Raw genomic sequence first — 139,634 nt, forward strand, 5'->3', positions numbered from 1 at the left:
GTTGGAAGCGATTTTTTTCTGCTCTGGGGTGATTTCGTTGGAAGTGAATATTTTTGTTCTCAGGAGATTTCGTTGGAAAAGAATTTTTTGTCCTCTGTGGTAATATCATTGGAAGAGTATTTTTTATGTTGTTCGGTTTTTTCGATGGAAGCATATTTTTGATGTAGGGGGTCATTTCTTTGTAAGCATGTTTTCTGTGCTCTGGAGTCATTTCGTTGGAAGCAAATTTTTCGTGCTCTGGGGTGCTATGGTTGGAAGCGAATTTTTTGTGATCTCGGGTGATTTCGATGGAAGCAAATTTTTGAAGTAAGGGATCATTTCATTGGAAGCGTGTTTTCTGTGCTCTGGAGTAATTTCGTTGGAAGCAAATTTTTTGTGTTCTGGGGAGATTTCGTTGGAAGCGAATATTTGTGTTCTCAGAAAATTTCGTTGCAAGCGAATTTTTTGTGTTCTGGGTTAATTTCGTTGGAAGCGAATTTTTTATGTTCTCCGGTTTTTCGATGGAGGCAAATTTTTGAAGTAGGGGGTCATTTCGTTGGAATCGTGTTTTCTGTGCTCTGGAGTCATTTCTTTGGAAGGGAATTTTTTGTGCTCTGGGGTGATTTCGTTGGAAGCGAATTTTTTTGTGTTCTGGGGTGATTTCGTTGGAAGCGAATTTTTTGTGTTCTGGGGTGATTTCGATGGTAGCGAATTTTTGAAGTACGAGGTCATTTCGTTGGAAGCGTGTTTTCTATGATCTGGGGTCCTTTCTTTGGAAGTGAATTTTTTTGTGCTCTGGGGTGATTTCCTTGGAATCGAATATTTGTGTTCTCGGGAGATTTCATTACAAGCGAATTTTTTGTGTTCTTGGGTAATTTCGTTTGAAGCGAATTTTTTGTGTTCTCGTGTGATTTTGTTGAAAAGGAATTTTTTATGTTCTAGGGTGATTTCGTTGGAAGCGAATTTTTTTGTGTTCTAGGGTCATTTCGTTGGAAGTGTGTTGTCTGTGCTGTGGAGTCATTTCATTGGAAGTGAATTTTTTTTGCTCTGGGGTGATTTCGTTGGAAGCCAATTTTTTGTCTTCTCGGGTGATTTCTTTGAAAGCTAATTTTTTGTGTTCTAGCGTTGTTTCGTTGGAAGCGAAGTTTTTGTGTTCTGGGTTGATTTCGTTGGAAGCAATTTTTTTCTGTTCTATGGGAATTTCATTGGACGTGTATTTTTTGTGTTCTTTGGTGATTTCTTTGAAAGGGAATTTTTTGTGTTCTAGGGTGATTTCCTTGGAAGTGAATTTTTTTCTGCTCTGGGGTGATTTGGTTGGAAGCGAATTTTTTGTCTTCTGTGGTGATTTCGATGGAAGCGATTTTTTATGTTCTAGGGTGATTTCTTTGGAAGCGAATTTTTTGTGCTCTGGGGTGATTTAGTTGGAAGTGAATTTTTTCTGTTCTCCTGTGATTTCGTTGAAAGGGAATTTTTGTGTTCTGGGGTAATTTCGTTGGAAGCATATTTTTGTGTTCTCCGGTTTTTTCGATGGAAGCGAATTTTTTAAGTAGGGGGTCATTTCGTTGGAAGTGTGTTTTCTGTGCTCTGGAGTCATTTCATTGGAAGCGAATTTTTTGTGTTCTCGGGTGATTTCGATGGAAGCAAATTTTTGAAGTAAGGGTTCATTTCGTTGAAAGCATGTTTTCTGTGCTCTGGGGTAATTTCTTTGGAAGCTAATTTTTTGTGTTCTGGGGTGATTTCGTTGGAAGCGAATATTTGTGTTCTCAGAAAATTTCGTTGCAAGCAAATTTTTTTGTGTTCTGAGATTATTTCGTTGGAAGCGAATTTTTTATCTTCTCCGGTTTTTCGATGGAAGCAAGTTTTTGAAGTAGGGGGTCACTTCGTTGGAATTGTATTTTCTGTGCTCTGGAGTCATTTCGTTGGAAGGGAATTTTTTGTGCTTTGGGGTGATTTCGTTGGAAGCCTATTTTTTGTGTTCTCGGGTTATTTCATTGAAAGCTAATTTTTGTGTTCTAGCGTGATTTCATTAGAAGCTAATTTTTTGTGTTCTGGGGTGATTTCGATGGAAGCAAATTATTTCTCTTCTGTGGTAATTTCGTTGGACGTGAATTTTTTGTTTTCTCGGGTGATTTCGTTGAAAGGGAATTTTTTGTGTTCTAGGGTGATTTAGTGGGAAGCGAATTTTTTTGTGCTCTGAGATGATTTCTTTGGAAGCAGATATTGTGTTCCCAGGAAATTTCATCGGAAGCGATTTTTTTGTGTTCTGGGGTAATTTCGTTGGAAGCGAAATTTTTGTGTTCTCGGGTGATTTCGATGGAAGCAAATTTTTGAAATATGGGATCATATCATTGGAAGCATGTTTTCGGTCCTCTGGAGTCATTTCTTTGGAAGTGAATTTTTCGTACTCTAGGGTGATTTGGTTCGAAGCGAATTTTTTGTGCTCTGGAATGATATCTTTGGAAGCGAATATTTGTGCTCTCAGGAGATTTTTTTGGAAAAGTATTTTTTTGTCTTCTGGGGTAATATCTTTGAAAGAGAATTTTTTGTGTTCTCCAGTCTTTTCGGTGGAAGCAAAATTTTGAAGTAGGGGGTCATTTTTCTGCTCTGGGGTGATTTGGTTGGAAGCGAATTTTTTGGCTTCTGTGGTGATTTCAATGGAAGCGAATTTTTTATGTTCTAGGGTGTTTTCGTTGGAAGCGATTTTTTGTGCTCTGGGGTGATTTCGTTGGAAGCGAATTTTTTATGTTCTCGGGTGATTTCGTTTAAAGGGAATTTTTGTGTTCTGGGGTAATTTCGTTGGAAGCGTATTTTTGTGTTCTCCGGTTTTTTCGATGGAAGCGAATTTTTTAAGTAGGTGGTCATTTCTTTGGAAGTGTGTTTTCTGTGCTCTGGAGTCATTTCGATGGAATCGAATTTTTTGTGTTCTCGGGTGATATCGATGGTAGCAAATTTTTGAAGGAAGGGATTGTTTCGTTGGAAGCGTGTTTTCTGTGCTCAGGAGTAATTTCGTTGGAAGCGAAGTTTTTGTGTTCTGGGGTGATTTCGTTGGAAGCGAATATTTGTGTTCTCAGAAAATTTCGTTGCAAGCAAATTTTTAGTGTTCTGGGGTTATTTCTTTGGAAGCAACTTTTTTATGTTCTCTGGTTTTTCGATGGAAGCAAATTTTTGAAGTAGGGGGTCATTTCGTTGGAATCGTGTTTTCTGTGCTCTGGAGTCATTTCGTTGGAAGGGAATTTTTTGTGCTCTGGGGGGATTTTGTTGGAAGCCAATTTTTTATGTTCTCGGGTGATTTCATTGAAATCTAATTTTTGTTTTCTAGTGTGATTTCGTGGGAAGCGAATTTTTTTGTGCTCTAGGATCATTTCTTTGGAAGCGAATATTTGTGTTCCCAGGAGATATCGTTGGAAGCGAATTTATTCTGTTCTGGGGTAATTTTGTTGGAAGCGAATTTTTGTGTTCTCTGGTTTTTTCAATGGAAGCAAATTTTTGAAGTAGGGGGTCATTTCGTTGGAAGCATGTTTTCTGTGCTCTGGAGTCATTTTGTTGGAAGCGAATTTTTTGTGCTCTCAGCAAATTTCGTTGCAAGCGAATTTTTTGTGTTCTGGGCTAATTTCGTTTGAAGCGATTTTTTTATGTTCTCCGGTTTTTTGATGGCAGCAATTTTTTTAAGTAGAGTGTCATTTCGTTGGAATCATGTTTTATGTGCTCTGGAGTCATTTCCTTGGAAGGGAATTTTTTGTGCTCTGGGGTGATTTCATTTTAAGCTAATTTTTTTGTGTTCTAGCGTGATTTTGTTGGAAGCCAATTTTTTGTGTTCTGGGGTTATTTCGATGGAAGCAAATATTTTCTGTTCTGTGGTAATTTCGTTGGACGTGAATTTTTTGTGTTCTCGCGTGATTTCGTTGTACGGTAATTTTTTGTGTTCTCGGGTGATTTCGTTGTAAGCGAATTTTTTGGGCTCTGGGATGATTTCTTTGGAAGCGAATATTTGTGTTCCCAAGAGATTTCGTTGGAAGCGATTTTTTTGTGTTTTGGGGTAATTTCGCTGGAAGCGAATTTTTTGTATTCTACGGGTTTTTCCATGGAAGCAAATTTTTTAAGTAGGGGGTCATTTCGTTGGAACTGTGTTTTCTGTGCTCTGGAGTCATTTCGTTGGCAGCGAATTTTTTGTGCTCTGGGGTGATTTATTTGGAAGCGAATTTTTTATGTACTAGGTTGATTTCGTTGGAAGTGAATTTTTTCTGCTCTGGGGTGATTTGGTTGGAAGCGAATTTTTTGTCTTCTGTGGTGATTTCGATGGAAGCGAATATTGTATGCTCTGGGATGATATTTTTGGAAGCGAATATTTGTGCTCTCAGGAGATTTCGTTGGAAAAGAATTTTTTGTGTTCTGGGATAAATTCGTTGGAAGCGAATTTTTTTGTGTTCTGGGGTGATTTCGATGGAAACAAATTTTTGAAGTGGGGGTCATTTCGTTGAAAGCGGGTTTTCTGTACTCTGGATACATTTCGTTGGAAGCAAATTTTTTGTGCTCTGGGGTGATTTCGTTGGAAGCGAATTTTTTCTGTTCTCGGGTGATTTTGATGGAAGCAAATTTTTGAAGTATGGGTTCATATCGTTGGAAACGAATTTTTTGTGTTCTCGGGTGATTTCGTTGGAAGTGAATTTTTTCTGCTCTGGGGTGATTTGGTTGGAAGCGAATTTTTTGTCTTCTGTGGTGATTTCGATGGAAGCGAATTTTTGTGTTAAAGGTTTATTTCGTTGGAAGCAAATTTTTTGTGCTCTGGGATGATATCTTTGGAAGCAAATATTTGTGTTCTCAGGAGATTTCGTTGGAAAAGAATTTTTTGTCTTCTGGGGTAATATCGTTGGAAGAGAATTTTTTGTTTTCTCTGGTTTTTTGATGGAAGCAAATTTTTGACATAGGGCGTCATTTCGTTGGAAGCGTGTTTTCTGTGCCCTTTAGTCATTTCTTTGGAAGCGAATTTTTTGTACTCTGGGGTGATATCGTTGGAAGCTAATTTTTGTGTTCTCAGGAGATTTCGTTGCATGCAAATTTTTTGTGTTCTGGAGTAATTTCGTTGGAAGCAAATTTTTTGTGTTCACGGGTGATTTCGTTGAAAGCAAATTTTTGTGTTCAAGGTTGATTTTGTTGGAAGCGAAATTTTTGTGCTCTGAGATTATATCTATTGAAGCGAATTTTTTGTGTTCCCTGGTGATTTCGATGGAAGCAAATTTTTGAAGTATGGGATCATTTAGTTGGAAGCGTGTTTTCTGTGCTCAGGAGTCATTTCGTTGGAAGCGAATTTTTTGTGTTCTGGGGTGATTTCTTTGGAAGCGAATTTTTTGTGCTCTGGGGTGAGTTCGTTGGAAGCGAATATTTGTGTTCTCAGGAGGTTTCATTGGAAAAGAAATTTTTGTCTTCTGGGGTAATTTCGTTGGAAGCGAATTTTTTGTGTTCTCTGGTGATTTCGGTGGAAGCAAATTTTTGAAGTATGGGATCATTTAGTTGGAAGCATGTTTTCTGTGCCCTGGAGTCATTTCGTTGGAAGCGAATTTTTTGTGTTCTGGGGTGATTTCGTTTGATGCGAATATTTGTATTCTCAGAAAATTTCGTTGCAAGCGAAGTTTTTGTGTTCTTGAGTAATTTCGTTGGAAGCGAATTTTTTATGTTCTCCGTTTTTCGATGGCAGCAAATTTTTTAAGTAGGTGGTCATTTCGATGGAATCGTGTTTTATGTGCTCTGGAGTCATTTTTTGGAAGGGAATTTTTTGTGCTCTGTGGTGATTTCATTGAAAGCTTTTTATTGTGTTCTAACGTGATTTCTTTGGAAGCGAATTTTTGGTGTTCTGGGGTTATTTCGATGGAAGCAAATATTTTCTGTTCTGTGGTAATTTCGTTGGACGTGAATTTTTTTGTGATCTCGGGTGATTTCGTTGAAAGGGAATTTTTGTGTTCTCGGGTGATTTCGTTGAAAGGGAATTTTTTGTATTCTACGGTGATTTCATTGGAAGAGAATTTTTTGTGCTCTGAGATGATATGGTTAGAAGCGAATATTTGTGTTCTCAGGAGATTTCATTGGAAAATAATTTTTGTCTTCTTGGGTAATATCGTTGGAAGAGAAATTTTTGTGTTCTCCGGTTGTTTCGATGGAAGCAAATTTTTGAAGTATTGGGTCATTTCGTTGGAAGCGTGTTTTCTGTGCTCTGGAGTCATTTCGTTGGAAGTGAATTTTTTGTGCTCTGGGATGATTTCTTTGGAAGCCAATATTTGTGTTCCCAGGAGATTTCGTTGGAAGCAATTTTTTTGTGTTCTGGGGTAATTTCTTTGTAGGCAAATTTTTTGTGTTCTCGGTTGATTTCGATGGCAGCAAATTATTGAAATAGGGGGTCATTTCATTGGAAGCGTGTTTTCTGTGCTCTGGAGTCATTTCTTTGGAAGCGAATTTTTTGTGTTCTGGGGTGATTTCTTTGGAAGCGAATTTTTTGTGCTCTGGGGTGAGTTCGTTGGAAGCGAATATTTGTGTTCTCAGGAGGTTTCATTGGAAAAGAAATTTTTGTCTTCTGGGGTAATTTCGTTGGAAGCGAATTTTTTGTGTTCTCCGGTGATTTCGATGGAAGCAAATATATGAAATAGGGGGACATTTCGTTGGAATTGTGTTTTCTGTGCTCTGGAGTCCTTTCGTTGGAAGGGAATTTTTGTGCTCTGGGGTGATTTCGTAGGAAGCGATTTTTTTGTGTTCTCGGGTGATTTCTTTGAAAGGGAATTTTTGCGTTCTAGGGTGATTTCGTTGGAAGCGAATTTTTTGTGCTCTGGGACGATTTCGTTGGAAGCGAATATTTGTGTTCTCAGGAGATTTCATTGCAAGCGAATTTTCTGTGTTCTGGGGTGATTTCATTGGAAGCGAATTTTTTGTGTTCTCGGGTGATTTCTTTGAAAGGAAATTTTGTGTTTTCGGGTGATTTCGTTGAAAAAGTTAACTTTTTGTGTTGTAGTGTGATTTCGTTGGAAGCAAATTTTTTTTATTCTGGGGTGATTTCGATGGAAGCAAATTTTTATCTGTTCTGTGATAATTTCGTTGGACGTGAATTTTTTGTGTTATCGGGTGCTTTCATTGGAAGCGAATTTTTTTGTGCTCTGGGATGATTTCTTTGGAAGCGAATATTTGTGTTCTCAGGAGATTTCATTGGAAAATAATTTTTTGTCTTCTGAGGTAATCTCTTTGGAAGAGAATTTTTTGTGTTCTCCGGTTTATTCGATGGAAGCAAATTTTTGAAGTAGGGGGTCATTTCGTTGGAAGTGTGTTTTTCTGTGCCCTGGAGTCATTTCGTTGGAAACGAGTGTTTTGTGCTCTGGGGTGATTTCATTGGAAACAAATATTTGTGTCCTCAGGAGATTTCGTTGGAAAAGAAATTTTTGTCTTCTGAGGTAATTTCGTTGGAAGCGAATTTTTTGTGTTCTCACATTATTTCAATGGAAGCAAATTTTTGAAGTATGGGATCATTTCGTTGGAAGATTGTTTTCTGTGCTCTGGAGTCATTTCGTTGGAAGCCTATTTTTTGTGTTCTGGGGTAATTTCGTTGGAAGCTAATGTTTTGTGTTCTCTGGTTTTTTCAATGGAAGCAACTTATTGAAATAGGGAGTCATTTCATTGGAAGCATGTTTTCTGTGATCTTGAGTCATTTCATTGGAAGCGAATTTTTTGTGTTCTGGGGTGATTTCGTTGGAAGCGAATATATGTGTTCTCAGAAGATTTCGTTGAAAGCGAATTTTTTGTGCTCTGGGGTGATTTCTTTGGAAGCGAATATTTGTGTTCTCAGGAGATTTCATTGCAAGCGAATTTTTTGTGTTCTGGGGTAATTTCGTTGGAAGTGTATTTTTGTGTTCTCTGTTTTTTTCGATGGAAGCGAATTTTTTAAGTAGGGGGTCATTTCGTTTGAAGCGTGTTTTCTGTGCTCTGGAGTCATTTCGTTGGAAGCGAATTTTTTGTGTTTTCTGGTGATTTCGATGGAAGCAAATTTTTGAAGTATGAGATCATTTTGTTGAAAGCATGTTTTCTGTGCTCTGGAGTCATTTCTTTGGAAGCGAATTTTTCGTGCTCTTGGGTTATTTCGTTCGAAGGGAATTTTTTGTGCTCTGGGATGATATCTTTGGAAGCGAATATTTGTTTTCTCACGAGATTTCGTTTGAAAAGAAGTTTTTGTCTTCTGGGGTAATATCATTGGAAGAGAATTTTTTGTCTTCTGTGGTGATTTCGATGGAAGCGATTTTTTTTGTTCTATGGTGTTTTCGTTGGAAGCGAATTTTTTGTGTTCTTGGGTGATTTCATTGAAAGGGAATTTTTGTGTTCTAGGGTAATTTCGTTGGAAGCGAATTTTTTGTGCTCGGGGACGATTTCGTTGGAAGCGAATATTTGTGTTCTCAGGAGATTTCATTGCAAGCGAATTTTTTGTGTTCTGGGGTGATTTCATTGGAAGCGAATTTTTTGTGTTCTAGCGTGATTTTGTTGAAAGCTAATTTTTTGTGTTCTAGCGTGATTTCGTTGAAAGCAAATTTTTTTCTGTTCTGTGATAATTTCGCTGGACGTGAATTTTTTGTGTTATCGGGTGCTTTCGTTGGAAGCGAATTTTTTTGTGCTCTGGGATGTTTTCTTTGGAAGCGAATATTTGTGTTCTCGGGAGATTTCATTGGAAAATAATTTTTTGTCTTCTGGAGTAATCTCGTTGGAAGAGAATTTTTTGTGTTCTCCGGTTTATTCGAAGTAAGCAAATTTTTGAAGTAGGGGGTCATTTCGTTGCAAGCGTGTTTTCTGTGCTCTGGAGTCATTTCGTTGGATGCGAATTTTTTGTGCTTTGGTGTGATTTCGTTGGAAGCGAATATTTGTGTTCTCAGGAGATTTCGTTGCAAGCGAATTTTTTGTGTTCTGGGGTAATTTCGTTGGAAGCGAATTTTTTGTTTTCTCGGGTGATTTCCTTGAAAGGGAATTTTTGAATTCTAGGGTGATTTCGTTGGAAGCGAATATTTTGTGCTCTAGGATGATATCTTTGGAAGCGAATATTTGTGTTCTCAGGAGATTTCGTTGCAAGCGAATTTTTTGTGTTTTGGGGTAATATCGTTCGAAGCGAATTTTTTGTGTTCTCCGGTGTTTCCGATGAAAGCAAATTTTTTAAGTAGGGGGTCATTTGTTTGGAAGCGTGTTTTCTGTGCTCTGGAGTCATTTCGTTGGAAGCGAATTTTTTGTGCTCTGAGATGATATCGTTGGAAGCGAATATTTGTGTTCTCAGGATATTTCATTGGAAAAGAATTTTTTGTCTTCTGGGGTAATATCGTTGGAAGAGAATTTTTTGTTTTCTCCAGTTGTTTCGATGGAAATAAATTTTTGAAGTATTGGGTCATTTCGTTGGAAGCATGTTTTCTGTGCTCTGGAGTCATTTCGTTGGAAGTGAATTTTTTTGTGCTCTGAGATGATATCGTTGGAAGGGAATATTTGTGTTCTCAGGAGATTTCGTTGTAAATGAATTTTTTTTCTTCTGGGGTAATATCGTTGGAAGAGAATTTTTTGTTTTCTCCAGTTGTTTCGAAGGAAACAAATTTTTGAAGTAGGGCGTCATTTCGTTGGAAGCATGTTTTCTGTGCTCTGGAGTCATTTCGTTGGAAGCGAATTTTTTGTACTCTGGGGTGATTTCACTGCAAGCGAATTTTTTGTGTTCTGGGGTAATTTCGGGGGAACCGAATTTTTGTGTTCTCGCGTGATTTCGTTGAAAGGGAAATTTTGTGTTCTGGGGTGATTTCGTTGGAAGCAAATTTTTTCTTTTCTCCGGTGATTTCGTTGAAAGGGAATTTTTGTGTTCTAGGGTGATTTCGTTCAAAGAGAATTTTTTGTGCTCTGAGAGGATATCTTTGGAAGCGAATATTTGTGTTCTCAGGAGATTTCGTTGCAAGCGAATTTTTTGTGTTCTGGGGTAATTTCGTTGGAAGCGAATTTTTTGTGTTTTCGGGTGATTCCTTGAAAGGGAATTTTTGTGTTCTGGGGTGATTTCGTTGAAATGATTTTTTTGTGTTCTGGGATGATATCTTTGGAAGAGAATATTTGTGTTCCCAGGAGATTTCGTTGGAAAAGAATTTTTTGTCTTCTGGGGTAATGTCGTTTGAAGCGAATTTTTTGTGTTCTCCGGTTTTTTGGATGGAAGCAAATTTTGAAGTAGGGTGTCATTTCGTTGGACGCATGAATTCTATGCTCTGGAGTCATTTCGTTGAAGCGAATTTTTTGTGTTCTAAGGTGATTTCCTTGAAAGGGAATTTTTGTGTTCTGGGGTGATTTCGTTGAAATGATTTTTTTTTTACTCTGGGATATTTTCTTTGGAAGCGAATATTTGTGTTCTCAGGAGATTTCGTTGGAAGAGAATTTTTTGTTTTCTGGGGTAATATCGTTGGAAGAGAATTTTTTGTGTTCTCCGGTTTTTTCGAAGGAAGCTAATTTTTGAAGTAGGGGGTCATTTCGTTGGAAGCATGTTTTCTGTACTCTGGAGTCATTTCTTTGGAAGCGAATTGTTTGTACTCTGTGGTGATTTCGTTGGAAGCGAATTTTTTGTGCTCTGGGGTAATTTTGGTGGAACCGAATTTTTGTGTTCTCGCGTGATTTCGTTGGAAGCGAAATTTTTGTGCTCTGGGATGATATCTTTGGAAACGAATTTTGTGTTCTCCGGAGATTTCGTTGGAAAGGAATTTTTTTGTCTTCTGGGGTAATATCGTTGTAAGAGAATTTTTTGTGTTCTCCGGTTTTTACGATGGAAGCAAATTTTTGAAGTAGGGGGTCATTTCATTGAAAGCATGTTTTCTGTGCTCTGGAGATTTTCGTTGGAAGCGAATGTTTTGTTCTCTGGGGTGATTTCGTTGAAAGCGAATATTTGTGTTCTCAGGAGATTTCTTTGGAAAAGAATTTTTTGTCTTCTGGGGTAATGTGGTTGGAAGAGAATTTTTTGTGTTCTCCGGTTTTTTCGATCGAAGCAAATTTTTGAAATAGGGGCTCATTTCGTTGGAAGCGTGTTTTCTGTGCTCTGGAGTCATTTCAGTGGAAACGAATTTTTTGTGCTCTGGGGTGATTTCCATGGAAGCGAATATTTGTGTTCTAAGGAGATTTCGTTGCAAGCGAATTTTTTGTGTTCTGGAGTAATTTCGTTGGAAGCGAATTTTTTCTTTTCTCGGGTGATTTCGTTGAAAGGGAATTTTTGTGTTCTAGGGTGATTTCGTTGAAAGAGAATTTTTTGTGCTCTGGGATGATATCTTTGGAAGCGGATATTTGTGTTCTCAGGAGATTTCGTTCCAAGCGAATTTTTTGTGTTCTGCTGTAATTTCGTTGGAAGCGAATTTTTTTGTGTTCTCGGGTGATTTCCTTGAAAGGGAATATTTGCGTTCTAGGGTGATTTCGTTGTAAGCTAATTTTTTTGTGCTCTGGGATGATATCTTTGGAAGCGAATATTTGTGTTCGCAGGAGATTTCGTTGGAAAAGAATTTTTTGTCTTCTGGGGTAATATCATTGGAAGAGAATTTTTTGTGTTCTCCGCTTTTTTCGATGGAAGCAAATTTTTGAAGTAGGGGGTCAGTTCGTTGGAAGCGTGTTTTCTGTGCTCTGGAGTCTTTTCGTTGGAAGCAAATATTTTGTGCTCTGGGGTGATTTCGTTGGAAGCGAATATTTGTGTTCTCCGGAGATTTCGTTGGAAAGGAATTTTTTTGTCTTCTGGGGTAATATCGTGGGAAGCGAAATTTTTGTGTTCTCCGGTTTTTTCAATGGAAGCAAATTTTGAAGTAGGGTGTCATTTCGTTGGAAGCAAGTTTTCTGTCCTCTGGAGTCATTTCGTTGGAAGCGAATTTTTTGTGCTCTGGGGTGATTTTGTTGGAAGCGAATTTTTTGTGTTCTCGGGTGATATCGATGAAAGGGAATTTTTGTGTTCTAGGTGATTTCTTTAGAAGCGAATTATTTGTGCTCTGGTTTGATACCTTTGGAAGGAAATATTTGTGTTCTCAGGAGATTTCGTTACATGGAAATTTTTTGTGTTCTGGGGTAAATTCGTTCGAAGCGAATTTTTTGTATTCTCTTGTGATTTCCTTGAAAGTGAATTTTTGCGTTCTAGGGTGATTTCGTTGGAAGCGAATTTTTTGTGCTCTGACAGGATATCTTTGGAAGCGAATATTTGTGTTCTCAGGAGATTTCGTTGCAAGTGAATTTTTTGTGTACTGGGGTAATGTCGTTGGAAGAGAATTTTTGTGTTCTCCGGTTTTTTCGATGGAAGCAAATTTTTGAAGTAGGGTGTCATTTCGTTGGAAGTATGTTTTCTGTGCTCTGGAATCATTTCTTTGGAAGCAAATTTTTTGTGTTCTCTGGTGATTTGGTTGAAAGGGAATTTTTGTGTTCTAGGGTGATTTCGTTGGAAGCGAATTTTTTGTGCTCTGGGGTGATTTCGTTGGAAGCGAATTTTTTGGGTTATCGGGTGTTTTCGTTGAAAGGGAATTTTTGCGTTCTAGGGAGATTTCATTGAAATGATTTTTTGTGCTCTGGAATGATATCTTTGGAAGCGAATATTTGTGTTCTCAGGAGATTTTGTTGCAAGCGAATTTTTTGTGTTCTGGGGTAATATCGTTGGAAGCGAATTTTTTGTGTTCTCCAGTGTTTCCGATGAAAGCAAATTTTTTAAGTAGGGGGTCATTTCGTTGGAAGCGTGTTTTCTGTGCTCTGGAGTCATTTTGTTTAAACCGAATTTTTTGTGCTCTGGCGTGATTTCTTTGGAAGCGAATATTTGTGTTCTCTGGAGATTTCGTTGCAAGCGAATTTTTTTTGTTCTGGAGTAATTTCTTTGGAAGCGAATTTTTTGGGTTCTCGGGGGGGTTCTTTGAAAGGGAATTTTTGTGTTCTAGGGTAATTTCGCTGTAAGCAAATTTTTTGTGCTCTGGGATGATATCTTTGGAAGCGAATATTTATGTTTTCAGGAGATTTCGTTGGAAAAGAATTTTTTGTCTTCTGGGGTAATATCTTTGGAAGAGAATTTTTTGTCTTCTCCAGTTTTTTCGATGGAAGCAAATTTATGACGTAGGGTGTCATTTCGTTGGAAGCATGTTTTCTGTGGTCTGGAGTCATTTCATTGGAAGCAAATTTTTTGCACTCTGGTGTGATTTTGTTGGAAGCGAATTTTTTGAGTTCTCGGGTGATTTCGTTGAAAGGGAATTTTTGCGTTCTTGGGTGATTTCCTTGGAAGCGAATTTTTTGTGCTCTAGAATGATATCTTTGGAAGCGAATATTTGTGTTCTCAGGAGATTTTGTTGGAAAATAATTTTTTGTCTTCTGGGGTAATATCGTTGGAAGAGAATTTTTGGTCTTCTCCGGTTTTTTCGATGGAAGCAAATTTTTGAAGTAGGGTGTCATTTCGTTGGAAGCGTGTTTTCTGTGTTCTGGAGTCATTTCATTGGAAGCAAATTTTTTGTACTCTGGTATGATTTTGTTGGAATCAAATTTTTTGTGTTCTCGGGTGATTTGGTTGAAAGCGAATTTTTGCGTTCTAGGGTGATTTCCTTGGAAGCGAATTTTTTGTGCTCTGGGATGATATCTTTGGAAGCGAATATTTGTGTTCTCAGGAGATTTCGTTGGAAAAGAATTTTTTGTCTTCTCGGGTAATGTCGTTGGTAGAGAATTTTTTGTGTTCTCTGGTTTTATCAATGGAAGCAATTTTTTGAAGTAGTGGGTCATTTCGTTGGAAGCTTTTTTTCTGTGCTCTGGAGTAATTTTGTTCGAAGCAAATTTTTTTCTGTTCTGGGGTGATTTCGTTGGAAGCGAATATTTGTGTTCTCAGGAGATTTCGTTGCAAGAGAATTTTTTGTGTTCTCAGGAGATTTCATTGGAAAAGTATTTTTGTTCTTCTGGGATAATGTCGTTGGAAGAGAATTTTTTGTGTTCTCCACTTTTTTCGATGGAAGCAATATTTTGAAGTAGTGGGTCATTTCGTTGGAACCGTGTTTTCTGTGATCTGGAGTCATTTAGTTGGAAGCAAATTTTTTGTACTCTGTGGTGATTTCGTTGGAAGCGAATATTTGTGTTCTCAGGAGATTTCGTTGGAAAAATATTTTTTGTCTTCTGGGGTAGTATCGTTGGAAGAGAATTTTTTGTTTTCTCCGGTTTTTTTGATGTAGCAAATTTTTAAGTAGGGGGTCATTTCATTAGAAGCATGTTTTCTGTGCTCTGGAGTCATTTCGTTGGAAGCGAATTTTCTGTGCTCTGGGGTGATTTCGTTGGAAGCGAATTTTTTGTGCTCTGGGATGATATCTTTGGAAGCGAATATTTGTGTTCTCAGGAGATTTCGTTGGAAAAGAATTTTTTGTCTTCGGGGGTAATGTCGTTGGAAGAGAATTTTTTGTGTTCTCCGGTTTTTTCGATGGAAGCAATTTTTGAAGTAGGGGTTCATTTCGTTGGAAGCTTGTTTCCTGTGCTCTGGAGTCATTTCGTTGGAAGCGAATTTTTTGTGTTCTGGGGTGATTTCGTTGGAAGCGAATTTTTTCTGTTCTCGGGTGATTTTGTTGGAAGCGTGTTTTCTGTGCTCTGGAGTCATTTCGTTGGAAGCCAATTTTTTGTACTCTGGGGTGATTTCGTTGGAAGCGAATATTTGTGTTCTCAGGAGATTTCGTTGGAAGTGAATTTTTGTGTTCTGGGGTGATTTCGTTGGAAGGGAATTTTTGTGTTCTAACGTGATTTTGTTGGAAGCGAATTTTTTGTGCTCTGGGATGATATCTTTGGAAGCGAATATTTGTGTTCTCAGTAGATTTCGTTGGAAAAGAAATTTTTGTCTTCGGGGGTAATTTCTTTGGAAGTGAATTTTTTGTGTTCTCGGGTGATTTCTATGGAAGCAAATTTTTGAAGTATGGGATCATTTCGTTGGAGGCATGTTTTCTGTGCTCTGGAGTCATTTCGTTGGAAGCGAATTTTTTGTATTCTCAGGTGATTTTTTTGAAAGGGAATTTTTTTGTTCTAGGGTGATTTCGTGGGAATTAAATTATTTGTGCTCTGGGATGATATCTTTGGAAGCGAATATATTTGTTTTCAGGAGATTTCGTTGGAAAAAATTTTTTGTCTTATGGGGTAATATCGTTGGAAGAGAATTTTTTGTGTTCTTTTTTTTCGATGGAAGGAAATTTTTGAAGAAGGGGTTCATTTCGTTGGAAGCAAATTTTTTTGTGCTCTGGGGTGATTTCGTTGGAAGCGAATATTTGTGTTCTCAGGAGATTTCGTTGCAAGCGATTTTTTTGTGTTCTGGGTTCATTTCGTTGGAAGCGAATTATTTGTGTTCTCGGGTGATTTCGATGGAAGCAAATTTTTGCAGTAGGGTTTCATTTTGTTGGAAGCATGTTTTCTGTGCTCTGGAGTCATTTCGTTGGAGGTGAATTTTTTGTGTTCTGAGGTGATTTCGTTGGAAGCGAATTTTTTGTCTTCTGGGGTAATTTCGTTGGAAGCGAATTTTTTGTTTTCTTGGGTGATTTCGTTGAAAACTGATTTTTTGTGTTCTAGCATGATTTCCTTGGAAGCGAATTTTTTGTGTTCTGGGGTGATTTCGATGGAAGGAAATTTTTTCTGTTGTGTGGTAATTTCGTTGGAAGCGAATTTTTTGTGTTCTCGGGTGATTTCATTGAAAGGGAATTTTTGCGTACTAGGGTGATTTCTTTGGAAGCGAATATTTGTGTTCTCAGGAGATTTCGTTGCAAGCGATTTTTTGTGTTCTGGGGTAATTTCGTTGAAAGGGAATTTTCTGTGTTCTTGGGTGATTTCGATGGAAGCATATTTTTGAAGTATGGGATCATTTCGTTGGAAGCATGTTTTCTGTGCTCTGGAGTTATTTCGTTGGAGGTGAATTTTTTGTTTTCTGAGGTGATTTCGTTGGAAGCAAATTTTTTGTCTTCTGGGGTAATTTCGTTGGAAGCGAATTTTTTGTGTTCTTGGGTGATTTCGTTGAAAACTGATTTTTTGTGTTCTAGCATGATTTCCTTGGAAGCGAATTTTTTGTGTTCTGGGGTGATTTCGATGGAAGGAAATTTTTTCTGTTGTATGGTAATTTCGTTGGACGTGAATTTTTTTTTGTTCTCGGGAGATTTCGTTGAAAGGGAATTTTTTGTGTTCTAGGGTGATTTCATTGGAAGCAAATTTTTTTGTGCTCTGGGATGATTTTTTGGAAGCAAACATTTGTGTTCTCAGGAGATTTTGTTGGAAGCGAATTTTTTGTGTTCTGGGGTAATTTCGATGGAAGCGTATTTTTGTGTTCTCCGGTTTTTTCGATGGAAGCGAATTTTTGAAGTGTGTGTCATTTTGTTGGAAGCGTGTTTTCTGTGCTCTGGAGTCATTTCGTTGGAAGCGAATTTTTTTGTTCTGGGGTGATTTCGTTGGAAGCGAATATTTGTGTTCTCAGAAAATTTCGTTGCAAGAGAATTTTTTGTGTTCTGGGGTGCTTTCGTTGGAAGCGAGTTTTTCGTGCTCTGGGATGACATCTTTGGAAACGAATATTTGTGTTTTCTGGAGATTTCTTTGGAGAAGATTTTTTTGTCTTCTGGGGTAATCTCGTTGTTAGAGAATTTTTTGTGTTTTCTCCGGTTTTTTCGATGGAAGGAAATTTTTGAAGTAGGGGGTCATTTCTTTGTAAGCGTGTTTTCTGTGCTCTGGAGTCATTTCGTTGGAAGCGAAATTTTTGTATTCTGGGGTGATTTCAATGGAAGCCAATATTTGTGTTCTCGGGTGATTTTGTTGGAAGGGAATTTTTGTACTCTGGGGTGATTTCTTTGGAAGCAAATTTTTTGTGCTCTGGGATGATTTCTTTGGGAGCCAATATTTGTATTCTCAAGAGATTTCTTTAGAAGTGAATTTTTTGTGTTCAGGGGTAATTTTGTTGGAAGCGAATTTTATGTGTTCTCTGGTCTTTTCGATGGAAGAAAATTTTTGAAGTCTGAGGTCATTTCTTTGGAAGCGAATTTTTTTGTGCTTTGGGGTGATTTTGTTGGAAGCGAATTTTTTATGTTTTCGGGTGATTTCGATGGAAACAAATTTTTGAAGTATGGGGTCATTTCTTTGCAAGCGTGTTTTCCGTGCTCTGGAGTCACTTCGTTGTAAGCGAAATTTTGTGCTCTAGTGTGATTTCTTTGGAAGCGAATATTTGTGTTCTCCGAAGATTTGGTTGCAAGCGAATTTTTTGTTTTCTTGGGTAATTTCTTTGGAAGTGAATTTTTAGTGTTCTACTGTTTTTCGCTGGAAGAAAATTTTTTACGTAGGGGGTCATTTCGTTGGAAGAGAATTTTTTGTGCTCTGGGGTGATTTCGTTGGAAGCGAATTTTTTGTATCCCCTGTTCATTTTGTTGAAAGCGAATTTTTTATGTTCCAGGGTGATTTCGTTGTAAGCAATTTTTTTGCGCTCTGAGGTATTTGGTTGGAAGCGCATATTTTGTCTTCTCTGGTGATTTCGATTGAAGCGAATTTTTTATGTCATAGGGTCATTTTACGGGAAGCGAATTTTTTGTGCCTTGTGGTGATTACGTTGGAAGTGAATTTTTTTTTCTCGGGTGATTTCGTTGAAAGCGAATTTTTTGTGTTCGAGGTGATTTTGTTGGCAGTGAATTTTTTGTGTTCTGGGGTCATTTCTTTGGAAGCGTGTTTTCTGTGCTCTGGAGTCATTTCGTTGGAAGCTAATTTTTTGTGCTCTGTGGTGATTTCGTGGGAAGCGAATTTTTTTTGTTCTCGGGTGTTTTCGTTGAAAGAGAATTTTTTGTGTTCTAGGGTGATTTCGTTGGAAGCGAATTTTTTGTGCTAAGGGTGATTTCTTTGGAAGCGAATATTTGTGTTCTCAGGAGATTTCGTTGGAAGCGAATTTTTTTTCTTCTGGAGTAATATCGTTGGAAGCGAATTTTTTTGTGTTCTTGGGTATTTAGTTGGAAGCAAATTTTTTGTGCTCTCTGGTGATTTTGTTTGAAGCGAATTTTTTCTCTTCAGGGGTAATTTCGTTGGAAGCAAATTTTTTGTGTTCTGGTGTGATTACAATGGGAATGAATATTTCATGCTCTGTGGTGACTACGATAGAAACAAATTTTTTCTCTCCTGGGGTAATTTCGTTGAAAGGGAATTTTTTGTGTTCTAGGATGATTTCGTTGATATCGAATTTTTTGTGCTTTAGGGTGATTTCGTTGGAAGCAAATTTTTTGTGCTTTGGGGTGATTTCGTTGGAAGCAAATGTTTTCTGCTGTGGGATAATTTCGTTGGACGAGAATATTTTTAAGTATGGGGTGATTTCGTTAGAAGCGTGTTTTCTGTGCTCAGGAGTCATTTCGTTGGAAGCGAATGTTTTATGTTCTGGGGTGATTTCGTTGGAAGCGAATATTTGTGTTCTCAGGAGATTTCGTTGCAAGCTAATTTATGGTCTTTTGGGGTAATTTCATTGGAAACTAATTTTTTGTGTTCGCTGGTTTTTCCGATGGAAGAAAATTTTTCAAGTAGGGGTTCATTTCGTTGGAAGTGTGTTTTCTGTGCTCTGGAGTCTTTTTGTTGGATGTGAATTTTTGTGTTTTGCGGTGATTTCGATGGAAGCGAATTTTTTATGTTCTAGGGTGATTTCATTGGAAGTGAAATTTTTGTTTTCTGGGGTCATTTCATTGGAAGCGTGTTTTCTGTGCTCTGGAGTCATTTCTTTGGAAGCGAATTTTTTGTGTTCTCGGGTGATTTCATTGAAAGCGAATTTTTTATGTTCTAGGGTGATTTTGTTGGAAGCAAATTTTTTGTGCTCAGGAGGGCTTTAGTTGGAAGCGTGTTTTCTGTGTTCTGGAGTCATTTCTTTGGAAGCAAATTTTTTGTGCTCTGGGGTGATTTTGTTGGAAGCGAATTTTTGGTGTTCTCTGGTTTTTTCAATTGAAGCAAATTTTTGAAGAAGGGGGTCATTTCGTTGGAAGCGTGTTTTCATTGCTCTGGAGTCATTTGTTGGAAGCCAATTTTTTGTGCTCTGGGGTGATTTCTATGGAAGCAAATTTTTTGTGTTCTCGGGTGATTTCGTTGAAAGGGAATATTTGCGTTCTAGGGTGATTTCGTTGGAAGCGAATTTTTTGTGTCTCCGGTGATTTTGTTGAATGGGAATATTTGCGTTCTAGGGTGATTTCATTGGAAGCGATTTTTTTGTGCTCTGGAGTCATTTCGTTGGAAGCGAATTTTTTGTGCTTTTTTGTGATTTCTTTGGAAGCGAATATTTGTGTTCTCAGGAGATTTCGTTGCAAGCGAATTTTTTGTGTTCTGGGGTAATTTCGTTGGAAGCGAATTTTTTGTTTTCTCGGGTGATTTCCTTGAAAGGGAATTTTTGAATTCTAGGGTGATTTCGTTGGAAGCGAATTTTTTGTGCTCTAGGATGATATCTTTGGAAGCGAATATTTGTGTTCTCAGGAGATTTCGTTGCAAGCGAATTTTTTGTGTTCTGGGGTAATATCGTTCGAAGCGAATTTTTTGTGTTCTCCGGTGTTTCCGATGAAAGCAAATTTTTTAAGTAGGGGGTCATTTGTTTGGAAGCGTGTTTTCTGTGCTCTGGAGTCATTTCTTTGGAAGCGAATTTTTTGTGCTCTGAGATGATATCGTTGGAAGCGAATATTTGTGTTCTCAGGATATTTCATTGAAAAAGAATTTTTTGTCTTCTGGGGTAATATCGTTGGAAGAGAATTTTTTGTTTTCTCCAGTTGTTTCGATGGAAATAAATTTTTGAAGTATTGGGTCATTTCGTTGGAAGCATGTTTTCTGTGCTCTGGAGTCATTTCGTTGTAAGCGAATTTTTTGTGCTGTGGGATGATATCTTTGGAAGCGAATATTTGTGTTCGCAGGAGATTTCGTTGGAAAAGAATTTTTTGTCTTCTGGAGTAATATCGTTGGAAGAGAATTTTTTGTGTTCTCCTGTTTTTTCAATGGAAGCAAATTTTTGAAGTAGGGGGTCAGTTCGTTGGAAGCGTGTTTTCTGTGCTCTGGAGACATCGTTGGAAGCAAATTTTTTGTGCTCTGAGGTGATTTCGTTGGAAGTGAATTTTTTGGGTTCTTGGGTGATTTTGTTGAAAGGGAATTTTTGTGTTCTGGGGTGATTTCGTTGAAATGATTTTTGTGTTCTGGGGTGATTTCGTTGAAATGATTGGAAGAGAATATTTGTGTTCCCAGGAGATTTCGTTGGTAAAGAATTTTTTGTCTTCTGGGGTAATGTCGTTTGAAGCGAATTTTTTGTGTTCTCCGGTTTTTTGGATGGAAGCAAATTTTGAAGTAGGGTGTCATTTCGTTGGACGCATGAATTCTATGCTCTGGAGTCATTTCGTTGAAGCGAAATTTTTGTGTTCTCAGGTGATTTCCTTGAAAGGGAATTTTTGCGTTCTAGGGTGATTTCGTTGAAATGATTTTTTTTTTTACTCTGGGATGATTTCTTTGGAAGCGAATATTTGTGTTCTCAGGAGATTTCGTTGGAAGAGAATTTTTTTGTTTTCTGGGGTAATATCGTTGGAAGAGAATTTTTTGTGTTCTCCGGTTTTTTCGAAGGAAGCTAATTTTTGAAGTAGGGGGTCATTTCGTTGGAAGCATGTTTTCTGTACTCTGGAGTCATTTCTTTGGAAGAGAATTTTTTGTACTCTGTGGTGATTTCGTTGGAAGCGAATTTTTTGTGCTCTGGGGTGATTTCGAAAGAAGTGAATATTTGTGTTCTCAGGAGATTTCATTGCAAGCGAATTTTTTGTGTTCTGGGGTAATTTTGGTGGAACCGAATTTTTTGTGTTCTCGCGTGATTTCATTGGAAGCGAAATTTTTGTGCTCTGGGATGATATCTTTGGAAACGAATTTTGTGTTCTCCGGAGATTTCGTTGGAAAGGAATTTTTTGTCTTCTGGGGTAATATCGTTGTAAGAGAATTTTTTGTGTTCTCCGGTTTTTTCGATGGAAGCAAATTTTTGAAGTAGGGGGTCATTTCATTGAAAGCATGTTTTCTGTGCTCTGGAGATTTTCGTTGGAAGCGAATGTTTTGTTCTCTGGGGTGATTTCGTAGAAAGCGAATATTTGTGTTCTCAGGAGATTTCTTTGGAAAAGAATTTTTTGTATTCTGGGGTAATGTGGTTGGAAGAGAATTTTTTGTGTTCTCCGGTTTTTTCGATCGAAGCAAATTTTTGAAATAGGGGCTCATTTCGTTGGAAGTGTGTTTTCTGTGCTCTGGAGTCATTTCAGTGGAAACGAATTTTTTGTGCTCTGGGGTGATTTCGATCGAAGCAAATATTTGTGTTCTAAGGAGATTTCGTTGCAAGCGAATTTTTTGTGTTCTGGAGTAATTTCGTTGGAAGCGAATTTTTTCTTTTCTCGGGTGATTTCGTTGAAAGGGAATTTTTGTGTTCTAGGGTGATTTCGTTGAAAGAGAATTTTTTGTGCTCTGGGATGATATCTTTGGAAGCGGATATTTGTGTTCTCAGGAGATTTCGTTCCAAGCGAATTTTTTGTGTTCTGCTGTAATTTCGTTGGAAGCGAATTTTTTTGTGTTCTCGGGTGATTTCCTTGAAAGGGAATTTTTGCGTTCTAGGGTGATTTCGTTGTAAGCTAATTTTTTGTGCTCTGGGATGATATCCTTGGAAGCGAATATTTGTGTTCGCAGGAGATTTCGTTGGAAAAGAATTTTTTGTCTTCTGGGGTAATATCATTGGAAGAGAATTTTTTGTGTTCTCCGCTTTTTTCGATGGAAGCAAATTTTTGAAGTAGGGGGTCATTTCGTTGGAAGCGTGTTTTCTGTGCTCTGGAGTCTTTTTGTTGGAAGCAAATATTTTGTGCTCTGGGGTGATTTCGTTGGAAGCGAATATTTGTGTTCTCCGGAGATTTCGTTGGAAAGGAATTTTTTTGTCTTCTGGGGTAATATCGTGGGAAGCGAAATTTTTGTGTTCTCCGGTTTTTTCAATGGAAGCAAATTTTGAAGTAGGGTGTCATTTCGTTGGAAGCAAGTTTTTTGTCCTCTGGAGTCATTTCGTTGGAAGCGAATTTTTTGTGCTCTGGGGTGATTTTGTTGGAAGCGAATTTTTTGTGTTCTCGGGTGATATCGATGAAAGGGAATTTTTGTGTTCTAGGTGATTTCTTTAGAAGCGAATTATTTGTGCTCTGGTTTCATACCTTTGGAAGGAAATATTTGTGTTCTCAGGAGATTTCGTTGCATGCAAATTTTTTGTGTTCTGGGGTAAATTCGTTCGAAGCGAATTTTTTGTATTCTCTTGTGATTTCCTTGAAAGGGAATTTTTGCGTTCTAGGGTGATTTCGTTGGAAGCCAAATTTTTGTGCTCTGACAGGATATCTTTGGAAGCGAATATTTGTGTTCTCAGGAGATTTCGTTGCAAGTGAATTTTTTGTGTACTGGGGTAATGTCGTTGGAAGAGAATTTTTTGTGTTCTCCGGTTTTTTCGATGGAAGCAAATTTTTGAAGTAGGGTGTCATTTCGTTGGAAGTATGTTTTCTGTGCTCTGGAATCATTTCTTTGGAAGCAAATTTTTTGTGTTCTCTGGTGATTTGGTTGAAAGGGAATTTTTGTGTTCTAGGGTGATTTCGTTGGAAGCGAATTTTTTGTGCTCTGGGGTGATTTCGTTGGAAGCGAATTTTTTGGGTTTTCGGGTGTTTTCGTTGAAAGGGAATTTTTGCGTTCTAGGGAGAATTCATTGAAATGATTTTTTGTGCTCTGGAATGATATCTTTGGAAGCAAATATTTGTGTTCTCAGGAGATTTTGTTGCAAGCGAATTTTTTGTGTTCTGGGGTAATATCGTTGGAAGCGAATTTTTTGTGTTCTCCAGTGTTTCCGATGAAAGCAAATTTTTTAAGTAGGGGGTCATTTCGTTGGAAGTGTGTTTTCTGTGCTCTGGAGTCATTTTGTTTAAACCGAATTTTTTGTGCTCTGGCGTGATTTCTTTGGAAGCGAATATTTGTGTTCTCTGGAGATTTCGTTGCAAGCGAATTTTTTTTGTTCTGGAGTAATTTCTTTGGAAGCGAATTTTTTGGGTTCTCGGGGGGGTTCTTTGAAAGGGAATTTTTGTGTTCTAGGGTAATTTCGCTGTAAGCAAATTTTTTGTGCTCTGGGATGATATCTTTGGAAGCGAATATTTATGTTTTCAGGAGATTTCGTTGGAAAAGAATTATTTGTCTTCTGGGGTAATATCTTTGGAAGAGAATTTTTTGTCTTCTCCGATTTTTTCGATGGAAGCAAATTTATGACGTAGGGTGTCATTTCGTTGGAAGCATGTTTTCTGTGGTCTGGAGTCATTTCATTGTAAGCAAATTTTTTGCACTCTGGTGTGATTTTGTTGGAAGCGAATTTTTTGAGTTCTCGGGTGATTTCGATGAAAGGGAATTTTTGCGTTCTAGGGTGATTTCCTTGGAAGCGAATTTTTTGTGCTCTAGAATGATATCTTTGAAGCGAATATTTGTGTTCTCAGGAGATTTTGTTGGAAAATAATTTTTTGTCTTCTGGGGTAATATCGTTGGAAGAGAATTTTTGGTCTTCTCCGGTTTTTTCAATGGAAGCAAATTTTTGAAGTAGGGTGTCATTTCGTTGGAAGCGTGTTTTCTGTGTTCTGGAGTCATTTCATTGGAAGCAAATTTTTTGTACTCTGGTATGATTTTGTTGGAATCAAATTTTTTGTGTTCTCGGGTGATTTGGTTGAAAGCGAATTTTTGCGTTCTAGGGTGATTTTCTTGGAAGCGAATTTTTTGTGCTCTGGGATGATATCTTTGGAAGCGAATATTTGTGTTCTCAGGAGATTTCGTTGGAAAAGAATTTTTTGTCTTCCCGGGTAATGTCGTTGGTAGAGAATTTTTTTGTTCTCTGGTTTTATCAATGGAAGCAATTTTTTGAAGTAGTGGGTCATTTCGTTGGAAGCTTTTTTTCTGTGCTCTGGAGTAATTTTGTTCGAAGCGATTTTTTTTCTGTTCTGGGGTGATTTCGTTGGAAGCGAATATTTGTGTTCTCAGGAGATTTCGTTGCAAGTGAATTTTTTGTGTTCTCAGGAGATTTCGTTAGAAAAGTATTTTTGGTCTTCTGGGATAATGTCGTTGGAAGAGAATTTTTTGTGTTCTCCACTTTTTTCGATGGAAGCAATATTTTGAAGTAGTGGGTCATTTCGTTGGAACCGTGTTTTCTGTGATCTGGAGTCATTTAGTTGGAAGCAAATTTTTTGTACTCTGTGGTGATTTCGTTGGAAGCGAATATTTGTGTTCTCAGGAGATTTCGTTGGAAAAATATTTTTTGTCTTCTGGGGTAGTATCGTTGGAAGAGAATTTTTTGTTTTCTCCGGTTTTTTTGATGTAGCAAATTTTTAAGTAGGGGGTCATTTCATTAGAAGCATGTTTTCTGTGCTCTGGAGTCATTCGTTGGAAGCGAATTTTATGTGCTCTGGGGTGATTTCGTTGGAAGCGAATTTTTTGTGCTCTGGGATAATATCTTTGGAAGCGAATATTTGTGTTCTCAGGAGATTTCGTTATAAAAGAATTTTTTGTCTTCTGGGGTAATGTCGTTGGAATAGAATTTTTTGTGTTCTCCGGTTTTTTCCATGGAAGCAAATTTTTGAAGTAGTGGGTCATTTCTTTGGAAGCGTGTTTTCTGTGCTCTGGAGTCATTTCGTTGGAATCAAATTTTTGGTGCTCTGGGGTGATTTCGTTGGAAGCGAATATTTGAGATCTCAGAAGATTTCTTTTCAAGCGAATTTTTTGTGTTCTGGAGTAATTTCCTTCGAAGCGAATTTTTTGTGTTCTCGCGTGATTTCTTTGAAAGGGAATTTTTGCGTTCTTGGGCGATTTCGTTGGAAACGAATTTTTTGTGCTCTGGGATGATATCTTTGGAAGCGAATATTTGTGTTCTCAGGAGTTTTCGTTGGAAAAGAATTTTTTGTCTTCGGGGGTAATGTCGTTGGAAGAGAATTTTTTGTGTTCTCCGGTTTTTTCGATGGAAGCAATTTTTTGAAGTAGGGGTTCATTTCGTTGGAAGCTTGTTTCCTGTGCTCTGGAGTCATTTCGTTGGAAGCGAATTTTTTGTGTTCTGGGGTGATTTCGTTGGAAGCGAATTTTTTCTGTTCTTGGGTGATTTCGTTGGAAGCGTGTTTTCTGTGCTCTGGAGTCATTTCGTTGGAAGCCAATTTTTTGTACTCTGGGGTGTTTTCGTTGGAAGCGAATATTTGTGTTCTCAGGAGATTTCGTTGGAAGCGAATTTTTGTGTTCTGGGGTGATTTCGTTGGAAGCGAATTTTTTGTGTTCTCGGGTTATTTCGTTGAAAGGGAATTTTTGTGTTCTAACGTGATTTTGTTGGAAGCGAATTTTTTGTGCTTTGGGATGATATCTTTGGAAGCGAATATTTGTGTTCTCAGTAGATTTCGTTGGAAAAGAAATTTTTGTCTTTGGGGGTAATTTCTTTGGAAGTGAATTTTTTGTGTTCTCGGGTGATTTCTATGGAAGCAAATTTTTGAAGTATGGGATCATTTCGTTGGAGGCATGTTTTCTGTGCTCTGGAGTCATTTCGTTGGAAGCGAATTTTTTGTATTCTCAGGTGATTTTTTTGAAAGGGAATTTTTTTTGTTCTAGGGTGATTTCGTGGGAATTAAATTATTTGTGCTCTGGGATGATATCTTTGGAAGCGAATATATTTGTTTTCAGGAGATTTCGTTGGAAAAAATTTTTTGTCTTATGGGGTAATATCGTTGGAAGAGAATTTTTTGTGTTCTCCTTTTTTTTCGATGGAAGGAAATTTTTGAAGAAGGGGTTCATTTCGTTGGAAGCAAATTTTTTTGTGCTCTGGGGTGATTTCGTTGGAAGCGAATATTTGTGTTCTCAGGAGATTTCGTTGCAAGCGATTTTTTTGTGTTCTGGGTTCATTTCGTTGGAAGCGAATTATTTGTGTTCTCGGGTGATTTCGATGGAAGCAAATTTTTGCAGTAGGGTTTCATTTTGTTGGAAGCATGTTTTCTGTGCTCTGGAGTCATTTCGTTGGAGGTGAATTTTTTGTGTTCTGAGGTGATTTCGTTGGAAGCGAATTTTTTGTCTTCTGGGGTAATTTCGTTGGAAGCGAATTTTTTGTTTTCTTGGGTGATTTCGTTGAAAACTGATTTTTTGTGTTCTAGCATGATTTCCTTGGAAGCGAATTTTTTGTGTTCTGGGGTGATTCGATGGAAGGAAATTTTTTCTGTTGTGTGGTAATTTCGTTGGAAGCGAATTTTTTGTGTTCTCGGGTGATTTCATTGAAAGGGAATTTTTGCGAACTAGGGTGATTTCGTTGGAAGCGAATTTTATGTGTTCTGCGATGATATCTTTGGAAGCGAATATTTGTGTTCTCAGGAGATTTCGTTGCAAGCGATTTTTTGTGTTCTGGGGTAATTTCGTTGAAAGGGAATTTTCTGTGTTCTTGGGTGATTTCGATGGAAGCATATTTTTGAAGTATGGGATCATTTCTTTGGAAGCATGTTTTCTGTGCTCTGGAGTTATTTCGTTGGAGGTGAATTTTTTGTGTTCTGAGGTGATTTCGTTGGAAGCAAATTTTTTGTCTTCTGGGGTAATTTCGTTGGAAGCGAATTTTTTGTGTTCTTGGGTGATTTCGTTGAAAACTGATTTTTTGTGTTCTAGCATGATTTCCTTGGAAGCGAATTTTTTGTGTTCTGGGGTGATTTCGATGGAAGAAAATTTTTTCTGTTGTATGGTAATTTCGTTGGACGTGAATTTTTTTTGTTCTCGGGAGATTTCGTTGAAAGGGAATTTTTTGTGTTCTAGGGTGATTTCATTGGAAGCAAATTTTTTTGTGCTCTGGGATGATTTTTTGGAAGCAAACATTTGTGTTCTCAGGAGATTTTGTTGGAAAGCGAATTTTTTGTGTTCTGGGGTAATATTGTTGGAAGAGAATTTTTTGTGTTCTCCGAACTTTTCGATGGAAGCAAATTTTTGAAGTAGGGGGTCATTTCGTTGGAAGCGTGTTTTCTGTGCTCTGGAGTCATTTCTTTGGAGGCAATTTTTTTGTGTTCTGTGGTGATTTCGTTGGAAGCGAATATTTGTGTTCTCAGGAGATTTCGTTGCAAGTGAATTTTTTGTGTTCTGGGATGATTTCGTTGGAAGCGAATTTTTTGTGTTCTCGGGTGATTTCCTTGAAAGGGAATTTTTGTGTTCTAGGGTGATTTCTTTGGAAGCGAAGTTTTTGTGCGCTGGGATGATATCTTTGGAAGCAAGTATTTGTGTTCTCAGGAGATTTTGTTGGAAAAGAATTTTTTGTCTTCTGGGGTAATATCGTTGGAAGAGAATTTTTTGTGTTCTCCAGTCTTCTCGATGGTAGCAAATTTTTGAAGTAGGGGGTCATTTCGTTGGAAGCGTGTTTTCTGTGTTCTGGAGTCATTTCGTTGGAAGCAAATTTTTTGTGCTCTGTGGTGATTTCGTTGGAAGTGAATATTTGTGTTCTCAGGAGATTTCGTTGCCAGCGAATTTTTGTGTTCTGGGGTGAATTCGTTGAAAACTAATTTTTTGTGTTCTAGCATGATTTCGTTGGAAGCGAATTTTTTGTGTTCTGGGGTTATTTCGAAGGAAGGAAATTTTTCTATTTTATGTTAATTTCGTTGGACGTGAATTTTTTGTGTTCTCGGGAGATTTCGTTGGAAGCGAATTTTTTGTGCTCTCGGATGATATCTTTGGAAGCGAATATTTGTGTTCTCAGGAGATTTCGTTGCAAAAGAATTTTTTGTCTTCTGGGGTAATATCATTGGAAGAGAATTTTTTGTGTTCTCCAGTTTTTTCGATGGAAACAAATTTTTGAAGTAGGGGGTCACTTCGTTGGAAGCGTGTTTTCTGTGCTCCGGAGTCATTTCGTTGGAAGCGAATTTTGTGTGCTCTGGGGTGATTTCGTTTGAAACGAATTTTTAGTGTTCTCAGGTGATTTTTTTGAAAGGGAATTTTTTTGTTCTTGGGCGATTTCTTTGGAAACGAATTTTTTGTGCTCTGGGATGATATCTTTGGAAGCGAATATATGTGTTCTCAGGAGATTTAGGTTGGAAATAATTTTTTGTCTTCTAGGGTAATATTGTTGGAAGAGAATTTTTTGTGTTCTCCGTTTTTTTTCGATGGAAGCAAACTTTTGAAGTAGGGGGTCATTTCGTTGGAAGCGAATTTTTTTGTGCTCTGGGGTGATTTCGTTGGAAGCGAATATTTGTGTTCTCAGGAGATTTCGTTGGAAGCGAATTATTTGTGTTCTCGGGTGATTTCCTTGAAAGGGAATTTTTGCGTACTAGGGTGATTTCGTTGGAAGCGAATTTTTTTGTGTTCTGGGATGATATCTTTGGAAGCGAATATTTGTGTTCTCAGGAGATTTCGGTGGAAAAGAATTTTTTGTGTTCTCAGGTTTTACGATAGAAGCAAATTTTTGAAGTATGGGGTCATTTCGATGGAAGCGTGTTTTCTGTGTTCTGGAGTCATTTCGTTGGAAGCGAATTTTTTTTGTTCTCGGGTGATTTCTTTAAAGGGAATTTTTGTTTTCTGAGGTGATTTTGTTGGAAGCGAATTTTTTCTGCTCTGGGATGATATCTTTGGAAGCGAATATTTGTGTTCTCAGGAGATTTCGTTGCAAGAAAATTTTTTGTTCTGGGGTGATTTCGTTGGAAGCGAATTTTTTGTGTTCTCTTGTGATTTCATTTAAAGGGAATTTTTGTGTTCTAGGGTGATTTCTTTGGAAGCGAAGTTTTTGTGCTGTGGGATGCTATCTTTGGAAGCGAATATTTGTGTTCTCAGGAGATTTCGTTGCAAAAGAATTTTTTGTCTTCTGGGGTTATTTCGTTGGAAGAGAATTTTTTGTGTTCTCCGGTTTTTTCGATGGAAACAAATTGTTGAAGTAGGGGGTCACTTCGTTGGAAGCGTGTTTTCTGTGCTCTGGAGTCATTTCGTTGGAAGCGAATTTTGTGTGCTCTGGGGTGATTTTGTTGGAAGCGAATTTTTTGTGTTCTCAGCTGATTTTTTTGAAAGGGAATTTTTTTGTTCTAGGGTGATTTCGTTGTAATCGAATTTTTTGTGCTCTGGGATGATATCTTTGGAAGCGAATATATGTGTTCTCAGGAGATTTTGTTGGAAAAAATTTTTTGTCTTCTAGGGTAATATTTTTGGAAGAGAATTTTTTGTGTTCTCCGTTTTTTTCGATGGAAGCTAATTTTTGAAGTAGGGGGTCATTTCGTTGGAAGCGAATTTTTTTGTGCTCTGGGGTAATTTCGTTGGAAGCGAATATATGTGTTTGAAGTGAATTTTCGTTTGAAGTGAATTTTTTGTGTTTTCGTGTGATTTGGATAGAAGTAAATTTTTGAAGTATGGGATCATTTCGTTGGAGGCGTGTATTCTGTGCTCTGGAGTCATTTCGTTGGAAGAGAATTTTTTGTGTTCTGATGTAATTTCGTTGGAAGCGAATTTTTTGTGTTCTCCAGTTTTTTCGATGGAAGCAAATTTTTGAAGTAGGGTGTCATTTCGTTCGAATCGTGTTTTCTGTACCTTGGAGTCATTTCGTTGGAACGGAATTTTTTGTGCTTTGGAGTGATTTCGTTGGAAGCGAATTTTTTGTATTCTTAGGTGATTTCGTTGAAAGCTAATTTTTTGTGTTCTAGCGTGATTTTGTTGGAAGCGAATTTTTTGTGTTCTCGGGTGATTTCGATGGAAGCAAATTTTTTCTGTTCTGTGGTAATTTCGTTAGAAGCGAATTTTTTGTACTCTGGGATGATATCTTTAGAAGCGAATATTTGTGTTCTCAGGAGATTTCGTTGGAAAAGAATTTTTTGTCTTCTGGGGTAATTTCGTTGGAAGCGAATTTTTTGTGTTCTCAGGTGATTTGGATGGAAGCAAATTTTTGAAGTATCGGATCATTTCGTTGGAAGCGTGTTTTCTGTGCTCTGGAGTCATTTCATTGGAATCGAATTTTTTGTGTTCTGGTGTAATTTCGTTGAAAGGGAATTTTTGTGTTCTAGGTTGATTTCGTTGGAAGTGAATTTTTTGTTCTCTCCGGTGATTTGGTTGGAAGCGATTTTTTTGTCTTCTGAGGTGATTTCGATGGAAGCGATTTTTTTATGTTCTAGGGTGATTTCGTTGGAAGGGAATTTTTTGTGTTCTGGGGTCATTTCATTGGAAGCCTGTTTTCTGTGCTCTGGAGTCATTTCGTTGGAAGCAAATTTTTTGTGTTCTCGGGTGATTTCGTTGAAAGGGAATTTTTGTGTTCTAGGGTGATTTTTTTGGAAGCGAATTTTTTGTGCTCTGGGATGATATCTTTGGAAGCGAATATTTGTGTTCTCAGGAGATTTCATTGGAAAAGAATTTTTTGTCTTCTGGGGTAATATGGTTGGAAGAGAATTTTTTGTGTTCTCCGGTTTCTTCGATGCAAGCAAATTTATGAAGTATGGGGTCATTTCGTTTGAAGAGTTTTTTCTGTGCTCTGGAGTCATTTCGTTGGAAGCGAATTTTTTGTGCTCTGGGGTGATTCCGTTGGAAGCGAATTTTTTTGTGTTCTGGGGTGATTTCGATGGTAGCAAATTTTTGAAGTATGGGTTCATTTCGTTGGAAGCGTGATTTCTGTGCTTTGGAGTCATTTCTTTGGAAGCGAATTTTTTGTGCTCCAGTGTGATTTCGTTGGAAGCCAATATTGGCATTCTCAGGAGATTTCTTTGCAAGCAAATTTTTTGTCTTCAGGGGTAATTTGTTTGGAAGGGAATTTTTAATGTTCTCAGGTGATTTCGATGAAAACAAATTTTTGAAGTAAGGGGTCATTTCATTGGAAGCCTGTTTTCTGTGCCCTGGAGTCATTTTGTTGGATAAGAGTTTTTTGTGCTCTGGGGAGATTTCGTTGGAAGCGAATATTTGTGTTCTCAGGAGATTTCGTTGGAAAAGAAATTTTTGTCTTCTGGGGTAATTTTGTTTGAAGTGAATTTTTTTTGTGTTCTAGCGTGATTTCGTTGGAAGCAAATTTTTTGTGCTTTGGGATGATATCTTTGGAAGCGAATATTTGTGTTCTCAGGAGGTTTCGCTGGAAAAGAATTTTTTGTCTTCTGGGGTAATATCGTTGGAAGCGAATTTTTTGTGCTCTGGGGTGATTTCGTTGAAAGTGAATTTTTGTGTTCTCAGGAGATGTCGTTGCAAGCGAATTTTTTGTGTTCTGGGTTGATTTCGTTGGAAGCGAATTTTTTGTGTTCTCGGGTGATTTCGATGGAAGCAAATTTTTTCTGTTCTGTGCTAATTTCGTTGGAAGCGAATTTTTTGTGATTTCGTGTGATTTCTTTGAAAGGGAATTTTTGTGTTCTAGGGTTATTTCGTTGGAAGCGAATTTTTTCTACTCTGTGATGATATCTTTGGAAGCGAATATTTGTGTTCTCAGGAGATTTTCCTGGAAAAGAATTTTTTGTCTTCTGGGGTAACATCGTTGGAATCGAATTTTTTGTGTTCTCCGGTTTTTTGAATGGAAGCACATTTTTGAAGTAGGCAGTCATTTCTTTGGAAGCGTGTTTTCTGTGCTCTGGAGTCATTTCGTTGGAAGTGAATTTTTTGTGCTCTGTGGTGATTTCGTTGGAAGCTAAATTTTTGTGTTCTCGGGTAATTTCGTTGGAAGCGATTTTCTTGTGTTCTTGGGTAATTTCGTTGGACGTGAATTTTTTGTGTTCTAGGGTGATTTTTTTGGAAGCGAATTTTTTTGTGCTCTGGGATGATTTCTTTGGAAGCGAATATTTGTTTTCTCAGAAGATTTCCTTGCAAGCGAATTTTTTGTGCTCTGGGTTGATTTCGTTGTAAGCGAATTTTTTGTGTTCTCTGGTGATTTCTTTGAAAGGGAATTATTTGTGTTCTAGGGTGATTTCTTTGGAAGCGAATTTTTTTGTGCTCTGGGATGATTTCTTTCGAAGTGAATATTTGTGTTCTCAGGAGATTTCGTTGGAAGCGAACATTTTGTGTTCTGGGGTAATTTCGTTCAAAGCGAATTTTTTGTGTTCTCGGGTGATTTCAATGGAAGCAAATTTTTGAAATATGGGGTCATTTCGTTGGAAGCCTGTTTTCTGTGCTCTGGAGTCATTTAGTTGGAAGCAATTTTTTTGTGTTCTGGGGTGATTTCGTTGGAAGCGAATTTTTTGTGTTCTAAGGTAATTTCATTGGAAGCGAATTTTTTGTGTTCTCCGGTTTTTTCGATGGTAGCAAATTTTTGAAGTAGGGGGACACTTCGTTGGAAGCGTGTTTTCTGTGCTCTGGAGTCATTTCGTTGGAATCGAATTTTTTGTTCTCTGTGGTGATTTTGTTGGAAGTGAATTTTTTGTGTTCTCGGGTGATTACCATGAAAGGGATTTTTTTTGTGTTCCAGGGTGCATTCGGTGGAAGCGAATTTTTTGTTCTCTGTGGTGATTTTGTTGGAAGTGAATTTTTTGTGTTCTCGGGTGATTTCGTTGAAAGGGAATGTTTTGTGTTCTCGCGTGATTTTTTTGTAAGCTAATTTTTTGTGATCTCGGGTGATTTCGATGGAAGCAAATTTTTTGTGATCTTTGTTGATTTTTTTGGAAATGATGTTTTTGTAATCGGGGTAATTTTGTTGGAAGCGAACTTTTTATGTTCTGGGTTGATTTCGATCGAAGCGAATTTTTTTGTGTTGTGGGGTGATTTTGTTGGAAGCGAATTCTTTGTGTTCTGGGCTAATATCTTTGGAAGCAGGTGTTATGTCCTTTGGAGTCATTTCGTTAGAAGCGAATTTTTCTCTGTTCTGGTGTGATTTCTTTGGAAACGAATTTTTTGTCCTCTGTGGTGATTTGTTGGAAGCAAATTTTTGTGTTCTGGGGTAATTTGTTTGGAAGCAAATTTTTTGCATTCTCGGGTGATTTCGTTGGAAGCAAATTTTTCGTGTCCTAGGGTGTTTTCGTTGAAAACGAATTTTTTGTGCTCTGGGGTAATTTTGTTGGTAGCGAATATTTTGTGTTCCTCGGGTGATTTCGATGGAAGTGAATTTTTTGTGTTCTGGGGTAATTTCTTTGGAAGCGAATTTTTCGTGGTCTGGGTTTATTTCGTTGTTAGCGAATTTTTTGAAGTATGGGGTGATTTCGTTGGAAGCGTGTTTTCTGTGCTCTGGGGTGATTTCGTTGGAAATGAATTTTTTGTGTTCTCTGGTGATTTCGATGGAAGCGAATTTTTTGTGGTCTGGGATGATATCGTTGTTAGCGAATTTTTTGAAGTATGGGGTGATTTATTTGGAAGCGTGTTTCCTGTGCTCTGGAGTCATTTTGATGGAAGCGAATTTTTTGTGTTTTGGGTTGATTTCTATCGAAGCGATTTTTTTGTGTTCTGGGGAGATTTCCGTGGGAGCGAATTTTTGGTGTTCTGGGGTAATTTTGTTGGAAGAGGGTTTTATGTCCTTTGTAGTCATTTCATTGGAAGCGAATTTTTCTCTGTTCTGGTGTGATTTTGTTGGAAACGCATTTTATTTGCTCTGGAATGTTTTTGTTGTAAGAGAATGTTTTGCGTTCTGGGGTAATTTCATTGGAAGCTATTTTTTTTTGTGTGTGTTCTGGGGTGATTTCATTGGAAGGGAATTTTTTTGTGATCTGGGGTAATTTCGTTGGAAGCAGGTTTTATGTCCTTTGGAGTCATTTCGTTAAAAGCGAATTTTTCTCTGTTCTGGTGTGATTTCGTTGGAAATGAAGATTTTGTGATCTGGGGTGATTTCGTTGGTAGCGAATTTTTTGTGGTCTGGTGTGATTTCTTTGGAAACAAACTATTTCCGTTCTAGGGTGATTTTGATGGAAGCGATTTTTTTTTGTGTTCTGGGGTCATTTCGTTGGTAGGGTGTTTTCTACGCTCAGGAGTCATTTCATTGGAAGCGAATTTTTTGTGTTCTCGGTTGATTTCGATGGAAGCAAATTTTTGAAGTATGGTATCATTTTGTTCGAAGCTTGTTTTCTGTACTCTGGAGTCATTTCGTTGGAAGCGAAATTTTTGTGTTCAAGGGTGATTTCGAGGAAGTGAATTTTTTTGTGCTCTGGGATGATTTCTTTGGAAGCGAATATTTGTGTTCTCAGGATATTTCGTTGGAAGCTAATTTTTTGTGTTCTTGGGTAATTTCGTTGGAAGCAAATTTTTTTGTGTTCTAGGGTGATTTTGATGGAAGCAAATTTTTGAAGTAGGGGGCCATTTTGTTGGAAACGTGTTTTCTGTGCTCTGGAGTCATTTCGTTGGAAGTTAATTTTTTGTGCTCTGGGGCAATTTCGATGGAAGCGAATCTTTTGTGTTCTCGGGTGATTTCGTTGGAAGCCAATTTTTTGTATTTTGGGTGATTTCCATGAAAGCAAATTTTTTGTGTTCTGGGGTAATTTCGTTGGAAGCGAATTTTTTGTGTTCTCGGGTGTTTTCAATGGAAGCAAATTTTTAAAGTATGGGATCATTTTCGTTGGAAGCGTGTCTTCTGTGCTCTAGAGTCATTTCGTTGGAAGCGAATTTTTTGTGTTCTTGGGTGATTTCGTTGGAAGCGAATATTCATGTTCTCAGAAGATTTCATTGCAAGGGATTTTTTTTGTGTTCTGGGGTAATTTCGTTGGAAGCAAATTTTTTGTGTTCTAGGGTGATTTCGTTGAAAGGGAATTTTTTGTGTTCTGGGGTAATTTCGTTGGAAGCAAATTTTTTGTGTTCTCGGGTGATTTCGTTGAAAGGGAATTTTTAGTGTTCTGGCGTCATTTCGTTGGAAGCGTGTTTTCTGTGCTCTGGATTCTTTTCGTTGGAAGCGAATTTTTTGTGCTCTGGGGTGATTTCGTTGGAAACAAATTTTTTGTGTTCTGTGGTGATTTCGTTGAAAGGGAATGTTTTGTGTTCTGGGGTCATTTCATTGGAAGCGTGTTTTCTGTGCTCTGGAGTCATTTTGTTGGAAGCAGATTTTTTGTGTCCTGGGGTGATTTCGTTAGAAGCGAATTTTTGTGTTCGGGGGTAATTTCGTTGGAAGCGAATTTTTTGTGTTCTCAGGTGATTTCGATGGAAGCAAATTTTTGAAATATGGTATCATTTCGTTCGAAGCGGGTTTCCTGTGCTCTGGAGTCATTTCGTTGGAAGCGAATTTTTTGTGTTCTCCGGTGATTTCGTTGGAAGCGTGTTTTCTGTGCTCTGGAGTCATTTCGTTGGAAGCAAATTTTTTGTGTTCTGCGGTGATTTCGATGGAAGGAAATTTTTTCCGTTCTGGGGTAATTTTGTGGGAAGCCAATATTTTTGTTCTCAGGTGATTTATTGGAAGGGAATTTTTTGTGCTCTGGGGTGATTTCGTTGGAAGCAAATTTTTTCTATTCTGGGGTAATTTCGTTGGACGTGAATTTTTTTGTTCTCAGGTGATTTATTGGAAGGGAATTTTTTGTCTTCTGTGGTTATTTCAATGGAAGCCAATTTTTTATGTTCTAGGGTGATTTCTTTGGAAGCGAATTTTTTGTGTTCTCGGGTCATTCCATTGGTAAATTGTTTTTTGTGCTCTGGAGTCATTTCGTTGGAAGCGAATTTTTTGTGCTCTCGGGTGATTTCATTGGAAGCGATATTTTTGTGTACTCGGGTGATTTCGTTGAAACGGAATTTTTTGTGTTCTCGGGTGATTTCGTTGAAAGGAAATTTTTTGTGTTCTGGGGTCATTTCTTTGGACGCCTGTTTTCTGTGCTCTGGAGTCATTTCGTTGGAAGCGAATTTTTTGTGTTCTGCGGTGATTTCGATGGAAGGAAATTTTTTCCGTTCTGGGGTAATTTTGTGGGAAGCCAATATTTTTGTTCTCAGGTGATTTATTGGAAGGGAATTTTTTGTGCTCTGGGGTGATTTCGTTGGAAGCAAATTTTTTCTATTCTGGGGTAATTTCGTTGGACGTGAATTTTTTTGTTCTCAGGTGATTTATTGGAAGGGAATTTTTTGTCTTCTGTGGTTATTTCAATGGAAGCCAATTTTTTATGTTCTAGGGTGATTTCTTTGGAAGCGAATTTTTTGTGTTCTCGGGTCATTCCATTGGTAAATTGTTTTTTGTGCTCTGGAGTCATTTCGTTGGAAGCGAATTTTTTGTGCTCTCGGGTGATTTCATTGGAAGCGATATTTTTCTGTACTCGGGTGATTTCGTTGAAACGGATTTTTTTGTGCTCTGGGATGATATCTTTGGAAGCGAATATTTGTGTTCTCAGGAGTTTTCGTTGGAAAAGAATTTTTTGTCTTCTGGTTTAATATCGTTGGAAGAGAATTTTTTCTGTTCTCCGGTCTTTTCGATGGAAGCAAATTTTGAAATAGTGTGTCATTTCATTGGAAGCATGTTTTCTGTATTCTGGAGTCATTTTGTTGGAAGCGAATTTTTGGTACTCTGTGGTGATTTCGTTGGAAGTGAATTTTTTGTGTTCTCGGGTGATTTCGTTGAAAGGGAATTTTTTGTGTTCTGTGGTCATTTCTTTGGCCGCGAATTTTTAGTGTTCTGGGGTCATTTAGTTGGAAGCGTGTTTTCTGTGCTCTGGAGTCATTTCGATGGAAGCGAATTTTTTGTGTTCTCGGGTGATTTCTTTGGCCGCAAATTTTTAGTGTTCTGGGGTCATTTAGTTGGAAGCGTGTTTTCTGTGCTCTGGAGTCATTTCGATGGAAGCAAATTTTTTGTGCTCTGGGGTGATTTCGTTGGAAGCAAATTTTTTGTGTTCTGGGTGATTTCGTTGGAAGCGAATTTTTTGTGTTCTTGGGTGATTTCGTTGGAAGCGAATATTCATGTTCTCAGAAGATTTCATTGCAAGGGAATTTTTTTGTGTTCTGGGGTAATTTCGTTGGAAGCAAATTTTTTGTGTTCTAGGGTGATTTCGTTGAAAGGGAATTTTTTGTGTTCTGGGGTAATTTCGTTGGAAGCAAATTTTTTGTGTTCTCGGGTGATTTCGTTGAAAGGGAATTTTTAGTGTTCTGGCGTCATTTCGTTGGAAGCGTGTTTTCTGTGCTCTGGATTCTTTTCGTTGGAAGCGAATTTTTTGTGCTCTGGGGTGATTTCGTTGGAAACAAATTTTTTGTGTTCTGTGGTGATTTCGTTGAAAGGGAATTTTTTGTGTTCTGGGGTCATTTCATTGGAAGCGTGTTTTCTGTGCTCTGGAGTCATTTTGTTGGAAGCAGATTTTTTGTGTCCTGGGGTGATTTCGTTAGAAGCGAATTTTTGTGTTCGGGGGTAATTTCGTTGGAAGCGAATTTTTTGTGTTCTCAGGTGATTTCGATGGAAGCAAATTTTTGAAATATGGTATCATTTCGTTCGAAGCAGGTTTCCTGTGCTCTGGAGTCATTTCGTTGGAAGCGAATTTTTTGTGTTCTCCGGTGATTTCGTTGGAAGCGTGTTTTCTGTGCTCTGGAGTCATTTCGTTGGAAGCAAATTTTTTGTGTTCTGCGGTGATTTCGATGGAAGGAAATTTTTTCCGTTCTGGGGTAATTTTGTGGGAAGCCAATATTTTTGTTCTCAGGTGATTTATTGGAAGGGAATTTTTTGTGCTCTGGGGTGATTTCGTTGGAAGCAAATTTTTTCTATTCTGGGGTAATTTCGTTGGACGTGAATTTTTTTGTTCTCAGGTGATTTATTGGAAGGGAATTTTTTGTCTTCTGTGGTTATTTCAATGGAAGCCAATTTTTTATGTTCTAGGGTGATTTCTTTGGAAGCGAATTTTTTGTGTTCTCGGGTCATTCCATTGGTAAATTGTTTTTTGTGCTCTGGAGTCATTTCGTTGGAAGCGAATTTTTTGTGCTCTCGGGTGATTTCATTGGAAGCGATATTTTTGTGTACTCGGGTGATTTCGTTGAAACGGAATTTTTTGTGTTCTCGGGTGATTTCGTTGAAAGGAAATTTTTTGTGTTCTGGGGTCATTTCTTTGGACGCCTGTTTTCTGTGCTCTGGAGTCATTTCGTTGGAAGCGAATTTTTTGTGTTCTGCGGTGATTTCGATGGAAGGAAATTTTTTCCGTTCTGGGGTAATTTTGTGGGAAGCCAATATTTTTGTTCTCTGGTGATTTATTGGAAGGGAATTTTTTGTGCTCTGGGGTGATTTCGTTGGAAGCAAATTTTTTCTATTCTGGGGTAATTTCGTTGGACGTGAATTTTTTTGTTCTCAGGTGATTTATTGGAAGGGAATTTTTTGTCTTCTGTGGTTATTTCAATGGAAGCCAATTTTTTATGTTCTAGGGTGATTTCTTTGGAAGCGAATTTTTTGTGTTCTCGGGTCATTCCATTGGTAAATTGTTTTTTGTGCTCTGGAGTCATTTCGTTGGAAGCGAATTTTTTGTGCTCTCGGGTGATTTCATTGGAAGCGATATTTTTGTGTACTCGGGTGATTTCGTTAAAACGGATTTTTTTGTGCTCTGGGATGATATCTTTGGAAGCGAATATTTGTGTTCTCAGGAGTTTTCGTTGGAAAAGAATTTTTTGTCTTCTGGTTTAATATCGTTGGAAGAGAATTTTTTCTGTTCTCCGGTCTTTTCGATGGAAGCAAATTTTGAAATAGTGTGTCATTTCATTGGAAGCATGTTTTCTGTATTCTGGAGTCATTTTGTTGGAAGCGAATTTTTGGTACTCTGTGGTGATTTCGTTGGAAGTGAATTTTTTGTGTTCTCGGGTGATTTCGTTGAAAGGGAATTTTTTGTGTTCTGTAGTCATTTCTTTGGCCGCGAATTTTTAGTGTTCTGGGGTCATTTAGTTGGAAGCGTGTTTTCTGTGCTCTGGAGTCATTTCGATGGAAGCGAATTTTTTGTGTTCTCGGGTGATTTCTTTGGCCGCAAATTTTTAGTGTTCTGGGGTCATTTAGTTGGAAGCGTGTTTTCTGTGCTCTGGAGTCATTTCGATGGAAGCAAATTTTTTGTGCTCTGGGGTGATTTCGTTGGAAGCAAATTTTTTGTGTTCTGGGTGATTTCGTTGGAAGCGAATTTTTTGTGTTCTTGGGTGATTTCGTTGGAAGCGAATATTCATGTTCTCAGAAGATTTCATTGCAAGGGATTTTTTTTGTGTTCTGGGGTAATTTCGTTGGAAGCAAATTTTTTGTGTTCTAGGGTGATTTCGTTGAAAGGGAATTTTTTGTGTTCTGGGGTAATTTCGTTGGAAGCAAATTTTTTGTGTTCTCGGGTGATTTCGTTGAAAGGGAATTTTTAGTGTTCTGGCGTCATTTCGTTGGAAGCGTGTTTTCTGTGCTCTGGATTCTTTTCGTTGGAAGCGAATTTTTTGTGCTCTGGGGTGATTTCGTTGGAAACAAATTTTTTGTGTTCTGTGGTGATTTCGTTGAAAGGGAATTTTTTGTGTTCTGGGGTCATTTCATTGGAAGCATGTTTTCTGTGCTCTGGAGTCATTTTGTTGGAAGCAGATTTTTTGTGTCCTGGGGTGATTTCGTTAGAAGCGAATTTTTGTGTTCGGGGGTAATTTCGTTGGAAGCGAATTTTTTGTGTTCTCAGGTGATTTCGATGGAAGCAAATTTTTGAAATATGGTATCATTTCGTTCGAAGCGGGTTTCCTGTGCTCTGGAGTCATTTCGTTGGAAGCGAATTTTTTGTGTTCTCCGGTGATTTCGTTGGAAGCGTGTTTTCTGTGCTCTGGAGTCATTTCGTTGGAAGCAAATTTTTTGTGTTCTGCGGTGATTTCGATGGAAGGAAATTTTTTCCGTTCTGGGGTAATTTTGTGGGAAGCCAATATTTTTGTTCTCAGGTGATTTATTGGAAGGGAATTTTTTGTGCTCTGGGGTGATTTCGTTGGAAGCAAATTTTTTCTATTCTGGGGTAATTTCGTTGGACGTGAATTTTTTTGTTCTCAGGTGATTTATTGGAAGGGAATTTTTTGTCTTCTGTGGTTATTTCAATGGAAGCCAATTTTTTATGTTCTAGGGTGATTTCTTTGGAAGCGAATTTTTTGTGTTCTCGGGTCATTCCATTGGTAAATTGTTTTTTGTGCTCTGGAGTCATTTCGTTGGAAGCGAATTTTTTGTGCTCTCGGGTGATTTCATTGGAAGCGATATTTTTGTGTACTCGGGTGATTTCGTTGAAACGGAATTTTTTGTGTTCTCGGGTGATTTCGTTGAAAGGAAATTTTTTGTGTTCTGGGGTCATTTCTTTGGACGCCTGTTTTCTGTGCTCTGGAGTCATTTCGTTGGAAGCGAATTTTTTGTGTTCTGCGGTGATTTCGATGGAAGGAAATTTTTTCCGTTCTGGGGTAATTTTGTGGGAAGCCAATATTTTTGTTCTCAGGTGATTTATTGGAAGGGAATTTTTTGTGCTCTGGGGTGATTTCGTTGGAAGCAAATTTTTTCTATTCTGGGGTAATTTCGTTGGACGTGAATTTTTTTGTTCTCAGGTGATTTATTGGAAGGGAATTTTTTGTCTTCTGTGGTTATTTCAATGGAAGCCAATTTTTTATGTTCTAGGGTGATTTCTTTGGAAGCGAATTTTTTGTGTTCTCGGGTCATTCCATTGGTAAATTGTTTTTTGTGCTCTGGAGTCATTTCGTTGGAAGCGAATTTTTTGTGCTCTCGGGTGATTTCATTGGAAGCGATATTTTTGTGTACTCGGGTGATTTCGTTGAAACGGATTTTTTTGTGCTCTGGGATGATATCTTTGGAAGCGAATATTTGTGTTCTCAGGAGTTTTCGTTGGAAAAGAATTTTTTGTCTTCTGGTTTAATATCGTTGGAAGAGAATTTTTTCTGTTCTCCGGTCTTTTCGATGGAAGCAAATTTTGAAATAGTGTGTCATTTCATTGGAAGCATGTTTTCTGTATTCTGGAGTCATTTTGTTGGAAGCGAATTTTTGGTACTCTGTGGTGATTTCGTTGGAAGTGAATTTTTTGTATTCTCGGGTGATTTCATGGAAGCAAATTTTTTGTGTTCTGGGGTAATTTCGTTGGAAGCAAATTTTTTGTGTTCTCCGGTCATTTCGTTGGAAGCAAATTTTTTGTGTTCTGGGCTAATTTCGTTGGAAGCGAATTTTTTGTGTTCTCGGGTCATTTCAAAATGGAAGCAAATTTTTGAAGTATGGTATCATTTCGTTCGAAGCGTGTTTTCTGTGCTCTGGAGTCATTTCGTTGAAAGCGAATATTTGTGTTCTCAGACGATTTCGTTGCAAGCGAATTTTTTGTGTTCTCCGGTTTTATCGATGGAAGCAAATTTTTGAAGTAGGTGGTCATTTCATAGGAAGCTTGTTTTCTGTGCTCTGGAGTAATTTCATTGGAAGGGAATTTTTTGTGCTTTGGGCTGATTTCGTTGGAAGCGAATTTTTTGTGTTTTAGTGTGATTTCGTTGAAAGGGAATTTTTTGTGTTCTAGGGTGATTTTTTTGGAAGCGAATTTTTTGTGTTCTGTGGTGATTTCGATGGAAGCGAATTTTTGTGTTCGGGGGTAATTTCGTTGCAAGCGAATTTTTTGTGTTCTCCGGTTTTATCGATGGAAGCAAATTTTTGAAGTAGGTGGTCATTTCATAGGAAGCTTGTTTTCTGTGCTCTGGAGTAATTTCATTGGAAGGGAATTTTTTGTGCTTTGGGCTGATTTCGTTGGAAGCGAATTTTTTGTGTTTTAGTGTGATTTCGTTGAAAGGGAATTTTTTGTGTTCTAGGGTGATTTTTTTGGAAGCGAATTTTTTGTGTTCTGTGGTGATTTCGATGGAAGCGAATTTTTGTGTTCGGGGGTAATTTCGTTGGAAGCGAATTTTTTGTGTTCTCAGGTGATTTCGATGGAAGCAAATTTTTGAAGTATGGTATCATTTCGTTCGAAGCGGGTTTCCTGTGCTCTGGAGTCATTTCGTTGGAGCGAATTTTTGGTGTTCTTCGGTGATTTAGATGGAAGCAAACTTTTTCTGTTCTCTGGTAATTTCGTTTTAGGTGAATTTTTTGTGTTCTCGGGTGATTTCTTTGAAAGGGAATTATTTGTGTTCTAGGGTGATTTCTTTGGAAGCGAATTTTTTTGTGCTCTGGGATGATTTCTTTCGAAGCGAATATTTGTGTTCTCAGGATATTTCGTTGGAAGCGATTTTTTTGTGTTCTAAGGTAATTTAATTGGAAGCGAATTTTTTGTGTTCTCCGGTTTTTTCAATGGAATCAAATATTTGAAGTAGGGGGTCATATCGTTGGCAGCGTGTTTTCTGTGCTCTGGAGTCATTTCGTTGGAAGCGAATTTTTTGTTTTCTCGGGTGATTTTGTTAAAAGGGAATTTTTTTTGTTCTGTGGTCATTTCGTTGGAAGCCTGTTTTCTGTGCTCTGGAGTCATTTCGTTGCAAGCGAATTTTTTGTGTCCTGGGGTGATTTCGTTGCAGGCGAAGTTTTTGTGTTCTGGGGAAATTTCGTTGGAAGCAAATTTTTTGTGTTCTCGGGTGATTTCGATGGAAGCAAATATTTGAAGTATGGTATCATTTCGTTCGAAGTGTGTTTTCTGTGCTCTGGAGTCATTTCTTTGGCAGTGAATTTTCTGTGCTCTGGGGTGATTTCGTTGGAAGCGAATTTTTTCTATTCTCGGGTGATTTCGTTGAAAGCGAATTTTTTGTGTTCTGTGGAAATTTTTTTGGAAGCAAATTTTTTGTGTTCTCCGGTTTTTTCGATGGAAGCAAATTTTTGAAGTAGGGGGTCATTTTGTTGGAAGCATGTTTTCTGTGCTCTGGAGTCACTTGGTTGGAAGAGAATTTTTGGTGCTCTGGAGTGATTTCGTTGGAAACGAATTTTTTGTGTTCTCGTGTGATTTCATTTAAAGGGAATTTTTTGTGTTCTAGGGTGATTTCGTTGGAAGCGCATTTTTTGTTTTCTGGGGTAATTACGTTGGAATCTAATTTTTTTTGTTCTGGGGTAATTTCGTTGGAAGCAAATTTTTTGTGTTCTCCGGTTTTTCGATGGAAGCAAATTTTTTAAGTAGAGGGTCATTTCGTTGGAAGCGTGTTTTCTGTGCTCTGGAGTCATTTCTTTGGCAGTGAATTTTTTGTGCTCTGGGGTGATTTCGTTGGAAGCGAATTTTTTCTATTCTCGGGTGATTTCGTTGAAAGCGTATTTTTTATGTTCTAGGGTGATTTCGTTGGAAGCGAATTTTTTGTGCTCTGGGGTGATTTGGTTAGAAGGGAATTTTTTGTCTTCTGTGGTTATTTCGATGGAAGCCAATTTTTTATGTTCTAGGGTGATTTCGTTGGAAGCGAATTTTTTGTGTTCTGGGATGATATCTTTGGAAGCGAATCTTTGTGTTCTCAGGAGTTTTCGTTGGAAAAGAATTTTTTGTCTTCTAGGGTTATATCGATGGAAGAGAATTTTTTTGTGTTCTCCGGTCTTTTCGATGGAAGCCTTTTTTCTGTGCCCTGGAGTCATTTCGTTGGAAGGGAATTTTTTGTGCTCTAGGGTGATTGCGTTGGAAGCGAATTTTTTTGTTCTCGGGTGATTTCGTTCAAAGGGAAATTTTTGTGTTCAAGGTTGATTTCGTTGGAAGCGAATTTTTTTGTTCTGGGGTAATTACGTTGGAAGCGAATTTTTTGTGTTCTTGGGTGATTTCTTTGGCCGCGAATTTTTAGTGTTCTGGGGTCATTTAGTTGGAAGCGTGTTTTCTGTGCTCTGGAGTCATTTCGATGGAAGCGAATTTTTTGTGCTCTGGGGTGATTTCTTTGGAAGCAAATTTTTTGTGTTCTGGGTGATTTCGTTGGAAGCGAATTTTTTGTGTTCTGGGGTAATTTCGTTGGAAGCGAATTTTTTGTGTTCTGGGGTCATTTCATTGGAAGCAAATTTTTTGTGTTCTGGGGTATTTTCGTTCGAAGGGAATTTTTTGTGTTCTCGGGTCATTTCAATGGAAGCAAATTTTTGAAGTATTTTATCATTTCGTTCGAAGCGTGTTTTCTGTGTTCTGGAGTCATTTCGTTGGAACGAATTTTTTGTGTTCTAGTGTGATTTCGTTTAAAGGGAGTTTTTCTGTTCTAGGTTGATTTCGTTGGAAGCGAATTTATTGTGTTCTGGGGTGATTTCGATGGAAGCAAATTTTTTCTGTTCTGTGGTAATTTCGTTGGACGTGAATTGTTTGTGTTCTCGGGTGATTTCGTTGAACGGGAATTTTTTTGTGCTCTGGGATGATTTCTTTCGAAGCGAATATTTGTGTTCTCAGGAGATTTCTTTGGAAGCCAATATTTTGTCTTCTGGGGTAATATCGTTGAAAGAGAATTTTTTTGTTTTCTCCGGTTTTTTCGATTGAAGCAAATTTTCGAAGTATAGTATCATTTCGTTGGAAGCGTGTTTTCTATGCTCTGGAGTCATTTCGTTGGAAGCGAATTTTTTGTGTTCTGGGGTGATTTCGTTGGAAGCGAATTTTTTGTGCTCTGGGGTGATTTGATTGGAAGCTAATATTTGTGTTCTCAGGATATTTCGTTGCAAGCGAATTTTTTGTGTTCTGGGGTAATTTCGTTGGAAGCGAATTTTTTGTGTTCTCCGGTTTTTTCGATGGAAGCAAATTTTTTAAGTAGAGGGTCATTTCGTTGGAAGCGTGTTTTCTGTGCTCTGGAGTCATTTCTTTGGCAGTGAATTTTTTGTGCTCTGGCGTGATTTCGTTGGAAGCGAATTTTTTCTATTCTCGGATGATTTCATTGAAAGCGAATTTTTTATGTTCTAGGGTGATTTTGTTGGAAGCGAATTTTTTGTGCTCTGGGGTGATTTGGTTAGAAGGGAATTTTTTTTCTTCTGTGGTTATTTCGATGGAAGCCAATTTTTATGTTCTAGGGTGATTTCTTTGGAAGCGAATTTTTTGTGTTCTCGGGTCATTTCATTGTTTCATTGTTTTCTGTCTTCTGGAGTCATTTCTTTGGAAGCGAATTTTTTGTGCTCTCGGGTGATTTCATTGGAAGCGATATTTTGGTGTTCTCGGGTGATTTCTTTGAAAGGGAATTTTTGTGTTCTTGGGTGATTTCGTTGGACGCGAATTTTTTGTGCTCTGGGATGATATCTTTGGAAGCGAATATTTGTGTTCTCAGGAGTTTTCGTTGGAAAAGAATTTTTTGTCGTCTGGGGTAATATCGTTGGAAGAGAATTTTTTCTGTTCTCCGGTCATTTCGATGGAAGCAAATTTTGAAATAGTGTGTTATTTTGTTGGAAGCATTTTTTCTGTGCTCTGGAGTCATTTCGTTGGTAGCGAATTTTTTGTACTCTGTGGTGATTTCGTTGGAAGTGAATTTTTTGTGTTCTCGGGTGATTTCGTTGAAAGGGAATTTTTTGTGTTCTAGGGTCATTTCTTTGGAAGCCTGTTTTCTGTGCTCTGGAGTCATTTCGTTGGAAGCGAAATTTTTGTGTTCTGGGGTGATTTCATTGGAAGCGAATTTTTAGTGTTCTGTGGAAATTTTCTTGGAAGCGAATTTTTTGTGTTCTCCGGTTTTTTCGATGGAAGCAAATTTTTGAAGTAGGGGGTCATTTTGTTGGAAGCGTGTTTTCTGTGCTCTGGAGTCCCTTGGTTGGAAGAGAATTTTTGGTGCTCTGGCGTGATTTCGTTGGAAGCGAATTTTTTGTGTTCTCGGGAGATTTCATTTAAAGGGATTTTTTTTGTGATCTGGGGTGATTTCGTTGGAAGCGCATTTTTTGTATTCTGGGGTAATTACTTTGGAAGCGAATTTTTTGTGTTCTCGGGTGATTTCATTGAAAGGAAATTTTTATTGTTCTGGCATCATTTCATTGGAAGCGTGTTTTCTGTGCTCTGGAATCATTTCGTTTTAAGCTAATTTTTTGTGCTCTTGGGTGATTTCGTTGGAAGCAATTTTTTTGCTTTCTAGGGTGATTTCGTTGAAAGGGAATTTTTTGCGTTCTGGGGTCATTTCGTTGGAAGGAATTTTTTTGTGCTCTGGGGTGATTGGGTTGGAAGCATGTTTTCTGTGCTCTGTAATCATTTCGTTGGAATCGAATTTTTTGTGTTCTGCGATGATTTCGATGGAAGGAAATTTTTTCCGTTCTGGGGTAATTTTGTGGGAAGCGAATATTTTTGTTCTCAGGTGATTTATTGGAAGGGAATTTTTTGTGCACTGGGGTGATTTCGTCGGAAGCAAATTTTTTCTATTCTGGGGTAATTTCGTTGGAAGTGAATTTTTTTGTTCTCAGGTGATTTCATTGAAAGTGAATTTTTTGTGTTCTCGGGTCATTTCATTGCTACATTGTTTTCTGTGCTCTGGAGTCATTTCGTTAGAAGCGAATTTTTTGTGTTCTCGGTTGATTTCTTTGGCCGCGAATTTTTAGTGTTCTGGGGTCATTTAGTTGTAAGCGTGTTTTCTGTGTCCTGGAGTCATTTCGATGGAAGCGAATTTTTTGTGCTCTGGGGTGATTTCGTTGGAAGCAAATTTTTTGTGTTCTGGGTGATTTCGTTGGAAGCGAATTTTTTGTGTTCTGGCGTAATTTCGTTGGAAGCGAATTTTTTGTGGTCTTGGGTATTTTTTATGGAAGCAAATTTTTTGTGTTCAGGGGTGATTTCGTTGGAAGCCTGTTTTCTGTGCTCTGGAGTCATTTGGTTGGAAGCGAATTTTTTGGGTTCTGGGGTGAATTGGTTGGAAGCTAATTTTTTGTGTTCTCTGGTGATTTCGTTGGCCGCGAATTTTTAGTGTTTTGGGGTCATTTCGTTGGAAGCGTGTTTTCTGTGCTCTGGAGTCATTTCGTTGGAAGCGAATATTTGTGTTCTCAGACGATTTCGTTGCAAGCGAATTTTTTGTGTTCTCCGGTTTTTTCGATGGAAGCAAATTTTTGAAGTAGGGGCCATTTCGTTGGAAGCTCGTTTTCTGTGCTCTGGAGTAATTTCGTTGGAAGGGAATTTTTGGTGCTTTGGGCTGATTTCGTTGGAAGCGAATTTTTTGTGTTCTGGTGTGATTTTGTTGGAAGCGAATTTTTGGTGCTCTGGGGTGATTTGATTGGAAGCTAATATTTGTGTTCTCAGGATATTTCATTGCAAGCAAATTTTTTGTGTTCTGGGGTAATTTCGTTGGAAGCGAATTTTTTGTGTTCTCCGGTTTTTTCGATGGAAGCAAATTTTTTAAATAGAGGGTCATTTTGTTGGAAGCGTGTTTTCTGTGCTCTGTAGTCATTTCTTTGGCAGTGAATATTTTGTGCTCTGGGGTGATTTTGTTGGAAGCGAAATTTTTGTGTTCTCGGGTGATTTCGTTGAAAGGGAATTTTTTGTGTTCCAGGGTGATTTCGTTGGAAGCGAATTTTTTTGTGCTCTGGGATGATTTCTTTGGAAGCAAATATTTGTGTTCTCAGGAGTGATCGTTTGAAGCGAATTTATTGTGTTCTGGGGTAATTTCGTTGGAAGCGAATTTTTTGTGTTTTCGGGTGATTTCGATAGAAGCAAATTTTTGGAATATGGGGTCATTTCCTTGGAACCGTGTTTTCTCTGCTCTGGAGTCATTATGTTGGAAACTAATTTTTTGTGTTCTGGGGTGATTTCGTTGGAAGCGAATTTTTTGTGTTCTCGGGTGATTTCAATGGAAGCAAATTTTTGAATTATGGGATCATTTCTTTGGGAGTGTGTTTTCTGTGCTCTGGAGTCATTCTGTTTAAAAGCGAATTTTTTGTGTTCTGGGGTGATTTCGTTGGAAGCGAATATTCTTGTTCTCAGAAGATTTCGTTGGAAGCGAATTTTTTGTTTTCTCTGGTTTTTTCAATGGAAGCAAATTTTTGAAGCCGGGGGTCATTTCGTTGGAAGTGTGTTTTCTATGCTCTGGAGTCATTTCGTTGGAAGCGAATTTTTTGTGTTTTGTGGTGATTTCATGGAAGCAAATTTTTTTTGTTCTGGGGTAATTTCGTTGGAAGCAATTTTTTGTGTTCTGGGGTAATTTCGTTGGAAGTGAATTTTTTGTGTTCTCGGGTCATTTCAATGGAAGCAAATTTTTGAAGTAGGGGGTCATTTCTTTGGAAGCTTGTTTTCTGTGCTCTGGAGTAATTTCGTTGGAACGGAATTTTTTGTGCTTTGGGCTGATTTCGTTGGAAGCAAATTTTTTGTGTTCTAGTGTGATTTCGTTGAAAGGGAATTTTTTGTGTTCTAGGGTGATTTTGTTGGAAGCAAATTTTTTGTGCTCTGTGGTGATTTCGAAGGAACCAAATTTTTTCTGTTCTGTGGTAATTTTGTTGGACCTAAATTTTTGGTTTTCTCCGGTTTTTTTGATGGAAGCAAATTTTTGAAGCAGGGGGTCATTTCGTTGGAAGCGTGTTTTCTGTGCTCTGGAGTCATTTCGTTGGAAGCGAATTTTTGTGTTCTGGGGTGATTTCGTTGGAAGCAAATTTTTTGTGTTCTGGGGTAATTTCGTTGGAAGCGAATTTTTTGTGTTATGGGGTCATTTCGATGGAAGCCAATTTTTGAAATAGGGGGACATTTCGTTGGAAGCTTGTTTTCTGTGCTCTGGAGTCAGATCGTTGGAAGGGAATTTTTTGTGCTTTGGGGTGATTTCGTTGGAAGCCAATTTTTTGTGTTCTAGTGTGATTTCATTGAAAGGAAATTTTTTGTGTTCTAGGGTGATTTCGTTGGACATGAATTTTTTGTTTTCTCGGGTGATTTCATCGAAAGGGAATTTTTGGTGTTCTATGGTGATTTCGTTGGAAGCGAACTTTTTTTGCTCTGGGATGATTTCTTTGGAAGCGAATATCTGTGTTCTCAGGAGATTTCGTTGCAAGCGAATTTATTTTGTTCTGAGGTAATTTCGTTGGAAGCGAATTTTTTGTATTCTCAAGTGATTTCGATGGAAGCAAATTTTTGAAATATGAGGTCATTTCGCTGGAAGCATGTTTTCTGTGCTTTGGAGTCATTTCTTTGGAAGCGAATTTTTTGTGCTCTGGGGTGATTTCTTTGGAAGCTAATATTTGTGTTCTCAGGACATTTCGTTGCAAGCGAATTTTTTATGTTCTGGGGTAATTTCTTTGGAAGCGAATTTTTTGTGTTCTCTGGTGATTTCGATGGAAGCAAATTTTTGAAGTATGGTATCATTTAGTTGGAAGCGTGTTTTCTGTGCTCTGGAGTCATTTCGTTGGAAGCGAATTTTTTGTGTTCTGGGGTGATGTCATTGGAAGCGAATATTTGTGTTCTCAGAAAATTTCATTGCAAGCGAATTTTTTGTGTTCTGTGGTAATTTCATTGGAAGCGAATTTTTTATGTTCTCCGGTTTTTCGGTGGCAGCAAATTTTTTAAGTAGGGGGTCATTTCGTTGGAATCGTGTTTTATGTGCTCTGGAGTCATTTCGTTGGAAGGGAATGTTTTGTGCTCTGGGGTGATTTCATTGAAAGCTAATTTTAATGTGTTCTAGCGTGATTTCGTTGGAAGCGAATTTTTTGTGTTGTGGGGTTATTTTGATGGAAGCAAATATTTTCTGTTCTGTGGTAATTTCGTTGGACGTGAATTTTTTGTGTTCTCAGGTGATTTCGTTGAAAGGGAATTTTTTGTGTTCTAGGGTGATTTCGTTGGAAGCGAATTTTTTGTGCTCTGGGATGATTTCTTTGGAAGCGAATATTTGTGTTCCCAGGAGATTTCGTTGGAAGCAATTTTTTTGTGTTCTGGGGTAATTTCTTTGGAAGCGCATTTTTTGTTTTCTCGGGTGATTTCGATGGAAGCAAATTTTTGAAGTATGGGGTCATATCGTTGGAAGTGTGTTTTCTGTGCTCTGGAGTCATTTCGTTGGAAGCAAATTTTTCGTGCTCCGGGGCGATTTCATTGGAAGCGAATATTTGTGCTCACAGGAGATTCCTTGGAAAAGAATTTTTTGTCTTCTGGGGTTTTATCGTTGGAATAGAATTTTTTGTCTTCTCCGGGTTTTTCGATGGAAGCAAATTTTTGAAATAGGGGGTCATTTCGTTGGAATCATGTTTTCTGTGCTCTGGAGTCATTTTTTTGAAAGGGAAGTTTTTGTGCTCTGGGGTGATTTCGTTCGAAGTGAATTTTTTGTGTTCTCGGGTGATTTCGTTGAAAAAGCTTATTTTTTGTGTTCTAGCATGTTTTCGTTGGAAGCAAATTTTTTTGTATTCTGGGGTGATGTCGTTGGAAGCGAATTTTTTTGTGCTCTGGGATGATTTCATTGGAAGCGAATATTTGTGTTCTCAGGAGTTTTCGTTGGAAAAGAATTTTTTTCTCCTGGGGTAATAGCGTTGGAAGAGAATTTTTTGTGTTCTACGGTTTTTTTTGATGGAAGCAAATTTTTGAAGTAGGGGGTCATTTCGTTGCGAGCGTGTTTTCTGTGCTCTGGAGTCATTTCGTTTGAAGAGAAATTTTTGTGCTCTGGGATGATTTCTTTGGAAGCCAATATTTGTATTCTCAAGAGATTTCTTTAGAAGTGAATTTTTTCTGTTCAGGTGTAATTTCGTTGGAAGCGAATTTTATCTGTTCTCTGGTCTTTTCCATGGAAGAACATTTTTGAAGTCTGAGGTCATTTCTTTGGAAGCGAATTTTTTGTGCTTTGGGGTGATTTTGTTGGAAGAGAATTTTTTGTGTTTTCGGGTGATTTCCATGGAAACAAATTTTTGAAGTACGGGGTCATTTCTTTGCAAGCGTGTTTTCTGTGCTCTGGAGTCACTTTGTTGTAAGCGAATTTTTTGTGCTCTGGTGTGATTTCTTTGGAAGCGAATATTTATGTTCTCTGGAGATTTGGTTGCAAGCGAATTTTTTATTTTTTGGGTAATTTAGTTGGAAGTGAATTTTTTGTGTTCTACTGTTTTTCAATGGAAGAAAATTTTTGACGTAGGGGGTCATTTCGTTGGAAGAGAATTTTTTGTGCTCTGGGGTGATTTCGTTGGAAGCGAATTTTTTGTATCCCCTGTTCATTTTGTTGAAAGCGAATTTTTTATGTTCCAGGGTGATTTCGTTGTAAGCAAATTTTTTGCGCTCTGGGGTGATTTGGTTGGAAGCGAATATTTTGTCTTCTCTGGTGATTTCGATTGAAGCGAATTTTTTATGTTCTAGGGTCATTTTACGGGAAGCGAATTTTTTGTGCTCTGTGGTGATTACGTTGGAAGTGAATTTTTTTTTCTCGGGTGATTTTGTTGAAAGCGAATGATTTGTGTTCGAGGTGATTTTGTTGGTAGCGAATTTTTTGTGTTCTGGGGTCATTTCTTTGTAAGCGTGTTTTCTGTGCTCTGGAGTCATTTCGTTGGAAGCCAATTTTTGTGCTCTGGTGTGATTTTGTTGAAAGCGAATTATTTGTGTTCGAGGTGATTTTGTTGGCAGCAAATTTTTTGTGTTCTGGGGTGATTTCATTGAAAGAGAATTTTTTGTGTTCTCGGGTGATTTCGTTGAAAGGAATTTTTGTGTTCAAGGGTGCTTTCGTTGGAAGCGAATTTTTTGTGCTCTGGTGTGATTTCTTTGGAAGCGAATATTTATGTTCTCTGGAGATTTGGTTGCAAGCGAATTTTTTATTTTTTGGGTAATTTAGTTGGAAGTGAATTTTTTGTGTTCTACTGTTTTTCAATGGAAGAAAATTTTTGACGTAGGGGGTCATTTCGTTGGAAGAGAATTTTTTGTGCTCTGGGGTGATTTCGTTGGAAGCGAATTTTTTGTATCCCCTGTTCATTTTGTTGAAAGCGAATTTTTTATGTTCCAGGGTGATTTCGTTGTAAGCAAATTTTTTGCGCTCTGGGGTGATTTGGTTGGAAGCGAATATTTTGTCTTCTCTGGTGATTTCGATTGAAGCGAATTTTTTATGTTCTAGGGTCATTTTACGGGAAGCGAATTTTTTGTGCTCTGTGGTGATTACGTTGGAAGTGAATTTTTTTTTCTCGGGTGATTTTGTTGAAAGCGAATGATTTGTGTTCGAGGTGATTTTGTTGGTAGCGAATTTTTTGTGTTCTGGGGTCATTTCTTTGTAAGCGTGTTTTCTGTGCTCTGGAGTCATTTCGTTGGAAGCCAATTTTTGTGCTCTGGTGTGATTTTGTTGAAAGCGAATTATTTGTGTTCGAGGTGATTTTGTTGGCAGCAAATTTTTTGTGTTCTGGGGTGATTTCATTGAAAGAGAATTTTTTGTGTTCTCGGGTGATTTCGTTGAAAGGAATTTTTGTGTTCAAGGGTGCTTTCGTTGGAAGCGAGTTTTTTGTGCTCTGGGATGATATCTTTGGAAGCGAATATTTTTGTTCTCAGGAGATTTCGTTGGAAAAGAATTTTTTGTCTACTGCGGTAATCTTGTTGGAAGTGAATTTTTTGTGTTCCCCGGTATTTCGATGGAAGCAAATTTTTGATATAGGGGGTCATTGCCTTGGAAGCGTGTTTTTGTGCTCTGGAGTCATTTCGTTGGAAGCAAATTTTTTGTGTTCTGGGGTAACTTCATTGGAAGCGAATTTTTTGTGTTCTGGGGTGATTTCGATTGTAGGAAATTTTTGAAGTATGGGATCATTTCGTTGGAAGTGTGTTTTTTGTGCTCTGGGTTGATTATGTTGGAAGCGAATTTTTTGTATTCTCAGGTGATTTTGTTGAAAGGGAATTTTTTGTGCTCTGGGATGATTTCTTTAGAAGTGAATATGTATTTGTGTTCTCAGAAGATTTCGTTGGAAGCAAATTTTTTTGTGTTCTGGGGTCATTTCTTTGGAAATGAATTTTTTGTGTTCTCTGGTTTGTTTGATGGAAGCAAATTTTTGAAGGAGGGGGTCATTTCGTTGGAACCGTGTTTTCTGTGCTTTGGAGTCATTTCGTTAGAAGCAAATTTTTTGTCCTCTGGAGTGATTTCTTTGGAAGCGAATTTTCTGTGTTCTGCTGTACTTTCGTTGGAAGTGAATTTTTTGTGTTCTCGGGTGATTTCGATGGAAGCCAATTTTTTAAGTATGGGATCATTTCCTTGGAAGCATGTTTTCTGTGCTCTAGAGTCATTTCGTTGGAAGAGAATTTTTTGTGGTCTGGGGTGATTTTGTTGGAAGCGAATTTTTTGTGTTCTAGGGTAATTTCGTTGGAAGCGAATTTTTTGTGTTCTGGGGTGATTTCGTTGAAAGGGAAATTTTAGTGTTCTGGGGTTATTTTGTTGGAAGCGAATTTTTTGTACTCTGGTATGTTTTCTTTGGAAGCGAATATTTGTGTTCTCAGGAGATTTCGTTGGAAGCGAATTTTTTGTGTTCTGGGGTAATTTCGATGGAATAGAAATTTTTGTGCTCTCAGGATTTTTCGATGGAAGCAAATTTTTAAAGTAGGGAGTCATTTTTTTGGAAGCGTAATTTCTGTGCTCTGGAGTCATTTCGTTGGAAGCGAATATTTTGTTCTCTGGGGTGATTTCGTTGGTAGCGCATTTTCTGTGTTCTGGGATCATTTCGTTGGAAGTGAATTTTTTGTGTTCTCGGGTGATTTCGATGGAAGCCAATTTTTGAAGTATGGGATAATTTCCTTGGAAGCGTGTTTTCTGTGCTCTGGAGTCATTTCGTTGGAAGAGAATGTTTTGTGGTTTGGGGTGATTTTGTTGGAAGCGAAATTTTTGTGTTCTAGGTTAATTTCGTTGGAAGCGAATTTCTTGTGTTCTGGGGTAATTTCGTTGGACGTGAATTTTTTGTGTTCTCGGGTGATTCTTTGAAAGGAAATTTTTTATGTTCTAGGGTTATTTTGTTGGAAGCGATTTTTTTTGTGCTCTGGGCTGATTTCTTTAGAAGTGAGTATTTGTGTTCTCAGAAGATTTCGTTGGAAGCGAATTTTTTTGTGTTCTGGGGTCATTTCTTTGGAAATGAATTTTTTGTGTTCGCCGGTTTGTTTGATGGAAGCAAATTTTTGAAGGAAGGGGTCATTTCGTTGGAAGCGTGTTTTCTGTGCTCTGGAGTCATTTCTTTGGAAGCGAATTTTTTGTCCTCTGGGGTGGTTTCGTTGGAAGCGAATTTTTTGTGTTCTCAGGTGATTTCCTTGAAAGGGAATTTTTTGTGTCCTGGGGTCATTTCGTTGGAAGCAAATTTTTTGTGTTCTGGGGTGATTTCGTTGGAAGCGAATATTTTGTGTTCTGGGGAGATTTCATTGGGGGCGAATATTTGTGTTCTCAGAAGATTTCGTAGCAAAGGAATTTTTTCAGTTCTCCGGTTTTTTCGATGGAAGTAAATTTTTGAAGTAGGAGGTCATTTCGTTGGAAGAGAATTTTTTGTGTTCTGGGGTGATTTCGTTGGAAGCGAATATTTTGTGTTCTGGGGAGATTTCGTTGGAAGCGAATATTTGTGTTCTCAGAAGATTTCGTTGCAAGCGAATTTTTTCTGTTCTCCGGTTTTTTGGATGGAAGTAAATTTTTGAAGTAGGAGGTCATTTCGTTGGAAGCATGTTTTCGGAGCTCTGGAGACATTTCGTTGGACGTGAATTTTTTGTGCTCTGGGTTGATTTCGTTGGAAGCGAATTTTTTGTGCTCTGGGGTGATTTCGTTGGAAGCGAATTTTTTGTGTTCTGGGGTGATTTCGTTGAAAGGGAATATTTGGTGTTCTGGGGTGATTTCGTTGGAAGTGAATTTTTTGTGCTCTATGATGTTTTCTTTGGAAGCGAATATTTGTGTTCTCAGGAGATTTCGTTGCAAGCAAAATTTTTGTGTTCTGGGGTAATTTCATTGAAATGGAATTTTTTATGTTCTAGGGTGATTTCGTTGGAAGCAAATTTTTTGTGCTCTGGAGTGATTTGGTTGGAAGCGAATTTTTTGTCTTCTATGGTGATTTCGATGGAAGCGAATTTTTTATGTTCTAGAGTGATTTCGTTGAAAGCAAATTTTTTGTGTTCTGGAGTCATTTCATTGGAAGCGTGTTTTCTGTGCTCTGGAGTCATTTTGTTGTAAGCGAATTTTTTGTGCTCTGGGTTGATTATGTTGGAAGCGAATTTTTTGTATGCTTGGGTGATTTCGTTGAAAGGGAATTTTTTGTGTTCTAGGGTGATTTTGTTGGAAGCGAATTTTTTGTGCTCTGGGATGATTTCTTTAGAAGTGAATATTTGTGTTCTCAGAAGATTTCATTGGAAGCGAATTTTTTTGTGTTCTGGGGTCATTTCTTTGGAAATGAATTTTTTGTGTTCTCCGGTTTGTTTGATGGAAGCAAATTTTTGAAGGAGGGGGTCATTTCGTTGGAAGCGTGTTTTCTGTGCTCTGGAGTCATTTCGTTGGAAGCGAATTTTTTGTCCTCTGGGGTGATTTCGTTGGAAGCGAATTTTTTGTGTTCTGGTGTGATTTCGTTGGAAGCGAATATTTTGTGTTCTGGGGAGATTTCATTGGAAGCGAATATTTGTGTTCTCAGAAGATTTCGTTGCAAGCGAATTTTTTCTGTTCTCCGGTTTTTTCGATGGAAGTAAATTTTTGAAGTGGGAGGCCATTTCGTTTAAAGCATGTTTTCGGAGCTCTTGAGTCATTTCGTTGGAAGCGAATTTTTTCTGCTCTGGGTTGATTTCGTTGGAAGCGAATTTTTTGTGTTCTGGGGTGATTTCGTTGAAAGGCAATTTTTGGTGTTCTAGGGTGATTTCGTTGGAAGCGAATTTTTTGTGCTCTGGGATGTTTTCTTTGGAAGCGAATATTTGTGTTCTCAGGAGATTTCGTTGCAAGCGAATTTTTTGTGTTCAAGGGTAATTTCATTGAAAGGGAATTTTTTATGTTCTAGGGTGATTTCGTTGGAAGCAAATTTTTTGTGCTCTGGAGTGATTTGGTTGGAAGCGATTTTTTTTGTCTTCTATGGTGATTTCGATGGAAGCAAATTTTTTATGATCTAGGGTGATTTCGTTGAAAGCGAATTTTTTGTGTTCTGGAGTCACTTCATTGGAAGCGTGTTTTCTGTGCTCTGGAGTCATTTTGTTGGAAGCGAATTTTTTGTGCTCTGGGATGTTTTCTTTGGAAGCGAATATTTTTGTTCTCAGGAGATTTCATTGGAAGCGAATTTGTTGTGTTCTGGGGTAATTTCGATGGAATAGAAATTTTTGTGCTCTCACGACTTTTGGATGGAAGCAAATTTTTGAAGTAGGGAGTCATTTCGTTGGAAGCGTGTTTTCTGTGCTCTGGAGTCATGTCGTTGGAAGCGAATTTTTTGTGCTCTAATATGATTTCATTGGTAGCGCATTTTCTGTGTTCTGGGATAATTTCGTTGGAAGTGAATTTTTTGTGTTCTCGGGTGATTTCGATGGAAGCCAATTTTTGAAGTATGGGATCATTTCCTTGGAAGCGTGTTTTCTATGCTCTGGAGTCATTTCGTTGGAAGCGAATTTTTGTGGTCTGGGGTGATTTTGTTGGAAGCGAAATTATTGTGTTCTAGGGTAATTTCGTTGGACGTGAATTTTTTGTGTTCTCGGGTGATTTCTTTGAAAGGAAATTTTTTATGTTCTTGGGTGATTTTATTGGAAACGAATTTTTTTGTGCTCTGGGATGATTTCTTTAGAAGTGAATATTTGTGTTCTCAAAAGATTTCGTTGGAAGCAGATTTTTTTGTGTTCTGGTGTCATTTCTTTGGAAATGAATTTTTTGTGTTCTCCGGTTTGTTTGATGGAAGCAAATTTTTGAAGGAGGCGGTCATTTCTTTGGAAGCGTGTTTTCTGTGCTCTGGAGTCATTTCGTTGGAAGCGAATTTTTTGTCCTCTGGGGTGATTTCGTTGGAAGCGAATTTTTTGTGTTCTCGGGTGATTTCCTTGAAAGGGAATTTTTTGTGTTCTGGCTTCATTTCGTTGGAAGCGAATTTTTTGTGTTCTGGAGTGATTTCGTTGGAAGCGAATATTTTGTGTTCTGGGGAGATTTCGTTGGAAGCGAATACTTGTGTTCTCAGAAGATTTCGTTGCAAGCGAATTTATTCTGTTCTCCGTTTTTTTCGATGGAAGTAAATTTTTGAAGTAGGAGGTCATTTCGTTGGAAGCATGTTTTCGGAGCTCTGGAGTCATTTTGTTGGAAGCGAATTTTTTGTGCTCTGGGGTGATTTCGTTGGAAGCGAATTTTTTGTGTTCTAGGGTAATTTCATTGGAAGCGAATTTCTTGTGTTCTGGGGTAATTTCGTTGGACGTGAATTTTTTGAGTTCTCGGGTGATTTCTTTGAAAGGAAATTTTTTATGTTCTAGGGTGATTTTCTTGGAAACAATTTTTTTTGTGCTCTGGGATGATTTCTTTAGAAGTGAATATTTGTATTCTCAAAAGATTTCATTGGAAGCGGATTTTTCTGTGTTCTGGGGTCATTTCTTTGGAAATGAATTTTTTGTGTTCTCCGGTTTGTTTGATGGAAGCAAATTCTTGAAGCAAGGGGTCATTTCATTGGAAGCGTGTTTTCTGTGCTCTGGAGTCATTTCGTTGGAAGCGAATTTTTTGTCCTCTGGGGTCATTTCGTTGGAAGCGAATTTTTTGTGTTCTCGGGTGATTTCCTTGAAAGGGAATTTTTTGTGTTCTGGGGTCATTTCGTTGGAAGTGAATTTTTTGTGTTCTGGAGTGATTTCTTTGGAAGCGAATATTTTGTTTTCTGGGGAGATTTCGTTGGAAGCGAATATTTGTGTTCTCAGTAGATTTCGTTGCAAGCGAATTTTTCTGTTCTCCGTTTTTTTCGATGGAAGTAAATTTTTGATGTAGGAGGTCATTTCGTTGGAAGCATGTTTTCAGAGCTCTGGAGTCATTTCGTTGGAAGCGAATTTTGTGTGCTGTAGGTTGATTTCGTTGGAAGCGAATTTTTTGTGTTCTGGGGTGATTTCGTTGAAAGGGTATTTTAGGTGTTCTGGGGTGATTTCTTTGGAAGCGAATTTTTTGTGATCTGGGATGTTTTCTTTGGAAGCGAATATTTGTGTTCTCAGAAGATTTCCTTGCAAGCGAATTTTTTGTGTTCTGGGGTAATTTCATTGAAAGGGAATTTTTTATGTTCTAGGGTGATTTCTTTGGAAGCAAGTTTTTGTGCTCTGGAGTCATTTCATTGGAAGCGTGTTTTCTGTGCTCTGGAGTCATTTTTTGGAAGCAAATTTTTTGTGCTCTGGGTTGATTATGTTGGAAGCGAATTTTTTGTATTCTCGGGTGATTTTGTTGAAAGGGAATTTTTTGTGTTCGAGGGTGATTTCGTTGGAAGCGAATTTTTTGTGCTCTGGGATGTTTTCTTTGGAAGTGAATATTTGTATTCTCAGGAGATTTCGTTGGAAGCGAATTTTTTGTGTTCTGGGGTAATTTCGTTGGAATAGAAATATTTGTGCTCTCAGGATTTTTCGATGGAAGCAAATTTTTTAAGAAGGGAGTCATTTCGTTGGAAGCATGTTTTCTGTGCTCTGGAGTCATTTCTTTGGAAGCGAATATTTTGTTCTCTGGGGTGATTTCGTTGGTAGCGCATTTTCTCTGTTCTGGGATATTTTCGTTGGAAGTGAATTTTTTGTGTTCCCCGGTGATTTCGATGGAAGCCAATTTTTGAAGTATGGGATCATTTCCTTGGAAGTGTGTTTTCTGTGCTCTGGAGTCATTTTGTTGGAAGCAAATTTTTTGTGTTCTGTGGTGATTTCTTTGGAAGCGAATATTTTGTGTTCTGGGGAGATTTCGTTGGAAGCAAATATTTGTGTTCTCAGAAGATTTCGTTGCAAGCAAATTTTTTCTGTTCTCCGGTTTTTTTCGATGGAAGTAAATTTTTGAAGTAGGAGGTCATTTCGTTGGAAGCATGTTTTCGGAGCTCTGGAGTCATTTCGTTGGAAGCGAATTTTTTGTGCTCTGTGTTGATTTCGTTGAAAGTGAATTTTGGGTGTTTTGGGGTGATTTCGTTGGAAGCGAATTTTTTGTGTTCTGGGGTGATTTCGTTGAAAGGGAATTTTGGGTGTTCTGGGGTGATTTCGTTGGAAGCGAATTTTTTGTGCTCTGGGATGTTTTCTTTGGAAGCGAATATTTGTGTTCTCAGGAGATTTCATTGCAAGCTAATTTTTTGTGTTCTGGGGTAATTTCATTGAAAGGGAATTTTTTATGTTCTAGGGTGATTTCATTGAAAGCAAATTTTTTGTGCTCAGGAGTGATTTGCTTGGAAGTGAATTTTTTGTCTTCTATGGTGATTTCGATGGAAGCGAATATTTTATTTTCTAGGGTGATTTCGTTGAAAGCTAATTTTTTGTGCTCTTGGATGTTTTCTTTGGAATAGAATATTTTTGTTCTCAAGTGATTTCGTTGGAAGCGAATTTTTTGTGTTCTGGGGTAATATCATTGGAATAGAAATTTTTGTGCTTTCAGGATTTTTCGATGGAAGCAAATTTTTGAAGTAGGGAGTCATTTCGTTGGAAGCGTGTTTTCTGTGCTCTGGAGTCAATTCGATGGAAGCGAATTTTTGGTGCTCTGGGGTGATTTCGTTGGAAGCGCATTTTTTGTGTTCTGGGATCATTTCGTTGGAAGTGAATTTTTGTGTTCTCGGGTGATTTCGATGGAAGCCAATTTTTGAAGTATGCGATCATTTCCTTGGAAGCGTGTTTTCTGTGCTCTGGAGTCATTTCGTTGGAAGACAATTTTTTGTGCTCTGGAGTGATTTTGTTGGAAGTGAAAATTTGTCTTCTGTGGTGATTTCGATGGATGCGAATTTTTTATGTTTTAGGGTGATTTCGTTGGAAGCGAATTTTTTGTGCTCTGGGATGATATCTTTGGAAGCGAATATTTGTGTTCTCAGGATATTTCGTTGGAAAAGAATTTTTTCTTCTGGGGTAATATCGTTGGAAGTGAATTTTTTGTGTTCTCCTTTTTCTTCGATGGAAGCAAATTTTTGAAGTAGGGGGTCATTTCATTGGAAGCCTGTTTTCTGTGCTCTGGAGTCACTTCGTTGGAAGGGAATTTTTGGTGCTCAGGGGTGATTTCGTTGGAAGCACATTTTTTTGTGTTCTCGGGTGATTTCTTTAAAAGAGAATATTTTGTGTTCTAGGGTGATTTCGTTGGAAGCGAATTTTTTGTGTTCTCGGGTGATTTCGTGGGAAAACAATTTTTTGTCTTCTTGGGTAATATCTTTGGAAGAGAATTTTCTGTGTTCTTATATTATTTCTATGGAAGCAAATTTTGAAATATGTGGTCATTTCGTTGGAAGAGTGTTTTCTGTGCTCTAGAGGCATTTCTTTGGAAGCGAATTTTTTTTGTTCTGGGGTGATTTGGTTTTAAGCGAATATATGTATTCTCAGAAGATTTCATTGCAAGCGAATTTTTTTGATCTTGGGTAATTTCTTTGAAAGAGAATTTTTTATGTTCTAGGGTAATTTCGTTGGAAGAGAAGTTTTTGTGTTCTCAGGATTTTTCGATGGAAGCAAATTTTTGAAGTACGGAGTCATTTTGTTGGAAGCGTGTTTTCTGTGCTCTGGAGTCACTTCGTTGGAAGCAAATTTTTTGTGCTCTGGGGTGATTTCGTTGGAAGCGCATTTTTTGTGTTCAGGGATAATTTCGTTGGAAGTGAATTTTTTGTGTTCTCGGGTGATTTCGATGGAAGCCAATTTTTGAAGTATTGGATCATTTCCTCGGAAGCGTGTTTTCTGTGCTCTGGAGTCATTTCGTTGGAATCGAATTTTTTGTGCTCTGGGGTGATTTTGTCGGAAGCGAAATTTTTGTGTTCTCGGGTAATTTCGTTGGAAGCGATTTTCTTGTGTTCTGGGGTAATTTCGTTGGAAGCGAATTTTTTTGTGCTCTGGGATGATTTCTTTGGAAGCGAATATTTGTGTTCTCAGAAGATTTCCTTGCAAGCGAATTTTTTGTGTTCTGGGGTAATTTCGTTGGAAGCAAATTTTTTGTGTTCTGGGGTGATTTCGTTGGAAGCGAATATTTTGTGTTCTCGGGTGATTTCAATGGAAACAAATTTTTGAAGTATGGTATCATTTCGTTCGAAGCGTGTTTTCTGTGCTCTGGAGTCATTTCGTTGGAAGCGAATTTTTTGTGTTCTGGGGAGATTTCGTTGGAAGCGAATATTTGTGTTCTCAGAAGATTTCGTTGCAATCGAAATTTTCTGTTCTCCGGTTTTTTGATGGAAGTAAATTTTTGAAGTAGGAGGTCATTTCGTTGGAAGCATGTTTCGGTGCTCTGGAGTCATTTCGTTGGAAGCGAATTTTTTGTGCTCTGGGTTGATTTCGTTGGAAGCGAATTTTTTGTGTTCTCGGGTGATTTCTTTGAAAGGGAATTATTTGTGTTCTAGGGTGATTTCGTTGGAAGCGAATTTTTTTGTGCTCTGGGATGATTTCTTTCGAAGGGAATATTTGTGTTCTCAGGAGATTTCGTTGGAAGCGAATATTTGTGTTCTGGGGTAATTTCATTGAAAGCGAATTTTTTGTGTTCTCGGGTGATTTCAATGGAACCAAATTTTTGAAATATGGGGTCATTTCGTTGGAAGCTTGTTTTCTCTGCTCTCTAGTCATGTTGGAAGTGAATTTTTTGTGTTCTGGGGTGATTTCGTTGGAAGCGAATGTATGTGCTTTCAGAACATTTCGTTGCAAGCGAATATTTCGTGTACTGGCGTAATTTCGTTGGAAGCGAATTTTGTGTGTTCTCGGGTGATTTCGATGGAAGCAAATTTTTGAAGATTGGGACCATTTCGTTGGGAGTGTGTTTTCTGTGCACTGGAGTCATTGCGTTGAAAGCGAATTTTTTGTGTTCTGGGGTGATTTCGTTGGAAGCGAATATTCGTGTTCTCAGAAGATTTCGTTGCAAGCGAATTTTTTTGTGTTCTGGGGTAATTTCCTTTGAAGGGAATTTTTTGTTTTCTCCGGTTTTTTCCAATGAAGCAAATTTTTGAAGCAGGGGGTCATTTCGTTGGAAGTGTGTTTTCTGTGCTCTGGAGTCATTTCGTTGGAAGCGAAATTTTTGTGTTCTGCGGTGATTTCGTTGGAAGCAAATTTTTTGTGTTCTGGGGCAATTTCGTTGGAAGCGAATTTTTTGTGTTCTGGGGTGATTTCGTTGGAAGCGAATTTTTGGTGGTCTGGGGTGATTTCGTTGTAAGCGTGTTTTCTGTGGTCTGGAGTGATTACTTTGGAAGCGAATATTTGTGTTCTCCGGAGATTTCGTTGGAAGCGAATTTTTTGTGTTCTGGGGTAATATCCTTGGAAGCAGGTTTTATGTCCTTTGGAGTCATTTTGTTAGAAGCGAATTATTCTCTGTTTTGGTTTGATTTCTTTGGAAATGAAGTTTTTGAGATCTGGGTTGATTTGGTTGGAAACGAATTTTTTGTGTTCTGGTGTGATTTCTTTGGAAAGAATTTCTTGTCCTCTGGGATGATATCATTGGAAGAAAATTTCATCTGTTCTGGGGTAATTTTGTTGGAAGCGATTTTTTTCTGCTCTGGGGTGGTTTCGTTGGAAGCGAATTTTTTGTGTTCTCTGGTTATTTCGATGGAAGCGAATTTTTTTGTTCTGGGTTGATTTCGTTGGAAGCGAATTTTTTGTGTTCTGGGATGATTTCAGTGGATTCAAATTTTTGGTGTTCTGGCGTAATTTCTTAGGAAGCAGGTTTTATGTCCTTTGGAGTAATTTCGTTAGAAGCGAATTTTTCTCTGTTCTGGTGTGATTTTTTTGGAAATGAAGTTTTTGTGATCTGCGGTGTTTTCGTTGGAAACGAATTTTTTGTGCTCTGGGGTGATTTCCTTTGAAGCGAATTTTTTGCCTTCTTGGGTAATTTCATTGGAAGCTAATTTTTTGTTTTCTCCGGTGATTTCTTTGTAAGCTAATTTTTTGTGATCTCGGGTGATTTCGATGGAAGCAAATTTTTTGTGATCTTGATTTTGTTGGAAATGATGTTTTTGTGATCGGGGTAATTTTTTTTGGAAGCGAACTTTTTTGTTCTGGGTTGATTTCGATCGAAGCGAATTTTTTTTGTGTTGTGGGGTGATTTCGTTGGAAGCGAATTCTTTGTGTTCTGGGGTAATATCTCTGGAAGCAGGTGTTATGTCCTTTGGAGTCATTTCGTTAGAAGCAAATTTTTCTCTTTTCTGGTGTGATTTCTTTGGAAATGAAGTTTTTGTGATCTGGGGTGATTTCGTTGGAAGAGAATTTTTTGTGTTCTGGTGTGATTTCTTTGGAAACGAATTTTTTGTCCTCTGTGGTGATTTCGTTGTAAGCAAATTTTTGTGTTCTAGGGTAATTTGTTTGGAAGCAAATTTTTTGCATTCTCGGGTGATTTCGTTGGAAGCAAATTATTTGTGTTCTAGGGTGTTTTCGTTGAAAACGAATTTTTTGTGCTCTGGGGTGATTTTGTTGGAAGCGAATATTTTGTGTTCCTCTGGTGATTTCGATGGAAGTGAATTTTTTGTTTTCTGGGGTAATTTCGTTGGAAGCAATTTTTTGTGGTCTGGGTTTATTTCGTTGTTAGCGAATTTTTTGAAGTATGGGGTGATTTCGTTGGAAGCGTGTTTTCTGTGCTCTGGGGTGATTTCGTTGGAAATGAATTTTTTGTGTTCTCAGGTGATTTCGATGGATGCGAATTTTTTGTGGTCTGGGATGATATCGTTGTTAGCGAATTTTTTGAAGTATGGGGTGATTTATTTGGAAGCGTGTTTCCTGTGCTCTGGAGTCATTTTGATGGAAGCGAATTTTTTGTGTTCTGGGTTGATTTCGATCGAAGCGATTTTTTTCTTTTCTGGGGAGATTTCAGTGAGAGCGAATTTTTGGCGTTCTGGGGTAATTTTGTTGGAAGAGGGTTTTATGTCCTTTGTAGTCATTTCATTGGAAGCGAATTTTTCTCTGTTCTGGTGTGATTTTGTTGGAAACACATTTTTTTTGCTCTGGAATGTTTTCGTTGTAAGAGAATGTTTTGTGTTCTGGGGTAATTTCATTGGAAGCAAATTTTTTTTGTGTGTGTGTTCTGGGGTTATTTCATTGGAAGGGAATTTTTTGTGATCTGGGGTAATTTCGTTGGAAGCGGGTTTTATGTCCTTTGGAGTCATTTCGTTAAAAGCGAATTTTTCTCTGTTCTGGTGTGATTTTGTTGGAAATGAAGTTTTTGTGATCTGGGGTGATTTCGTTGGTAGCGAATTTTTTGTGGTCTGGTGTGATTTCTTTGGAAACAAACTTTTTGTGTTCTAGGGTGATTTGATGGAAGCAAGTTTTTTGTGTTCTGGGGTCATTTCGTTGGTAGCGTGTTTTCTGTGCTCAGGAGTCATTTCGTTGGAAGCGAATTTTTTGTGTTCTCGGTTGATTTCGATGGAAGCAAATTTTTGAAGTATGGTATCATTTTGTTCGAAGCTTGTTTTCTGTGCTCTGGAGTCATTAAGTTGGAAGCGAATTTTTTGTGTTCCAGGGTGATTTCGTTGGAAGCGAATTTTTTTGTGCTCTGGGATGATTACATTGGAAGCGAATATTTGTGTTCTCAGGATATTTCTTTGGAAGCGAATTTTTTGTGTTCTTGGGTAATTTCGTTGGAAGCAAATTTTTTGTGTTCTAGGGTGATTTTGATGGAAGCAAATTTTTGAAGTAGAGGGCCATTTTGTTGGAAGCGTGTTTTCTGTGCTCTGGAGTAATTTCATTGGAAGTTAATTTTTTGTGCTCTGGGGCGATTGCGTTGGAAGCGAATATTTTGTGTTCTCGGGTGATTTCGTTGGAAGCGAATTTTTTGTGTTCTTTGGTGATTTACTTGAAAGCAAATTTTTTGTGTTCTGGGGTAATTTCGTTGGAAGCGAATTTTTTGTGTTCTCGGGTGTTTTCGATGGAAGCAAATTTTTGAAGTATGGGATCATTTCGTTGGAAGCGTGTTTTCTGTGCTCTAGAGTCATTTTGTTGGAAGCGAATTTTTTGTGTTCTTGGGTGATTTCGTTGGAAGCGAATATTCGTGTTCTCAGAAGATTTCGTTGCAAGCGAATTTTTTGTTTTCTGTGCTAATTTTGTTTGTGCGAATTTTTGGTGTTCTCAGGTGATTTCGATGGAAACAAATTTTTGAAGTAGGGGGTCATTTCTTTGGAAGCCTGTTTTCTGTGCCCTGGAGTCATTTCGTTGGAAGCGAATTTTTTGTGCTCTGGGTTGATTTCTTCGGAAGCGAATTTTTTGTGTTCTCGGGTGATTTAGATGGAAGCAAATTTTTGAAGTATGGGGTCATTTCGTTGGAAGCAAATTTTTTGTGTTCTGGGGTGATTTCGTTGGAAGCGAATTTTTTGTGCTATGGGGTGATTTTGTTGCAAACGAATTTTTTTGTCTTCTGTGGTGATTTCGATGGAAGCGATTTTTTTATGTTGTAGGGTGATTTCGTTGGAAGGGAATTTTTTGTGTTCTGGGGTCATTTCATTGGAAGTGTGTTTTCTGTGCTCTGGAGTCATTTCATTGGAAGGGAATTTTTTGTGCTCTGGGGTGATATCATTGGAAGCGAATTTTTTGTGTTCTCGGGTGATTTCGTTGAAAGTGAATTTTTTATGTTCTAGGCTGATTTCTTTCGAAGCTTATTTTTTGTGCTCTGGGGTGATTTGGTTGGAAGCGAATTTTTTGTCTTCTTTGGTGATTTCGATGGAAGTGAATTTTTTATGTTCTAGGGTGATTTCGTTGGAAGCGAATTTTTTCTACTCTGGAATGATATCTTTTGAAGCAAATATTTGTGTTCTCACGATATTTTGTTTTCCGTGCTCTCGAGTCATTTCGTTGGAATGTGAATTTTTTGTGTTCTGGGGTGATTTCGTTGGAATCGAATACTTGTGTTCTCAGGAGATTACGTTGCATGCGAATTTTTTGTGTTCTGAGGTGATTTCGTTGGAAGCGAATTTTTTTGTTCTCGGGTGATTTCGTTGGAAGGGAATTTTTGTGCTATAGGGTGATTTCGTTGGAAGCGAAATTTTTGTGCTCTGGGATGATATCTTTGGAAGCGAATGTTTGTATTCTCAGGAGATTTCGTTGGAAAAGAATTTTTGTCTTCTGGGGTAATATCATTGGAAGAGAATTTTTTGTGTTCTCCAGTTTTTTCGATGGAAGCAAATTTTTGAAGTACGGGGTCATTTCGTTAGAAGTGTGTTTTCTGTGCTCTGGAGTCATTTCGTTGGAAGCGAATTTTTTGTGCTCTGGGGTGATTTCGTTGGAAGCGAATATTGGTGTTCTCAGGAGATTTCGTTGCAAGTGAATTTTTTGTGTTCTGGGTTAATATCGTTGGAAGAGTACTTTTGTGTTCTCCGTTTTTTTCAATGGGAGTAAATTTTTGAAGTAGGTGGTCATTTCGTTGGAAGCATGTTTTCTGTGCTCTGGAGTCTTTTCGTTGGAAGCTACTTTTTTGTGCTCTGGGTTGGTTTCGTTGGAAGCGAATTTTTTGTGATCTTGGGTGATGTCGTTGAAAGGGAATTTTTTGTGTCTGGGGTGATTTCGTTGGAAGCAAATTTTTTGTGCTCCAGGATGTTTTCTTTGGAAGCGAATATTTGTGTTCTCAGGAAATTTCGTTGGAAGCGAATTTTTTGTGTTCTGGGGTAATTTCGTTGGAAGAGAAATTTTTGTGTGCTCAGGATTTTTCGATGGAAGCAAATTTTTAAAGTAGGGGGTCATTTCGTTGGAAGCGTGTTTTCTGTGCTCTGGAGTCATTTCTTTGGAAGCGAATTTTTTGTGTTCTCAGATGATTTCAACGGAAACAAATTTTTGAAGTATGGTATCATTTCGTTCGAAGCGTGTTTTCTGTGCTCTGGAGTCATTTCGTTGGAAGCGAATATTTTGTGTTCTGGGGAGATTTCGTTGGAAGCGAATATTTGTGTTCTCAGAAGATTTCGTAGCAAGCGAATTTTTGCTGTTCCTCGGTTTTTTCGATGGAAGTAAATTTTTGAAGTAGGAGGTCATTTCGTTGGAAGCGAATTTTTTGTGTTCTGGAGTGATTTCGTTTGAAGCGAATATTTTGTGTTCTGGAGAGATTTCGTTGTAAGTGAATATTTGTGTTCTCAGAAGATTTCGTTGCAAGCGAATTTTTTCTGTTCTCCGGTTTTTTCGATGGAAGTAAATTTTTGAAGTAGGAGGTCATTTGGTTGGAAGTATGTTTTCGGAGCTCTGGAGTAATTTCGTTGGAAGCAAATTTTTTGTGCTCTGGGTTGATTTCGTTGGAAGCGAATTTTTTGTGTTCTGGGGTGATTTCGTTGGAAGTAAATATTTTGTGTTCTGGGGAGATTTCGTTGTAAGTGAATATTTGTGTTCTCAGAAGATTTCGTTGCAAGCGAATTTTTTCTGTTCTCGGTTTTTTTCGATGGAAGTAAATTTTTGAAGTAGGAGGTCATTTGGTTGGAAGTATGTTTTCGGAGCTCAGGAGTAATTTCGTTGGAAGCGAATTTTTTCTGCTCTGGGTTGATTTCGTTGAAAGGGAAATTTTGGTGTTCTGGGGTGATTTCGTTGGAAGTGAATTTTTTGTGCTATCGGATGTTTTTTTGGAAGCGAATATTTGTGTTCTCAGGAGATTTCGTTGGAAGCGAATTTTTTGTGTTCTGGGGTAATTTCATTGAAAGGGAATTTTTTATGTTCTAGGGTGATTGCGTTCGAAGCAAATTTTTTGTGCTCTGGAGTGATTTGGTTGGAAGCGAATTTTTTGTCTTCTATGGTGATTTCGATGGAAGCGAATTTTTTATGTTCTAGGGTGATTTCGTTGAAAGCAAATTTATTGTGTTCTGGAGTCGTTTCATTGGAAGCATGTTTTCTGTGCTCTGGAGTCATTTTTTTGGAAGCAAATTTTTTGTCCTCTGGGTTGATTATGTTGGAAGCGAATTTTTTGTATTTTCGGTGATTTCGTTGAAAGGGAATTTTTTGTTCGAGGGTGATTTCGTTGGAAGCGAATTTTTTTCGCTCTGGGATGTTTTCTTTGGAAGCAAATGATTTCGTTAGAAGCAAATTTTTTGTGTTCTGGAGTAATTTCGATGGAATAGAAATTTTTGTGCTCTCAGGATTTTTCGATGGAAGCAAATTTTTGAAGTAGGGAGTCATTTTGTTGGAAGCGTGTTTTCTGTGCTCTGGAGTCATTTTGTTGTAAGTGAATTTTTTGTGCTCTGGGGTGATTTCGTTGGTAGCTCATTTTCTGTGTTCTGGGATAATTTCGTTGGAAATGAATTTTTTGTGTTCTCGGGTGATTTCGATGGAAGCCAATTTTTGAAGTATGGGATCATTTCTTTGGAAGCGTGTTTTCTGTGCTCTGGAGTCATTTCGTTGGAAGAGAATGTTTTGTGGTTTGGGGTGATTTTGTTGGAAGCGAAATTTTTGTGTTCTAGGTTAATTTCGTTGGAAGCGAATTTCTTGTGTTCTGGGGTAATTTCGTTGGACGTGAATTTTTTGTGTTCTCGGGTGATTTCTTTGAAAGGAAATTTTTTATATTCTAGGGTTATTTTGTTGGAAGCGAATTTTTTTGTGCTCTGGGATGATTTCTTTAGAAGTGAGTATTTGTGTTCTCAGAAGATTTCGTTGGAAGCGAATTTTTTTTTGTGTTCTGGGGTCATTTCTTTGGAAATGAATTTTTTGTGTTCTCCGGTTTGTTTGATGGAAGCAAATTTTTGAAGGAAGGGGTCATTTCTTTGGAAGCGTGTTTTCTGTGCTCTGGAGTCATTTCGTTGGAAGCGAATTTTTTGTCCTCTGGGGTGATTTCGTTGGAAGCGAATTTTTTTGTTCTCAGGTGATTTCCTTGAAAGGGAATTTTTTGTGTTCTGGGGTCATTTCGTTGGAAGCAAATTTTTTGTGTTCCGGGGAGATTTCGTTGGAAGCGAATATTTGTGTTCTCAGAAGATTTCGTTGCAAGCGAATTTTTTCTGTTCTCCGGTTTTATCGATGGAAGTAAATTTTTGAAGTAAGAGGTCATTTCGTTGGAAGCATGTTTTCGGAGCTCTGGAGACATTTCGTTGGACGTGAATTTTTTGTGCTCTGGGTTTATTTCTTTGGAAGCGAATTTTTTGTTCTCTGGGGTGATTTCGTTAGAAGCGAATTTTTTGTGTTCTGGGGTGATTTCGTTGAAAGGGAATTTTTGGTGTTCTGGGGTGATTTCATTGGAAGCGAATTTTTTGTGCTCTGGGATGTTTTCTTTGGATGCGAATATATGTGTTCTCAGGAGATTTCGTTGCAAGCGAATTTTTTGTGTTCTAGGGTAATTTCATTGAAATGGAATTTTTTATGTTCTAGGGTGATTTCGTTGGAAGCAAATGTTTTGTGCTCTGGAGTGATTTGGTTGGAAGCGAATTTTTTGTCTTCTATGTTGATTTCGATGGAAGCGATTTTTTTATGTTCTATGGTGATTTCGTTGAAAGCAAATTTTTTGTGTTCTGGAGTCATTTCATTGGAAGCGTGTTTTCTGTGCTCTGGAGTCATTTTGTTGGAAGCGAATTTTTTATGCTCTGCGTTGATTATGTTGGAAGCGAATTTTTTTGTATTCTCGGGTGATTTCGTTGAAAGGGAATTTTTTGTGTTCTAGGGTGTTTTGTTGGAAGCGAATTTTTTGTGCTCTGGGATGATTTCTTTAGAAGTGAATATTTGTGTTCTCAGAAGATTTCATTGGAAGCGAATTTTTTTGTGTTCTGGTTTCATTTCGATGGAATCGAATTTTTTGTATTCTGGGGAGATTTCGTTGGAAGCGAATATTTGTGTTCTCAGAAGATTTCGTTGCAAGAGAATTTTTTCTGTTTTCCGGTTTTTTCGGTGGAAGTAAATTTTTGAAGTAGGAGGTCATTTCGTTGGAAGCATGTTTTCGGAGCTCTGGAGTCATTTCGTTGGAAGCGAATTTTTTGTGCTCTGGGTTGATTATGTTGGAAGCGAATTTTTTGTATGCTCGGGTGATTTCTTTGAAAGGGAATTTTTTGTGTTCTAGGGTGATTTTGTTGGAAGCCAATTTTTTGTGCTCTGGGATGATTTCTTTAGGAGTGAATATTTGTGTTCTCAGAAGATTTCATTGGAAGCGAATTTTTTGTGCTCTGGGTTGATTATTTTGGAAGCGAATTTTTTGTGTTCTCGCGTGATTTCCTTGAAAGGGAATTTTTTGTATTCTGGGGTCATTTCGTTGGAAGCGAATTTTTTGTGCTCTGGGGTGATTTCGTTGGTAGCGCATTTTCTGTGTTCTGGGATAATTTCATTGGAAGCGAATTTTTTGTGTTCTCGGGTGATTTCAATGGAAGCCAATTTTTGAAGTATGGGATCATTTCCTGGAAGCGTGTTTTCTGTGCTCTGGAGTCATTTCGTTGGAAGAGAATTTTTTGTGGTCTGGGGTGATTTTGTTGGAAGCAAAATTTTTGTGTTCTAGGGTAATTTCGTTGGAAGCGAATTTCTTGTGTTCTGGGGTAATTTCGTTGGACGTGAATTTTTTGTGTTCTCGGGTGATTTCTTTGAAAGGAATTTTTTTTATGATTTAGGGTTATTTTGTTGGAAGCGAATTTTTCTGTGCTCTGGGATGACTTCTTTAGAAGTGAGTATTTGTGTTCTCAGAAGATTTCGTTGGAAACGAAATTTTTTGTGTTCTGGGGTCATTTCTTTGGAAATGAATTTTTTGTGTTCTCCGGTTTGTTTGATGGAAGCAAATTTTTGAAGGAGGGGGTCATTTCGTTGGAAGTGTGTTTTCTGTGCTCTGGAGTCATTTCATTGGAAGTGAATTTTTGTGTCCTCGGGTGATTTCCTTGAAAGGGAATTTTTTGTGTTCTGGGGTGATTTCGTTGGAAGCGAATATTTTGTGTTCTGGGGAGATTTCATTGGAAGCGAATATTGGTCTTCTCAGAAGATTTCGTTGCAAGCGAAATTTTTCTGTTCTCCGGTTTTTTCAATGGAAGTAAATTTTTGAAGTAGGAGGCCATTTTGTTGGAAGCATGTTTTCGGAGCTCTGGAGTCATTTCGTTGGAAGCGAATTTTTTGTGCTCTGGGTTGATTTCGTTGGAAGCAAATTTTTTGTGTTCTGGGGTGATTTCGTTGAAAGGGAATATTTGGTGTTCTGGGGTGATTTCGTTGGAAGCGAATTTTTTGTGCTCTGGGATGTTTTCTTTGGAAGCGAATATTTGTGTTCTCAGGAGATTTCGTTGCAAGCGAAATTTTTGTCTTCTGGGGTAATTTCATTGAAAGGGAATTTTTTATGTTCTAGGATGATTTCGTTGAAAGCAAATTTTTTGTGTTCTGGAGTCACTTCATTGGAAGCGTGTTTTCTGTGCTCTGGAGTCATTTTGTTGGAAGCGAATTTTTTGTGCTCTGCGATGTTTTCTTTGGAAGCAAATATTTTTGGTCTCAGGAGATTTCATTGGAAGCGAATTTGTTGTGTTCTGGGGTAATTTCGATGGAATAGAAATTTTTGTGCTCTCACGACTTTTGGATGAATGCAAATTTTTGAAGTAGGGAGTCATTTCGTTGGAAGCGAATTTTTTGTGCTCTAATATGATTTCGTTGGTAGCGCATTTTCTGTGTTCTGGGATAATTTCGTTGGAAGTGAATTTTTTGTGGTCTGGGGTGATTTTGATGGAAGCCAATTTTTGAAGTATGGGATCATTTCCTTGGAAGCGTGTTTTCTGTGCTCTGGAGTCATTTCGTTGGAAGAGAATGTTTTGTGGTCTGGGGTGATTTTGTTGGAAGCGAAATTTTTGTGTTCTAGGGTAATTTCGTTGGACGTGAATTTTTTGTGTTCTCGGGTGATTTCTTTGAAAGGAAATTTTTTATGTTCTAGGGTGATTTTATCGGAAACGAATTTTTTTGTGCTCTGGGATGATTTCTTTAGAAGTGAATATTTGTGTTCTCAAAAGATTTCGTTGGAAGCGGATTTTTTTGTGTTCTGGGGTCATTTCTTTGGAAATGAATTTTTTGTGTTCTCCGGATTGTTTGATGGAAACAAATTTTTGAAAAAGGGGGTCATTTCGTTGGAAGCGTGTTTTCTGTGCTCTGGAGTCATTTCGTTGGAAGCGAATTTTTTGTCCTCTGGGGTGATTTCGTTGGAAGCGAATTTTTTGTGTTCTCGGGTGATTTCCTTGAAAGGGAATTTTTTGTGTTCTGGGGTCATTTCGTTGGAAGTGAATTTTTTGTGTTCTGGAGTGATTTCGTTGGAAGCGAATATTTTGTTTTCTGGGGAGATTTCATTGGAAGCGAATATTTGTGTTCTCAGTAGATTTCGTTGCAAGCGAATTTTTTCTGTTCTCCGGTTTTTTCGATGGAAGTAAATTTTTGAAGTAGGAGGTCATTTCGTTGGAAGCATGTTTTCGGAGCTCTGGAGTCATTTCGTTGGAAGCGAATTTTTTGTGCTCTGGGTTGATTTCGTTGGAAGCGAATTTTTTGTGTTCTGGGGTTATTTCATTGAAAGGGTATTTTTGGTGTTCTGGGGTGATTTCGTTGGAAGCGAATTTTTTGTGATCTGGGATGTTTTCTTTGGAAGCGAATATTTGTGTTCTCAGGAGATTTCGTTGGAAGCGAATTTTTTGTGTTCTGGGCTAATTTCATTGGAAGGGAATTTTTTATGTTCTAGGGTGATTTCGTTGAAAGCAAATTTTTTGTGTTCTGGAGTCATTTCATTGGAAGCGTGTTTTCTATGCTCTGGAGTCATTTTTTTGGAAGCAAATTTTTTGTGCTCTGGGTTGATTATGTTTGAAGCGAACTTTTTGTATTCTCGGGTGATTTCGTTGAAAGGGAATTTTTTGTGTTCGAGGGTGATTTCGTTGGAAGCAAATTTTTTGTGCTCTGGGATGTTTTCTTTGGAAGTGAATATTTGTGTTCTCAGGAGATTTCGTTGGAAGCGAATTTTTTGTGTTCTGGTGTAATTTCGTTGGAATAGAAATATTTGTGCTCTCAGGATTTTTGATGGAAGCAAATTTTTGAAGAATGGAGTCATTTCGTTGGAAGCATGTTTTCTGTGCTCTGGAGTCATTTCGTTGGAAGCGAATTTTTTGTGCTCTGGGGTGATTTCGTTGGTAGCGCATGTTCTGTGTTCTGGGATAATTTCGTTGGAAGTGAATTTTTTTTGTTCTCGGGTGATTTCGATGGAATCCAATTTTTGAAGTATGGGATCATTTCCTTGGATGCGTGTTTTCTGTGCTCTGGAGTCATTTCGTTGGAAGCAAATTTTTTGTGTTCTGTGGTGATTTCGTTGGAAGCGAATATTTTGTGTTCTGGGGAGATTTCGTTGGAAGCGAATATTTGTGTTCTCAGAAGATTTCGTTGCAAGCAAATTTTTTCTGTTCTCCGGTTTTTTCGATGGAAGTAAATTTTGAAGTAGGAGGTCATTTCGTTGGAAGCGAATATTTTGTGCTCTGTGCTGATTTCGTTGGAAGCGAATATTTTGTGTTCTGGGGAGATATCGTTGGAAGCAAATATTTGTGTTCTCAGAAGATTCCGTTGCAAGCGAATTTTTTCTGTTCTCTGGTTTTTTCGATGGAAGTAAATTTTTGAAGTAGGAGGTCATTTCGTTGGAAGCATGTTTTCGGAGCTCTGGAGTCATTTCGTTGGAAGCGAATTTTTTTGTGTTCTGGGGTGATTTCGTTGAAATGGAATTTTGGGTGTTCTGGGGTGATTTCGTTGGAAGCGAATTTTTTGTGCTCTGGGATGTTTTCTTTGGAAGCGAATATTTGTGTTCTCAGGAGATTTCATTGCAGGCTAATTTTTTGTGTTCTGGGGTAATTTCATTGAAAGGGAATTTTTCATGTTCTAGGGTGATTTCATTGAAAGCAAATTTTTTGTGCTCAGGAGTGATTTGCTTGGAAGCGAATTTTTTGTCTTCTATGGTGATTTCGATGGAAGCGAATATTTTATTTTCTAGGGTGATTTGGTTGAAAGTGAATTTTTTGTGTTCTGGGGTCATTTCATTGGAAGCGTGTTTTCTGTGCTCTGGAGTCATTTTGTTGGAAGCGAATTTTTTTGCTCTGGGTTGATTATTTTGGAAGCGAATTTTTTGTATTCTCGGGTGATTTCGTTGAAAGGGAATTTTTTGTGTTCGAGGGTGATTTCATTGGAAGCGAATTTTTTGTGCTCTTGAATGTTTTGTTTGGAATCGAATATTTTTGTTCTCAGGTGATTTCGTTGGAAGCTAATTTTTTGTGTTCTGGGGTAATATCGTTGGAATAGAAATTTTTGTGCTCTCAGGATTTTTCGATGGAAGCAAATTTTTGAAGTAGGGAGTCATTTCGTTGGAAGCGTGTTTTCTGTGCTCTGGAGTCATTTCGATGGAAGCGAATTTTTGGTGCTCTGGAGTGATTTTGTTGGAAGTGAAATTTTTGTCTTCTGTGGTGATTTCGATGGAAGCGAATTTTTTATGTTTTAGGATGATTTCGTTGGAAGCGAATTTTTTGTGCTCTGGGATGATATCTTTGGAAGCGAATATTTGTGTTCTCAGGAGATTTCGTTGGAAAAGAATTTTTTCTTCTGGGGTAATATCGTTGGAAGTGAATTTTTTGTGTTCTCCTTTTTCTTTGATGGAAGCAAATTTTTGAAGTAGGGGGTCATTTCATTGGAAGCCTGTTTTCTGTGCTCTGGAGTCACTTCGTTGGAAGGGAATTTTTGGTGCTCAGGGGTGATTTTGTTGGAAGCACTTTTTTTTTTGTTCTTGGGTGATTTCTTTAAAAGAGAATATTTTGTGTTCTAGGGTGATTTCATTGGAAGCGAATTTTTTGTGTTCTTTGGTGATTTTGTGGGAAAAGAATTTTTTGTCTTCTTGGGTAATATCTTTGGAAGAGAATTTTCTGTGTTCTTATATTATTTCAATGGAAGCAAATTTTTGAAATATGGGGTCATTTCGTTGGAAGAGTGTTTTCTGTGCTCTAGAGGCATTTCTTTGGAAGCGAATTTTTTTTGTTCTGGGGTGATTTGGTTGGAAGCGAATATATGTGTTCTCAGAAGATTTCATTGCAAGTGAATTTTTGTGATCTTGGGTAATTTCTTTGAAAGAGAAATTTTTATGTTCTAGGGTAATTTCGTTGGAAGAGAAGTTTTTGTGTTCTCAGGATTTTTCGATGGAAGCAAATTTTTGAAGTACAGAGTCATTTCGTTGGAAGCGTGTTTTCTGTGCTCTGGAGTCACTTTGTTGGAAGCAAAATTTTTGTGCTCTGGGGTGATTTCGTTGGAAGCACATTTTTTTGTGTTCAGGGATAATTTCGTTGGAAGTGAATTTTTTGTGTTCTCGGGTGATTTCGATGGAAGCCAATTTTTGAAGTATTGGATCATTTCCTCGGAAGCGTGTTTTCTGTGCTCTGGAGTCATTTCGTTGGAATCGAATTTTTTGTGCTCTGGGGTGATTTTGTTGGAAGCGAAATTTTTGTGTTCTCAGGTAATATCGTTGGAAGCGATTTTCTTGTGTTCTTGGGTAATTTCCTTGGAAGCGAATTTTTTTGTGCTCTGGGATGATTTCTTTGGAAGCAAATATTTGTGTTCTCAGAAGATTTCCTTGCAAGCGAATTTTTTGTGTTCTGGGGTAATTTCGTTGGAAGCCAATTTTTTGTGTTCTGGGGTGATTTCGTTGGAAGCAAATATTTTGTGTTCTCGGGTGATTTCAATGGAAACAAATTTTTGAAGTATGGTATCATTTCGTTCGAAGCGTTTTTTCTGTGCTCTGGAGTCATTTCGTTGGAAGCGAATTTTTTGTGTTCTGGGGAGATTTCATTGGAAGTGAATATTTGTGTTCTCAGAAGACTTCATTGCAATCGAATTTTTTCTGTTCTCCGGTTTTTTCGATGGAAGTAAATTTTTGAAGTAGGAGGTCATTTCGTTGGAAGCGTGTTTTCAGTGCTCTGGAGTCATTTTGATGGAAGCGAATTTTTTGTGCTCTGGGTTGATTTCGTTGGAAGCGAATTTTTTGTGTTCTCGGGTGATTTCTTTGAAAGGGAATTATTTTTATGTTCTAGGGTGATTTCGTTGGAAGCGAATTTTTTTTGTGCTCTGGGATGATTTCTTTCGAAGCGAATATTTGTGTTCTCAGGAGATTTCGTTGGAAGCGAATATTTTCTGTTCTGGGGTAATTTCGTTGAAAGCGAATTTTTTGTGTTCTCACGTGATTTCCTTTAAAGCTAATTTTTTGTGTTCTAGGGTGATTTCGTTGGAAGCGAATTTTTTGTGTTCAGGGGTGATTTTGATGGAAGCAAATTTTTTCTATTCCGTGGTAATTTCGTTGGATGTGAATTTTTTGTGTTCTCGGGTGATTTGGTTGAAAGGGAATGTTTTGTGTTCCAGGGTGATTTCATTGGAAGCGATTTTTTTTGTGCTCTGGGATGATTTCCTTGGAAGCAAATATTTGTGTTCTTAGGAGGTATCGTTGGAAGCGAATTTATTGTGTTCTTCGGTTTTTCGATGGAAGCAAATTTTTGAAGTAGGGGGTCATTTCATTGGAAGCGTGTTTTCTGGAGTGCTCTGTAGTCATTTCATTGGAAGGGAATTTTTTGTGCTCTGGGGTGATTTCTTTGGAAGCAAATTTTTTGTGTTCTCAGATGATTTCGTTTAAAGGGAATTTTTCGTGTTCTCGGTGATTTCGTTGGAAGCGAATTTTTTGTGTTCTGGGGTCATTTCGTCGGAAGCGTGTTTTCTGTGCTCTGGAGTCAGTTCGTTGGAAGCGAATTTTTTGTGCTCTGGTGTGATTTCATTGGAAGCGAATTTTTTGTGTTCTCAGGTGATTTCCTTTAAAGCTAATTTTTTATGTTCTAGGGTGATTTCGTTGGCAGCGAATTTTTTGTGTTCAGGGGTGATTTTGATGGAAGCAAAATTTTTCTGTTCTGTGGTAATTTCGTTGGACGTGAATTTTTTGTGTTCTCGGGTGATTTGGTTGAAAGGGAATTTTTTGTGTTCCAGGGTGATTTCATTGGAAGCGATTTTTTTTGTGCTCTGGGATGTTTCCTTGGAAGCAAATATTTGTGTTCTTAGGAGGTATCGTTGGAAGCAAATTTATTGTGTTCTGGGGTAATTTCGTTGGAAGTGAATTTTTTGTGTTTTCGGGTGATTTCTATGTAAGCAAGTTTTTGAAATATGGGGTCATTTCGTTGGAACCGTGTTTTCTCTGCTCTGGAGTCATTATGTTGGAAGCTAATTTTTTGTGTTCTGAGGTAATTTCGTTGGAAGAGAATATATTGTTCTCAGAAGATTGTGTTGCAAGCAAATTTTTTGTGTTCTGGCGTAATTTCGTTGGAAGCGAATTTTTGAAGTATGGGATCATTTCGTTGGGAGCGTGTTTTCTGTGCTCTGGAGTCACTTGGTTGGAAGAGAATTTTTGGTGCTCTGGAGTGATTTCGTTGGAAGCGAATTTTGTGAGTTCTGGGGTAATTTCGATAGAAGCGATTTTTTTGTCTCTGGGGTCATTTTGTTGGAAGAGAATTTTTTGTGTTCTGGTGTGATTTCGTTGGAAGCAAATTTTTTGTGTTCTGGGGTAATTTCGTAGGAAGCGAATTTTTTGTCTTCTCGGGGGATTTCGAAGGAAGCAAATTTTTGAAGTAGGGGGACATTTCGTTGGAAGCTTGTTTTCTGTGCTCTGGAGTCATATCTTTGGAAGGGAATATTTTATGCTTTGGGGTGATTTCGTTGGAAGCGAATTTTTTGTGTTCTAGGCTGATTTAGTTGGACATGAATTTTTTGTGTTCTCGGGTGATTTCGTCGTAAGTGAATTTTTTGTATTCTAGGGTGATTTCGTTGAAAGGGAATTTTTTTGTGTTCTAGGGTGATTTCGTTGAAAGGGAATTTTTTGTGTTCTCGGGTCATTTCGTTGGAATCGTGTTTTCTGTGCTATGGAGTCATTTTGTTGGAAGGGAATTTTTTGTACTCTGTGGTGATTTCGTTGGAAGTGAATTTTTTGTTCTCAGGAGATTTTGTTGGAAAAGAATTTTTTTGTCCTCTGGGGTAATATCATTGGAAGAGAATTTTTTATGTTGTTCGGTTTTTTCGATGGAAGCAAATTTTTGATGTCGGGGGTCATTTCTTTGTAAGCGTGTTTTCTGTGCTCTGGAGTCATTTCGTTGGAAGCAAATTTTTTGTGCTCTGGGGTGCTATGGTTGGAATCGAATTTTTTGTGTTCTCGGGTGATTTCGATTGAAGCAAATTTTTGAAGTAAGGGATCATTTCATTGGAAGCGTGTTTTCTGTGCTCTGGAGCAATTTCGTTGGAAGCGAATTTTTTGTGTTCTGGGGAGATTTCGTTGGAAGCGAATATTCGTGTTCTCAGAAGATTTCGTTGCAAGCGAATTTTTTTGTGTTCTGGGGTAATTTCGTTGGAAGCAAATATTTTGTTTTCTCTGGTTTTTTCGATGGAAGCAAATTTTTGAAGCAGGGGGTCATTTCATTGGAAGTGTGTTTTCTGTGCTCTGGAGTCACTTTGTTGGAAGCAAAATTTTTGTGCTCTGGGGTGATTTCGTTGGAAGCACATTTTTTTGTGTTCAGGGATAATTTCGTTGGAAGTGAATTTTTTGTGTTCTCGGGTGATTTCGATGGAAGCCAATTTTTGAAGTATTGGATCATTTCCTCGGAAGCGTGTTTTCTGTGCTCTGGAGTCATTTCGTTGGAATCGAATTTTTTGTGCTCTGGGGTGATTTTGTTGGAAGCGAAATTTTTGTGTTCTCAGGTAATATCGTTGGAAGCGATTTTCTTGTGTTCTTGGGTAATTTCCTTGGAAGCGAATTTTTTTGTGCTCTGGGATGATTTCTTTGGAAGCAAATATTTGTGTTCTCAGAAGATTTCCTTGCAAGCGAATTTTTTGTGTTCTGGGGTAATTTCGTTGGAAGCCAATTTTTTGTGTTCTGGGGTGATTTCGTTGGAAGCAAATATTTTGTGTTCTCGGGTGATTTCAATGGAAACAAATTTTTGAAGTATGGTATCATTTCGTTCGAAGCGTTTTTTCTGTGCTCTGGAGTCATTTCGTTGGAAGCGAATTTTTTGTGTTCTGGGGAGATTTCATTGGAAGTGAATATTTGTGTTCTCAGAAGACTTCATTGCAATCGAATTTTTTCTGTTCTCCGGTTTTTTCGATGGAAGTAAATTTTTGAAGTAGGAGGTCATTTCGTTGGAAGCGTGTTTTCAGTGCTCTGGAGTCATTTTGATGGAAGCGAATTTTTTGTGCTCTGGGTTGATTTCGTTGGAAGCGAATTTTTTGTGTTCTCGGGTGATTTCTTTGAAAGGGAATTATTTTTATGTTCTAGGGTGATTTCGTTGGAAGCGAATTTTTTTTGTGCTCTGGGATGATTTCTTTCGAAGCGAATATTTGTGTTCTCAGGAGATTTCGTTGGAAGCGAATATTTTCTGTTCTGGGGTAATTTCGTTGAAAGCGAATTTTTTGTGTTCTCACGTGATTTCCTTTAAAGCTAATTTTTTGTGTTCTAGGGTGATTTCGTTGGAAGCGAATTTTTTGTGTTCAGGGGTGATTTTGATGGAAGCAAATTTTTTCTATTCCGTGGTAATTTCGTTGGATGTGAATTTTTTGTGTTCTCGGGTGATTTGGTTGAAAGGGAATGTTTTGTGTTCCAGGGTGATTTCATTGGAAGCGATTTTTTTTGTGCTCTGGGATGATTTCCTTGGAAGCAAATATTTGTGTTCTTAGGAGGTATCGTTGGAAGCGAATTTATTGTGTTCTTCGGTTTTTCGATGGAAGCAAATTTTTGAAGTAGGGGGTCATTTCATTGGAAGCGTGTTTTCTGGAGTGCTCTGTAGTCATTTCATTGGAAGGGAATTTTTTGTGCTCTGGGGTGATTTCTTTGGAAGCAAATTTTTTGTGTTCTCAGATGATTTCGTTTAAAGGGAATTTTTCGTGTTCTCGGTGATTTCGTTGGAAGCGAATTTTTTGTGTTCTGGGGTCATTTCGTCGGAAGCGTGTTTTCTGTGCTCTGGAGTCAGTTCGTTGGAAGCGAATTTTTTGTGCTCTGGTGTGATTTCATTGGAAGCGAATTTTTTGTGTTCTCAGGTGATTTCCTTTAAAGCTAATTTTTTATGTTCTAGGGTGATTTCGTTGGCAGCGAATTTTTTGTGTTCAGGGGTGATTTTGATGGAAGCAAAATTTTTCTGTTCTGTGGTAATTTCGTTGGACGTGAATTTTTTGTGTTCTCGGGTGATTTGGTTGAAAGGGAATTTTTTGTGTTCCAGGGTGATTTCATTGGAAGCGATTTTTTTTGTGCTCTGGGATGTTTCCTTGGAAGCAAATATTTGTGTTCTTAGGAGGTATCGTTGGAAGCAAATTTATTGTGTTCTGGGGTAATTTCGTTGGAAGTGAATTTTTTGTGTTTTCGGGTGATTTCTATGTAAGCAAGTTTTTGAAATATGGGGTCATTTCGTTGGAACCGTGTTTTCTCTGCTCTGGAGTCATTATGTTGGAAGCTAATTTTTTGTGTTCTGAGGTAATTTCGTTGGAAGAGAATATATTGTTCTCAGAAGATTGTGTTGCAAGCAAATTTTTTGTGTTCTGGCGTAATTTCGTTGGAAGCGAATTTTTGAAGTATGGGATCATTTCGTTGGGAGCGTGTTTTCTGTGCTCTGGAGTCACTTGGTTGGAAGAGAATTTTTGGTGCTCTGGAGTGATTTCGTTGGAAGCGAATTTTGTGAGTTCTGGGGTAATTTCGATAGAAGCGATTTTTTTGTCTCTGGGGTCATTTTGTTGGAAGAGAATTTTTTGTGTTCTGGTGTGATTTCGTTGGAAGCAAATTTTTTGTGTTCTGGGGTAATTTCGTAGGAAGCGAATTTTTTGTCTTCTCGGGGGATTTCGAAGGAAGCAAATTTTTGAAGTAGGGGGACATTTCGTTGGAAGCTTGTTTTCTGTGCTCTGGAGTCATATCTTTGGAAGGGAATATTTTATGCTTTGGGGTGATTTCGTTGGAAGCGAATTTTTTGTGTTCTAGGCTGATTTAGTTGGACATGAATTTTTTGTGTTCTCGGGTGATTTCGTCGTAAGTGAATTTTTTGTATTCTAGGGTGATTTCGTTGAAAGGGAATTTTTTTGTGTTCTAGGGTGATTTCGTTGAAAGGGAATTTTTTGTGTTCTCGGGTCATTTCGTTGGAATCGTGTTTTCTGTGCTATGGAGTCATTTTGTTGGAAGGGAATTTTTTGTACTCTGTGGTGATTTCGTTGGAAGTGAATTTTTTGTTCTCAGGAGATTTTGTTGGAAAAGAATTTTTTTGTCCTCTGGGGTAATATCATTGGAAGAGAATTTTTTATGTTGTTCGGTTTTTTCGATGGAAGCATATTTTTGATGTCGGGGGTCATTTCTTTGTAAGCGTGTTTTCTGTGCTCTGGAGTCATTTCGTTGGAAGCAAATTTTTTGTGCTCTGGGGTGCTATGGTTGGAATCGAATTTTTTGTGTTCTCGGGTGATTTCGATTGAAGCAAATTTTTGAAGTAAGGGATCATTTCATTGGAAGCGTGTTTTCTGTGCTCTGGAGCAATTTCGTTGGAAGCGAATTTTTTGTGTTCTGGGGAGATTTCGTTGGAAGCGAATATTCGTGTTCTCAGAAGATTTCGTTGCAAGCGAATTTTTTTGTGTTCTGGGGTAATTTCGTTGGAAGCAAATATTTTGTTTTCTCTGGTTTTTTCGATGGAAGCAAATTTTTGAAGCAGGGGGTCATTTCATTGGAAGTGTGTTTTCTGTGCTCTGGAGTCACTTTGTTGGAAGCAAAATTTTTGTGCTCTGGGGTGATTTCGTTGGAAGCACATTTTTTTGTGTTCAGGGATAATTTCGTTGGAAGTGAATTTTTTGTGTTCTCGGGTGATTTCGATGGAAGCCAATTTTTGAAGTATTGGATCATTTCCTCGGAAGCGTGTTTTCTGTGCTCTGGAGTCATTTCGTTGGAATCGAATTTTTTGTGCTCTGGGGTGATTTTGTTGGAAGCGAAATTTTTGTGTTCTCAGGTAATATCGTTGGAAGCGATTTTCTTGTGTTCTTGGGTAATTTCCTTGGAAGCGAATTTTTTTGTGCTCTGGGATGATTTCTTTGGAAGCAAATATTTGTGTTCTGGGGTGATTTCATGGAAGCGAATTTTTTGTGTTCTGGGGTGATTTTGTTGGAAGCGAATTTTTTGTGTTCTGGGGTGATTTCGATTGTAGCAAATTTTTGAAGTACGAGGTCATTTTGTTGGAAGCGTGTTTTCTATGATCTGGAGTCATTTCTTTGGAAGTGAATTTTTTGTGCTCTGGGGTGATTTCCTTGGAATCGAATATTTGTGTTCTCAGGAGATTTCATTACAAGCGAATTTGTTGTGTTCTTGGGTAATTTCGTTGGAAGCGAATTTTTTGTGTTCTCGTGTGATTTCGTTGAAAAGGAATTTTTTATGTTCTAGGGTGATTTCATTGGAAGCGAATTTTTTTGTGTTCTAGGGTCATTTCATTGGAAGCATGTTGTCTGTGCTGTGGAGTCATTTCATTGGAAGTGAATTTTTTTTTCTCTGGGGTGATTTCGTTGGAAGCCAATTTTTTGTCTTCTCGGGTGATTTCTTTGAAAGCTAATTTTTTGTGTTTTAGCGTTGTTTCGTTGGAAGCGAAGTTTTTGTGTTCTGGGTTGATTTCGTTGGAAGCAAATTTTTTCTGTTATGTGGGAATTTCATTGGACGTGTATTTTTTGTGTTCTTTGGTGATTTATTTGAAAGTGAATTTTTTGTGTTCTAGGGTGATTTCCTTGGAAGTGAAGTTTTTTCTGCTCTGGGGTGATTTGGTTGGAAGCGAATTTTTTGTCTTCTGTGGTGATTTCGATGGAAGCGAATTTTTTATGTTCTAGGGTGATTTCGTTGGAAGCGAATTTTTTGTGCTCTGGGGTGATTTAGTTGGAAGCGAATTTTTTCTGTTCTCGTGTGATTTCGTTTAAAGGGAATTTTTGTGTTCTGGGGTAATTTCGTTGGAAGCATATTTTTGTGTTCTCCGGTTTTTTCGATTGAAGCGAATTTTTTAAGTAGGGGGTCATTTTGTTGGAAGTGTGTTTTCTGTGCTCTGGAGTAATTTCGTTGGAAGCGAATTTTTTGTGTTCTCGGGTGATTTCGATGGAAGCAAATTTTTGAAGTAAGGGTCCATTTCGTTGGAAGCATGTTTTCTGTGCTCTGGGGTAATTTCGTTGGAAGCTAATTTTTTGTGTTCTGGGGTGATTTCGTTGGAAGCGAATATTTGTGTTCTCAGAAAATTTCGTTGCAAGCAAATTTTTTGTGTTCTGGGGTTATTTCGTTGGAAGCGAATTTTTTATATTCTCCGGTTTTTCGATGGAAGCAAGTTTTTGAAGTAGGGGGTCATTTCGTTGGAATCGTGTTTTCTGTGCTCTGGAGTTATTTCGTTGGAAGGGAATTTTTCGTGCTCTGGGGTGATTTCGTTGGAAGCCTATTTTTTGTATTCTCGGGTGATTTCATTGAAAGCTAATTTTTGTGTTCTAGCGTGATTTCATTAGAAGCGAATTTTTTGTGTTCTGGGGTGATTTCGATGGAAGCAAATTATTTCTGTTCTGTGGTAATTTCGTTGGACGTGAATTTTTTGTGTTCTCGGGTGATTTCGTTGAAAGGGAATATTTTGTGTTCTATGGTGATTTCTTTGGAAGCGAATTTTTTTGTGCTCTGTGATGATTTCTTTGGAAGCAGATATTGTGTTCCCAGGAAATTTCGTCGGAAGCGATTTTTTGTGTTCTGGGTAATTTCGTTGGAAGCGAAATTTTTGTGTTCTCGGGTGATTTCGATGGAAGCAAATTTTTGAAATATGGGGTCATATCGTTGGAAGCATGTTTTTGGTGCTCTGGAGTCATTTCTTTGGAAGTGAATTTTTCGTACTCTAGGGTGATTTCGTTCAAAGCAAATTTTTTGTGCTCTTGAATGGTATCTTTGGAAGCGAATATTTGTGCTCTCAGGAGATTTTGTTGGAAAAGAATTTTTTGTCTTCTGGGGTAATATCGTTGGAAGAGAATTTTTTGTGTTCTCGGTTGATTTCGATGGAAGCAAATTTTTGAAATAGGGGGTCATTTTGTTGGAAGCGTGTTTTCTGTGCTCTGGAGTCATTTCGTTCGAAGCGAATTTTTTGTGCTCTGGCGTGTTATTGTTGGAAGCGAATTTTTTGTGCTCTAGGAGGATATCTTTGGAAGAGAATATTTGTGTTCTCAGGAGATTTCATTGGAAAAGAATTTTTTGTCTTCTGGGGTAATATCTTTGAAAGAGAATTTTTTGTGTTCTCAGGTGATTTCGATGGAAGCAAATTTTTGAAGTATGGGGTCATATCGTTGGAAGCGTGTTTTCTGTGCTCTGGAGTCATTTCTTTGGAAGCGAATTTTTCGTGCCCTGGGGTGATTTTGTTGGAAGCGAATTTTTTGTGTTCTAGGGTGATTTCGTTGGAAGTGAATATTTTTCTGCTCTGGGGTGATTTGGTTGGAAGCGAGTTTTTTGGCTTCTGTAGTGATTTCGATGGAAGCGAATTTTTATGTTCTAGGGTGTTTTCGTTGGAAGCGATTTTTTGTGCTCTGGGGTGATTTCGTTGGAAGCGAATTTTTTGTGTTCTCGGGTGATATCGATGGTAGCAAATTTTTGAAGTAAGGGATTATTTCGTTGGAAGCGTGTTTTCTGTGCTCAGAAGTAATTTCGTTGGAAGCGAAGTTTTTGTGTTCTGGGGTGATTTCGTTGGAAGCGAATATTTGTGTTCTCAGAAAATTTCGTTGCAAGCAAATTTTTAGTGTTCTGGGGTTATTTCTTTGGAAGCAACTTTTTTATGTTCTCTGGTTTTTCGATGGAAGCAAATTTTTGAAGTAGGGGGTCATTTCGTTGGGATCGTGTTTTCTGTGCTCTGGAGTCATTTCGTTGGAAGGGAATTTTTTGTGCTCTGGGGGGATTTTGTTGGAAGCCAATTTTTTGTGTTCTCGGGTGATTTCATTGAAAGCTAATTTTTGTGTTCTAGTGTGATTTCGTGGGAAGCGAATTTTTTTGTGCTCTAGGATGATTTCTTTGGAAGCGAATATTTGTGTTCCCAGGAGATTTCGTTGGAAGCGAATTTATTCTGTTCTGGGGTAATTTCGTTGGAAGCGAATTTTTTGTGTTCTCGGGTGATTTCGAAGGAAGCAAATTTTTCAAATATGGGGTCAATTCATTGTAAGCGTGTTTTCTGTGCCCTGGAGTCATTTCGTTGGAAGCGAATTTTTTGTGTTCTGGTGTGCTTTCGTTGAAAGCGAATATGTGTGTTCTCAGAAAATTTCGTTGCAAGCGAATTTTTTGTGTTCTGGGGTAATTTCTTTGGAAGCGAATTTTTTATGTTCTCCGGTTTTTCGATGGCAGCAAATTTTTTAAGTAGAGGGTCATTTCGTTGGAATCATGGTTTATGTGCTCTGGAGTCATTTCCTTGGAAGGGAATTTTTTGTGCTCTGGGGTGATTTCATTTTAAGCTAATTTTTTTGTGTTCTAGCGTGATTTCGTTGGAAGCGAATTTTTTGTGTTTTGGGATGATTTCTTTGGAAGCGAATATTTGTGTTCCCAGGAGATTTCGTTGGAAGCAATTTTTTTGTGTTCTGGGGTAATTTCGTTGGAAGCGAATTTTTTGTATTCTATGGGTTTTTCGATGGAAGCAAATTTTTTAAGTAGGCGGTCATTTCATTGGAACTGTGTTTTCTGTGCTCTGGAGTCATTTCGTTGGCAGCGAATTTTTGTGCTCTGGGGTGATTTATTTGGAAGCGAATTTTTTATGTACTAGGGTGATTTCGTTGGAAGTGAATTTTTTCTGCTCTGGGGTGATTTGGTTGGAAGCGAATTTTTTGTCTTCTGTGGTGATTTCAATGGAAGCGAATATTTTATGTTCTACGGTGATTTCGTTGGAAGCGAATTTTTTATGCTCTGGGATGATATTTTTGGAAGCGAATATTTGTGCTCTCAGGAGATTTCATTGGAAAAGAATTTTTTGTGTTCTGGGATAAATTCGTTGGAAGCGAATTTTTTGTGTTCTGGGGTGATTTCGATGGAAAAAAATTTTTGAAGTGGTGGTCATTTCATTGCAAGCAGGTTTTCTGTACTCTGGATTCATTTCGTTGGAAGTGAATTTTTTGTGCTGTGGGGTGATTTCGTTGGAAGCGAATTTTTTCTGTTCTCGGGTGATTTTGATGGAAGCAAATTTTTGAAGTATGGGGTCATATCGTTGGAAACGAATTTTTTGTATTCTCGGGTGATTTCGTTGGAAGTGAATTTTTTCTGCTCTGGGGTGATTTGGTTGGAAGCGAATTTTTTGTCTTCTGTGGTGATTTCGATGGAAGCGTATTTTTTTGTTCTAGGTTGATTTTGTTGGAAGCAAAATTTTTGTGTTCTCGGTTGATTTCGTTGAAAGGAAATTTTTGTGTTATAGGGTTATTTCGTTGGAAGCGAATTTTTTGTGCTCTGGGATGATATCTTTGGAAGCAAATATTTGTGTTCTCAGGAGTTTTCGTTGGAAAAGAATTTTTTGTCTTCTGGGGTATTATCGTTGGAAGGGAATTTTTTGTGTTCTCTGGTTTTTTTGATGGAAGCAAATTTTTGAAGTAAGGGGTCATTTCGTTGGAAGCGTGTTTTCTGTGCCCTTTAGTCATTTCGTTGGAAGCGAATTTTTTGTACTCTGGGGTGATTTCGTTGGAAGCGAATTTTTGTGTTCTCTTGTGATTTCTTTGAAAGGAAATTTTGTGTTTTCGGGTGATTTCGTTGAAAGAGCGAATTTTTTGTACTCTGGGGTGATTTCGTTGGAAGCAAATTTTTTTTTATTCTGGGGTGATTTCGATGGAAGCAAATTTTTTTCTGTTCTGTGATAATTTCTTTGGACTTGAATTTTTTGTGTTATCGGGGGCTTTTGTTGGAAGCGAATTTTTTTGTGCTCTGGGATGGTTTCTTTGGAAGCGAATATTTGTGTTCTCAGGAGATTTCGTTGGAAAAGAATTATTTGTCTTCTGGGGTAATCTCGTTGGAAGAGAATTTTTTTGTTCTCCGGTTTATTCGATGGAAGCAAATTTTTGAAGTAGGGGGTCATTTCGTTGGAAGCGTGTTTTCTGAGCCCTGGAATCATTTCGTTGGAAATGAGTTTTTTGTGCTCTGGGGTGATTTCATTGGAAACAAATATTTGTGTCCTCAGGAGATTTCGTTGGAAAAGAAATTTTTGTCTTCTGAGGTAATTTCGTTGGAAGCGAATTTTTTGTGTTCTCAGATTATTTCAATGGAAGCAAATTTTTGAAGTATGGGATCATTTCGTTGGAAGCTTGTTTTCTGTGCTCTGGATTCATTTCGTTGGAAGCCTATTTTTTGTGTTCTGGGGTAATTTCGATGGAAGCTAATTTTTTGTGTTCTCTTGTTTTGTCAATGGAAGCAAATTATTGAAATAGGGGGTCATTTCATTGGAAGCGTGTTTTCTGTGATCTGGAGTCATTTCATTGGAAGCGAATTTATTGTGTTCTGGGGTGATTTCATTGGAAGCGAATATATGTGTTCTCAGACGATTTCGTTGAAAGCGAATTTTTTGTGCTCTGGGGTGATTGCTTTGGAAGCGAATATTTGTGTTCTCAGGAGATTTCGTTGCAAGCGAATTTTTTGTGTTCTGGGGTAATTTCGTTGGAAGCATATTTTTGTGTTCTCCGGTTTTTTCGATGGAAGCGAAATTTTTAAGTAGGGGGTCATTTCGTTGGAAGCGTGTTTTCTGTGCTCTGGAGTCATTTCGTTGGAAGCGAATTTTTTGTGTTCTCTGGTGATTTCGATGGAAGCAAATATTTGAAGTATGAGATCATTTTGTTGGAAGCATCTTTTCTGTGCTCTGGAGTAATTTCGCTAGAAGCGAATTTTTTTTGTTCTGGAGTGATTTCGTTGGAAGCGAATATTTGTGTTCTCAGAAAATTTCATTGCAAGCGAATTTTTTGTGTTCTGGGGTAATTTCGTTGGAAGCTAATTTTTTGTGTTCTCCGGTTTTTTCAATGGAAGCAAATTATTGAAATAGGGGGTCATTTCATTGGAAGCGTGTTTTCTGTGATCTGGAGTCATTTCATTGGAAGCGAATTTTTTGTGTTCTGGGGTGATTTCGTTGGAAGCGATTATATGTGTTCTCAGAAGATTTCGTTGCAGGCGAATTTTTTGTGTTCTGGGGTAATTTCATTGGAAGCGAATATTTTGTGTTCTCAGGTGATATCGTTGAAATCGAATCTTTTTATTCTAGGGTGATTACTTTGGAAGCAAGTTTTTTGTGCTCTGGGGTGAGTTCGTTGGAAGCGAATATTTGTGTTCTCAGGAAGTTTCGTTGGAAAAGAAATTTTTGTCTTCTGGGGTAATTTCGTTGGAAGTGAATTTTTTGTGTTCTTGGGTGATTTCGATGGAAGCAAATATATGAAATAGGGGGACATTTCGTTGGAATCGTGTTTTCTGTGCTCTGGAGTCCTTTCGTTGGAAGGGAACATTTGTGTTCTGGGGTGATTTCGTAGGAAGCGAATTTTTTGTGTTCTCGGGTGATTTCATTGAAAGGGAATTTTTGCGTTCTAGGGTGATTTCGTTGGAAGCGAATCTTTTGTGCTCTGGGACAATTTCTTTGGAAGCGAATATTTGTGTTCTCAGGAGATTTCGTTGAAAGCGAATTTTTTTGTGCTCTGGGGTGATTTCTTTGGAAGCGAATATTTGTGTTCTCAGGAGATTTCGTTGCAAGCGAATTTTTTGTGTTCTGGGGTAATTTCGTTGGAAGCGTATTTTTGTGTTCTCCAGTTTTATCGATGGAAGCGAATTTTTTAAGTAGGGGGTAATTTCGTTTGAAGCGTGTTGTCTGTGCTCTGGAGTCATTTCGTTGGTTGCGAATTTTTTGTGTTCTCGGTTGATTTCGATGGAAGCAAATTTTTGAAGTATGAGATCATTTTGTTGAAAGCATGTTTTCTGTGCTCTGGAGTAATTTCGTTGGAAGCGAATTTTTTGTGTTCTGGGGTGATTTCGTTGGAAGCGAATATTTGTGTTCTCAGAAAATTTCGTTGCAAGCGAATTTTTTTGTTCTGGGGTGATTTCGTTGGAAGCGAATATTTGTGTTCTCAGAAAATTTCGTTGGAAGCGAATTTTTTGTGTTCTGGGGTAATTTCTTTGGAAGCGAATTTTTTATGATCTCCGGTTTTTCGATGGAAGCAAATTTTTTAAGTAGGGGATCATTTCGTTGGAAGCTTATTTTCTGTGCTCTGGAGTCCCTTCGTTGGAAGGGAACTTTTTGTGTTCTGGGGTGATTTCGTAGGAAGCGAATTTTTTGTGTTCTCGGGTGATTTCATTGAAAGGGAATTTTTGTGTTCTAGGGTGATTTCGTTGGAAGCGAATCTTTTGTGCTCTGGGACGATTTCGTTGGAAGCGAATATTTGTGTTCTCTGGAGATTTCCTTGCAAGCGAATTTTTTGTGTTCTGGTGTGATTTCGTTGGAAGCGAATTTTTTGTGTTCTCGGGTGATTTCTTTGAAAGCGAATTTTTTGTGCTCTGGGGTGATTGCTTTGGAAGCGAATATTTGTGTTCTCAGGAGACTTCGTTGCAAGCGAATTTTTTGTGTTCTGGGGTTATTTCGTTGGAAGCCTATTTTTGTGTTCTCTGGTTTTTTCAATGGAAGCGAATTTTTGAAGTATGAGATCATTTTGTTGAAAGCATGTTTTCTGTGCTCTGGAGTAATTTCGCTGGAAGCGAATTTTTTGTGTTCTCTGGTGATTTCAAAGGAAGCAAATTTTTGAAGTATGAGATCATTTTGTTGAAAGCATGTTTTCTGTGCTCTGGAGTAATTTCGCTGGAAGCGAATTTTTTTTGTTCTGGAGTGATTTCGTTGGAAGCGAACATTTGTGTTCTCAGAAAATTTTGTTGGAAGCGAATTTTTTGTGTTCTGGGGTAATTTCTTTGGAAGCGAATTTTTTATCTTCTCCGGTTTTTCGATGGAAGCAAATTTTTGAAGTAGGGGGTCATTTCGTTGGAAGCTTGTTTTCTGTGCTCTGGAGTCCTTTCCTTGGAAGGGAACTTTTTGTGTTCTGGGGTGATTTTGTAGGAAGCGAATTTTTTTGTGTTCTCGGGTGATTTCATTGAAAGGGAATTTTTGCGTTCTAGGGTGATTTCGTTGGAAGCGAATCTTTTGTGCTCTGGGACGATTTCGTTGGAAGCGAATATTTGTGTTCTCAGGAGATTTCATTGCAAGTGAATTTTTTGTGTTCTGGGGTGATTTCATTGGAAACGAATTTTTTGTGTTCTCGGGTGATTTCTTTGAAAGCAAATTTTGTGTTTTCGGGTGATTTCCTTGAAAAAGCTAATTTTTTGTGTTGTAGCGTGATTTCTTTGGAAGCAAATTTTTTTTATTCTGGGGTGATTTCGATGGAAGCAAATTTTTTTCTGTTCTGTGATAATTTCTTTGGACGTGAATTTTTTGTGTTATCGGGGGCTTTTGTTGGAAGCGAATATTTTTGTGCTCTGGGATGGTTTCTTTGGAAGCGAATATTTGTGTTCTCAGGAGATTTCGTTGGAAATGAATTTTTTGTCTTCTGGGGTAATCTCGTTGGAAGAGAATTTTTTGTGTTCTCTGGTTTATTCGATGGAAGCAAATTTTTGAAGTAGGGGGTCATTTCGTTAGAAGCGTGTTTTCTGAGCCCTGGAATCATTACGTTGGAAACGAATTTTTTGTGCTCTGGGGTGATTTCATTGGAAACAAATATTTGTGTCCTCAGGAGATTTCGTTGGAAAAGAAATTTTTGTCTTCTGAGGTAATTTCGTTGGAAGCGAATTTTTTGTGTTCTCAGATTATTTCAAAGGAAGCAAATTTTTGAAGTATGGGATCATTTCGTTGGAAGCTTGTTTTCTGTGCTCTGGATTCATTTCGTTGGAAGCCTATTTTTTGTGTTCTGGGGTAATTTCGAAGGAAGCTAATTTTTTTGTGTTCTCTGGTTTTTTCAATGGAAGCAAATTATTGAAATAGGGGGTCATTTCATTGGAAGCGTGTTTTCTGTGATCTGGAGTCATTTCTTTGGAAGCAAATTTTTTGTGTTCTGGGGTGATTTCTTTGGAAGGGAATATATGTGTTCTCAGAAGATTTCATTGAAAGCGAATTTTTTGTGCTCTGGGGTGATTGCTTTGGAAGCGAATATTTGTGTTCTCAGGAGATTTTGTTGCAAGCGAATTTTTTGTGTTCTGGGGTAATTTCGTTGGAAGCGTATTTTTGTGTTCTTTGGTTTTTTCGATGGAAGCGAATTTTTTAAGTAGGGGGTCATTTCGTTGGAAGCGTCTTTTCTGTGCTCTGGAGTCATTTCGTTGGAAGCGAATTTTTTGTGTTCTCTGGTGATTTCGAAGGAAGCAAATTTTTGAAGTATGAGATCATTTTGTTGAAAGCATATTTTCTGTGCTCTGGAGTAATTTCGCTGGAAGCGAATTTTTTTTGTTCTGGAGTGATTTCGTTGGAAGCAAATATTTGTGTTCTCAGAAAATTTCGTTAGAAGCGAATTTTTTGTGTTCTGGGGTAATTTTGTTGGAAGCTAATTTTTTGTGTTCTCTGGTTTTTTCAATGGAAGCAAATTATTGAAATAGGTGGTCATTTCATTGGAAGCGTGTTTTCTGTGATCTGGAGTCATTTCATTGGAAGCGAATTTTTTCTGTTCTGGGGTGATTTCTTTGGAAGCGAATATATGTGTTCTCAGAAGATTTCGTTGAAAGCGAATTTTTTGTGCTCTGGGGTGATTTCTTTGGAAGCGAATATTTGTGTTCTCAGGAGATTTCGTTGCAAGCGAATTTTTTGTGTTCTGGGGTAATTTCGTTGGAAGCGTATTTTTGTGTTCTCCGGTTTTTTCGATGGAAGCGAATTTTTTAAGTAGGGGGTCATTTCGTTGGAAGCGTGTTTTCTGTGCTCTGGAGTCATTTCGTTGGAAGCGAATTTTTTGTGTTCTGGTGTGATTTCGTTGGAAGCGAATATTTGTGTTCTCAGAAAATTTCGTTGCAAGCGAATTTTTTATGTTCTGGGGTAATTTCGTTGTAAGCGAATTTTTTATGTTCTCCGGTTTTTCGATGGAAGCAAATTTTTTAAGTAGGGGGTCATTTCGTTGGATTCGTGGTTCATGTGCTCTGGAGTCATTTCGTTGGAAGAGAATTTTTTGTGCTCAGGGGTGATTTCATTGAACGCTAATTTTTTGGGTTCTAGCGTGATTTCGTTGGAAGAGAATTTTTTGTGTTCTCGGGTGATTTCGATGGAAGCAAATTTTTTCTGTTCTGTGGTAATTTCGTTGGACGTGACTTTTTTGTGTTCTCAGGTGATTTTGTTGAAAGGAAATTATTTGTGTTCTAGGGTGATTTCGTTGGAAGCGAATTTTCTGTGCTCTGGAGTCATTTCGTTAGAAGCTAATTTTTTGTGTTCTCGGGTGATTTCGTTGAAAGGGAATGTTTTGTGTTCTAGTGTGATTTCGTTGGCAGCGAATTTTTTGTGTTCAGGGGTGATTTCGATGGAAGCAAATTTTTGAAGTATGGGGTCATATCATTGGAAGCGTGTTTTCTGTACTCTGGAGTCATTTCTTTGGAAGCGAATTTTTTGTGTTGTGGGGTTATTTCGATGGAAGCAAATATTTTCTCTTCTGTGGTAATTTCGTTGGATGTGAATTTTTTGTGTTCTCAGGTGATTTCATTGAAAGGGAATTTTTTGTGCTCTGGGATGATTTCTTTGGAAGCGAATATTTGTGTTCCCAGGAGATTTCGTTGGAAGCGATTTTTTTGTTCTCAGGAGATTTCGTTGGAAAAGAATTTTTTTGTCCTCTGGGGTAATATCATTGGAAGAGAATTTTTTATGTTGTTCGGTTTTTTCGATGGAAGCAAATTTTTGATGTCGGGGGTCATTTCTTTGTAAGCGTGTTTTCTGTGCTCTGGAGTCATTTCGTTGGAAGCAAATTTTTTGTGCTCTGGGGTGCTATGGTTGGAATCGAATTTTTTGTGTTCTCGGGTGATTTCGATTGAAGCAAATTTTTGAAGTAAGGGATCATTTTATTGGAAGCGTGTTTTCTGTGCTCTGGAGCAATTTCGTTGGAAGCGAATTTTTTGTGTTCTGGGGAGATTTCGTTGGAAGCGAATATTCGTGTTCTCAGAAGATTTCGTTGCAAGCGAATTTTTTTGTGTTCTGGGGTAATTTCGTTGGAAGCAAATATTTTGTTTTCTCTGGTTTTTTCGATGGAAGCAAATTTTTGAAGCAGGGGGTCATTTCATTGGAAGTATGTTTTCTGTGCTCTGGAATCATTTCGTTGGAAGCAAATTTTTTGTGTTCTGGGGTGATTTCATGGAAGCGAATTTTTTGTGTTCTGGGGTGATTTTGTTGGAAGCGAATTTTTTGTGTTCTGGGGTGATTTCGATTGTAGCAAATTTTTGAAGTACGAGGTCATTTTGTTGGAAGCGTGTTTTCTATGATCTGGAGTCATTTCTTTGGAAGTGAATTTTTTGTGCTCTGGGGTGATTTCCTTGGAATCGAATATTTGTGTTCTCAGGAGATTTCATTACAAGCGAATTTGTTGTGTTCTTGGGTAATTTCGTTGGAAGCGAATTTTTTGTGTTCTCGTGTGATTTCGTTGAAAAGGAATTTTTTATGTTCTAGGGTGATTTCATTGGAAGCGAATTTTTTTGTGTTCTAGGGTCATTTCATTGGAAGCATGTTGTCTCTGCTGTGGAGTCATTTCATTGGAAGCGAAGTTTTTGTGTTCTGGGTTGATTTCGTTGGAAGCAAATTTTTTCTGTTCTGTGGGAATTTCATTGGACGTGTATTTTTTGTGTTCTTTGGTGATTTATTTGAAAGGGAATTTTTTGTGTTCTAGGGTGATTTCCTTGGAAGTGAAGTTTTTTCTGCTCTGGGGTGATTTGGTTGGAAGCGAATTTTTTGTCTTCTGTGGTGATTTCGATGGAAGCGAATTTTTTATGTTCTAGGGTGATTTCGTTGGAAGCGAATTTTTTGTGCTCTGGGGTGATTTAGTTGGAAGCGAATTTTTTCTGTTCTCGTGTGATTTCGTTTAAAGGGAATTTTTGTGTTCTGGGGTAATTTCGTTGGAAGCATATTTTTGTGTTCTCCGGTTTTTTCGATGGAAGCAAATTTTTTAAGTAGGGGGTCATTTTGTTGGAAGTGTGTTTTCTGTGCTCTGGAGTCATTTCGTTGGAAGCGAATTTTTTGTGTTCTCGGGTGATTTCGATGGAAGCAAATTTTTGAAGTAAGGGTTCATTTCGTTGGAAGCATGTTTTCTGTGCTCTGGGGTAATTTCGTTGGAAGCTAATTTTTTGTGTTCTGGTGTGATTTCGTTGGAAGCGAATATTTGTGTTCTCAGAAAATTTCGTTGCAAGCGAATTTTTTATGTTCTGGGGTAATTTCGTTGTAAGCGAATTTTTTATGTTCTCCGGTTTTTCGATGGAAGCAAATTTTTTAAGTAGGGGGTCATTTCGTTGGATTCGTGGTTCATGTGCTCTGGAGTCATTTCGTTGGAAGAGAATTTTTTGTGCTCAGGGGTGATTTCATTGAACGCTAATTTTTTGGGTTCTAGCGTGATTTCGTTGGAAGAGAATTTTTTGTGTTCTCGGGTGATTTCGATGGAAGCAAATTTTTTCTGTTCTGTGGTAATTTCGTTGGACGTGACTTTTTTGTGTTCTCAGGTGATTTTGTTGAAAGGAAATTATTTGTGTTCTAGGGTGATTTCGTTGGAAGCGAATTTTCTGTGCTCTGGAGTCATTTCGTTAGAAGCTAATTTTTTGTGTTCTCGGGTGATTTCGTTGAAAGGGAATGTTTTGTGTTCTAGTGTGATTTCGTTGGCAGCGAATTTTTTGTGTTCAGGGGTGATTTCGATGGAAGCAAATTTTTGAAGTATGGGGTCATATCATTGGAAGCGTGTTTTCTGTACTCTGGAGTCATTTCTTTGGAAGCGAATTTTTCGTGCTCTTGGGTGATTTCGTTCGAAGGGAATTTTTTGTGCTCTGGGATGATATCTTTGGAAGCGAATATTTGTGTTCTCACGAGATTTCGTTTGAAAAGAAGTTTTTGTCTTCTGGGGTAATATCATTGGAAGAGAATTTTTTGTCTTCTGTGGTGATTTCGATGGAAGCGATTTTTTTTTGTTCTATGGTGTTTTCTTTGGAAGCGAATTTTTTGTGTTCTTGGGTGATTTCATTGAAAGGGAATTTTTGTGTTCTAGGGTAATTTCGTTGGAAGCGAATTTTTTGTGCTCTGGGACGATTTCCTTGGAAGCGAATATTTGTGTTCTCAGGAGATTTCATTGCAAGCAAATATTTTGTGTTCTGGGGTGATTTCATTGGAAGCGAATTTTTTGTGTTCTCGGGGGATTTCTTTGAAAGGAAATTTTGTGTTTTCGGGTGATTTCGTTGAAAAAGCTAATTTTTTGTGTTCTAGCGTCATTTCGTTGGAAGCAAATTTTTTTTATTCTGGGGTGATTTCGATGGAAGCAAATTTTTTTCTGTTCTGTGATAATTTCGTTGGACGTGAATTTTTTGTGTTATCGGGTGCTTTCGTTGGAAGCGAATTTTTTTTGTGCTCTGGGATGATTTCTTTGGAAGCGAATATTTGTGTTCTCAGGAGATCTCATTGGAAAAGAATTTTTTGTCTTCTGGGGTAATCTCGTTGGAAGAGAATTTTTTGTGTTCTCCGGTTTATTCGAAGGAAGCAAATTTTTGAAGTAGGGGGTCATTTCGTTGCAAGCGTGTTTTCTGTGCTCTGGAGTCATTTCGTTGGATGCGAATTTTTTGTGCTTTGGTGTGATTTCGCTGGAAGCGAATATTTGTGTTCTCAGGAGATTTCGTTGCAAGCGAATTTTTTGTGTTCTGGGGTGATTTCGTTGGAAGTGAATTTTTTGTGTTCTCAGGTGATTTTGATGGAAACAAATTTTTGAAGTACGGGGTAATTTCATTGGAAGCGTGCTTTCTGTGCCCTGGAGTCATTTCGTTGGAAACGACTTTTTTGTGCTCTGGGGTGATTTCGTTGGAAGGAATTTCTTTTAATCTGGGGTAATTTCGTTGGAATCGAATTTTTTGTGTTCTCGGGTGATTTTGATCGAAGCGAATTTTTTATATTCTTGGATTATTTCTTTGGAAGCGAATTTTTTATATTCTTGGGTTATTTCTTTGGAACCGATTTTTTTTGTATTCTGGGTTGATTTTGTTGGAAGCGAATGTTTTGTGCTCTGGGGTAATTTCGTTGGAAGCGAATTTTTTGTTCTCTGGGATGATATCTTTGGAAGCGAATATTTGTGTTCTCACGAGATTTCGTAGGAAAAGAATTTTTTTGTCTCTGGGGTAATATTGTTGGAAGAGAATTTTTTGTGTTCTCCTGTCTTTTCAATGGAAGCAAATTTTTGAAGTAGGGGATCATTTCTTTGGAAGCGTGTTTTCTGTGCTCTGGAGTCAACTCTTTGGAAGCGAAATTTTTGTTCTCTGGGGTGATTTCGTTGGAAGCGAATTTTTTTTTGTTCTCGGGTGATTTCTTTGAAAGGGAATTTTTGTGTTCTAGGGTGATTTCGTTAGAAGCCAATATTTGTGTTCTTGGGTGATTTTGTTGGAAGGGAATTTTTGTACTCTGGGGTGATTTCTTTGGAAGCAAATTTTTTGTGCTAAGGGTGATTTCTTTGGAAGCGAATATTTGTGTTCTTAGGAGATTTCGTTGGAAGCAAATTTTTTTTCTTCTGGGGTAATATCGTTGGAAGCGAATTTTTTGTGTTCTGGGGTGATTTCGTGGAAGGCGAATTCTTTGTGTCTCCGGTTTTTTCGAATGAAGCAAATTTTTGAAATAGGGGGTCATTTCGTTGGAAGCGTGTTTTTTTACGTGCTCTGGAGTCTTTTCGTTGGACGTGAATTTTTGTGTTTTTCGGTGATTTCGATGGAAGCGAAATTTTTGTATTCTAGGGTCCTTTCACTGGAAGCGTGTTTTCTGTGCTCTGGAGTCATTTCGTTGGATGCGAATTTTTTGTGTTCTAGGATGATTTCGTTGGAAGCAAATTTTTTGTGTTCTCGGGTGAGGTCGTTGGTAGCGTTTTTTTCTGTGTTCTGGAGTCTTTTCGTTCGATGTGAATTTTTGTGTTTTGCGGTGATTTCGATGGTAGCGAAATATTTGTTTTCTGGGGTCATTTCATTGGAAGTGTGTTTTCTGTGCTCTGGAGTCATTTCGTTGGATGCGAATTTTTTGTGTTCTAGGATGATTTCGTTGGAAGCGAATTATTTGTGTTCTCGAGTGATTCCGTTGGTAGCGTTTTTTCTGTGTTCTGGAGTCATTTCGTTGGAAGCGAAATTTTTGTGTTCTGCGGTGATTTCTTTGGGAGCAAATTTTTTGTGTTCTGGGGTGATTTTGTTGGAAGCGAATTTTTCTGTTCTGGGGTGATTTCTTTGGAAGCAAAGTTTTGTGTTCTGGGGTGATTTCGATGGAAGCGAAATTTTTGTGTTCTGGGGTGATTTCGATGGAAGCGAAATTTTTGTGTTCTGGGGTGATTTCGATGGAAGCAAATTTTTTCTGTTCTGGGGTAATTTCGTTGTTAGCAAATATATGCGTACTCAGGTGATTTTATTCAGTTCTGGGGTAATTTTGTTGGAAGCCAATATTTGTGTTCTTGGGTGATTTTGTTGGAAGGGAATTTTTTGTGCTCTGGGTTGATTCGGTTGGAAGTAATTTTTTTCTATTCTGGGTTAATTTTTTTGGATGCGAATTTTTTGTGTTCTTCGGTTTTCGTCGGAAGCGAATATTTGTGTTCTCAGGAGATTTCGTTGCAAGCTAATTTTCTGTGTTTTGGTGTAATTTCATTGGAAGCTAATTTTTTGTGTTCGCTGGTTGTTTCGATGGAAGAAAATTTTTCAAGTAGGCGGTCATTTCGTTGGAAGCGTGTTTTCTGTGCTTTGGAGTCTTTTCATTGGAGGTGAATTTTTGTGTTTTGCGGTGATTTCAATGGAAGCGAATTTTTTATGTGCTAGGGTGATTTCGTTGGAAGCGAAATTTTTGTTTTCTGGGGTCATTTCATTGGAAGCGTGTTTTCTGTGCTCTGGAGTCATTTCGTTGGAAGCGAATTTTTTATGTTCTCCGGTTTTTTCGATGGAAGCAAATTTTGGAATTAGGGGGTCATTTCGTTGGAAGCGTGTTTTCTGTGCTCTGGAGTCATTTTATTGGAAGCGAATTTTTTTATGTTCTGGGGTGATTTCGTTGGAAGCAAATATATGTGTTCTCAGAAGATTTCGTTGCAAGCGAATTTTTTGTGTTCTGGGGTAATTTCGTGGGAAGCGAATTTTTTATGTTCTCCGGTTTTTCGATGGAGTCATTTCGTTCGAAGGGAATTTTTTGTGCTCTGGGGTGATTTCATTGAAAGCTAATTTTCGTTGGAAGAAATTTTTTCTGTTCTGTGATAATTTCGCTGGACATGAATTTTTTGTGTTATCAGATGATTTCGTTGAAAGGGAATTTTTTGTGTTCTAGGTTGATTTCGTAGAAAGCGAATTTTTTTGTGCTCTGGGATGATTTCCTTGAAAGCGAATATTTGTGTTCTCAGGAGATTTCGTTGAAAAGAATTTTTTGTGTTCTGGGGTAATTTCGTTGGAAGCGAATGTTTTGTGCTCTGGGATGATATCTTTGGAAGCGAATGTTTGTGTTCTGATGTAATTCCGTTAGAAGACAATGTTTTGTGTTTTGGGGTGATTTCGTTGGAAGCGTGTTTTCTGTGCTCTGGAGTCCTTTCGTTGGAAGCGAACATTTATGTTCTCAGGAGATTTCATTGCAAGCGAATTTTTTGTGCTCTGGGGTGATTTCATTGGAAGCGAATTTTTTGTGTTCTCGGGTGATTTCGTTGAAAAAGCTAATTTTTTGTGTTCTAGCGTGATTTCGTTGGAAGTGAATTTTTTGTGCTCTGGTGTGATTACATTGGGAATGAATATTTCGTGCTCTGTGGTGATTACGATAGAAGCAAATTTTTTCTATCCTGGGGTAATTTCGTTGATATCGAATTTTTTGTGCTTTAGGGTGATTTCGTTGCAAGCGAATTTTTTGTACTCTGGGGTGATTTCGTTGGAAGCAAATGTTTTCTGCTCTGGGATAATTTCGTTGGACGAGAATATTTTTAAGTATGGGGTGATTTCGTTAGAAGCGTGTTTTCTGTGCTCAGGAGTCATTTCGTTGGAAGCGAATGTTTTATGTTCTGGGGAGATTTCATTGGAAGCGAATTTTTTGTGTTCTCGGGTGATTTCGATGGAAGCAAATGTTTGAAGTAGGGGCTCATTTTGTTCGAAGCGTGTTTTCTAGCTATGGAGTCATTTCGTTGGAAGCAAATTTTTTGTGCTCTGGGGTGATTTCGTTGGAAGCGAATTTTTTGTGTTCTGGGGTAATTTCGTTGGAAACGAATTTTTTGTGCTCTGGGGTGATTTTGTTGGAAGAGTGTGTCTTGTGTTCTGGGGTAATTTCGTTGTAATTGAATTTTTGTGCTCTGGGGTGATCTCGTTGAAAGGAAAAGATTTTGTTCTGGGGTGATTTTGTTGGAAGCGAATTTTTTTGAAGTATGGGTTTCTTTCGTAGGTAGGGTGTTTTCTGTTCTCTAGAGTAATTTTTTGGAAGCAAATTTTTTGTGTTCTGGGGTGATTTCGTTGGAGGCGAATTCTTTGTGTCTCCGGTTTTTTTGAATGAAGCAAATTTTTGAAATAGGGGGTCATTTCGTTGAAAGCATATTTTCTGTGCTCTGGAGTCTTTTCGTAGGATGTGAATTTTTGTGTTTTGCGGTGATTACGATGGAAGCGAAATTTTTGTTTTCTGGGGTCATTTCATTGGAAGCGTGCTTTCTGTGCTCTGGAGACATTTCGTTGGATGCGAATTTTTTGTGTTCTAGGGTGATTTCGTTGGAAGTTTAATTTTCGTTTTCTGGGGTCATTTCATTGGAAGCGTGTTTTCTGTGCTCTGGAGTCATTTCTTTGGAAGCGAATTTTTTATGTTCTCCGGTTTTTTCGATGGAAGCAAATTTTTGAATTCTGGGGTCGTTTCGTTGGAAGCATGTTTTCTGTGATCTTGAGTCATTTCATTGGAAGCGAATTTTTTGTGTTCTGGGGTGATTTCGTTGGAAGCGAATATATGTGTTCTCAGAAGATTGCGTTGCAAGCGAATTTTTTGTGCTCTGGGGTGATTTCTTTGGAAGCGAATATTTGTGTTCTCAGGAGATTTCCTTCCAAGCAAATTTTTTGTGTTCTGGGGTAATTTCTTTGGAAGCGTATTTTTGTGTTCTCCGGTTTTTTCGATGGAAGCGAATTTTTGAAGTAGGGGGTCATTTTGTTGGAAGCGTGTTTTCTGTGCTCTGGAGTCATTTCGTTGGAAGTGAATTTTTTTGTTCTGGGGTGATTTCATTGGAAGTGAATATTTGTGTTCTCAGAAAATTTCGTTGCAAGAGAATTTTTTGTGTTCTGGGGTAATTTCGGTGGAAGCGAATTTTTTATGTTCTCCGGTTTTTCGATGGAAGCGTGTTTTCTGTGCTCTGGAGTCATTTCGGTGGAAGCGAAATTTTTGTGTTCTGGGGTGATTTCAATGGAAGCCAATATTTGTGTTCTCGGGTGATTTTGTTGGAAGGGAATTTTTGTATTCTGGGGTGATTTCTTTGGAAGCAAATTTTTTGTGCTCTGGGATGATTTCTTTGGAAGCCAATATTTGTATTCTCAATAGATTTCTTTAGAAGTGAATTTTTTGTGTTCAGGGGTAATTTCGTTGGAAGCGAATTTTATGTGTTCTCTGGTCTTTTCGATGGAAGAAAATTTTTGAAGTCTGAGGTCATTTCTTTGGATGCGAATTTTTTATGTTTTCAGGTGATTTCGATGGAAACAAATTTTTGAAGTATGGGGTCATTTCTTTGCAAGCGTGTTTTCTGTGCTCTGGAGTCACTTCGTTGTAAGCAAATTTTTTGTGCGCTAGTGTGATTTCTTTGGAAGCGAATATTTGTGTTCTCCGAAGATTTGGTTTCAAGCGAATTTTTTGTTTTCTTGGGTGATTTCGTAGGAAGCGAATTTTTTGTGTTCTACTGTTTTTCGCTGGAAGAAAATTTTTGACATAGGGGGTCATTTCGTTGGAAGAGAATTTTTTGTGCTCTGGGGTGATTTCGTTGGAAGCGAATTTTTTGTATCCCCTGTTCATTTTGTTGAAAGCGAAGTTTTTATGTTCCAGGGTGATTTCGTTGTAAGCAATTTTTTGTGCTCTGGGGTATTTGGTTGGAAGCGCATATTTTGTCTTCTCTGGTGATTTCGATTGAAGCGAATTTTTTATGTTATAGGGTCATTTTACGGGAAGCGAATTTTTTGTGCTCTGTAGTGATTACGTTGGAAGTGAATTTTTTTTTCTCGGGTGATTTCGTTGAAAGCGAATTTTTTGTGTTCGAGGTGATTTTGTTGGCAGTGAATTTTTTGTGTTCTGGGGTCATTTCTTTGGAAGCGTGTTTTCTGTGCTCTGGAGTCATTTCGTTGGAAGCTAATTTTTTGTGCTCTGTGGTGATTTCGTTGGAAGCGAACTTTTTTTGTTCTTGCGTGTTTTCGTTGAAAGAGAATTTTTTGTGTTCTAGGGTGATTTCGTTGGAAGCGAATTTTTGGTGCTAAGGGTGATTTCTTTGGAAGCGAATATTTGTGTTCTCAGGAGATTTCGTTGGAAGCGAATTTTTTTTCTTCTGGGGTAATATCGTTGGAAGCGAATTTTTTGTGTTCTTGGGTATTTAGTTGGAAGCGAATTTTTTGTGCTGTCTGGTGATTTTGTTTGAAGCGAATTTTTTCTCTTCAGGGTTAATTTCGTTGGAAGCTAATTTTTTGTGTTCTGGTGTGATAACATTGGGAATGAATATTTCATGCTCTGTGGTGACTACGATAGAAGCAAATTTTTTCTCTCCTGGGGTAATTTCGTTGAAAGGGAATTTTTTGTGTTCTAGGATGATTTCGTTGATATCAAATTTTTTGTGCTTTAGGGTGATTTTGTTGGAAGCGAATTTTTTGTGCTTTGGGGTGATTTCGTTGGAAGCAAATGTTTTCTGCTCTGGGATAATTTCGTTGGACGAGAATATTTTTAAGTATGGGGTGATTTCGTTAGAAGCGTGTTTTCTGTGCTCAGGAGTCATTTCGTTGGAAGCGAATGTTTTATGTTCTGGGGTGATTTCGTTGGAAGCGAATTTTTTGTGTTCTCGGGTGATTTCGATGGAAGCAAATGTTTGAAGTAGGGGGTCATTTCGTTCGAAGCGTGTTTTCTAGCTATGGAGTCATTTCGTTGGAAGCAAATTTTTTGTGCTCTGGGGTGATTTCGTTGGAAGCAAATTTTTTGTGTTCTCGGGTGATTTTGTAGAAAGCCAATTTTTTGTGTTCTGGGGTAATTTCATTGGAAGCAAATTTTTTGTGTTCTCGGGTGATTTTGTAGAAAGCCAATTTTTTGTGTTCCAGGGTGATTTCGTTGGAAACGAATTTTTTGTGCTCTGGGTAGATTTTTTTGGAAGAGTATTTCTTGTGTTCTGGGGTAATTTTGTTGTAATCGAATTTGTTGAGCTCTGGGGTGATTTCGTTGAAAGAAAAAGATTTTGTTCTGGGGTGATTTTGTTGGAAGCGATTTTTTTGTGTTCTGGGGTGATTTCGTTGGAGGCGAATTCTTTGTGTCTCCGGTTTTTTCGAATGAGGCAAATTTTTGAAATAGGGGGTCATTTCGTTGGAAGCGTGTTTTCTGTGCTCTGGAGTCTTTTTATTGGATGTGAATTTTTGTCTTTTGTGGTGATTTCGATGGAAGCGAAATTTTTGTTTTCTGGGGTCATTTCATTGGAACCGTGTTTTCTGTGCTCTGGAGTCATTTCATTGGATGCGAATTTTTTGTGTTCTAGGATGATATCGTTGGAAACGAATTTTTTGTGTTTTCGGGTGATTTCTTTGGTAGCGTTTTTTCTGTGTTCTGGAGTCATTTCGTTGGAAGCGAAATTTTTGTGTTCTGCGGTGATTTCTTTGGGAGCAAAGTTTTGTGTTCTTGGGTGATTTCGATGGAAGCAAATTTTTTCAGTTCTGGGGTAATTTCGTTGGAAGCCAATATTTGTGTTCCTGGGTGATTTTGTTGGAAGGGAATTTTTTGTGCTCTGGGTTGATTTGGTTGGAAGTAATTTTTTTCTATTCTGGGGTAATTTCGTTGGATGCGAATTTTTTGTGTTCTTTGGTGATTTCGTTGGAAGCGAATATTTGTGTTTTTGCTTGATTTGGTCGGAAGCAAATATTTGTGTTCTCAGGAGATTTCGTTGCAAGCTAATTTTTTGTCTTTTGGGGTTATTTCATTGGAAGCTAATTTTTTGTGTTCGCTGGTTTTTCCGATGGAAGAAAATTTTTCAAGTAGGGGGTCATTTCGTTGGAAGTGTGTTTTCTGTGCTCTGGAGTCTTTTCGTTGGATGTGAATTTTTGTGTTTTGCGGTGATTTCGATGGAAGCGAATTTTTTATGTTCTAGGGTGATTTCGTTGGAAGTGAAATTTTTGTTTTCTGGGGTCATTTCATTGGAAGCGTGTTTTCTGTGCTCTGGAGTCATTTCTTTGGAAGCGAATTTTTTGTGTTCTCGGGTGATTTCGTTGAAAGCGAATTTTTTATGTTCTAGGGTGATTTTGTTGGAAGCAAATTTTTTGTGCTCAGGAGGGCTTTAGTTGGAAGCGTGTTTTCTGTGCTCTGGAGTCATTTCTTTGGAAGCAAATTTTTTGTGCTCTGGGGTGATTTTGTTGGAAGCGAATTTTTTGTGTTCTCTGGTTTTTTCAATTGAAGCAAATTTTTGAAGTAGGGGGTCATTTCGTTGGAAGCGTGTTTTCATTTTCTGGAGTCATTTGTTGGAAGCCAATTTTTTGTGCTCTGGGGTGATTTTGTTGGAAGCCAATTTTTTGTGCTCTGGGGTGATTTCTATGGAAGCAAATTTTTTGTGTTCTCTGGTGATTTCGTTGAAAGCAAATATTTGTGTTCCCAGGTGATTTCATTGGAAGCGAATTTTTTGTCTTCTGGGGTAATATCGTTGGAAGAGAATTTTTTGTGTTCTCCGGTTTTTTCGATGGAAGCAAATTTTTGAAATACGGGGTCATTTCGTTGGAAGCGTGTTTTCTGTGCTCTGGAGTCACTTCGTTGGAAGCGAATTTTTTGTGCTCTGGGGTGATTTCTTTGGAAGCGAATATTTGTCTTCTCAGGACATTTCTTTGCAAGCGAATTTTTTGTGTTCTGTGGTAATTTCGTGGAAGTGAATTTTTTGTGTTCTGGGGTGATTTTGATGGAAGCGAATATTTTGTGTTCTGGGTTGATTTCGTTGGAAGATAATTTTTTGTGTTCTGGGGCAATTTTTTGAAAGCGAATTTTTTTGAATTATGGGGTGATTTTGTTGGAAGCATATTTTCTGTGCATTGGAGTCATTTCTTTGGAAGCAAATTTTTTGTGTTCTGGGGTGATTTTGTTGGAAGCGAATTTTTTGTGTTCTAGGGTGATTTCTTTGGAAGCAATTTATTTTGTGCTCTGCGGGGATTTCTATGGAAGCGAATTGTTTGTATTCTGGGGTAATTTCTTTGGAAGCGCATTTTTTCTGTTCTCAGGTGATTTGGATAGAAGCAAATTTTTTGTGTTCTAGGTTGATTTCGTTGGAAGCGAATTTTTTGTGCTCTGGGGTGATTTCATTGGAAGCGTGTTTTCTGTGTTTTGGAGTCATTTCGTTGGAAGGGAAATTTTTGTGTTCTGAGTGATTTCTTTGGATGCGAATTTTTTGTGTTCTGGGTTGATTTCATTGGACACGAATTTTTTGTGTTCTCAGGTGATTTCGTTGAAAGTGAAATTTTTTTCCTTAGGGTTATTTCGTTGGAAGTGAATTTTTGGTGCTCTGGGGTGATTTCTTTGGAAGTGAATATTTGTGTTCTCAGGAGATTTCGTTGGAAAAGAATTTTTTGATTTTAGGGTGATTTCATTGGAAGCTAATATTTGTGTTCCCGGGTGATTTCGTTAGAAGCGATTTTTTTCTGTTCTCGGGTGATTTCGATGGAAGCAATTTTTTGTGTTCTGGGTTGATTTCGTTGGAAGCGAATTTTTTGTGTTCTGGGGCAATTTAGTTGGAAGTGAATTTTTCTGAAGTATGGGGTGATTTCATTGGAAGCATGTTTTCTGTGCTCTGGAGTCATTTCTTTGGAAGCAAATTTTTTGTGTTCTGGGGTGATTTCCTTGGAAGCGAATTTTTGTGTTCTGGGGTAATTTCTTTGGAAGCGAATTTTTTGTGTTCTCGGGTGATTTCGATGAAGCAAATTTTTCAAGTATGGGCTCATTTCATTGAAAGCGAATTTTTTGTGCTTGGGGTGATTTCGTTGGAAGCGAATATTTGTCTTCTCAGGAGATTTCTTTGCAAGCGAATTTTTTGTGTTCTGGGGTAATTTCGTTGGAAGCGAATTTTCTGTGTTCTCAGGTAATTTCGATGGAAGCAAATTTTTGAAGTATAGGGACATTTCGTTGGAAGCGAATTTTTTATGTTCCTGGGTGATTTCGTTGGATGCAAATATTTGTGTTCCCTGGTGATTTCGTTGGAAGCTAATTTTTCATGTTCTGGGGTATTTTTGTTGGAAGCGAATTTTTTTCTGTTCTCGGGTGATTTCAATAGAAGCAAATTTTTCGTGTTCTGGGTTGATTTCTTTGGAAGTAAATTTTTTGTGTGTTGGGGTGATTTCGTTGGAAGCGATTTTTTTGTGTTCTGGGGTGATTTCGATGGAAGCAAACTTTTTCCTTTCTGGGGTAATTTCGTGGGAAGCCAATATTTGTGTTCTCGGGTGATTTTGTTGGAAGGGAATTTTTTGTGCTCTAGGTTGATTTGGTTGGAAGTAAATTTTTTCAATTCTCGGGTAATTTCGTTGTATGTGAATTTTTTGTGTTCTTGGGTGATTTCGTTGAAAGTGAATTTTTTTTGCTTTAGGGTGATTTCGTTGAAAGCGAATTTTTTGTGCTCTGTGGTGATTTCTTTGGAAGCGAATTTTTTGTGTTCTGGGGTGATTTTATTGGAAGCGAATTTTTTGTGTTCTAGGGTGATTTCGTTGGAAGCGAAGTTTTTGTGTTCTCTGGTTTTTTCGATGGAAGCAAATTTTTGAAGTATGGGATCATTTCTTTGGAAGCGTGTTTTCTGTACTCTGAAGACTTTTCGTTGGCAGCTAATTTTTTGGGCTCTGCAGTGATTTCTTTGGAAGTTAATATTTTGTGTTCTCGGGTGATTTCGTTGAAAGCGAATTTTTTATGTTCTAGGGTAATTTCGTAAAAGCGAATTTTTTGAGCTCTGGGGTGATTTGGTTGGAAGTGAATTTTTTGTCTTCTGTGGTGATTTCGATGGAAGCGAATTTTTTATGTTCTAGGGTGATTTCGTTGGAAGCGAATTTTTTGTGTTCTGGGGTAATTTCATTTGAAGCTTCTTTTCTGTGCTCTGGAGTCATTTCGTTGGAAGCGAATTTTTTGTGCTCTGCGGTGATTTCGTTGGAAGCGCATTTTTTGTGTTCTCTGGGGATTTCGATGGAAGCGTATTTTTGAAATATGGGGTCATTTCATTGGAATCATATTTTCTGTGCTCTGGAGTCTTTTCTTTGGAAGCGAATTTTTTTGCTCTGTGGTGATTTCGTTGGAAGCGAATTTTTTGTGTTCTCGGGTGATTTCGTAGAAAGGGAATTTTTGTGTTCTAGGGTGATTTAATTGGAAGCAATTTTTTCTGATCTGTGATGATATCTTTGGAAGTGAATATTGGTGTTCTCAGGAGATTTCCTTGGAAAAGATTTTTTTGTCTTCTGGGGTAATATCTTTAAAAGAGAATTTTTTGTGTACTACGGTCTTTTCGATGGAAGCAAATTTTTGAAGTAGAGGGTCATTTCGTTGGACGCGTGTTTTCTGTGCTCTGGAGTCATTTCTTTGGAAGCGAATTTTTTGTGCTCTGCGGTGATTTCGTTGGAAGCGAATATTTTCTTCTCAGGAGATTTCGTTGCAAGCAAATTTTTTGTGTTCTCGGGTGATTTCGTTGGCAGCGAATATTTGTGTTCTATGAAGATTTCGTTGCAAGCGAATTTTTTGTGTTCTCCGGTTTTTTGGATGGAAGTAAATTTTTGAAGTATGGGGTCATTTCTTTTGAAGCATGTTTCCTGTGCTCTGGAGTAATTTCGTTGGAAGGGAATTTTTTTTGCTCTGGGGTGAATTCGTTTGAAGCGAATATTTGTGTTCTTAGGAGATTTCATTGCAAGCGAATTATTTGTGTTCTTAGGTGATTTCGTTGAAAGGGAATTTTTTGTGTTCTCGGGTGATTTCGTTGGAAGCGAATTTTTTGGTGCTCTGCGATGATTTCTGTGGAAGCGAATATATGTGTGCTCAGAAGATTTCGTTGCAAGCGAATTCTTTGTGTTCTGGGGTAATTTCGTTGGAAGCGAATTTTTTGTGTTTTTGGGTGATTTCGATGGAAGCAAATTTTTGAAGTATGGGGTCATTTCGTTGGAAGTGTGTTTTCTGTGCTCTGGAGTCATTTCGTTGGCAGCGAATTTTTTGTGCTCTGGGGTGATTTCGTTGGAAGCGAATATTTTGTGTTCTCGGGTGATTTCGTTGAAAGCGAATTTTTTATGTTCTAGGGTAATTTCGTAAAAGCGAATTTTTTGAGCTCTGGGGTGATTTGGTTGGAAGCGAATTTTTTATCTTCTGTGGTGATTTCAAAGGAAGCGAATTTTTTATGTTCTAGGGTGATTTTGTTGGAAGCGAATTTTTTGTGTTCTGGGGTAATTTCATTTGAAGCTTGTTTTCTGTGCTCTGGATTCATTTCGTTGGAAGCGAATTCTTTGTGCTCTGGGGTGATTTCATTGGAAACGAATTTTTTGTGTTCTGTGGTGATTTCCATGGAAGCGAATTTTTTATGTACTAGGGTGATTTCGTTGGAATAATTTTTATGTTCTGGATTCATTTTTTTGGAAGCGTGTTTTCTGTGCTTTGGAGTCATTTCGGTGGAAGCAAATTTTTCTGCTCTGGGGTGATTTCTTTGGAAGGGATTTTTTTTGTTCTAGGGTGATTACGTTGGGAGCGAAATTTTGTGCTCTGTGATGATATCTTTGGAAGAGAATATTTGTGTTCTCAGGAGATTTCGTTGGAAAAGAATATTTTGTCTTCTGGGGTAATATGGTTGGAAGCGAATTTTTTGTGTTCTCGGGTTTTTTCGATGGATGCAAATTTTTGAAGTAGGGGGTCATTTCGTTGGAAGCATGTTTTCTGTGCTCTGGAGTCATTTCTTTGGAAACGAATTTTTTGTGCTCCGCGGTGATTTCGTTTGAAGCGAATATTTGTGTTCTCAGGAGATTTCGTTGCAAGCGAATTTTTTGTGTTCTGGGGTAATTTCGTTGGAAGCGAATTTTTTATGTTCTCGGGTGATTTCGTTGAAAGCGAATTTTTTATGTTCTATGGTGATTTCTTTGCAAGTGAATTTTTTTGTCTTCTGGGGTCCTTTCATTGGAAGCGTGTTTTCAGTGCTCTGCAGTCATTTCATTGGAACCAAATTTTTTGTGTTCTGGGGTGATTTCGTTGGAAGTGAATTTTTTGTGTTCTGGGTTGATTTCTTTGGAAGCAAATTTTTTTGTGTTCTGGGATAATTTTGTTGTAAGAGAATATTTTGTATTCTCAGGTGATTTCGATGGAAGCACATTTTTGAAGTAGGCAGTCATTTCGTTCGAAACGTGTTTTCTGTGCTCTGGAGTCAGTTCGTTGGAAGCGAATTTTTTTTGCTCTGGTATGATTTCGTTGGAAGCGAATTTTTTGTGTTCTCAGGTGATTTCCTTAAAAGCTAATTTTTTGTGTTCTAGCGTGATTTCGTTGGAAGCGGATTTTTTGTGTTCTGGGGTGATTTCGATGGGAGCTAGTTTTTTCTGTTCTGTGGTAATTTCGTTGGACGTGAATTTTTTGTGTTCTCGGGTGTTTTCGTTGAAAGGGAATTTTTTATGTTCTAGGGTGATTTCATTCGAAGCGAATTTTTTGTGCTATGGGGTGATTTGGTTAGAAGCGAATTTTTTGTCTTCTGTGGTGATTTCGATGGAAGTGAATTTTTTATGTTCTAGGGTGATTTCGTTGGAGGCGAATTTTTTGTGTTCTGGGGTCATTTCATTGGAAGCGTTTTTTCTGTGCTCTGGAGTCATTTTGTTGGAAGCGAATTATTTGTGCTATGTGGTGATTTCGTTGGAAGCGAATATTTTGTGTTCTTGGGTGATTTCGTTGAAAGGGAATTTTTTGTGTTCTAGGGTGATTTCGTTGGAAATGAATTTTTTGTGATCTGTAATGTTTTCTTTGGGAGCGAATATTTGTGTTCTCAGGAGATTTAGTTGCAAGCGAAATTTTGTGTTCTGGGGTAATTTCGTTGGAATCAAATTTTTGTTTTCTCCGGTTTTTTCGATGGAAGCAAATATTTCAAGTATGGAATCATTTCGTTGAAAACTAATTTTTTGTGCTTGGGGTGATTTCGTTGGAAGCGAATTTTTTGTGCTCTGGGGTGATTTCTTTGGAAGCGAATATTTGTCTTCTCAGGAGATTTCTTTGCAAGCGAATTTTTTGTCTTCTCAGGTAATTTCGATGGAAGCAAATTTTTGAAGTACAGGGACATTTCGTTGGAAGCGAATTTTTTGTCCTTTGGGGTGATTTCATTGGAAGCGAATTTCTTGTGTTCTGGGGTAATTTCGTTGGAAGCGAATTTTTTTGTGTTCTCGGGTGATTTCGATGGAAGCGAATTTTTTATGTTCCTGGGTGATTTCGTTGGAAGCAAATATTTGTGTTCCCTGGTGATTTCGTTGGAAGCTAATTTTTTATGTTCTGGGGTATTTTTGTTGGAAGCGATTTTTTTTCTGTTCTCGGGTAATTTGATAGAAGCAAATTTTTCGTGTTCTGGGTTGATTTCTTTGGAAGTAAATTTTTTGTGTGTTGGGGTGATTTCGTTGGAAGCGAATTTTTTGTGTTCTCTGGGGATTTCGATGGAAGCGAATTTTTGAAATATGGGGTCATTTCGTTGGAATCATGTTTTCTGTGCCCTGGAGTCATTTCTTTGGAAGCGAATTTTTTGTGCTCTGTGGTGATTTCGTTGGAAGCGAATTTTTTGTGTTCTCGGGTGATTTCGTTGAAAGGGAATTTTTGTGTTCTAGGGTGATTTAATTGGAAGCAATTTTTTTCTGATCTGGGATGATATCTTTGGAAGTGAATATTGGTGTTTTCAGGAGATTTCCTTGGAAAAGATTTTTTTGTCTTCTGGGGTAATATCTTTAAAAGAGAATTTTTTGTGTACTACGGTCTTTTCGATGGAAGCAAATTTTTGAAGTAGGGGGTCATTTCATTGGAAGCGTGTTTTCGGTGCTCTGGAGTCATTTCGTTGGAAGCGAATTTTTTGTGCTCTGCGGTGATTTCGTTGGAAGCGAATATTTGTGTTCTCAGGAGATTTCATTGCAAGTGAATTTTTTGTGTTCTGGGGTAATATCGTTGGAAGAGAACTTTTGTGTTCTCCGTTTTTTTCAATGGGAGTAAATTTTTGAAGTAGGTGGTCATTTCGTTGGAAGCATGTTTTCTGTGCTCTGGAGTCTTTTCGTTGGAAGCGAATTTTTTGTGCTCTGGGTTGGTTTCGTTGGAAGCGAATTTTTTGGGATCTGTGGAGATTTAGTTGGAAGCGAATATTTGTGTTCTCAGAAGATTTCGTTACGAGCGAATTATTTTTTCTGGGGCAATTTCATTGCAAGCGACTTATTGGTGTTCTCCGGTTTTTTCGATGGAAGCAAATTTTTGAAGTAGGGGGTCATTTCGTTGGAAGCGTGTTTTCTGTGCTCTGGAGCCATTTCATTGGACGCGAATTTTTTCTGCTCTGCGGTGATTTCGTTGGAAGCGAATATTTGTGTTCTCAGGAGATTTCATTGCAAGCGAATTTTTTGTGTTCTGGGGTGATTTCGTTGGAAGCGAATATTTGTGTTCTCAGGAGATTTTGTTGGAAGCGAATTTTTTGTGTTCTGGTGTGATTTCGATGGAAGCAAATTTTTGAAGTATGTGGTCATTTTGTTGGAAGCGTGTTTTCTGTGCTCAGGAGTCATTTGGTTGGAAGCGAATTTTTTGTGCTCTGGGGTGATTTCTTTGGAAGCGAATTTTTTGTGTTCTCGGGTGATTTCGATGGAAGCAAATTTTTGAAGTATGGGGTCTTTTCTTTGGAAGCATGTTTTCTGTGCTCTGGAGTCATTTAGTTGGAAGCGAATTTTTTGTGTTCTGGTGTGATTCCGTTGGAAGCGAATATATGTGTTCTCAGACGATTTTGTTGCAAGCGAATTTTTTGGGTTCTGGGGTAATTTCGTTGGAAGCAAATTTTTTATGTTCTCGGATGATTTCAATGGAAGCAAATTTTTGAAGTTTGGGGTCATTTTGTTGGAAACGTGTTTTCTGTGCTCTGGAGTCATTTCGTTGGCAGCGAATTTTTTATGTTTAAGAGTGATTCCTTTGGAAGCGAATTTTTTGTGCTCTGGTGTGATTTCCTTGGAAGCGAATATTTTCTTCTAAGGAGATTTTGTTGCAAGCAAATTTTTTGTGTTCTCAGGTGATTTTGTTGGCAGCGAATATTTGTGTTCTATGAAGATTTTGTTGCAAGCGAATTTTTTGTGTTCTCCGGTTTTTTCGATGGAAGTAAATTTTTGAAGTATGGGGTCATTTCTTTTGAAGCATGTTTTCTGTGCTCTGGAGTCATTTCGTTGGAAGGGAATTCTTTTTGCTCTGGGGTGAATTCGTTTGAAGCGAGTATTTGTGTTCTTAGGAGATTTCATTGCAAGCAAATTATTTGTGTTCTAAGGTGATTTCGTTGAAAGTGAATTTTTTGTGTTCTCGGGTGATTTCTTTGAAAGGGAATTTTTTGTGTTCTAGGGAGATTTCGTTGGAAGCGAATTTTTTTGTGCTCTGCGATGATTTCTGTGGAAGCGAATATATGTGTGCTCAGAAGATTTCGTTACAAGCGAATTTTTTGTGTTCTGGGGTAATTTCGTTGGAAGCGAATTTTTTGTGTTCCCGGGTGATTTCGTTGAAAGCGAATTTTTTATGTTCTATGGTGATTTCTTTGGAAGCGAATTTTTTGTCTTCTGGGGTCCTTTCATTGGAAGCGTGTTTTCTGTGCTCTGCAGTTATTTCATTGGAACCAAATTTTTTGTGTTCTGGGGTGATTTCGTTAGAAGTGAATTTTTTGTGTTCTGTGTTGATTTCTTTGGAAGCGAATTTTTTTGTGTTCTGGGGTAATTTCGTTGGAAGAGAATATTTTGTATTCTCAGGTGATTTTGATGGAAGCAAATTTTTGAAGTATGGTATCATTTCGTTCGAAACGTGTTTTCTGTGCTCTGGAGTCAGTTCTTTGGAAGCGAATTTTTTGTGTTCTCGGGTGATTTATTTGAAAGCGAATTTTTTATGTTCTAGGGTGATTTTGTTGGAAGCGAATTTTTTGTGCTCAGGAGGTCTTTAGTTGGAAGCGTGTTTTCTTGTGCTCTGGAGTCATTTCGTTGGAAGCAAATTTTTTGTGCTCTGGGGTGATTTTGTTGGAAGCGAATTTTTTGTGTTCTGGGGTAATTTCGTTGGAAGGAAATTTTTTGTTTTCTGGGTTGATTTCGTTGGACACGAATTTTTTTTGTTCTGGGGTGATTTCGTTGAAAGCGAATTTTGAGTGCTCTAGGTTGATTTCTTTGGAAGGGAATTTTTTGTGCTCTGGGTTGATTTCGTTGGAAGCAAATTTTTTCTGTTCTGGGGTAATTTCGTTGGAAGTGATTTTGAAGTATGGGGTGATTTCGTTAGTAGCTTGTTTTCTGTGTTCTGGAGTCATTTTGTTGGAAGCGAATATTTGTGTTCCGGGTGATTTTGTTGGAAGCGAATTTTTTGTGTTCTGTGGTAATTACGTTGGAAGCAAATTTTTTGTGTTCTGGGGTCATTTCCTTGGAAGCGTCTTTTCTGTGCTCTGGAGTCATTTCGTTGGTAGAGAATATTTTGTGCTCTGGAATTGTTTCATTGAAAGCGAATTTTTTTGTGTTCCTGGGTGACTTTTTGAAGTGTGTTTTCTGTGTTAAGGAGTCATTTCGTTGAAAGCGAATTTTTTGTGCTCTGGGGTGATTTCTTTGGAAGCAAATATTTGTGTTTTCTGGAGCTTTCGTTGGAAGCGAATTTTTTGTCTTCTGGGGTAATATCGTTGGAAGAGATTTTTTTGTGTTCTGGGGTGATTTCGTTGGAAGTGAAATTTTTGTGTTCTGGGGTGATTTCGATGGAAGCAAATTTTTTCTGTTCTGGGGTAATTTCGTTGTTAGCAAATATTTGCGTACTCGGGTGATTTTATTGGAAGGCAATTTTTTGTGCTCTGGATTGATATGGTTGGAAGTAAATTTTCTCTATTGTGGGGTAATTTCGTTGGACGCGAATTTTTTGTGTTCTTGGGTGATTTCGTTGAAGGGAATTTTTTGTGTTCTATGGTGAATTCGTTGGAAACGAATTTTTTGTGCTCTGGGATGATTTCTTTGGAAGCGAATATTTGTGTTCTCAGGAGATTTTGTTGGAAGCGATTTTTTTTTGTTCTGGGGTAATTTCTTTGGAAGCGAATTTTTGTGTTCTTGGGTGATCTCGATGGAAGCAAATTTTTGAAGTATGAGGTCATGTCGTTGGAAGCATGTTTTCTGTGACCTAGAGTCATTTTGTTGGAACCGAATTTTTTGTGTTCTGTGGAGATTTAGTTGGAAGCGAATATTTGTGTTCTCAGAAGATTTCGTTACGAGCGAATTATTTTTTCTGGGGCAATTTCATTGCAAGCGACTTATTGGTGTTCTCCGGTTTTTTCGATGGAAGCAAATTTTTGAAGTAGGGGGTCATTTCGTTGGAAGCATGTTTTCTGTGCTCTGGAGCCATTTCATTGGAAGCGAATTTTTTGTGCTCTGCGGTGATTTCGTTGGAAGCGAATATTTGTGTTCTCAGGAGATTTCATTGCAAGCGAATTTTTTGTGTTCTGGGGTGATTTCGTTGGAAGCGAATATTTGTGTTCTTAGGAGATTTTGTTGGAAGCGAATTTTTTGTGTTCTGGGGTGATTTCGATGGAAGCAAATTTTTGAAGTATGTGGTCATTTCGTTGGAAGCGTGTTTTCTGTGCTCAGGAGTCATTTGGTTGGAAGCGAATTTTTTGTGCTCTGGGGTGATTTCTTTGGAAGCGATTTTTTTGTGTTCTCGGGTGATTTCGATGGAAGCAAATTTTTGAAGTATGGTGTCTTTTCTTTGGAAGCATGTTTTCTGTGGTCTGGAGTCATTTAGTTTGAAGCGAATTTTTTGTGTTCTGGTGTGATTCCGTTGGAAGCGAATATATGTGTTCTCAGACGATTTTGTTGCAAGCGAATTTTTTGGGTTCTGGGGTAATTTCGTTGGAAGCAAATTTTTTTATGTTCTCGGATGATTTCAATGGAAGCAAATTTTTGAAGTTTGGGGTCATTTTGTTGGAAACGTGTTTTCTGTGCTCTGGAGTCATTTCGTTGGCAGCGAATTTTTTATGTTTAAGAGTGATTCCTTTGGAAGCGAATTTTTTGTGCTCTGGGGTGATTTCCTTGGAAGCGAATATTTTCTTCTAAGGAGATTTTGTTGCAAGCAAATTTTTTGTGTTCTCAGGTGATTTCGTTGGCAGCGAATATTTGTGTTCTATGAAGATTTCGTTGCATGCGACTTTTTTGTGTTCTCCGGTTTTTTCGATGGAAGTAAATTTTTGAAGTATGGGGTCATTTCTTTTGAAGCATGTTTTCTGTGCTCTGGAGTCATTTCGTTGGAAGGGAATTCTTTTTGCTCTGGGGTGAATTCGTTTGAAGCGAATATTTGTGTTCTTAGGAGATTTCATTGCAAGTGAATTATTTGTGTTCTAAGGTGATTTCGTTGAAAGGGAATTTTTTGTGTTCTCGGGTGATTTCGTTGAAAGGGAATTTTTTGTGTTCTAGGGAGATTTCATTGGAAGCGAATTTTTTTGTGCTCTGCGATGATTTCTGTGGAAGCGAATATATGTGTGCTCAGAGGATTTCGTTACAAGCGAATTTTTTGTGTTCTGGGGTAATTTCGTTGGAAGCGAATTTTTTGTGTTCTTGGGTGATTTCGATGGAAGCAAATTTTTGAAGTATGGGGTCATTTCGTTGGAAGCGTGTTTTCTGTGCTCTGGAGTCATTTCGTTGGCAGCGAATTTTTTGTGCTCTGGGGTGATTTCGTTGGAAGCGAATATTTTGTGTTCTCGGGTGATTTTGTTGAATGCGAATTTTTTACGTTCTAGGGAAATTTCGTAAAAGCAAATTTTTTGAGCTCTGGGGTGATTTGGTTGGAAGCGAATTTTTTGTCTTTTGTGGTGATTTCGAAGGAAGCGAATTTTTTATGTTCTAGGGTGATTTCGTTGGAAGCGAATTTTTTGTGTTCTGGGGTAATTTCATTTGAAGCTTGTTTTCTGTGCTCTGGAGTCATTTCGTTGGAAGCGAATTCTTTGTGCTCTGGGGTGATTTAATTGGAAACGAATTTTTTGTCTTCTGTGGTGATTTCCATGGAAGCGAATTTTTTATGTACTAGGGTGATTTCGTTGGAATAATTTTTGTGTTCTGTATTCATTTTTTTGGAAGCGTGTTTTCTGTGCTTTGGAGTCATTTCGGTGGAAGCAAATTTTTTCTGCTCTGGGGTGATTTCTTTGGAAGGGAATTTTTTTGTTCTAAGGTGATTTCGTTGGGAGCAAAATTTTGTGCTCTGGGATGATATCTTTGGAAGAGAATATTTGTGTTCTCAGGAGATTTCGTTGGAAAAGAATATTTCGTCTTCTGGGGTAATATGGTTGGAAGCGAATTTTTTGTGTTCTCTGGTTTTTTCGATGGACGCAAATTTTTGAAGTAGGGGGTCATTTTGTTGGAAGCACGTTTTCTGTGCTCTGGAGTCATTTCCTTGGAAGCGAAATTTTTGTGCTCCTCGGTGATTTCGTTTGAAGCGAATATTTGTGTTCTCAGGAGATTTCATTGCAAGCGAATTTTTTGTGTTCTAGGGTAATTTCGTTGGAAGCGAATTTTTTGTGTTCTCGGGTGATTTCGTTGAAAGCGAATTTTTTATGTTCTATGGTGATTTCTTTGGAAGCGAATTTTTTGTCTTCTGGGGTCCTTTCATTGGAAGCGTGTTTTCTGTGCTCTGCAGTTATTTCATTGGAACCAAATTTTTTGTGTTCTGGGGTGATTTCGTTGAAAGCGAATTTTTTGTGCTTGGTGTGATTTTGTTGGAAGCGAATTTTTTGTGCTCTGGGGTGATTTCTTTGGAAGCGAATATTTGTCTTCTCAGGACATTTCTTTGCAAGCGAATTTTTTGTGTTCTGGGGTAATTTTGTTGGAAGCGAATTTTTGTATCTGGGATGATATCTTTGAAAGCGAATATTTGTGTACTCAGGAGATTTCGTTGGAAAAGAATTTTATGTATTCTGGGGTAATATCGTTGGAAGAGAATTTTTTGTTTTCTCCTTTTTTTTTGATGGAAGCAAGTTTTTGAAGTAGTAGGTCATTTTGTTGGAAGCGTGTTTTCTGTGCTCTAGAGTCATTTCGTTGGATGCAAAATTTTTGTGTTCTGTGGTGATTTCTTTGGAAGTGAATTTTTTGTGTTCTGGGGTAATTTCAATAGAAGCAATTTTTGTGTTCTGGGGTAATTACTTTGGAATCGAATTTTTTGTTTCCTGTGGTGATTTCGATGGAAGCGAATTTTTGTGTTCTGGGGTGATTTTGATGGAAGCGAATATTTTGTGTTCTGGGTTGATTTCGTTGGAGAGAATTTTTTGTGTTCTGGGGCAATTTTGTTGAAAGTGATTTTTTTGAAGTATGGGGTGATTTCGTTGAAAGCATGGTTTCTGTGCATTGGAGTCATTTCCTTGGAAGAAAATTTTTTGTGTTCTGGGGTGATTTTGTTGGAAGCGAATTTTTTGTGTTCTAGGGTGATTTCTTTGGAAGCAATTTTTTTTTGTGCTCTGTGGGGATTTCGATGGAAGCGAATTTTTTGTATTCTGGGGTAATTTCTTTGGAAGCGAATTTTTTCTGTTCTCAGGGAATTTGGATAGAAGCAATTTTTTTGTGTTCTAGGTTGATTTCATTGGAAGTGAATTTTTTGTGCTCTGGGGTGATTTCATTGGAAGCGTGTTTTCTGTGTTTTGGAGTCATTTCGTTGGAAGGGAAATTTTTGTGTTCTGAGTGATTTCTTGGGATGCGAATTTTTTGTGTTCTGGGTTGATTTCATTGGACACGAATTTTTTGTGTTCTCAGGTGATTTCGTTGAAAGTGAAATTTTTTTCCTTAGGGTAATTACGTTGGAAGCGAATTTTTGGTGCTCTGGGGTGATTTCTTTGGAAGCGAATATTTGTGTTCTCAGGAGATTTCGTTGGAAAAGAATTTTTTGGTTTTAGGGTGATTTCATTGGAAGCTAATATTTGTGTTCCCGGGTGATTTCGTTAGAAGCAAATTTTTTCTGTTCTCGGGTGATTTCGATGGAAGCAAATTTTTTGTGTTCTTGGTTGATTTCGTTGGAAGCGAATTTTTTGTATTCTGGGGCAATTTAGTTGGAAGTGAATTTTTCTGAAGTATGGGGTGATTTCATTGGAAGCGTGTTTTCTGTGCTCTGGAGTCATTTCGTTGGAAGCGAATTCTTTGTGCTCTGGGGTGATTTAATTGGAAACGAATTTTTTGTCTTCTGTGGTGATTTCCATGGAAGCGAATTTTTTATGTACTAGGGTGATTTCGTTGGAATAATTTTTGTGTTCTGTATTCATTTTTTTGGAAGCGTGTTTTCTGTGCTTTGGAGTCATTTCGGTGGAAGCAAATTTTTTCTGCTCTGGGGTGATTTCTTTGGAAGGGAATTTTTTTGTTCTAAGGTGATTTCGTTGGGAGCAAAATTTTGTGCTCTGGGATGATATCTTTGGAAGAGAATATTTGTGTTCTCAGGAGATTTCGTTGGAAAAAAATATTTCGTCTTCTGGGGTAATATGGTTGGAAGCGAATTTTTTGTGTTCTCTGGTTTTTTCGATGGACGCAAATTTTTGAAGTAGGGGGTCATTTTGTTGGAAGCACGTTTTCTGTGCTCTGGAGTCATTTCATTGGAAGCGAAATTTTTGTGCTCCTCGGTGATTTCGTTTGAAGCGAATATTTGTGTTCTCAGGAGATTTCATTGCAAGCGAATTTTTTGTGTTCTAGGGTAATTTCGTTGGAAGCGAATTTTTTGTGTTCTCGGGTGATTTCGTTGAAAGCGAATTTTTTATGTTCTATGGTGATTTCTTTGGAAGCGAATTTTTTGTCTTCTGGGGTCCTTTCATTGGAAGCGTGTTTTCTGTGCTCTGCAGTTATTTCATTGGAACCAAATTTTTTGTGTTCTGGGGTGATTTCGTTGAAAGCGAATTTTTTGTGCTTGGTGTGATTTTGTTGGAAGCGAATTTTTTGTGCTCTGGGGTGATTTCTTTGGAAGCGAATATTTGTCTTCTCAGGACATTTCTTTGCAAGCGAATTTTTTGTGTTCTGGGGTAATTTTGTTGGAAGCGAATTTTTGTATCTGGGATGATATCTTTGAAAGCGAATATTTGTGTACTCAGGAGATTTCGTTGGAAAAGAATTTTATGTATTCTGGGGTAATATCGTTGGAAGAGAATTTTTTGTTTTCTCCTTTTTTTTTGATGGAAGCAAGTTTTTGAAGTAGTAGGTCATTTTGTTGGAAGCGTGTTTTCTGTGCTCTAGAGTCATTTCGTTGGATGCAAAATTTTTGTGTTCTGTGGTGATTTCTTTGGAAGTGAATTTTTTGTGTTCTGGGGTAATTTCAATAGAAGCAATTTTTGTGTTCTGGGGTAATTACTTTGGAATCGAATTTTTTGTTTCCTGTGGTGATTTCGATGGAAGCGAATTTTTGTGTTCTGGGGTGATTTTGATGGAAGCGAATATTTTGTGTTCTGGGTTGATTTCGTTGGAGAGAATTTTTTGTGTTCTGGGGCAATTTTGTTGAAAGTGATTTTTTTGAAGTATGGGGTGATTTCGTTGAAAGCATGGTTTCTGTGCATTGGAGTCATTTCCTTGGAAGAAAATTTTTTGTGTTCTGGGGTGATTTTGTTGGAAGCGAATTTTTTGTGTTCTAGGGTGATTTCTTTGGAAGCAATTTTTTTGTGCTCTGCGGGGATTTCTATGGAAGCGAATTTTTTGTATTCTGGGGTAATTTCTTTGGAAGCGCATTTTTTCTGTTCTCAGGTGATTTGGATAGAAGGAAATTTTTTGTGTTCTAGGTTGATTTCGTTGGAAGCGAATTTTTTGTGCTCTGGGGTGATTTCATTGGAAGCGTGTTTTCTGTGTTTTGGAGTCATTTCGTTGGAAGGGAAATTTTTGTGTTCTGAGTGATTTCTTGGGATGCGAATTTTTTGTGTTCTGGGTTGATTTCATTGGACACGAATTTTTTGTGTTCTCAGGTGATTTCGTTGAAAGTGAAATTTTTTTCCTTAGGGTAATTACGTTGGAAGCGAATTTTTGGTGCTCTGGGGTGATTTCTTTGGAAGCGAATATTTGTGTTCTCAGGAGATTTCGTTGGAAAAGAATTTTTTGGTTTTAGGGTGATTTCATTGGAAGTTAATATTTGTGTTCCCGGGTGATTTCGTTAGAAGCAAATTTTTTCTGTTCTCGGGTGATTTCGATGGAAGCAAATTTTTTGTGTTCTTGGTTGATTTCGTTGGAAGCGAATTTTTTGTATTCTGGGGCAATTTAGTTGGAAGTGAATTTTTCTGAAGTATGGGGTGATTTCATTGGAAGCGTGTTTTCTGTGCTCTGGAGTCATTTCTTTGGAAGCAAATTTTTTGTGTTCTGGGGTGATTTCCTTGGAAGCGAATTTTTGTGTTCTGGGGTAATTTCGTTGGAAGCGAAATTTTTGTGTTCTCGGGTGATTTCGATGAAGCAAATTTTTCAAGTATGGGCTCATTTCATTGAAAGCGAATTTTTTGTGCTTGGGGTGATTTCGTTGGAAGCGAATTTTTTGTGCTCAGGGGTGATTTCGTTTGAAGCGAATTTTTTTGTGTTCTCGGGTGATTTCGATGGAAGCGAATTTTTCATGTTCCTGGGTGATTTCGTTGGAAGCAAATATTTGTGTTCCCTGGTGATTTCTTTGGAAGCTAATTTTTTATGTTCTGGGGTTTTTTTTGAAGCGAATTTTTTTCTGTTCTCGGGTGATTTCGATAGAAGCAAATTTTTCGTGTTCTGGGTTGATTTCTTTGGAAGAAAATTTTTTGTGTGTTGGGGTGATGTCGTTGGAAGCGATTTTTTTGTGTTCAGGGGTGATTTCGATATAAGCAAATTTTTTCTGTTCTGGGTTGATTTCGTTGGAGGCGAATTTTTTGTGTTCTGGGGTCATTTCATTGGAAGCGTTTTTTCTGTGCTCTGGAGTCATTTTGTTGGAAGCGAATTATTTGTGCTATGTGGTGATTTCGTTGGAAGCGAATATTTTGTGTTCTTGGGTGATTTCGTTGAAAGGGAATTTTTTGTGTTCTAGGGTGATTTCGTTGGAAATGAATTTTTTGTGATCTGTAATGTTTTCTTTGGGAGCGAATATTTGTGTTCTCAGGAGATTTAGTTGCAAGCGAAATTTTGTGTTCTGGGGTAATTTCGTTGGAATCAAATTTTTGTTTTCTCCGGTTTTTTCGATGGAAGCAAATATTTCAAGTATGGAATCATTTCGTTGAAAACTAATTTTTTGTGCTTGGGGTGATTTCGTTGGAAGCGAATTTTTTGTGCTCTGGGGTGATTTCTTTGGAAGCGAATATTTGTCTTCTCAGGAGATTTCTTTGCAAGCGAATTTTTTGTCTTCTCAGGTAATTTCGATGGAAGCAAATTTTTGAAGTACAGGGACATTTCGTTGGAAGCGAATTTTTTGTCCTTTGGGGTGATTTCATTGGAAGCGAATTTCTTGTGTTCTGGGGTAATTTCGTTGGAAGCGAATTTTTTTGTGTTCTCGGGTGATTTCGATGGAAGCGAATTTTTTATGTTCCTGGGTGATTTCGTTGGAAGCAAATATTTGTGTTCCTTGGTGATTTCGTTGGAAGCTAATTTTTTATGTTCTGGGGTATTTTTGTTGGAAGCGATTTTTTTTCTGTTCTCGGGTAATTTGATAGAAGCAAATTTTTCGTGTTCTGGGTTGATTTCTTTGGAAGTAAATTTTTTGTGTGTTGGGGTGATTTCGTTGGAAGCGAATTTTTTGTGTTCTCTGGGGATTTCGATGGAAGCGAATTTTTGAAATATGGGGTCATTTCGTTGGAATCATGTTTTCTGTGCCCTGGAGTCATTTCTTTGGAAGCGAATTTTTTGTGCTCTGTGGTGATTTCGTTGGAAGCGAATTTTTTGTGTTCTCGGGTGATTTCGTTGAAAGGGAATTTTTGTGTTCTAGGGTGATTTAATTGGAAGCAATTTTTTTCTGATCTGGGATGATATCTTTGGAAGTGAATATTGGTGTTTTCAGGAGATTTCCTTGGAAAAGATTTTTTTGTCTTCTGGGGTAATATCTTTAAAAGAGAATTTTTTGTGTACTACGGTCTTTTCGATGGAAGCAAATTTTTGAAGTAGGGGGTCATTTCATTGGAAGCGTGTTTTCGGTGCTCTGGAGTCATTTCGTTGGAAGCGAATTTTTTGTGCTCTGCGGTGATTTCGTTGGAAGCGAATATTTGTGTTCTCAGGAGATTTCATTGCAAGTGAATTTTTTGTGTTCTGGGGTAATATCGTTGGAAGAGAACTTTTGTGTTCTCCGTTTTTTTCAATGGGAGTAAATTTTTGAAGTAGGTGGTCATTTCGTTGGAAGCATGTTTTCTGTGCTCTGGAGTCTTTTCGTTGGAAGCGAATTTTTTGTGCTCTGGGTTGGTTTCGTTGGAAGCGAATTTTTTGGGATCTGTGGAGATTTAGTTGGAAGCGAATATTTGTGTTCTCAGAAGATTTCGTTACGAGCGAATTATTTTTTCTGGGGCAATTTCATTGCAAGCGACTTATTGGTGTTCTCCGGTTTTTTCGATGGAAGCAAATTTTTGAAGTAGGGGGTCATTTCGTTGGAAGCGTGTTTTCTGTGCTCTGGAGCCATTTCATTGGACGCGAATTTTTTCTGCTCTGCGGTGATTTCGTTGGAAGCGAATATTTGTGTTCTCAGGAGATTTCATTGCAAGCGAATTTTTTGTGTTCTGGGGTGATTTCGTTGGAAGCGAATATTTGTGTTCTCAGGAGATTTTGTTGGAAGCGAATTTTTTGTGTTCTGGTGTGATTTCGATGGAAGCAAATTTTTGAAGTATGTGGTCATTTTGTTGGAAGCGTGTTTTCTGTGCTCAGGAGTCATTTGGTTGGAAGCGAATTTTTTGTGCTCTGGGGTGATTTCTTTGGAAGCGAATTTTTTGTGTTCTCGGGTGATTTCGATGGAAGCAAATTTTTGAAGTATGGGGTCTTTTCTTTGGAAGCATGTTTTCTGTGCTCTGGAGTCATTTAGTTGGAAGCGAATTTTTTGTGTTCTGGTGTGATTCCGTTGGAAGCGAATATATGTGTTCTCAGACGATTTTGTTGCAAGCGAATTTTTTGGGTTCTGGGGTAATTTCGTTGGAAGCAAATTTTTTATGTTCTCGGATGATTTCAATGGAAGCAAATTTTTGAAGTTTGGGGTCATTTTGTTGGAAACGTGTTTTCTGTGCTCTGGAGTCATTTCGTTGGCAGCGAATTTTTTATGTTTAAGAGTGATTCCTTTGGAAGCGAATTTTTTGTGCTCTGGTGTGATTTCCTTGGAAGCGAATATTTTCTTCTAAGGAGATTTTGTTGCAAGCAAATTTTTTGTGTTCTCAGGTGATTTCGTTGGCAGCGAATATTTGTGTTCTATGAAGATTTCGTTGCAAGCGAATTTTTTGTGTTCTCCGGTTTTTTCGATGGAAGTAAATTTTTGAAGTATGGGGTCATTTCTTTTGAAGCATGTTTTCTGTGCTCTGGAGTCATTTCGTTGGAAGGGAATTCTTTTTGCTCTGGGGTGAATTCGTTTGAAGCGAGTATTTGTGTTCTTAGGAGATTTCATTGCAAGCGAATTATTTGTGTTCTAAGGTGATTTCGTTGAAAGTGAATTTTTTGTGTTCTCGGGTGATTTCTTTGAAAGGGAATTTTTTGTGTTCTAGGGAGATTTCGTTGGAAGCGAATTTTTTTGTGCTCTGCGATGATTTCTGTGGAAGCGAATATATGTGTGCTCAGAAGATTTCGTTACAAGCGAATTTTTTGTGTTCTGGGGTAATTTCGTTGGAAGCGAATTTTTTGTGTTCTCGGGTGATTTCGTTGAAAGCGAATTTTTTATGTTCTATGGTGATTTCTTTGGAAGCGAATTTTTTGTCTTCTGGGGTCCTTTCATTGGAAGCGTGTTTTCTGTGCTCTGCAGTTATTTCATTGGAACCAAATTTTTTGTGTTCTGGGGTGATTTCGTTAGAAGTGAATTTTTTGTGTTCTGGGTTGATTTCTTTGGAAGCGAATTTTTTTGTGTTCTGGGGTAATTTCGTTGGAAGAGAATATTTTGTATTCTCAGGTGATTTTGATGGAAGCAAATTTTTGAAGTATGGTATCATTTCGTTCGAAACGTGTTTTCTGTGCTCTGGAGTCAGTTCTTTGGAAGCGAATTTTTTGTGTTCTCGGGTGATTTATTTGAAAGCGAATTTTTTATGTTCTAGTGTGATTTTGTTGGAAGCGAATTTTTTGTGCTCAGGAGGTCTTTAGTTGGAAGCGTGTTTTCTTGTGCTCTGGAGTCATTTCGTTGGAAGCAAATTTTTTGTGCTCTGGGGTGATTTTGTTGGAAGCGAATTTTTTGTGTTCTGGGGTAATTTCGTTGGAAGGAAATTTTTTGTTTTCTGGGTTGATTTCGTTGGACACGAATTTTTTTTGTTCTGGGGTGATTTCGTTGAAAGCGAATTTTGAGTGCTCTAGGTTGATTTCTTTGGAAGGGAATTTTTTGTGCTCTGGGTTGATTTCGTTGGAAGCAAATTTTTTCTGTTCTGGGGTAATTTCGTTGGAAGTGATTTTGAAGTATGGGGTGATTTCGTTAGTAGCTTGTTTTCTGTGTTCTGGAGTCATTTTGTTGGAAGCGAATATTTGTGTTCCGGGTGATTTTGTTGGAAGCGAATTTTTTGTGTTCTGTGGTAATTACGTTGGAAGCAAATTTTTTGTGTTCTGGGGTCATTTCCTTGGAAGCGTCTTTTCTGTGCTCTGGAGTCATTTCGTTGGTAGAGAATATTTTGTGCTCTGGAATTGTTTCATTGAAAGCGAATTTTTTTTGTGTTCCTGGGTGACTTTTTGAAGTGTGTTTTCTGTGTTAAGGAGTCATTTCGTTGAAAGCGAATTTTTTGTGCTCTGGGGTGATTTCTTTGGAAGCAAATATTTGTGTTTTCTGGAGCTTTCGTTGGAAGCGAATTTTTTGTCTTCTGGGGTAATATCGTTGGAAGAGATTTTTTTGTGTTCTGGGGTGATTTCGTTGGAAGTGAAATTTTTGTGTTCTGGGGTGATTTCGATGGAAGCAAATTTTTTCTGTTCTGGGGTAATTTCGTTGTTAGCAAATATTTGCGTACTCGGGTGATTTTATTGGAAGGCAATTTTTTGTGCTCTGGATTGATATGGTTGGAAGTAAATTTTCTCTATTGTGGGGTAATTTCGTTGGACGCGAATTTTTTGTGTTCTTGGGTGATTTCGTTGAAGGGAATTTTTTGTGTTCTATGGTGAATTCGTTGGAAACGAATTTTTTGTGCTCTGGGATGATTTCTTTGGAAGCGAATATTTGTGTTCTCAGGAGATTTTGTTGGAAGCGATTTTTTTTTGTTCTGGGGTAATTTCTTTGGAAGCGAATTTTTGTGTTCTTGGGTGATCTCGATGGAAGCAAATTTTTGAAGTATGAGGTCATGTCGTTGGAAGCATGTTTTCTGTGACCTAGAGTCATTTTGTTGGAACCGAATTTTTTGTGTTCTGTGGAGATTTAGTTGGAAGCGAATATTTGTGTTCTCAGAAGATTTCGTTACGAGCGAATTATTTTTTCTGGGGCAATTTCATTGCAAGCGACTTTTTTGTGTTCTTCGGTTTTTTCGATGGAAGCAAATTTTTGAAGTAGGGGGTCATTTCGTTGGAAGCGTGTTTTCTGTGCTCTGGAGCCATTTCATTGGAAGCGAATTTTTTGTGCTCTGCGGTGATTTCGTTGGAAGCGAATATTTGTGTTCTCAGGAGATTTCATTGCAAGCGAATTTTTTGTGTTCTGGGGTGATTTCGTTGGAAGCGAATATTTGTGTTCTTAGGAGATTTTGTTGGAAGCGAATTTTTTGTGTTCTGGGGTGATTTCGATGGAAGCAAATTTTTGAAGTATGTGGTCATTTCGTTGGAAGCGTGTTTTCTGTGCTCAGGAGTCATTTGGTTGGAAGCGAATTTTTTGTGCTCTGGGGTGATTTCTTTGGAAGCGATTTTTTTGTGTTCTCGGGTGATTTCGATGGAAGCAAATTTTTGAAGTATGGTGTCTTTTCTTTGGAAGCATGTTTTCTGTGGTCTGGAGTCATTTAGTTTGAAGCGAATTTTTTGTGTTCTGGTGTGATTCCGTTGGAAGCGAATATATGTGTTCTCAGACGATTTTGTTGCAAGCGAATTTTTTGGGTTCTGGGGTAATTTCGTTGGAAGCAAATTTTTTTTATGTTCTCGGATGATTTCAATGGAAGCAAATTTTTGAAGTTTGGGGTCATTTTGTTGGAAACGTGTTTTCTGTGCTCTGGAGTCATTTCGTTGGCAGCGAATTTTTTATGTTTAAGAGTGATTCCTTTGGAAGCGAATTTTTTGTGCTCTGGGGTGATTTCCTTGGAAGCGAATATTTTCTTCTAAGGAGATTTTGTTGCAAGCAAATTTTTTGTGTTCTCAGGTGATTTCGTTGGCAGCGAATATTTGTGTTCTATGAAGATTTCGTTGCATGCGACTTTTTTGTGTTCTCCGGTTTTTTCGATGGAAGTAAATTTTTGAAGTATGGGGTCATTTCTTTTGAAGCATGTTTTCTGTGCTCTGGAGTCATTTCGTTGGAAGGGAATTCTTTTTGCTCTGGGGTGAATTCGTTTGAAGCGAATATTTGTGTTCTTAGGAGATTTCATTGCAAGCGAATTATTTGTGTTCTAAGGTGATTTCGTTGAAAGGGAATTTTTTGTGTTCTCGGGTGATTTCGTTGAAAGGGAATTTTTTGTGTTCTAGGGAGATTTCATTGGAAGCGAATTTTTTTGTGCTCTGCGATGATTTCTGTGGAAGCGAATATATGTGTGCTCAGAGGATTTCGTTACAAGCGAATTTTTTGTGTTCTGGGGTAATTTCGTTGGAAGCGAATTTTTTGTGTTCTTGGGTGATTTCGATGGAAGCAAATTTTTGAAGTATGGGGTCATTTCGTTGGAAGCGTGTTTTCTGTGCTCTGGAGTCATTTCGTTGGCAGCGAATTTTTTGTGCTCTGGGGTGATTTCGTTGGAAGCGAATATTTTGTGTTCTCGGGTGATTTTGTTGAATGCGAATTTTTTACGTTCTAGGGAAATTTCGTAAAAGCAAATTTTTTGAGCTCTGGGGTGATTTGGTTGGAAGCGAATTTTTTGTCTTTTGTGGTGATTTCGAAGGAAGCGAATTTTTTATGTTCTAGGGTGATTTCGTTGGAAGCGAATTTTTTGTGTTCTGGGGTAATTTCATTTGAAGCTTGTTTTCTGTGCTCTGGAGTCATTTCGTTGGAAGCGAATTCTTTGTGCTCTGGGGTGATTTAATTGGAAACGAATTTTTTGTCTTCTGTGGTGATTTCCATGGAAGCGAATTTTTTATGTACTAGGGTGATTTCGTTGGAATAATTTTTGTGTTCTGTATTCATTTTTTTGGAAGCGTGTTTTCTGTGCTTTGGAGTCATTTCGGTGGAAGCAAATTTTTTCTGCTCTGGGGTGATTTCTTTGGAAGGGAATTTTTTTGTTCTAAGGTGATTTCGTTGGGAGCAAAATTTTGTGCTCTGGGATGATATCTTTGGAAGAGAATATTTGTGTTCTCAGGAGATTTCGTTGGAAAAGAATATTTCGTCTTCTGGGGTAATATGGTTGGAAGCGAATTTTTTGTGTTCTCTGGTTTTTTCGATGGACGCAAATTTTTGAAGTAGGGGGTCATTTTGTTGGAAGCACGTTTTCTGTGCTCTGGAGTCATTTCATTGGAAGCGAAATTTTTGTGCTCCTCGGTGATTTCGTTTGAAGCGAATATTTGTGTTCTCAGGAGATTTCATTGCAAGCGAATTTTTTGTGTTCTAGGGTAATTTCGTTGGAAGCGAATTTTTTGTGTTCTCGGGTGATTTCGTTGAAAGCGAATTTTTTATGTTCTATGGTGATTTCTTTGGAAGCGAATTTTTTGTCTTCTGGGGTCCTTTCATTGGAAGCGTGTTTTCTGTGCTCTGCAGTTATTTCATTGGAACCAAATTTTTTGTGTTCTGGGGTGATTTCGTTGAAAGCGAATTTTTTGTGCTTGGTGTGATTTTGTTGGAAGCGAATTTTTTGTGCTCTGGGGTGATTTCTTTGGAAGCGAATATTTGTCTTCTCAGGACATTTCTTTGCAAGCGAATTTTTTGTGTTCTGGGGTAATTTTGTTGGAAGCGAATTTTTGTATCTGGGATGATATCTTTGAAAGCGAATATTTGTGTACTCAGGAGATTTCGTTGGAAAAGAATTTTATGTATTCTGGGGTAATATCGTTGGAAGAGAATTTTTTGTTTTCTCCTTTTTTTTTGATGGAAGCAAGTTTTTGAAGTAGTAGGTCATTTTGTTGGAAGCGTGTTTTCTGTGCTCTAGAGTCATTTCGTTGGATGCAAAATTTTTGTGTTCTGTGGTGATTTCTTTGGAAGTGAATTTTTTGTGTTCTGGGGTAATTTCAATAGAAGCAATTTTTGTGTTCTGGGGTAATTACTTTGGAATCAAATTTTTTGTTTCCTGTGGTGATTTCGATGGAAGCGAATTTTTGTGTTCTGGGGTGATTTTGATGGAAGCGAATATTTTGTGTTCTGGGTTGATTTCGTTGGAGAGAATTTTTTGTGTTCTGGGGCAATTTTGTTGAAAGTGATTTTTTTGAAGTATGGGGTGATTTCGTTGAAAGCATGGTTTCTGTGCATTGGAGTCATTTCCTTGGAAGAAAATTTTTTGTGTTCTGGGGTGATTTTGTTGGAAGCGAATTTTTTGTGTTCTAGGGTGATTTCTTTGGAAGCAATTTTTTGTGCTCTGCGGGGATTTCTATGGAAGCGAATTTTTTGTATTCTGGGGTAATTTCTTTGGAAGCGCATTTTTTCTGTTCTCAGGTGATTTGGATAGAAGGAAATTTTTTGTGTTCTAGGTTGATTTCGTTGGAAGCGAATTTTTTGTGCTCTGGGGTGATTTCATTGGAAGCGTGTTTTCTGTGTTTTGGAGTCATTTCGTTGGAAGGGAAATTTTTGTGTTCTGAGTGATTTCTTGGGATGCGAATTTTTTGTGTTCTGGGTTGATTTCATTGGACACGAATTTTTTGTGTTCTCAGGTGATTTCGTTGAAAGTGAAATTTTTTTCCTTAGGGTAATTACGTTGGAAGCGAATTTTTGGTGCTCTGGGGTGATTTCTTTGGAAGCGAATATTTGTGTTCTCAGGAGATTTCGTTTGAAAAGAATTTTTTGGTTTTAGGGTGATTTCATTGGAAGTTAATATTTGTGTTCCCGGGTGATTTCGTTAGAAGCAAATTTTTTCTGTTCTCGGGTGATTTCGATGGAAGCAAATTTTTTGTGTTCTTGGTTGATTTCGTTGGAAGCGAATTTTTTGTATTCTGGGGCAATTTAGTTGGAAGTGAATTTTTCTGAAGTATGGGGTGATTTCATTGGAAGCGTGTTTTCTGTGCTCTGGAGTCATTTCTTTGGAAGCAAATTTTTTGTGTTCTGGGGTGATTTCCTTGGAAGCGAATTTTTGTGTTCTGGGGTAATTTCGTTGGAAGCGAAATTTTTGTGTTCTCGGGTGATTTCGATGAAGCAAATTTTTCAAGTATGGGCTCATTTCATTGAAAGCGAATTTTTTGTGCTTGGGGTGATTTCGTTGGAAGCGAATTTTTTGTGCTCAGGGGTGATTTCGTTTGAAGCGAATTTTTTTGTGTTCTCGGGTGATTTCGATGGAAGCGAATTTTTCATGTTCCTGGGTGATTTCGTTGGAAGCAAATATTTGTGTTCCCTGGTGATTTCTTTGGAAGCTAATTTTTTATGTTCTGGGGTTTTTTTTGAAGCGAATTTTTTTCTGTTCTCGGGTGATTTCGATAGAAGCAAATTTTTCGTGTTCTGGGTTGATTTCTTTGGAAGAAAATTTTTTGTGTGTTGGGGTGATGTCGTTGGAAGCGATTTTTTTGTGTTCAGGGGTGATTTCGATATAAGCAAATTTTTTCTGTTCTGGGTTGATTTCGTTGGAAGCGAATTTTTTGTGTTCTGGGGCAATTTAGTTGGAAGTGAATTTTTCTGAAGTATGGGGTGATTTCATTGGAAGCGTGTTTTCTGTGCTCTGGAGTCATTTCTTTGGAAGCAAATTTTTTGTCTTCTGGGGTGATTTCCTTGGAAGCGAATTTTTGTGTTCTGGGGTAATTTCGTTGGAAGCGAATTTTTTGTGTTCTCGGGTGATTTCGATGAAGCAAATTTTTCAAGTATGGGCTCATTTCATTGAAAGCGAATTTTTTGTGCTTGGGGTGATTTCGTTGGAAGCGAATTTTTTGTGCTCTGGGGTGATTTTGTTGGAAGCGAATTTTTCATGTTCCTGGGTGATTTCGTTGGAAGCAAATATTTGTGTTCCCTGGTGATTTCGTTGGAAGCTAATTTTTTTATGTTCTGGGGTTTTTTTGTTGGAAGCGAATTTTTTTCTGTTCTCGGGTATTTCGATAGACGCAAATTTTTCGTGTTCTGGGTTGATTTCTTTGGAAGAAAATTTTTTGTGTGTTGGGGTGATGTCGTTGGAAGCGATTTTTTTGTGCTCTGGGGCAATTTCGTTGGATGCGAATTTTTTGTGTTTTCGGGGTATTTCGCTGGAAGGAAATATTTGTGTTCTCAGAAGATTACGTTGCAAGCGAATTTTTTGTGTTTGGGGTAATTTGGTTGGAAGCGAATTTTTTGTGTTCTCCGGTTTTTTCAATGGAAGCAAATTGTTGAAGTAGGGGGTCATTTTGTTGGAATCGTGTTTTCTGTGCTCTGGAGTCATTTCGTTGGAAGGGAATTTTTTGCGCTCTGGGGTGATTTCATTGGAAGCGAATTTTTTTGTGCTCTGGGATGATTTCTTTGGAAGCGAATATTTGTGTTCTCACGAGATTTCGTTGGAAGCGAATTTTTGGTGTTCTGGGGTAATTTTTGTTGAAAGTGATTTTTTTGTGTTCTCGGGTGATTTCGATGGAAGCAAATTTTTGAAATATCGGGTCATTTCTTTGAAAGCGTGTTTCCTGTGCTCTGGAGACATTTCGTTGGAAGCGAATTTTTTGTGTCCTGGGTTGATTTCGTTGGAATCAAAAATTTTTTTAAATATGGGGTGATTTCGTTGGAAGCGTGTCTTCTGTTCTCTGGAGTAATTTTTTGGAAGCAAATTTTTTGTGTTCTGGTGTAATTTCTTTGGAAGCGAATTTTTTGTGTTCTTGGGTGATTTCGATGGAAGCAAATTTTTTCTGTTCTGGGGTAATTTGGTTGGATGTAAATTATTTCTATTCTGGGATAATTTCGTAGGACGCAATTTTTTTTTCTTTTCATGTAATTTTGTTGAAAGAGAATTTTTTGTGTTCTAGGGTGATTTCGTTGGAAGCGAATTTTTTGTGCTCTGGGGTGATTTCTTTTGAAACGAATATTTGTGTTCTCAGGAGATTTCGTTGGAACGAATTTTTTGTGTCTGGGGTCATTTCGTTCGACACGAATTTTTTGTGTTCTCGTGGAATTTCGTTGGAAAAGAATTTTTTGTGTTTTCTGGTCTTTTCGATGGAAGGAAATTTTTGAAGTATGGGGTCATTTCTTTGAAAGCGTGTTTCCTGTGCTCTGGAGACATTTCGTTGGAAGCGAATTTTTTGTGTTCTGGGTTGATTTCGTTGGCAGCGAATTTTTTGTGTTCTCGGGTGATTTCGATGGAAGCAAATTTTTTCTGTTCTGTGCTAATTTCGTTGGAGGCGAATTTTTTGTGTTCTGGGGTCATTTCATTGGAAGTGTGCTTTCTGTGCTCTGGAGTCATTTCGTTGGAAGCGAATTTTTTGTGCTCTGGGATGATTTTGTTGAAAGCGAATTTTTTGTGTTCTCGGGTGATTTTGTTGAAACGGAATTTTTGTGTTCTAGGGTAATTTTGTTGGAAGCGAATTTTTGTATCTTGGATGATATCTTTGAACGCGAATATTTGTGTACTCAGGAGATTTCGTTGGAAAAGAATTTTATTTATTCTGGGGTAATATCATTGGAATAGAATTTTTTGTGTTCACCGGTTTTTTCGATGTAAGCACATTTTTGAAGTAGGGGGTCATTTCGTTGGAAGCATGTTTTCTGTGCTCTGGAGTCATTTCGTTGGAAGCAAATTTTTTGTGCTCTGGGGTGATTTCGTTGGAAGCAAATTTTTGTGTTCTCGGGAGATTTCGTTGCAAGCGAATTTTTTGTGTTCTGGGTTGATTTCGTTGGAAGCAAATTTTTTGTGCTCTCGGGTGATTTCATTGAAAGGGAATTTTTGTGTTCTATGGTGATTTGGTTGGAAGTGAATTTTTTGTGCTCTGGGATGATAATTTTGAGAGCGAATATTTGTTATCTCAGGAGAATTCTTTGGAAAATAATTTTTTGTCTCCTAGGGTAATATCGTTGGAAGAGAATTTTTTGTGTTCTCCGGTCTTTTCGATGGAAGCAAATTTTTGAAGTAGGGGGTCATTTCGATGGAAGCGTGTATTCTATGCTCTGGAGTCATTTCTTTGGAAGCCAATTTTTTGTGCTCTGGGGTGATTTCGTTGGAAGCCAATATTTGTGTTCTCAGGAGATTTCGTTGCAAGCGAATTTTTTTTCTGGGGTTATTTCGTTGAGAGAGAATTTTTTGTGTTTTCAGGTGATCTCGATGGAAACAAATTTTTGAAGTAGGGGGTCATTTCTTTGGAAGCCTGTTTTCTGTGCTCTGGGATGATATCTTTGTAATGAAATGTTTGTGTTCTTAGGAGATTACGTTGGAAAAGAATTTTTTGTCTTCTGGGGTAATATCGTTGGAAGAGAAGTTTTTGTGTTTTCCGGTCTTTTCAATGCAAGCAAATTTTTGAAGTAGAGGGTCATTTCGTTGGAAGCGTGTTTTCTGTGCTCTGGAGTCATTTATTTGGAAGCGAATTTTTTGTGTTCTGGGGTGATTTGGTTGGAAGCGAATATATGTGTTCTCAGAAAATTTCTTTGCAAGCGAATTTTTTATGTTCTGGGGTAATTTTGTGGGAAGCGAATTTTTTGTGTTCTCGGGTGATTTCTTGGAAAGCAAATTTTTTATGTTCTAGAGTGATTTCGTTGGAAGCGAATTTTTTGTGTTCTGAGGTCCTTTCATTGGAAGCGTGTTTTCTGTGCTATGGAGTCATTTCATTGGAAGCGAATATTTTTTGCTCTGTGGTGATTCCGTTGGAAGCGAATTTTTTGTGTTCTCTGGTGATTTCGTTTAAATTAATTTTTTGTGTTCTAGCGTGATTGCGTTGGAAGCGAATTTTTTGTGTTTTGTGGTGATTTCGATGGAAGCAAATTTTTTGTGTTCTCGGGTGATTTCGTTGAAAGGGAATTTTTGTGTTCTAGGGTGATTCTGTTGGAAGCAAATTTTTTGTACTCTGGGATGATATCTTTGGACGCCAATATTTGTCTTCTCAGGAGATTTCGTTGGAAAAGAATTTATTGTCTTCTGGGGTAATATCGTTGAAAGAGAATTTTTTGTGTTCTCCGAACTTTTCGATGGAAGCAAATTTTTGAAGTAGAGGATCATTTCGTTGGAAGAGTGTTTTCTGTGCTCTGGAGTCATTTCGTTGGAAGTGAATTTTTTGTGTTCTCGGGTGATTTCGTTGAAAGCGAATATTTGTGTTCTCAGGAGATTTCTTTGCAAGCGAATTTTTTGTGTTCTGTGGTAATTTCATTGGAAGCGAATTTTTTGTGTTTTGGGGTGATTTCGATGGAAGCAATTTTTTTCTGTTCTGTGGTAATTTCGTTGGACGTGAATTTTTTCTGTTCTCGGGTGATTTTGTTGAACGGGATTTTTTTGTGTTCTAGGGTGATTTTGTTGGAAGCGAATTTTTTTGTTCTCTGGGATGATTTCTTTGGAAGCGAATATTTGTGTTATCAGGAGATTTCATTGGAAGCAAATTTTTTGTGTTCTGGGGTCATTTCATTGGAAGCGTGCTTTCTGTGCTCTGGAGTCATTTCGTTGGAAGCGAATTTTTTGTGTTCTGGGGTGATTTCGTTGGAAGCGAATTTTTGTGTTCTGGGGTAACTTCGTTCGAAGCGAATTTTTTGTGTTCTGGGGTCCTTTCATTGGAAGCATGTTTTCTGTGCTTTGGAGTCATTTCATTGGAAGTGAATATTTTGTGCTCTGTGGTGATTTTTTTGGAAGCGAATTTTTTGTGTTCTCAGGTGATTTCGATTATAGCTCATTTTTTGTGTTCTAGCGTGATTGCGTTGGAAGCGAATTTTTTGTGTTCTGGGGTGATTTCGATGGAAGCAAATTTTTTCTGTTCTGTGGTAATTTTGTTGGAAGTGAACTTTTAGTGTTCTCCGGTGATTTCGTTGAAAGCGAATTTTTTGAGTTCTAGGGTGATTTTGTTGGAAGCGAATTTTTTTGTTCTCTGGGATGATTTCTTTGGAAGATATTTGTGTTATCAGGAGATTTCGTTGGAAGCGAATTTTTTGTGTTCCGGGGTAATTTCTTTGGATGCGAATTTTTTGTGTTCTTGGGTGATTTCAATGGAAGCAAATTTTTAAAGTAGGGGGTCATTTCCTTGGAAGCGTGTTTTCTGTGCTCTGGAGTCATTTCGTTGGAAGCGAATTTGTTGTGTTCTGGGGTGATTTCGTTGGAAACGAATATTTGTGTTCTGAGGAGATTTCGTTCCAAGCGAATTTTTTTTTGTTCTAGGGTGATTTTGTTGGAAGCAAATTTTTTGTGCTCTTAGGTGATTTGGTTGGAAGCGCATTGTTTGTCTTCTGTGGTGATTTCGAAGGAAGCGAGTGTTTTATGATCTAGGGTGGTTTTCTTGGAAGGGAATTTTTTGTGTTTGGTGTGATTTCAATAGAAGCGAATTTTTTCTGTTCTGTAGTAATTTCGTTGGACGTGAATTTTTTGTGTTTTCGGGTGATTTTGTTGAAAGGGAATTTTTTGTGTTCTAGGGTGATTTTGTTGGAAGCGAATTTTTTTGTGCCCTGGGATGATTTCTTTGGAAGCAAATATTTGTGTTATCAGGAGATTTCGTTGGAAGTGAATTTTTTGTGTTCTGGGGTAATTTCGTTGGAAGCGAATTTTTTGTGTTCTTGGGTGATTTCGATGGAAGCAAATTTTTGAAATACCGGGTCATTTCGTTGGAAGCATGTTTTCTGTGCTCTGGAGTCATTTCATTTGAACCGAATTTTTTGTGTTCTCGGGTGATTTCGATGGAAGCAAATTTTTGAAATATCGGGTCATTTCGTTGGAAGCGTGTTTTTTGTGCTCTGGAGTCACTTCGTTGGAAGCGAATTTTTTGTGTTCTGAGTTTATTTCGTTGGAAGCGAATATATGTGTTTTTCGGGAGATTTCGTTGCAAGCAAATTTTTGTATTCTGGGGTAATTTCGTTGGAAGCAAATTTTTTGTGTTCTCAGGTGATTTTGTTGAAATCGATTTTTTTATGTTCTAGGGTGATTTCATTGGAAGGGAATTTTTTGTGCTCTTGGGTGATTTGGTTGGAAGCGAATTTTTTGTCTTCTGTGGTGATTTCGAAGGCAGCGAGTGTTTTATATTCTAGGGTGATTTTGTTGGAAGGGAATTTTTTGTGTTCTGGGGTCATTTCATTGGAAGCGTGTTTTGTTTGCTCTGGAGTCATTTCATTGGAAGCAAATTTTTTTGTGCTCTGGGGTGATTTCGTTGGAAGCGAATATTTGTGTTCTCAGGCGATTTCGTTGCGAGGGAATTTTTTGTGTTCTGCGGTGATTTCGTTGGAAGCGAATTTTTTGTGTTCTCGGGTGATTTCTTTGAAAGGATATTTTTCTGTTTTAGGGTGATTTCGTTGGAAGCGAATATTTGTGTTCTCAGGAGATTTCGTTGGAAAAGAATTTTTTGTCTTCTGGGGTAATATCGTTAGAAGAGAATTTTTTGTGTTTTCCGGTATTTCCATGGAAGCAAATTTTTGAAGTAGGGGGTCATTGCGTTGGAAGCGTGTTTTCTGTTCTCTGGAGTCATTTCGTTGAAAGCGAATTTTTTGTGTTCTGGGGTGATTTCGTTGGAAGCGAATTTTTGTGTTCTAGGGTAACTTCGTTCGAAGCGAATTTTTTGTGCTCTGGGGTGATTTGTTTGGAAGCGAATTTTTTGTCTTCTGTGGTGATTTCGATGGAAGCGAATTTTTAATATTTTAGGGTGATTTCGTTGGAGGCGAATTTTTTGTGTTCAGGGGTCATTTCATTGGAAGCATGCTTTCTGTGCTCTGGAGTCATATCTTTGGAAGCGAATTTTTTGTGCTCTGGGGTAATTTCGTTGGAAGCAAATTTTTTGTGTTCTCGGGTGATTTCGTTGAAAGGGAATTTTTGTGTTCTAGGGTGATTTCTTTGGAAGCGATTTTTTTCTACTCTGTGATGATATCTGTGGAAGCGAATATTTGTGTTCTCAGGAGATTTCATTGGAAAAGAATTTTTTGTCTTCTGGGGTAATATTGTTGGAAGAATTTTTTGTGTTCTCCGGTTTTTTCGATGGAAGCAAATTTTTGAAATAGGGGGTCATTTCTTTGGAAGCGTGTTTTCTGTGCTGTAGAGTCATTTTGTTGGAAGCGAATTTTTTGTGCTCTGTGGTGATTTCGTTGGAAGCGAATATATGTGTTCTCAGGAGATTTCGTTGAAAGCGAATTTTTTGTGTTCTAGGGTGATTTCGTTGGATGCGAATTTTCTGTGCTCTGGGATGATATCATTGGAAGCGAATATTTGTGTTCTCAGGAGATTTCGTTGGAAAAGAATTTTTTGTCTTCTGGGGTAATATCGTTGGTAGAGATTTTTTTGTGTTCTCCGGTGTTTTCGATGGAAGCAAATTTTTGAAGTAGGGTTCATTTCGTTGGAAGCGTGTTTTCTGTGCTCTGGAGTCATTTCTTTGGAAGCTAATTTGTTGTGTTCTGTGGTGATTTGGTTGGAAGTGAATATAAGTGTTCTCAGAAGATTTTGTTGCAATCGAATTTTTTGTGTTCTGGGTTAATTTCGTTGGACGTGAAATTTGTGTTCTCGGGTGATTTCGTTGAAAGGGAATTTTTTGTGTTCTAGGGTGATTTTGTTCGAAGCGAATTTTTTGTGCTCTGGAATGATATCTTTGGAAGCGAATATTTGTGTTCTTAGGAGATTTCGTTGGAAAAGAATTTTTTGTCTTCAGTGGTAATCTCTTTGGAAGAATATTTTTTGTGTTCTCCAGTTTTTTCAATGGAAGCAAATTTTTGAAATAGGGGGTCTTTTCATTGGAAGCGTGTTTTCTGTGCTCTGGAGTCATTTTGTTGGAAGCGAATTTTTTGTGCTCTGGGGTGATTTCGTTGGAAGCGAATATTTGTGTTCTAAGGAGATTTCGTTGCAAGCTAATTTTTTGTGTTCTAGGGTGATTTTGTAGGAAGCGAATTTTTTGTGCTCTTTTGTGATTTGGTTGGAAGCACATTTTTCGTCTTCTGTGGTGATTTCGAAGGAAGCGAGGGTTTTATGTTCTAGGGTGATTTTCTTTGAAGGGAATTTTTTGTGTTCTGGGGTCATTTCATTGGAAGCGTGTTTTCTGTGCTCTGGAGTCATTTCGTTGGAAGCGAATTTTTTTGTATTCTCGGGTGATTTCGTTGAAAGCGAATTTTTTATGTTCTAGGGTGATTTCATTGGAAGCGAATTTTTTGTGTTCTGGGGTCCTTTCTTTGGAAGCGTGTTTTCTGTGCTTTGGAGTCATTTCATTGGAATCGAATATTTTGTGCTCTGTGGTGATTCCGTTTGAAGCGAATTTTTTGTGTTCTCGGGTGATTTCGTTTAAAGCTAATTTTTTGTGTTCTGGGGTGATTTCGATGGAAGCAAATTTTTTCTGTTCTGTGGTAATTTCGTTGGACGTGAATTTTTTGTGTTCTCGGGTGATTTCACTGAAAGGGAATTTTTTGTGTTCTAGGGTGATTTTGTTGGAAGCGAATTTTTTTTTAACCCTTGGATGATTTCTTTGGAAGCGAAAATTTGTGTTATCAGGAGATTTCTTTGGAAGTGAATTGTTTTTGTTCTTCGGTAATTTAGTTGGAAGCGAATTTTTTGTGTTCTTGGGTGATTTCGATGGAAGCAAATTTTTGAAGTATGGGGTCATTTCGTTGGAAGCGTGTTTTCTGTGCTCTGGAGTCATTTCGTTGGCAGCAAATTTTTTGTGCTCTGGGGTGATTTCGTTGGAAGCGAATATTTTGTGTTCTCGGGTGATTTTGTTGAATGCGAATTTTTTACGTTCTAGGGAAATTTCGTAAAAGCAAATTTTTTGAGCTCTGGGGTGATTTGGTTGGAAGCGAATTTTTTGTCTTTTGTGGTGATTTCGAAGGAAGCGAATTTTTTATGTTCTAGGGTGATTTCGTTGGAAGCGAATTTTTTGTGTTCTGGGGTCATTTCATTGGAAGTGTGCTTTCTGTGCTCTGGAGTCATTTCGTTGGAAGCGAATTTTTTGTGCTCTGGGATGATTTCGTTGAAAGCGAATTTTTTGTGTTCTCGGGTGATTTTGTTGAAACGGAATTTTTGTGTTCTAGGGTAATTTTGTTGGAAGCGAATTTTTGTATCTTGGATGATATCTTTGAACGCGAATATTTGTGTACTCAGGAGATTTCGTTGGAAAAGAATTTTATTTATTCTGGGGTAATATCATTGGAATAGAATTTTTTGTGTTCACCGGTTTTTTCGATGTAAGCACATTTTTGAAGTAGGGGGTCATTTCGTTGGAAGCATGTTTTCTGTGCTCTGGAGTCATTTCGTTGGAAGCAAATTTTTTGTGCTCTGGGGTGATTTCGTTGGAAGCAAATTTTTGTGTTCTCGGGAGATTTCGTTGCAAGCGAATTTTTTGTGTTCTGGGTTGATTTCGTTGGAAGCAAATTTTTTGTGCTCTCGGGTGATTTCATTGAAAGGGAATTTTTGTGTTCTATGGTGATTTGGTTGGAAGTGAATTTTTTGTGCTCTGGGATGATAATTTTGAGAGCGAATATTTGTTATCTCAGGAGAATTCTTTGGAAAATAATTTTTTGTCTCCTAGGGTAATATCGTTGGAAGAGAATTTTTTGTGTTCTCCGGTCTTTTCGATGGAAGCAAATTTTTGAAGTAGGGGGTCATTTCGATGGAAGCGTGTATTCTATGCTCTGGAGTCATTTCTTTGGAAGCCAATTTTTTGTGCTCTGGGGTGATTTCGTTGGAAGCCAATATTTGTGTTCTCAGGAGATTTCGTTGCAAGCGAATTTTTTTTCTGGGGTTATTTCGTTGAGAGAGAATTTTTTGTGTTTTCAGGTGATCTCGATGGAAACAAATTTTTGAAGTAGGGGGTCATTCCTTTGGAAGCCTGTTTTCTGTGCTCTGGGATGATATCTTTGTAATGAAATGTTTGTGTTCTTAGGAGATTACGTTGGAAAAGAATTTTTTGTCTTCTGGGGTAATATCGTTGGAAGAGAAGTTTTTGTGTTTTCCGGTCTTTTCAATGCAAGCAAATTTTTGAAGTAGAGGGTCATTTCGTTGGAAGCGTGTTTTCTGTGCTCTGGAGTCATTTATTTGGAAGCGAATTTTTTGTGTTCTGGGGTGATTTGGTTGGAAGCGAATATATGTGTTCTCAGAAAATTTCTTTGCAAGCGAATTTTTTATGTTCTGGGGTAATTTTGTGGGAAGCGAATTTTTTGTGTTCTCGGGTGATTTCTTGGAAAGCAAATTTTTTATGTTCTAGAGTGATTTCGTTGGAAGCGAATTTTTTGTGTTCTGAGGTCCTTTCATTGGAAGCGTGTTTTCTGTGCTATGGAGTCATTTCATTGGAAGCGAATATTTTTTGCTCTGTGGTGATTCCGTTGGAAGCGAATTTTTTGTGTTCTCTGGTGATTTCGTTTAAATTAATTTTTTGTGTTCTAGCGTGATTGCGTTGGAAGCGAATTTTTTGTGTTTTGTGGTGATTTCGATGGAAGCAAATTTTTTGTGTTCTCGGGTGATTTCGTTGAAAGGGAATTTTTGTGTTCTAGGGTGATTCTGTTGGAAGCAAATTTTTTGTACTCTGGAATGATATCTTTGGACGCCAATATTTGTCTTCTCAGGAGATTTCGTTGGAAAAGAATTTATTGTCTTCTGGGGTAATATCGTTGAAAGAGAATTTTTTGTGTTCTCCGAACTTTTCGATGGAAGCAAATTTTTGAAGTAGAGGATCATTTCGTTGGAAGAGTGTTTTCTGTGCTCTGGAGTCATTTCGTTGGAAGTGAATTTTTTGTGTTCTCGGGTGATTTCGTTGAAAGCGAATATTTGTGTTCTCAGGAGATTTCTTTGCAAGCGAATTTTTTGTGTTCTGTGGTAATTTCATTGGAAGCAAATTTTTTGTGTTTTGGGGTGATTTCGATGGAAGCAATTTTTTTCTGTTCTGTGGTAATTTCGTTGGATGTGAATTTTTTCTGTTCTCGGGTGATTTTGTTGAACGGGATTTTTTTGTGTTCTAGGGTGATTTTGTTGGAAGCGAATTTTTTTGTTCTCTGGGATGATTTCTTTGGAAGCGAATATTTGTGTTATCAGGAGATTTCATTGGAAGCAAATTTTTTGTGTTCTGGGGTCATTTCATTGGAAGCGTGCTTTCTGTGCTCTGGAGTCATTTCGTTGGAAGCGAATTTTTTGTGTTCTGGGGTGATTTCGTTGGAAGCGAATTTTTGTGTTCTGGGGTAACTTCGTTCGAAGCGAATTTTTTGTGTTCTGGGGTCCTTTCATTGGAAGCATGTTTTCTGTGCTTTGGAGTCATTT

This window comes from Meriones unguiculatus, chromosome 5, assembly GCF_030254825.1.
Source record: "Meriones unguiculatus strain TT.TT164.6M chromosome 5, Bangor_MerUng_6.1, whole genome shotgun sequence".
NCBI classification, from domain to species: Eukaryota; Metazoa; Chordata; class Mammalia; order Rodentia; family Muridae; genus Meriones; species Meriones unguiculatus.